Here is a 144,179-nt window from a genome sequence, read left to right as displayed (position 1 = left end):
TCAGGGACAGAGGAGGGGGCCTCACATGACAAGGAGGGCCTGACTTCATAGGATAAAACCTTGCTTTTAAATGTTTTCCCTGTCTTAAGAGGAGTTTCTCTGCTAAAAAGGTTATTTCTAGAGATATCTAGGATATTCTAGTTAACTAAAGATTCTGGGAATCTAGGTAATCTGCCTTTTTTAAGGTGACTGTAATAGTTTCTCCTGAGGCCTACAGAGTCTCATTGACAAGGGGAGATGTATTGGAAAAAGCTCACTCTGGACATCTTGAAAAAAGCCTGTCTGAACATTTTTTGGGGGGAGACAGATTCTATAAGCCCCTCTCAAGAAGAGTTTGAAGTCACATCTTCAAGATCCATTTTGCCATGTAAGGTGACACATTCATAGATTTTGGGGATTAGGACATGAATATGGGGGGGGTCACTATGCAGCTTTCCATACTTTCTGTTTCTTCCCATGTTTCTGAATCTCCAGGCCCAAAGCTCCCTTTTCTGTTTCAGTCCTGCTCGTGTTTCTGCAATCCCAGTTCTTACCTCCTTCTGTTCCAGGCCAAATTCCACCCACTTCCTCACATGTCTCAGTCAGCTCATGAGGCTGATGGTGAAGCCTCACCAGGCCACTGACCCACAAAGATAGTTTCTTATTCTTAGTGAATTTACTAGCGACAACATTTATCTGGCAACACTCTGTCTCCCTGTCATGGCCCATAGGTGCTGCATACATGTTGAATAAATAAATATCTACATTGCCAGACCATAAGCAAATAGTCATGTCTTCTTTTTTAACTTTATTGAGCTATAACTGATAGTAATATTGTGTTAATTTAAGGTGTACAATAAGGTGATGTGAATATATATATGCATGGTTATCACAATATAAGGTTAATGAACACATTCATCATCTTTTGTATGTGGGGGAAGAAATTTAAGATCTATTTTCCTGATAATTTTCTGATATACAGTACAGTATTGTCAACAATAGTCACCGCTCTGTGCATTACCAGAACTTACTGGTTTCAAAACTAGAAATGGATGCTTTTTAACCAACATCTCCCCATTTCCTTCACCTTCCAGTCCCTGGCAGCCATGTCTTTACGCACTTTCTAATCCAGCCTTGGGAAGTAGTTGAGGGGAGATACATGGTGATGATGAAGAGATGTAAAGTATCCAGGAGCGCCAGGGAGGAGTCCCCAGAGTCCTCTGGCTCCTTTTAGAGCAACACGGGTTTACCTCCTGCACAAACTTCCCCAGGGTGAGGGGATGGTCTACTCCTTGCACTGGTGAGAATGACAATGTACAGGAACAGCTTTGCCTTGACCCTCTCTGCCAACTTCTGCTGCTCTCTTGATATGATACCCATGTGATGGCCAATAAAAGCCACTGACAGCACCTCCAGAGTGGCCTGGAAACACAAAGCACCAGCTCATCCTGGAAGCCACAGTAGCCTTTGGAGGGCAGGCTAGAAGTGAGAATACACTCTCAGGGCACAGGAAAACCCCGACTGACAGTCTTCACAGCGAGAGGCCCGCCTCAGTTTGTTTGTGGCAAGTATGTTATATGCCAGAGGACATAGTTTTCCATTTTGGGTGGTTTTGGAGAGGGGACTTAGTGATCCTGCTTTTGTTACTCTATCTTAAGCTGAAAGATGGGTATCACGATTTCTTGTGTAAGCCAGTCTTTCGATAAAGAGAATCCATTTCCATCAGTAAATGTTTTTACTTTCCTGTGAATATTCTGGAAAAAATAACATCACCAGAGCTATTTCCTCATTAGTGAAGAGCATTCATTGGGCAGTTTCCCCCAGTCAAGGAACGTGGATCAGGAAACTTCAGGGTTACTTCTAGCCTTATGAGTCTAACCCCCAGCCTAAAGTTCCCATCAGTGTACACATTGCCCAAAACACTATTTGTTATCTCTCATTTTTGACAGATGAGTTGCATCCTTTTTATATAACTCGGCATTCATAGTATAGCATTCATAATATAACTCAGCATTTCATAATATTACATTTCATAGAGGCACACTTTACTGGGGTTTTGTGAAATAAGTAGATGAATAAGACACCATCCTGGCCATCCAAGGAAGATAAGATATGAAGACAGATAACTGTGGGAGAACTATTTCAGGCATCCTTGTGCCCCACTACTGGTGATAGATTGGGCCTCAGGCCAAGAAAAATTAAACCTAAAATAAAAAAAAAATTCACGTTATGGGGCAAACAACCAAAGGAGCCAAAACTTCTCAGGTTTTAAGGTAACATTACAAAAAACCTCTTTGAGGGATGTGGACTTCTTCGGTGCTGGTGATGACAGTGCTGTTTCCCTGACTGTTTTACAGCTGAGCGGAGGTGTGCAGTTTTGCTTGTGTTCAATTGTGGGAGGTGAACGTGTAATGTGCCCCCCTCCCTTTGGGAAAAAATCAGGAAGGAACTTAAACACAAGGCTTTTCCTCCCATTTTACATTCGAGCATGTCTTACAGGAAATGAACAAATAGTGATTCTCAAATATAACATTGTGCTTCTATGTGCTGTAGTGTAGAAAGAGCTTGACAGGAATTTCATGTGTTCCGGAAGCTGAGATTTTTCAGGACAAATGTGGAACCTGGACTTTCATTTCCTGCAGAATATAAAAGCCAAATTCCTTAGCCTAATCTTTCAGATCTCCAAAATCTCATCCCAACCCACTTCCAGCCTCGTCTGCATTCATCCTTACTCCATGTACCCAGCAATGTCCCGTGAACTCTCTTGATTATTTTTTATTTCCATGCCCTTTCTGCCCTCTGGAAATCCCTTTTATCTTTCCTTTGCCCTTAATCCCGCTGTCAAAATATCCATTCTTCAAAGTACACCTTCAAAGAAAAGGCACCCCAAGTAGTCCACTTGCCATTCTCCAGGTTGGGATTTCCCTTTGTTTCTTCATTTTTCATAATGTCCTATAGCTAAGGGTTATTGCTTTTGTAATCAGAAATAAGAGGAAAAAAATAATAAACTATCAAATAAAAACATGAACATAGCTTTTTGAAAAGGGCAAGAAAACCCTTCAGGACTAAAGATGTTCATGCATACATTTAAATGCTTTCACTAATAGGAAAAGAGATTTAAATCCCAACTAACATAGGAAGCAGTAACAATAGAACATTGTCCTAGGGGGCCACAAATTTTTTTTTAAATAATGGAAAGGTAAAAGAGGATTAATAATGTAGGATTGCCTATAAAAAGTGAATGTGACCTACAAGAAGAAAGTAAAATCTATTTTAATGGGAGATTTAAAAAATGCCATGCTCCTACAAACTTTCCTCAAATTAATATGGGGTTTAATGAAAATATGAATAAAAATTTTAGTGTCTTTTTAAATTAAAAAAGTGAAATAAACTTTGCTGAAAAAATTAAACAGATAAGAGCCAAAAGACATTTGGGAAAAGAAAGCATAGTGAGACTAGTTCTACTTTATATTAAAATAATTAAAAACTATAATAATTAAAGAAGAGTGCCAGTAGAAGATGACTAAGAAGGCAAATTAATTGAACAGCCCAGACAGCTTAGAGCTAAAGCCTATCATGTATAATGATTTAGGAAATAATAATGAAGAAAGGCAGGACTTTTCTTTCTTTTTTTTTTAAAGATTTATTTTATTTTATTTTATTTATTTATTTATACAAGAACTGGGTACAGTCAGAAGCGCAAGAGGGTGAGAGAATTCACCAGAGTCAGAGCGCGGAGCAGAGCAGGCAGAAGGACCGAAGTACACTGCTGAGGGGAGCAGCGGGGTGGCAGGAGAGGTCTGCGCGCCATGTGGACCCTCCTCCGGTGGCCGGGGAGCAGCCAGGGATTGAACTGGCGTCGCAGAGGCTGCGGGCAGCTTCGCAACCCAGCGCTCAACCGCTGCGCCACTGGGGAGGCCCAAGGCAGGACTTTTCAATAAGTTCCTTATATTATGCTTTATAATAAAATGTGTTCTAAGTAAAATATTAAAATGAGATTAAAATAAAATTGTAAAACTTTCAAACAAAGTAGAAAAATATCAAACATTTAGGGGAGAGAATTCTTTTGGGTAAGAAATATGAAAAGGCGGGGCCTCTCTGGTGGAGCAAGGGGTTAAGACACAGCACTATGAAGCTATCAACAGCCACTGCAGCAAGAGATCAATCCCCAGCCAGGGAGCTACCCACATGGCACAGCAGACCTCACCTGACTTGCCCGCTGCTCCCCTCAGCAGTGTATTTCAGTCAATCTGCCCAGTCTGCTCCCTACTCTGTCTCTAGTGAATCCTCCCACCTCCCCACACTTCTTATCTGTACCCCAGTTCTTGTATGTATAAATAAATAAATCTTTAAAAAAAAAAGGAGTATGAAAAGTAATCAAAAGCGAATGAAGTGAGATTTGACCACATAAATCCCCCAACTTTTGCTTATTAAATATAGGCAAAAGTAAACAACAGTTCTCTGTTCAAGTTACATATCTGCTGAGGCTCCGATCAAACAAACCCCCTCTTCCAGCCCAAACACAGATCCCAAACCAGAGCAATAACATATAAGATATAGAAAGGGCAAAACTAAATTGTAAAATAGGGTTTAAAAAGGGTAACAATAAATACCTCCATGGAACAGAAGCAAACAAAAACAACAGTGGAGAAGTGACCAGAATCTCACGGTATGCAGTGTCCAGGGCCTCAGCGGTTAATGAAGACCACCAGAGTACACACAGCCTCCTACAGAGAACCCCCAGGACAGGGGCTGGGGCTACCACTTATCTTAGGTGACTAAAAATAAAGTTGGCTCACCCATTATTTCAAGTGAGGATTCATAGAAGCTATGGATGTTGGGAAACAGGAATTAAAGGACACAGCAGTGAAGTGTCTGTGACGGATGGAAGTCAGAGATACCAGCATACCACTGTGTACCAGTTCTCACTGGGGCAAAAACAGTATCCTCAGACAGGAGGGGGTGAGCGTGAAGGGACAGGAAAAGAAAATAAGTAAAAGACCATAAACATTTCTGACCCAGGAGTTCCACTGCTGAGGATCTGGCACACGGGCATGATCCTAAATAGATGAAAATCTTTACGCTCAATGATGTCCATAGTGTGTTAATTACAAAAATTGGAAATAAGTGAAATGTACTAGTTCTTTCACAGTGTGCTCTCCAGAGAAAAGGAGGTGCCAGGTTCCCTGCCCCACCCAAGGAAGGGAGGACCTGAGCTGGGATCAGAAGCTGAAGAAGAGGAGGGAGATGTGGAGAGATGGGGGAAGAGGACTGGAGGAGGCATGTGGAGCAGAGAGACATGTGAAGAAGAAGCCACGCTTGCTTCTAGGCCCCAGACTTGTACTTGGGACTTAGGGGAAGTGGAAAGAGACACCTGAAAGATATTTGGGTCAGAGACCTATGGGGAGGCTGGCAGTGGCAGCCTTTATCTTGACTTGCATTTTGATTTTGCTCTTTTCCTTCCAGATTTGCCTGGCCCCTTCTGCCCTACAGTTCCCACCAGTAGGTGCCTTAAGAGGTGTGGCAGCTTTCAGACCTTAGTGGTTCTGCTTTGGGCTGACTGTGGCTGGGCATTTACTCATGAGGGGATGGGTAACTTTGAGTGCTTCACGAGGAAACTATGTTAACTATACTCTTTCTCTTCTCTTTATTGCACACTAATTATATTAAAGTGATTTTCTATTGAAGGTTTTACACACTGGAGTAAGTTTTGTCTTGATGAGGCAGCTATATAGCAGAACTATTTACAGCAGGCAGGTTCGGGGGTCCCGGGGTGCCCCTCCTCCTGCTCTGTATCAATATTAGGCAAGTAATGTCATCCATTATGATATATCCTCTTGAAATATTTTGTAGCCATTACAATATAGACTACAAAGGTTAGCGAATCACTGGGGAAAATGCTTATTAGAGCACATCAAATGAAAGACCAAAGTTCAAAAGCATTCACTGTAACTATCATTACTGGTAAGAAAAAAGAAACTACATAAAAATATTAAACCTGGCCTCCCTGGTGGTGCAAGGGGTTAAGCACCACACGATGAAGCAACCCACAGCCTCTGCAGCACGAGTTCGATCCCTGGCCATCCAGGGAGCAACCCACGTGGCACAGCAGACCTCTCCTATCTCTCCTGCTGCTCCCCTCAGCAATGTGTTTCAGTCAGTCTGCCTGTTCTGTTCCCCATTCTGTCTCTGGTGAATCCTCTCACCCCCCAAATCTCTGCCCTGTACCCCAGCTCTTGTATGCATAAATAAATAAATCTTTAAAAAAAGTTAAACCTGATTTTTTTTGGATAATGGGACCATAGGTGATTTTTTGTTATTCTTGTTTTCCAATTTTTCTTTGCATTTATATTTTGGTAATAACTTTTACATAAGCTGCTTTAATGCTCCTGCCTCTTTCCTAGGTGATAGACTGATTGGCAGAGTATAAATTCTGCTAGAACAGTGGACTTTCTCCCATTCTGAGTCAGAGATGTGCCCTCTAAAACCCCAAGGAAATCAAAGGCCCCTTCCTTGGTCCCAGAGTTTCTCATGTCAATAGACTAGATGGAGGCTTGGAGGGAAACTCAGTGAGTTGGCTGCAGTGACTGGGGTATCTCAACCCTCTATGTCATGGGTCAATTAATGACTGGGCTACATTCTGAGAAATGTGTCACTAGGTAATTTTGGCATTGTGCGAACTTCACAGTGTGTAATTACACAATCCTAACTGGTGCAGCTTACTAAACATGTAGGCTATCTGGTATAGCCTATTGGGACTGCTGTCCTTATGCAATTTGTTGTTAAGTCACACATGACTGTACCCGCGATGGTGCCCCCACGATGGAAAGTGTCCCAGTTCCTGAACGAGGATGGGAGAGGGGACACAGATTTGCAAACACACTTAAGTGGAGGACAGTTAGGTCATCCTTAACTATAACTTCCCTGGAATTAAATGTGATAGCTGAATAGTTCTGATAATTTAGGACAACGCAGCAAGTCAAAGGATCCAGAAAGGACTGTAATTACTGCAAGAGAACAGAATCCCTTCCAACAGACTCTAAAAACATAGCAGTCCCAGCTCAGGGATTTAATGCTGACTGAAATCACATGGAAAAGTAAGATGGCAAAGGAGAGCTAGGTAATTCAAATAAGAATTCTTAGAAGTATCTTTTTTTAAAATAATGAAAATATTTCAAAATACTTTAGCCTAGTATTTTGGCGCAGGGGTTAAAGCCTCAGTGCTATCAAGCTATCGTCAGCCACTGCAACATGAGTTCCTTATCCCCAGCCAGGAACCAAACCCACCTGACACAGCTGACCTTTCCTATCTTGCCCACTGCTCCCCTCAGCAGTGTATTTCAGTCAGTCTGCCTGTTCTGTTCCCCATTCTGTCTCTGGTGAATCCTCTCACCCCCCGGACCTCTGGTCTATACCCAAGTTCTTCTATGCATAAATAAATAAATCTTAAAAAAAAAAAAACCACAATGAAATGAGCATGTGCACAAGCTACTACTAACAGTCGCGTTGGCACACTTAGGACACCATACTGTGACCTACAGGCATTAGATGGTGCTAACATTATAATAAGAGAAAAGAGGACATTTCTTGAAACACTTGAGGGAAGAGTTGAACAACAAAATTCTGGGAAACTGGGAATCAAGGTGTATTGCTACATAATGAACCACCTCATAACCTAGTAAATTAAAACAATTTACAGTTCTTTCTTTCTTTCTTTTTTTTTTTTAAAGATATACTTATTATGTATACAAGAACGGGGTATAGGCCAGAGGTGCAGGGTGTGAGAGGACTCACCAGAGACAGAGTGGGGAGCAGAACAGGCAGACTGACTAAAATACACTGCTGAGGGGAGCAGCAGGCGAGCCAGGAGAGGTCTGCTGCGCCATGTGGGTCACCTCCCTGGCCAGGATAGAACTCATGCTGCAGTGGCTGTGGATAGCTTCATAGTGCTGATGCTTAACCCTTTGTACTACCAGGGAGTAGTGCAATACCCATGGCTATTTCTTATGGTTTGTGGGGTTGATGGGCTCATCTGAGCAGTTTATTGGGGTCACTCAGGGAGTATTATCCTGTGGCTTCTGAGGCTGGAATCATGTGAAGCTTCTCCACTTACAGCTTTAACAATGTATGCTGGTTTGGCATGTTTCTCCACAAGAACTCTCCTGTGGCTAACTTGGGCATCCTCACAGCATGGTGGCCTCAGGATCATTGGACTTAAATGGTGACTCAAGGCTCCAAGAGTGACACTTCCAAGGGACAAGAAGTTGAAACTGCTAGTTCATCAAGGCCTAAGGTTGAAACTGACAGTCACTTCCATTGTATTTTATTGCCATTAACCAGGGCAGTGGCAAAACCAGTCCAGATAGAAGGGAAGGGACTGAGACTCTGCCTCTCAATGAGAGGATTGACAAAGAGTGAATGCGTAGCTCTCTTTAATCTGCCAAAGGGTGGCACTGAATGGATGACCTCTATTACCCCAGTGGATAGGCTACCACAGAGTGAGTCACTGGCAATTTCTGTCTTTGTTTGGCTTGAGTTTTGTCTCTATGAAAGTGAGATTGTCCAGGCCAAGGGAGTGCAGGGAGATTGTCCAGACCCAGGGAGTGATGACAAGCCCTCCAATGATACACATTAGAAGAACGATTGTTCCCCAAAAGAAAACCAAAAAAGATGGATGGATGTTATGGAGATTAAAACAATGTCCACCTCAGACACTTATTGTTTTAATTTTTTTTTTGTCCAAAGTGAAAATCTTCATACAAACCCACATCCTCCCATTCCCCTATCCATCCCAACTTGCTCTCTGTGTCCCTTATTTCACTCAAATAAGAAATGTCTACTCTCTGCTGTGCTGTGTACACTGAGCCTAGGTGCATGTGTGGGATCAAAGATGAATCAGACTGAAGCTTGCCCTGAAGTTGTTCACTCTCTAGTAAGGGGACGAGAGAAACAGCAGCAGCATCTGAGGAGAAGAGGAAAGTGCCATGACAGGCAGAGAGTATTCTGGAAATTTAGAGAAGAGATGACTTCCAGCTGCGCCTTTAATCACATACTGCCTGCAACATCTCTTGTATTGTTGTCTTGTCTGGTGATTAACTACTATATTGTTGGAAACAGCAAACCAGTCACGCTGAATAATTCATGGAGCTGCTTCTTTCTCTGCATCCAGATCATCAATTCTTCTCAAGAAGGGCTGGAGACTCTGATAGGTGTATTGCAGGGGTTGATAGCTACAGAGAATACAGCTTCCCAAGGAGGAGGTTGCCTATTGGACTGTGAGGGTGGCTCATTGGTGCTTTGATGGTAAGCATGGCTTGGTAACAGATGTGTGAAGAGATGTGACCTATACCCCTAAAACATACACTGTTGTAAACCCACATTAGTTCAATAAAATAAAATTTAAAAAAATACTGGATTCATGGCCTCCCTGGTGTCACAAGAGGTTAAGACACAGTACCATGAAGCTATCCGCAGCCACTGCAGTACGAGTTCAATCCCTGGCCAGGGAGCTACTCACATGGTGCAGCAGACCGCTTCTGCCTGGCCCGCTGCTCCCCACAGCAGTGTATTTCAGTCTGTTCCCCATTCTGTCTCTCGTGAATCCTCTCACCCCCAACAACTCTGGCCTGTACTAGTTCTTATATGCATAAATAAATAAATCTTTAAAATATATATATTGGCTTCAACAGAAGAGAACATCAGCAGAATGTTACATGAATAAAGCCTTCATAAGTTAATAAAATAGTCCTTTACTGGCTTACTAACATTTTCCCAAAGCATTAAAAACATCAGACGGCCTCCCCAGTGGCCTAGGGGTTAAGTCTCAGCGCTATCAGCCTGAGTACCATCCTGAGTCGGGGAGCTGACCCACATGGCGCAGCAGATCTCTCCTGTCTAGCCCGCTGCTCCCCTCAGCAGTGTATTTCAGTCAGTCTGCCTGTTCTTCTCCCCACTCTATCTCTGGTGAATCCTTTCGCCACCCACACCTTTGGCCTACACTGCAGGTCTTCTGTGCATAAATAAATAAATCTTCAAAAAAATAAAGATACATAAAAGCATAAGAATACTCAAAGATTGATTTTCTCCATTGTCACTTTTTTCCCCCCTAATAGGAGAAAATGTCTTTCTATTGGCATCTCTTGGTTCCAACTACTGACCTCTCAAATGGGGGCACATTGTAGAAATGTCATTCACAGACAGGTGATTGTAATAGGAAAGCACACTTTGGTGAATGTTCTAGAAAACCTTTCCACATGTAGTAACCTCATCTTCTTTCATGGACAGTTCTTCCGTGCCTGCACCACCAGAGCATTGCCTTTTGGCATCACTTCTAAGTCTTTCTGAAAAAGCATACTAATGTTTTCTTTTTTTTTTGTTTCTTATTTTTAAATGACAGATGGTTAGGAAATATCTTCTTCACTCTTATAATTATTTTCCCCAATTTTTCTCCATTAAACGGCAATTACCCTCGTGTATAATCTTTCTAAGTAGTTATTTTCTAGCTCCTGAAGAGCATAATCACAGTGAATACATTCATCTGTACTTCATGGTTTTTCTCGGCGTGAAACCTCTATTGAATATAATTTGTGCCACAGTAACTAACACAGATACTTAAACTTGCATGGTAGTTAATTATTTTTTTTAAAGTGAACCATATCTTCACATGAAACGTTTGTCTGTTTTACAAATGGCAGTTTTCCAGGATTCCCTCCGAAGCTATCTTCAAAGAAAAATTAGATATGTGAATACTATACCTCAAATATTTTCCAACAGCGAGGAGTGAAATGCTTTCTTCCTCTTTGGCTTAAATTACCTCACATTTACAGTGTGCTAAGCATTTTACAAAACACGCAGATTATCTGCTTTGTAGAGAAATAAAACTCCTTCTGGATTTATTTCTTGTTACTAACAACATCAAAAAACAATTGAATTTACATCACACACACACAAAAAACAACTTTAGATAGACCTAAGAGTTAAACATGGAAATCAAATCATAACAAAGTAGCACAAAACAGAAACAAGTAATTATGATATCTTTAGGAAATTAGAACTTACCTAAGCTTGGACGCAGTAAATGGAATGTCAAAAGGCCAAAGCAAAAGATCTGATCATTTGTAATTTGTATAATAAAGACAATTTTGACCCCATTATCTTATCATTCATGATTAATTTGGAAATTATTTTTCAACTTTTCAGCTATGTTATTTTGTTGAGTGAAAATTTGAATTTTGTTGACCTGGCACCTGGCAGAGTTCCTCACCAGAAAGTACTCTATCTGGAGCGCTGCACCCGAATTTCAGGGTGGCCTCATCCTTCTCACATGCTTATCATGCCACACCCACTCTCCAGAAGTCACACTTTAATGCATTTGTACAATGGAAAGCATTCACTGCAATGCTTTTTCTCAAATGTGGAACTTTAAAAAAGTTTCACCCAGGATGCATTTTTGGAGAATGATATCATTGCTGGGAAATTCCAAAGAATGGAGATAAAAGAAAGACACATGGAAAGTGAAGGAATTTCTGGAGATTGTCCCCAAATCAGCACTTTCTAATTGGCTTTAGAATCACTGCAATCTTGAATATGCCCAGAATTGCCCAGCCAGATAGAGGCCCCTCACACAGCTCAGGAACGAAGACGGCGGGTGGTCTGCAGCCATGCCCACCATCCCATGTGCTTTTCATTTCCCTCTTAGCCTGTCCTGCCTTGTCCGCACATCCCTGGCCTTCCCTCCAGCTGGCCTCCTCAGGCTCCAGACTTTTCTACCACCCATGCCCTAAAATATTTTCCCCTCATGTGCTTTTGCTGTGGAAACACAGATGTGGCCATGTCCCTCCTACTTTTTTTTAGATTTAAAAAATTTATTTATGCATAAAAGAACTGGGGTATAGGAATTGGGGGGTGGTGGTGGTGAGAGGATTCACCAGGGACAGAGTGGGGAGCAGAACAGGCAGATGTACTGAAATACACTGCTGAGGGGAGCAGTGGGCAAGACAGGAGAGGTCTGCTGTGCCATGTGGGTCAGTTCCCTGGCTGAGGATCAAATTCAGGCCTTCACAGTGACAGTGCTGAGACTTAACCCCTGCGCCACCTGGGAGGTCCTGTCCCTGCTAATTTTTAAGTGTGTCTGTGAATGGCCCACTGCTTTCAAGAGGCTGGTCCCAATTCTTTCTTTAAAAAAAAAAATTGATAACAATGAATTTATCACCTTAACTATTTCTGAATGTATAGTACATTAGCGTTCACTACAGGCATATTTTTGTGTAACTGATCTCTAAAAATTTTTCCCTTTGCAAAACTGAAACTATACCCATTAAAGAACTATCTATTTCTGCCTATCCCCAACGGCAACCACCACTGTACTTTCTGTTTCTATGAGTTGATCTTAGACACCTCATGTAAGTGGAACTGGCAATACGCACTTTTGTGTGACTGGCTTATTTCCCTGAAAATAATGCCCTCAGGGTTCACCATGTTGTAGCCTGTGGCAGTCCTTCTTTTTAAAGAAATGATATTCCACTGAATGGATATATCACATTTAGTTTAGCCAATCATTTGTGGGTGGATGGATGGATATTTAGGTTGCTTCCACCTCTTGGCTGGATGTGCAAATATCTTTTCAAGATCCTGCTTTCAATACTTTCAGGTAAATACCAAGAAGTGAGATTGCTAAAGCATATGATGATCCTATTTTTAATTTTTTAGGAGTTGCCATACTGTTTTCCATAGTCACTATGTAACAGGGTGGTCCCCAGGAAAGGGGGGAGGTTCCCTGCCCCACCCAAGGGAGGGTGGAGCTGAGCAGGAAGAGGAGAAGCTGAAGAAGAGACTGAGGAAGGAAGGAAGCAGGATGGAGCCAGGAGACCTGGAGGAGGCGCATGGAGCCTAGAGACACGTAAAGAAACTGTGCTTGTCTTTTGGTCGTGGACTGGGTGACACAGATGTGGGTGAGACCCGTGGGGAGGTGACAATGGCAGTTTTTATCTTGATGTTGATTTTGCTCTTTTCCTTCCGGGCTTGTCTGGTTATTTCTGACCCTTTGCTGTGGGTCCCCACTGGAAGATGCTTTAGACTTGTAGCAGGCTTTGGGGCCTTGCTCTGGGCCATTCCCATATGGATGGACTTTTACCCACGAGGGGACGGGTAACTTTGGGTGCTTCATTTAGAAACTAGACTCTTTGCCTTACCTGTATTGTTTCCTAATTGTATTAAAGTTCCTTCCCATTAAAGTCTCCTATGTTTTGTGTTGATGCGGCGGATGGCAGAACCCATTTAGAATAGGCAGGTTTGCGGGGTTTGGGCTGCCCCTCTCCCTGTCCTATAACAACTACACTATTTTACATTGGGAATTTATTAGACATGGTCCACCATTTGATAATGCATTAGGTGTCTGCCATATGGTTCGTAGATATAGGGCTTTGCTAGCAGGTATGTTAGATAACATGGATGTTAGATGTTATCTATGTTAGATGTTATCTAACATACCTTTATTTACAAATATGGAAGCTGACAACTAGCCATGATTTGTAAACTGTATCGTAAATGTTTTGATACAATCATTCCTGGTAGAGATTTTTTTCTATTTGATTTTAAATTTTTTTTATGAATATAAAAGCAGTATAAGCTCAATGTTGAAAATAAAGTAAAATAGGAAATTTAAAGTAGTCCCTAATTCATATTGCAATAATACTAAAATATAGATAAACTTGATTTTAGACTTAGTTCATCTGTATATCACATTAGCCCTGAGAAAACAGACATTAGGTGAATGTTTGCTTATTTTTATAGACACATGTATGGATATACATATAGAATTAGTTGATATGATATTCTTATAAAATGTGGACTCTCTCTGAATATTAACAATATTTTCTTAAAATATTTATACCTGTTCTTAAATTATGGAAAGAATTTTTACCATAATCCTGAAAGTAATACTTTCTCACTGGGGAAAAATTTACAAAGTGAAAATTGCTTTCTATCCCATCACAAAGAGATAACTGTCACTAACTTTTTTTTTTTTTTTTTTTTGGTGGGGAGAGAATGTCTTTTTGCTGTTTGTGTGCATATATAATAAAAACAATTGATATCTGTGTTCTAAACCCTTGATATACTTTGCCAAGTTGCTTTGCAGTAAGTTTGTTCCTATTTAAATTCATAGCGCTGATGGAGGTTAAGAGTAGAAAAGTTGGAAAAGAGTCTCCACAAGACCAGAAACCGGACTCAGGCAGTGCCAGAAACTGGAGGTGGGGGTAGAAGTGACTAACATAGTCCTTATACCAGCGAAAAATCCTTAAGCGCCACCTGCTATAGCAGGTATCGGATGCTACAGAGAGTGTCAGGAGGTGCAGACCAGAGGTGGGACATGGAGATGGTGAACAGTGTAGAGAATACTAGTCCTTACAAATCAACCTAGTCACACCCTAGTAGTAATTAGGTTAAAAGTTAACAACTCCACAAAGGAATGAGCCCCTCCCAAAGAGAAGACTGTATCAGGGCAATTTCTGCACTGGCAAGGGGCAGCAGCCTTCCTGACTGCCTGTGCCTATGCAAGTGCTCCTTCTGCCAACTTTCTCCCTTTGCAAAGCAGCAGAGGTGGCTCTCCCTCCAAGGCTGCCCGCCCATGACTGTGCAACCTCTCTTTTAGCAAACCTATTGTTATAGGACAGGGTGGTCCCCAGGAAAGGGGGAGGTTCCAGGTTCCCTGCCCCACCCAAGGGAGGGGAGAGCTGAGGAGGAAGAAGGGAAGCTGCAGAAGAGACTAAGGAGGGAGCAGGATGGAGCCAGGAGACAAGCTCACGCACCTCCTCCAGGTCTCCTGGCTCCATCCTGCTCCCTCCTTAGTCTCTTCTGCAGCTTCCCTTCTTCCTCCTCAGCTCTCCCCTCCCTTGGGTGGGGCAGGGAACCTGGAACCTCCCCCTTTCCTGGGGACCACCCTGTTACACTATCCCTTTCATGGGCAGCACTTTCTGCTCACTTGTGTGCAAGTGACCGTTTTCTCTTTCCTCTTTTATGTGATAAACCTGCCCTTTAGTATATAACACTTCTGACTCATGGAGAAACTCGCCTGGGAAACTTGCTGGTGCCTCTGAAAGGGGAGCTCTGGTGAAACTTTTCCCAGAATTAACCCAAGGACTCTGCTCTCCAAACCCAACATCTCCAAAACTGACTTCAGCACCATTGAATGACTATCCTCTCACAATATCCTCACCCATATTAAATAAATTTTTTTTAAAATTCTGTTGATTTTATAGTGGGAAATGACTATGAATTTGAATTTACAAAAAGAAATATTGATCATGGGCCTCCCCGGTAGCGCAGCGGTTGAGTGCTGGGTTTCGAAGCTGCCCGCGGCCTCTGCCGCGCCGGTTCAATCCCCGGCTGCTCCCAGGCCACCAGAGGAGGGTCCCGCATGGCCCGCAGACCTCTCCTGCCGCCCGCTGCTCCCCTCAGCAGTGTACCTCGGTCCTTCTGCCTGCTCTGCTCCCCGCTCTGGCTCTGGTGGATTCTCTCACCCTCCCGTGCTTCTGACTGTACCCAGTGCTTGTATAAAATAAAATAAATAAATAAATCTTAAAAAAAAAAAAAGAAATATTGATCATGAAAATTAGTGCTTATGATTGTCTAATTTTATAAGCAAATAAAATTAAGTATACAACAAGAAGAGTTCTGTAGATGTTATCCCTATTTAGACTATATTTTAAATTTTATTTTATTTATTTATGCATAGAAGAACTGGGGGCAGGCGTATAGGCTAGAGGTTCAGGGGATGAGAGGATTCACCAGAGACAGACTGGGGAGCCGAACAGGCAGATCTGAAATACACTGCTGAGGGGAGCAGCAGGAGACAGGAGAGTTCTGCTGCGCCATGTGGGTACCTCCCCCGGCAGGGGATTGAACTCATGTTGTTAGGGGGAAAAGGATGTCCCAAAGCAAATTCCATATAGGCTTTGTGGACTCCACCCCCACCCCAGGTCAAAGCCAAAGACACTGGGAACTCCAAATCCCATCACCACCAAAGGGAAGGTGGCTGGGACCTGAGGGTGGGGTTAAGCAGCCAGGTGGATACAAAAGGCAGACACGTGGGCTTTGGGGGGCTCTCCATTTTGGGCTCTCGGCCAGCTTGCAGCGTCCGGTCAGCTCTGAGAGTGACTTTGGGTTTCCAGGTCGTCGGATCGGGTAGGACGCATTAAAGACTTTATTTCCCTATTTTCTCCCTGAGTTGTACCTTTTCCTTATTTTCTTTTTCTCTTGTAAATAAACCTTTTATTAACCCTTTTGTGTGTGTCTGTAGTAGAGTATTCATAAGTCTCTTTAAAGCGCGCGGGTGAGGACCCACAGCCAGGAACCCGTTTAATATCGGGGTTGCTCTATAACAATGTGACAGTGGCTGGTGATAGTTTGATAGTGCTGAAACTTAACCCCTGCGCCACCAGGGAGGCCCCAGTATAAATTTTCACTATGTCATTGACCCTAATGTTCTAACGGCTCTGTTGGCCTAAGGGGAAGAGAAATCATATTTGTGGAATGTACAGTGTTTGGTGGCAGGTTTCAGACTTCACAGACCTGGGAAAGTCCTCTGTCCTGGGAGGCGGGAAGCACTGCAGGTTTGTGATGTCAGTTGCAAGGCAACCCCAGCATCTCTAGATCACTTTGCAAGAAGGAGCAGGAGTGAAGTGGAAATGTTTTGGATTGTATTTCGTAAACATCAAGACACATGGGCACAAATGCAAAATTTTGTAATCTGTTACAGCCTGTGAATGCAATATGATGCTGCCATCTGAAAAAATGAAATCCATTCATATGGAATGTGTTTTCCAGTCTGTGACTATAACTTGTCAGTGATTAATGCTTTGATTATTCTGGGACCTTTGTGTTAAAAATGCATGATAATCATGATAATGGAGGCATTGAATTCAAACTCTTTCTCCTGACATTCTAGGCCTTATTTAACAGTGACCTAATCAACCCTTTTAACTTAATCTCTTCCCTAAGCAAAGCTTTGTTCCAGGAAAACAAGTTACTCCACATTCTCCTAGTGCTGGAAGCGCAGTCCCTCCATCTGGAATGTCCCTTTTACCAAAACTGTCTGGCAGTTCTCTCTGTCAATCAAGGATGGTCTCAAATGCTACCTCCTTCATGATATTTCTCTCCAGTGAACTTTTTCTTTTCTTTGACAAAGGTTCTTTGTAGGTAGAAGCTACATCTTACACAATGTGTATGACAGCCCTTTAGCTGGTCCCCCTGATCCGGCATTCGGTAACACCCCCACCCCCTCTGTGCTCCTGAGTATAAAGTCATTGCAGGGAAGTGGCTACCAAGCCAGGGATGACAATGGCCAATATTTTACTTCTAGATGTGGCCAAGTGACTTGTTTTTACCAGTCGAATGTAAGTGGAAGTGAGGCGTGTCGCTTCTGGGCTGGGTGTTTTAAGAAGTGTGCGTGTCTTCTTCAGTCTTCCACCTCTTGGGCAGAAGATTCTGATTCCCTAAAGTCTGGCAGCAACTCAAGATAGAAAGAGACTGAATCCCTGGATCGCTGGGTGGAAGAAAGAGCTGCCCACTGACCTAGAAGAGCATCACTGGGCTATTAAATGAGCATGAGATAAACTTCTATTGGTTTTGTAACAGGGTGGTCCCCAGGAAAGGGGGAGGTTCCAGGTTCCCTGCCCCACCCAAGGGAGGGTGGAGCTGAGCAGGGAGAGAAGAAGCTGCAGAGGAGACTGAGGAAGGAAGGAAGCAGGATGGAGCCAGAAGGAGACCTGGAGGAGGCGCAAGGAGCCTAGAGACACATGAAGAAACTGTGCTTGTCTTTTGGTCGTGGACTGGGTGACAGATGTGGGTGAGACCCGTGGGGAGGTGACAATGGCAGCTTTTATCTTGATTTTGATTTTGCTCTTTTCCTTCCGGGCTTGTCTGGTTGTTTCTGACCCTTTTCTGTGGGTCCCCACTGGAAGATGCTTTGGACTTGTGGCAGGCTTTGGGGCCTTGCTCTGGGCCATTCCCATTTGGATGGACTTTTACCCACGAGGGGACGGGTAACTTTGGGTGCTTCATTTAGAAACTAGATTCTTTGCCTTTCCTGTATTGTTTCTTAGTTTTATTAAAGTTCCTTCTCATTAAAGTCTCATATGTTTTGTGTTGATGCGGCGGATGACAGAACCCATTTAGAATAGGCAGGTTTGCGGGGTTTGGGCTGCCCTCTCCCTGCCCTATAACAGATTAGCCAATGAAATCTGATGTTTCCTTTCTTACCAAACTAGAATTGTAACAGGGTGGTCCCCGGGAAGGGGTGGTTCCAAGTTCCCTGGCCCACCCATGGAAGTGTGGAGCTGAGCAGGAGAAGCCTGTGGGGAAGACTGGAAGAAGCTGAAGCAGAGAAGCAGATACAGGAGACCTGGAGGAGGCACATGGAACAGAGAGGTGTGTAAAGCTGCGTCTGCTTCTTTGCCTTGGACTTGTACCAGGGACTTGGAGGACATGGAAGGAGATTCTTAAAACAGACCTGGGTAAGGGACCCGTGGGAAGGTTGACAACAACAGCTTTATCTTGATTTTGATTTTGCTCTTTTCCTTCCAAACCTGTCTGGCCCCTTCTGCTCCTTTCCTATGGGTCCCCACCAAAAGGTGCCTTAGATTTATGGCAGGCTTTCAGGCTTCAGTGGTCCTGCTTTGGGTCCACCCTGTTTGGCTGGGCATTGACCCATGAGGGGATGGATAACTTTGGGTGTTTCATGTGGAAACTATTTTATCAATTCTTTTCCTTCTCTTTTCTTTATTGCACACTAATTGTATTAAAGTTCCTTTCCACTGAAGGTCTTATACACTAGAGTATGTTTTATCTTGATGCAGCAGATGGCAGAACCCATTTAGAGCAGGCAGGTTTGGGGATTCTGGGTGCCCCTTCCCTGCCCTGTAACAGTACCAGCTCCCAGATTAATATAACTTGAATCCACTCAGGGCTTGGCTCATTCTATTTCATATGGCAGGTGCTCAAAAAGTATTTGTTAAATTAAACTGAAAATTCAAAGACAAACACAAAGAAAATATCAACTAGGTTATACTGTGAGAGCACAGTTTGAGATCGCTGACGACTCCAAAACGCTCTTCCAACCCCATCTTCTTTAAAAACCCCACCATCCAAGTCATTTGTTATCCATGGTAAGTACTCACATTTGGAGATCAGTTGTTACTTAGTTCTTGGCAAAGACAAATAAGATGTTTTGAGAATTGCCGGTCATTCTGGGTGGCTGTGGGTGCCAAGTTGTCTTCTGGTTACATGAGCCAGATGGCATAGCTGTGAACAAATAATGGCAAGATGGAAGATATTCCTCTTTGATTGTCAGGTACTTGAGACAGATTTTCAAATGAGACATAATTAGAGAATAGGGGCTCCCGGCCAATACTACTTTCATTCAGTAGAAAGACTGACTTTCATTAGACTTCCATTGTGAGATGAAATGCTAGTATTATTTCTTAGGTTGAGCTAAGTCAAACAAAAGGAGATATCTGTGAGCTCCAAGCCCCAAATGTCATCAGGGCCTAACAAGACTGGGTTATTAGTCCTCCAAATCAAGCCTCAGACAAATTCAATATGATTGCATATTGGGATAGAAAATCAGAGTGCAATTGCATATTGAAAGGTATATCTCAAAAGTTCTAATCACAAGAAAAAATGTTTTCCTTGTAACTATGCATGGGGAAAGATGTTAACGAAACTTTTTCTGTGAGCTTTTCACAATATATACAAATATCAAATAATTATGATGTACACCTGAAACTAATAAAATTTTACGTGTCAATTATACCACAAGTGACAACAACAAAGAACTGGAAAAAAAGGAAATTAGAGTGCAAATCTTGAAGAATAAGAGGGAAGAATAAGGTAACCAGAAGTTTGGCATGCAACTTTTCTTAGAATTGCTCTTCAATCCCCTCAGTGTTGTTGTTGCTTTTTTTTCTTTTGCCTCCTTCATTCATTTTATTTCTCTTTCATCTCAGTAAACAAGTGTCCCCATGGGGCCCTGTTTATGTCTCTGTTCAGAGACATTTTCTTGTGATTTACATTTTTTTAATTTACCTGACTAGGTTACTGTACTTTCAGATTGTTTCCCATAAAAATATTAATAAACACATCTATATTTAAGCACAAAGCTGAACCCACACTTTCTGACACAAGTGGACTAGTGATTATTTAGACCCACTTTGGGGGGCCCATTAATGGTTCATAACAATCAAATTACTCGGTCACAACCAGTATTTTCAAAAATGAAATAAAAAATAGAAAAAAAAATCAGATGATGTAATACCTAGTATGGGGAGTGGGTAAATATTAATTCATGAAACTTCCATTTTTTAAAAAGATTTATTTATTTATGCATACAAGAACTAGGGTACAGGCCAGAGGTGTGGGGGGGTGGTGAGAGGACTCATCAGAGATAGAGTGAAGTACAGACCAGGCAGATAACTGAAATACACTGCTGAGGGGAACAGTGGGTGAGTCAGGAGAGGGCTCCTGCGCCATGTGGGTATCTCCCTGGCTGGGGATTGAACTCGTGCTGCAGTGGCTGCAGATTGCTTCATAGGTTGCATCTTAACTCCTTGTGCCACCAGGGAGGCCATAAAACTTCCATTTAAGTTATTTTTATTTATAATTTGGCAGCTACTCTGAGGCAAAATAGAATATATCTCAGTGTGAGTTGAAGTCAAATAGCTTCAAATCCAATGATCAGCAGATATTTTCTGGCTATTGCATTAATAATTTAACTACCTTTTGTTAGCTACCAATTATATGGGGGGGGAGGAGGAAGAAAGGGAAAGATCAAGATTTTAATAACTAGTGTTGTTCCTTGAGAAAAATGAAGAAATAGTTCTTCAATGAAGGAATAAAATAAAATCTTTAATTTTTTTAAAGATTTATTTATTTATTTATTTGTTTGTTTATTTATTTATACAAGCACTGGGTACAGTCAGACGCGCGGGAGGGTGAGAGATTCACCAGAGCCAGAGCGGGGAGCAGAGCAGGCAGAACGACGAAATACACTGCTGAGGGGAGCAGCGGGCGGCAGGAGAGGTCTGCGCGCCATGTGGGACCCTCCTCTGGTGGCCGGGGAGCAGCCGGGGATCGAACCGGGGATTGAACCGGCACTGAAGAGGCTGCGGGCAACCCAGCGCTCAACCGCTGCGCCACCGGGGAGGCCTCAAAATAAAATCTTTAAAGATTGTCTCCTAAATCATCCACAAAATTCATCAGGAAATATCACATTATCCTAAAAATTGTACTAACACAATTTGCTTAATTATTTACTTTAGAGACCCACTTTCTAGGATCTCCCTGGTGGTACGAGGGATTAAGCACAGCACTATGAAGCTGTCCGCAGCATCTGTAGCACGAGTTCGATCCCCTGCCAAGGAGCCTGCCAGGGAGCTACCCACATGGCGAAGCAGACCTCTCCTATCTTACCTGCTGCTCCCCTCAGCAGTGTGCTTCGGTCCTTCTGCCTATTCTGTTCCCCACTCTGTCTCTGGTGAATCTTCTCAAACCCCCCCCCCCCCGCACCTCTAGCCTATACTCCCATTCTTGTATGCATAAATAAAGAAATCTTTAAAACAAAACAAAGACCCACTTTCTAAAAACATATATCTAAAAATTATATCCCTTATTGGGATATAATTCACATACAATTAAAATAAACAATTCAGTAATTGTTCACTATGTTCAAGAGTTGTACAACTATCATTACAATGTAATTTTAGAACATTTTCATCATACCATTAGCAATATTTCCCATTTCCTCCTCTCCCTAACCCTAATCAACCATTATTCTATTTTCTTAACTATTCTGGATACTTCATATAAATAGCATCATACAGTCATGTACACACACAGACAGTCTTTTGGATAAGTTTCTTTCATCAACCATAATGTTTTCCAGTTTTATTCATCATTACAATGTGTATCAGTACTTCATTCCTTTTTTAATGACTAAGTAATATTCCCCGGTATTGGCATACTACATTTTGTTTATTCATCAGCTGATGGATAATCTGGGTTATTTCCATATTTTGGCCATTATGCTACTGCAGTAATGTGAGTTATAAGATATACATCTTTGCTCAATCAGATGACCAAAATATATTTCTTATATATATGTAGTCTTTATTTACAATTCCTGGTTCACAGTTCCCAAAACCCTTAGAATTTTCTAGGCATTAAGAATGGTAATATGCCTTTAGTTATGTGAATGAGGTGACTTTTAGGAGCACATTTGGGTGGGAGCTAATTGCCTGGAGAGCAAACCATGTGATCAGAGGGTTGGAAACTCCAATCCCATCCTTAGACCTCCTCTGGAAAGGGAGAGAATTTCCATTGCCAATAGCCAGTGATTTCATCACAGGAGGAACATTTCTGGTTTGGTGAACATGTGGAGATGGGAGAACAGTGTGCCTGGAGAGAGCATGGAAGCTCTGTAAACTTTTCCTCTAGCTTGTCCTCTTTATCTTTTCCAATTGGCTGTTCACAAACCAAAGCAGAGGTACATGGGAACCTATGATTTATAGCCAGTTGATCAGAAGTACAGGTAAAAACATAGGCTTGAGATTGGCATCTAAAAGGGAGGGCAGTTGAGAAACTGAGCACTTAACCTCCAGAGTTTGATGCTATCTTAAGAGGGATAATGCCAGAATTGCTTGCTTCACACACACTCGTGTTGGCTTTGGGTCTAGGAGCCCCCTTGAGGTACTATAAACATTTGTGCACAGTGTTTTTTGTGGACATATATTTTCTCTTGGTATTTAAGAGTGGAATGATAGGTTATATAATAACCCCATATTTAACATTTTGAGGAATTACCAAATTGTATTCTAAAGCACCTCACCTGCACTATTTTACATTCAATCCACAGCAATGTATGAGGACTCCAGTTTCTCCACATCCTCTCCATCTTTTCATGGTCTACCTTTTTCATTAGAGCCATTTTAGTGGGTAGTTAGTGGCATCATATTGTGGTTTTGATTTGTAATTGCCTAATGGCCAGTGATAGCAATGTAGTTCCATGTACTTATTGGCCATCTGTATATTTTATACAAATGTCTGTCCAAATACTTGGCTCATTTTTAAACTGGGCTATTGATCTTTTTCATTGCTGAATTGCAAATGGTGTTTATGTGTTATGGATATAATTCTCTATCAGACAGATGCTTTGCAATATTTTCTCCTCTGGATTGTTTTTTCACTTATTGGTGTCTTTCACTTTTAATGAATTTTGCAGCACAAACTTTTTTAGTTTTAGTAGAGTCCAATTTCCTATTCTTTTGTTACTTGTGCTTCTGGTATTGTGGCTAAAAAGGCATTGAAACCCAAGGTTTCAAAGATCTATTCCTATGTTTGCTTTTAAGAAGCTAACAGTTTAGCCCTTACATTTTGGTCAATGATTGATTTTGAGTTAATTTTTATTTGTGGTGTGAAATATCCAACTTAATTTTCTGCATGTGGATATACAGTTATACCAGCACCATTTGTTAAAAAGACTATTATTTTCTCCATTGTACTGTCTTGGTACCCTTGACAACAATCACTTTACCATAAAGTGTGAGATTTTAGGGCCTCCCTGGTGGTGCAGCGGTTGAGCGCTGGGTTGTGAAGCTGCCGGCAGCCTCCACAGCGATCCCCAGCCACCGGGTGAGGGTCCCACAAGGCACGCAGACCTCTCCTGGCGCCCGCTGCTCCCCTCAGCAGTGCACCTCGGTCCTTCTGCCTGTTCTGTTCCCCGCTCTGGCTCTGGTGAATTCTCTCACCCTCCCACGCTTCTGACTGTACCCAGTGCTTATATAAATAAATAAATAAATAAAGCTTTTAAAAAAATGTGAGGTTTTATTTCTGAATTGTCAATTCTATCCACTGTTCTACATATCTCTCCTTATATCAGTACTACACAATCTTGATTATTATAGCTTTGGTAGTATGTTTTGATATTCAGAATTGTGAGTTCTCCAACTTTGTTCTTTTTCAAAAATTTTTAACTATTCAAGGTGTCTTCCATTCCCATAGAAATTATAGCATCAAATTGTCAATTTCTTCAAAAAGTCAGGTTGAGATTTTTTAGAGGTAGTGCACTGAATCTATACATCAGTTTGAGGATTACTGCCATGTTAATAATAGTATAAGCCACAAGTTTGAGATGGTGTTCCATTTATTTTGGTTACTAATTTTCTTTCAGTAATGTTTTGTAGTTTTCAGTGTATAAATTTTGCACTACTTCTATTAAACTTATCCAGAATATTTTATTCTTTTTGAGGCTATTATAAATACAATAGTTTTTTAAAATTCATGTTGGATTGTCCATTGTTAGTGTTTGGATAAACACTATTATTGGACAAACACTATTATTGGATAAACACTTTTTATATATTTGTATATTGACCTTGCATCCTGCAATCTTGTTGACCTTTATTAATTCTAACAGGTTGCATGCATATCTTTTTTTTTTTTTTTTCTTTCCTTGACTGGAGCAATAGTGTGGGAAGTAGTGAGAACAGACACTGTTGTTCTGCTCCAGGGGAGAAGGCAGTCAGTCTTTGAACACCATAAATACAGTATTCCCTGTGAGTTTTTCACAGATGCTACTACGAAAGTGAAAAAGTGCTCTCTATTTCTGCTTTATTGAATTTTTTTGTTTAGTCACAAAGAGGTATTGTTATGCTTTTTCTGTATGTATCGAGAGAACCATGGTTTTTGTCCTTTATTCCATAAGGTACATTATATTGATTTATCTTTGGATGTTGAACCAATCTTGCATTGCTAGGATAAATCCCACTAGGTTATCGTATATAAGTTTTACATGCTTCTGGAACTGTTTTTCTTTTATTTTATTAAGCATTTTTGCATCTGTATTCATATGGGATATTAATTGGTAGCAGTTTCTTCTTAAGATGTCTTTTGATCTGGTATCAAATGAATACTGACCTCTCAGAATGAGTTGGGAAGCATTCTCTCCTATTTTTTGGGAAAGAATTAGTGAATGGTTGTTACTAAATATTCCTTAAATGTTTTCTTAAATGATAAATGTAATGATCTGAGCCTGGGCCTGGGAAGTTTTTAAATTACTAATTCAAAATCATAACTTGTTACAGTTTTGTGAAGGTTTTCTACTCTTCTTAAGTCAGTTTTGTAGCTTATGTCTTTTTTATTCATTTACAAGTTTATCCATTTACTTTAAGTTAGTTTGTGGGCATACAATTCATAAAATTCCTTAATAATATTTTATTTCTGTGAGGTTGGTGATGATTCCCCTTTTCATTTCCATCTTTTTTTTCTTGATTAACTAAAGGTTTGTCAATTTAACAGTCTTTTAAAAGAGCAAATTATGGCTTCACTTTCTATTGTTCTGCTATTCCTTATTTATTTTTCTATGTTAATATGTTTCATCTTTTTTTGTTTGTTTCTGTTCCTCAATTGCTACCTATTTTTGTGTCAAATAGATTATTTTTATTCCCTTGTTACTTCTGTTTTTTAAAGAGTTATTTATTTATTTATGCATGAGAAGAACTGGGGTATAGGTCAGAGGTCAGCGGATGAGAGGACTCACCAGAGACAGAGTGGGGAACAGAATAGGCAGACTGAAATATACTGCTGAGGGGACCAGCGGGCAAGAGACAAGAGAGGTCTGCTACACCATGTGGGTAGCTCCCTGGACGGCTGGGGATCGAACTCATGCTGCAGAGGCTGCGGACAGCTTCACAGCGCTGCACTTAACCCCTTGCGCAACCAGGGAGGCCCCCCTTGTTACTCTTTTACTATATATATTTCAATTATTTTCTTAGTGATTGTCCAGGAGATTATGATTAACATCTCAACTATAAACAATTTAGTTTGAATTAATACTAGCTTTATTTCAACATTATACAGAAACTTTGCTTCAAAATAGCTCTACTATTACCAATATGTTTTGTACTATTATTGTCATATAAATGGCAGATTTATACTTTACAAGCTGATGAATATGGTTTATAATTATTGCTTTATTCAGCTATCCTTTTTTAAAAAGATTTATTTATTTATGCATACAAGAGCTGGGGTACAGGTCAGAGATGTGGGGGGTGAGAGGATTCACCAGAGACAGAGTGGGGTACAGAACAGGCAGACTGACTGAAATACACTGCTGAGGGGAGCAGCGGGTGAGTCAGGAGAGGTCTGCTGCACCATGTGGGTTTCTCCCTGGCAGGCCAGGGATTGAACTCATGCTGCAGAGGCTGTGGATTGCTTCATAGTGGGGTGCTTAACCCCTTACGTCACCAGGGAGGCCCTATTCAGTTATCCTTTAAATCAGAAAAAGTTAAGTGCACGCACACACAAAATCCCATTTGTACTGTTATTTATATTTACCTATGCATTCCCAAGAAAATAAGGGAATTCCAGCATGAGCAATCAACCTGAAAAGCCAAATGTTCTTCACTATACTCTGCGATTGTTCTAAAAGACAGAAATAGAAAGCTTTTGATAGCATGTGGTATTTCTGGCATTTTCCTTCAAATTCCTAGTATTTAGTATGGTCAAGCACAGGGTCATTATCTCTTTATGTGAACCCAACTACTGTCCAGTATCCTACCGTATATCCAAAGGACTCTTACAGGGCAGAACTACTAGTGAAAAAGCCTCAATTTTTTTTTATATTTCTTTATTTGAACATCATCTCCATTTTTGAAGAAGTTGTTGGGTGCACAATTCTGAGTTTTTCCTGTTTTAGCACTTTAAATATGCCAGCACATAGTTCTGCATAGTTTCTGATGAGAAATCTGCTAAATCTCACTGAAGATGATTGCACATGAGATGTTTTCAAGACTCTTCCCTGATCTTTGACTCTATTTCATAGAGCTGATTATGATATATTCAGTGTATGTCTCTTTGGGTTGATCCCACTTAGAGTTTGTTGCGTTTCCAGGCTGCGTAAATTAATCCACTCACAGCCTACACCCTGTGGGAGAGGCATTTCTGCATCACCACTAACCAATCTCCTTTGTGTAAGTCACAGAACCCTGAGTGAACCTACTGATGAGGCTGACTGTCCTTGATGACACTGATATATACCCAAGGAGATTCAAGAAGCCTAATAACATTTCAATTTAAAAGGGGGGGAAATCAACTATTCAGTCAAAAATTGAAAGCATCTAAATTAGCAATGTGCATTAATGATATTAACAAAAAAAAAAAATAAGGAAGCAAGACATCTAAGGACTAATGCTCAAGTTGGTGCCACCGAAAGTTTACCTTATATATAGAATCCTAGTATAACTGCATCCACCACCATCTTTCTTATTCTCCTTTTGTGTCTCATAATGAGAACCTCACTGCATAGAGAAAAGGATAGATGAATCGCTTACATGCTGGCTTTACAACCAGACAACTGGTTTTTCACTAGCTCAGGCCTCCAAGTCTGCTGTATACTAGCAGTATGGCCTTAACATTGAGATTTTGGGGTCACTAAAGGGGGGGTCATCATATTCTATGTTAGCAATACCATGAATATCAAATAAGAGAATGCCCACCAACCATTTGTATATGACAAAATGGTTCAGTAAATATTTGCTTATTCCTTCCTTACCTTCTTAGGCCAGGGGAATTTTTTTCATGCCTGCTTATGCCCTAACCTCAAAGTTCACCTCTTTTTCCTTTCAGTATTAATGATATAAAACATTTCTCTAACTGTTGTTTTAACTACCTAAAATTAGAAACTTCTATTTAAAGAGGCTGTGTTGATTTGATCATTCTAAGTCTGTAATGCAACCAGATGGGTTTACTTCTGATGAAAGTTAGTGGCTATAGCCTCAGGTAATTCTCTAATAAAGATTGACATCAGAATTATTTTTGGCATCATACGCAGATCTTTCCTTTCTTTTTTTAATTATAGGTAACTCTAGTGTTCTAGAAACTCACATAGAGCAAAATGCACACCCACACCCACTGAAAAAACCTGTTTTAGGAGAACTGTTCTCCATCCAGCTCTTTCTGCTCAACTTTCTTTGCTCCTTATTCGGTTCTGTAAATACAGGTTTATATTTAGCCCCATTTTGATTCTCCATATGTTCCTTCTAAAAACATTTCCTACTAAGGAATTTGCAATAGTTGATCTCTTGGAGCACGGCTGAACAAACGTGACTGTGTAGGTGTGAATTAGGTTTGCCTGCTGGGGGCCTCACAACTAAACCAGGAGTCAAACTAGTCCCTCTTGCCCCTTAGAGTTCTCTTGGCCATGGAGCTCACTCCTGCTTTTCCAGAAAACTAGCTGCTGATGACCAAAGAATGTCAAACTGTGTCTGTGGAGGTGGATTTCATCTCTTCTCCACTCTCTCTGCTCTGGGTAGAGCTGGGGGTGAGTAGCCAGGGGACAGGAAAGTTCTGGGTCCAGCACTGTAGACTAAGGGTGACAAACTTAGCAGGGAGAGGGCGGCCCGCTGGGTATCAGGGCAGGGTGCCTGGAGTTTTGCAAGCCCCTGACCTGCACCTGACTGCACCTTTTACCACCACCCCCAAGGTCTCAGGCTGCTTGGGCTGGGAGGAAAAAACCCCTACATTTGCCTCAATGACAGGCAGGGGGAGGAGTGTTGGGTGCTGGCTCTTTGAATTCACTCTGGGCCTCAGCTGCCTCATCTCTAATTGGGTTAAGGTCACCTACTTTGCAGGATTGGCCCACCCTCTGCACCTAATAACTCTGAATAGATGCCATGAGGGTAAGATGGTAGCACAGCTCAGCTACTGGCCCTCAGTCTTTGCTGGCCAATCACCATCTGTGCTCCAGCTTGCTCTTGTTGCCCTGTATCCAACATCTGCCTCATCAGCGCACCTTTGGATTCCATTTCAGTTCTCTGGCCTTTTTATTTGTTTATTTATTTATGCATAGAACTGGGATGTGGGGGGTGAGAGGATTCACCAGAGTCAGAATGGGGAACAGAACAGGCAGACCTACTGAAATACACTGCTGAGGGGAGCAGCCAGCGAGACAGGAGAGACCATGTCGGTTAGCTTTCTGGCTGGGGATCAATCTTAGGCCACAGAGGTGATAGCATCATAGTGCTGAGACTTAATTGCTAAGCCACCAGGGAGGCTCAGCATGTTAAAGAAACCTTCCTCCAATCTTCATCACCCTAGGACCTGGGACAACCAGGTCAGGAGGTGCTGCTGCTTCTTTCTGGAAGCTTCATAACTGTCCCTCCAGGTTTCACTGCCCTTTGACAGAATAAACTCCTGGCAAGCGGCTCAGTTCTGCCCTTTTTCCTTCTAGGACAGGCCTGAGCACAGAGCTTGTGTTCCCTGCAGCTCAGTTCTGCAGTGGGGATTACATGGAAGGCCTGCCCATGTGTGGTGGGGGCCCAGTGGGTAAGTCAGATTGGTTTTGCCTGCAGATATAAACCACACCCTCTAACCTCTTCTTGCTCAGTAACTAAAGGGGTTATTTTGCCTCCAGCTTTACTGTTCTACTTCTCAGTTTGTTTAGATCGAAAGATTAAAAAAGGGAGACACTACTTATTGGGTTTCCCTCAAGGATCGCAACAGTATTGTCAATGAAGAAAACTGACTCAGGGTAATAATAAGGAGCGGAGGGGATTGTGGTGAACTGAAGAGAAAGTCCAGAAAGGGTCGAGTCAGCCTGTTAATGTGCAGAATGAGGGGCACCCTGGGACCCTCAAGCTTGCACATTCTAAATAAGTTCTGCCATCCCATGCATAAAGACAAAGCACATTCTTAGTGTGAAAGAACTTTAATAGGTTATGTGCATAGAAAGAGAAGTAAGGATAATACTTTCCCAATAAAACACCTAAAGTTACCTAAACCCTCATGGGCAAATGCTCAGGTAAACAGGGTTGGCCCAAAGCAGGGCGGCTGAGGCCCAAAAACTTGGCACAAGTCTAAGGCACCTTCTGATGGGGACCCATAGGAAAGAGGCAGAAGGGGCCAGGTAAGTCTGGAAGGAAAAGAGCAAAATAAAAGTACAAGTCAAGATAAAGGCTGCCATTGTCAGTCTCCCCTGGGGTCTCTCACCCATGTCTCTGGTAAGTCTCTCTACATGTCTGGACTCCCTGTGTCTCCTTCCATGTTCCTCAAGTCTCTGCTTTCAGAGCAAAGCTGAAAAGCAAGCCAGACTTCACATGTCTCTGCTCCAAGTGCCTCCTACATGTCTACTCTGAGTCTACTCTTCCAAGTCTTCGTAGTTTCTTCTCCCCACTTAGCTCCACCTTCATTAGGCCGGGCAGGGAACCTGGGACCTCCCCTTGTTATGGGGGTTAAACTAACATTTCTCTACAAGCCCAGCTCTAGCTCATCACTGTCTTGCGGGCAACTGGACCCATTTTTGCCAGGTATTTTACAATTTTCAAAGAAAGCTAGAGATCTTGATTTTTAGCTGGCATCTCCTTAAAAGTTGACAATAAAACTAAAAGGAGAAATAAAACATGAGAGCCAAGTTGATGTGTGAAAAACAAAACATATCTGTAGGCCACAGCTGTTCCAGGGCTGCCCATCTGGGACCCCTGTCCACATCCTGTCCTGGGCCTTCAGGCCTGCATCCTCCCTGGTCACATTTGTACACAGTTCCATTTGCTAGCAGCCTGCTGGGAAAACCTGGACACTGAATGCCCGGGGCATCTGAGGAAGGGCACTGTGAAAGTATATGTGTTCTTTTGGAACTATAAGCTAGCATTGTCACTCGATAATTTATGTTTCTCCTTTTGAGGATATCTTTTGGTCTGACTTATTTAAAAAGGATCCACTTTTATAGTTACACACAAATTAACATGCACAGTATGTAAAGGCAAATGGCTCCATCTCTTTCCTTGGAATCCTCAAAAGATAAACCACCAACAGCATCTGGTGCAAACATATTCCACACCTGTGGATGTTACTGAACCCTCAGGTTAAGAAAACACATACCAAAACATGAGTGTGACTATTAATTCTTCAGCATCATTGACTCAAGGATGTCTAAAAAGTGGAATTTGTACTTAAAAACTCTTGTGGCAAGGTAGATAATAATTTGGTGTGATGGTTCTGAATTGTAACATTTATTCATTCAACAAATATTTATTCAAGTGGTTCTCTAAAACCCACAGCTGTGATTGGAGACTGGATGCTTCTCCTCAAGCTTCTATCATACTGTTGAGTGTGAACATCAGGCCCCGCTGCCGCTGCCATGCAGCTGTGAAGGAGCTGGACTTCACTGGTAGAATGAAAGCGTCTATTGTGGCATCTCCCAGTGTAGCACTGGGATGTTCTATCCATTTCTCTGTGCGATGAGGTCCTAGGAAAACCTTGCCATTAAGAAGCAAGATGGTGGTGGCTACAGCTGTATACCCACCTGTGGTTGTAACAGTGTAATCTAAAGGAGGAGGGTCCCATCACCTACCAACCTAGTGAAGGGTAGACCTGGGCATGAGGGGAAGATAAAATGGAGTCTTGGAGAAGCATAATTGGAGGAAGAGAAGACTTGAGGAGGCACGTGGACCAGAGCATGTGAAGAAGTCTTGGGACTTCCACCAGGGGCTTGGGGGATGTGGAAGGAGACCCTTGAAAGAGCTGGGGATAAAAGGCCCATGGGGAGGCTAATAAAGGCAGCTTTTATCTTGACTTATATTTTGATTTTGTTCCTTTCATTCTAGACTTGCCTCACCCCTTCTACCTCTTTCCTATGGTTGCCCACCAGAAGATGCCTTAGACTTCTGGCATGCTCAGTGGCCCTGCTTTGGGCCAACCGAGTTTGACTGGGCTTTTACACACAAGGGGGTGGATAACTTTGGTTGTTTCATTGGACACTATTATCTTTTCTTCTCTTCTTTCTATGATACACTAATTCTATTAAAGAGTTTTTCTATTGAAGGTCTTCTGCACTAAGAGTATGTGTGTCTTTATGTGGCGGATGACAGAAACTAATTCGAGTGTGGAGGTTTAGGGGTTTTGGGGTGCCCCTCAGTCTGCCCGCTAATGTGGTGACCTTTCTGTGGCACCAATTTGAGCTTAATTCCTTTGGCTTCTTGTTTCTTCTTTTGAGTTGATATCGTCAATGTATGTTTGTGACTTAGTGCATAATTGAAGCCTTTATAACATTATTTTGCTTACAGTATTTACTCACCTGGTTAAACATTTCTTTTTTTTTTTTTTTCATTAAAAAGTCCTGGGCCTCCCCTGGTGGTGCAGTGGTTGAGTGCTGGGCTACGAAGTTGCCCGCAGCCTCTGCAGCTCCGGTTTGGTCCCCGGCTGCCGGCGAGGGTCCCACATGGCACGCAGACCTCTCATGCTGCCCTCTGCTCCCCTCAGCAGTGTATTTCATCCGTCTGCCTGCTCTGCTCCCTGCTCTGGCTCTGGTGAATTCTCTCACCCTCCCGCACTTCTGACTGTACCCAGTGCTTGTATAAATAAATAAATCTTTAAAAAAAAAAAAAAGAAAAGTCCTTAGACTTCTTGCATATCCAGAAGATTAACTCTTTGGATGTGTTATTAGAGGCATCAAGGACAGTGAGCCTCATCACCTGGGCCCCCAAGGGTTCTGTGGCTCAGGCAGAGGAGCTGGGTGGTGATAATGCAGGGGCGGGGGGATCCTCTCCTACAGCGTGAGGCTGTTAATTTTGGATACTTTAGAGGTTTAACTTACTCTTCAGACTTATCTACCTCTTCCCCTTGGTTGAGGGCTGGGGCTGTTCTCTCTGCCTGGGGTGGGAGTGTAGTGGAGGGTGGGGCTTTTGCATCTTTTATTTCCTAGTTTAGAAGGCCCTATCCTGCCTGTAAGTAGAATTTTCCTCCTAGTCCTCCAATCTTTTAAGCTTCTAATCTTTTTTTTTTTTTTTTAATAGAGGCATGCTTTATTTGTTTGCTGGTTTGTTTGTTTGTTTTGTTTATACATGCACTGGGTACAGTCAGAAGTGCGGGAGGGTGAGAGAATTCACCAGAGCCAGAGCGGGGAGCAGAGCAGGCAGAAGGACTGAAGTACACTGCTGAGGGGAGCAGCGGGCGGCAGGAGAGGTCTGCGCGCCATGTGGGACCCTCCTCCGGTGGCCAGGGAGCAGCTGGGGATCGAACCGGCGCCGCAGAGGCCGCGCGCAGTTTCGCAACCCAGCGCTCAACCGCTGCGCCACCGGGGAGGCCCTTCTAATCTTTTAAATTTCCATTTAAATTCACCTCTTTAGAATTAAATAAGTCAATAATGGCATGTGCCGGGGACCTCCCCAGTGGCGCAGCAGGTTGAGCGCCGTGCTGCGAAGCTGTCTGAGGCCTCTGCGGTGTGGGTTCGATTCCCGGCCGACCAGGGAGATACCCACATGGCACAGCACACCTCTCCTGCCCTGCCCACTGCTCCCATCAGCAGTGTCTTTATCCATTTGCCTGTTCTGTTCCCCGCTCTGTCTCTGGTGAGTCCTCTCTCCCTCCCACGCCTCTGGCCTGTACCCCAGTTCTTGTATAAATAAATAAATCTTTAAAAAATAATAACAGCATGTGCTTAAAGCAGTATCTGACACAAAATCAGTTTTCTGACTCTCTTGAAAAATCCCTTTACTGATGGCAGTGATGTTCCTGATATTTGTGGCTCTAATACAATAATACCTCTAACCAGCAGTTGCAGCTGTCACCTTGCTGGTGATTATGTTGTGAATATGGATACTTATATTTATGTCTGGTTTAAAAATATCTACTATGAGAGAAAGTATTGAATATAAATCAATTGAATGTTATCCTATTTCACTTGAATATAAACTTATCAGAGGTAAACGTCTGACTGCTTTATCATGTTTTCTAGGGTAGCCTTACCTAACCTTTTTACATGTGAAGCATCTATTATAATTTACTTTCATTTTCTCTCTGAAGTACAGAGCTCCTGTGAATTTTTTCAAGATTATGTTTGTAAGCTAATTATATTACTTAAAAATTTAAGAAAGCATTAGAAAATAGTTATTAATAGCAGGGGTCATTGGTTGTGAATAGATAGGGAACCACTGCAGCAGGTCAGTGAAAAAAAAAAAAAAATAAATAAATTCACCTCTTTAGCCTCTCTCCTTCCCCTCCACTCAGTTGTTGTCCTTCCCTTGTATGTTAGGGAAGGTAGACCAGGATACCTTAAATCTCTTTAGCACAAGGGTTTATTTCTTGCTCATGTCATAATCTGGTGATTCAGGGATCTAACTCCTCTAGTTTGTCCACCTTTGGAGGCATGAGGATGGAGAAGAAAGAGAACTTTTCAGGCTGTCATGTCCTCACCCTAGTGGCCAGAAGGAGTGCATGTGACCTTGAATTACTGAAAAGGGACTAGGAACAAACCTAATAATAATCTAGATTATTTATATTGGTCCTCGCAACACGCCCTAGGCAAGTAGTCATAACCTGCTCAATTTACAATAAGATGCTGAGGTTGGGAGAGGCTAATGACCCACCCAAGGCCACTCAGGTACAGGTGGAGCTAGAATTAGAACCGAGGGCCCAGCCTCCAGAGCCCACTCAGAACAAAAACTGCTTTGCTTATGTTGCTCTATGTTAAACATAATAAGGAAATTGATAACATATCCATTATATATTTATATTCAGTGCTAGAAATGCAGATTTTTACAAGTATTCTCTTTACTTATTTCCTGAGTAACAGCAGATAGAAAAGATCATTTTGCTAAGAAGAATAAGGAATGGTCCCAAAAATTGGTCTGCAGCTTCTGGGGAACCCTGGGATATTTTTAGGGAATCCATGAGATCAAAGATATTTACATAAGAATATCAAGATGTATTTCCTTCTTTTTTCACTCATTCCTTCATGAATATACTACAGAGTTTTCTAGAGGCTTCCTGAGTGTGATAATGTCATTGCTGTGATGTTAACATGTAATGACGGTAGGCTGTGACTTTTAAATTAATTAACAAATAGTTTATCATTTTAAGTTTTAATTTATAAAATTAAAATATTTTAATGACAAATATCAATAAATGTAATCCATACAAATAAAAGTTCTACAGTGCCCTCAATAATCTTCAAGGATATAAAGGATCTCAAGAACAAAGTTTGGGAACTGCTAGAGGGTTAGAAGTTCAAGGCAATGTATTTTCTGATTTCAATTTAAGCTCAATTTAGAGTCCTAGTTTAAAAAAAAATCCTTTTAAAAAATGCCTATGTCTCAATTTATTTATTTATTTTTTTTAAGATTTATTTATTTATTTTTTATTTATTTATACATGCACTGGGTACAGTCAGAAGCACGGGAGGGTGAGAGAATTCACCAGAGCCAGAGCCCACCCTAACCCTGTGGGCCTCCCCGGTGGCGCAGCGGTTGGGCGCTGGGTTGCGAAGCTGCCCGCAGCCTCTGCGGCGCCGGTTCGATCCCTGGCTGCTCCCCGGCCACCGGAGGAGGGTCCCACATGGCGCGCAGACCTCTCCTGCCGCCCGCTGCTCCCCTCAGCAGTGTACTTCGGTCCTTCTGCCTGCTCTGCTCCCCGCTCTGGCTCTGGTGAATTCTCTCACCCTCCCGTGCTTCTGACTGTACCCAGTGCTTGTATAAACAAAAACGAACAAACAAATAAATAAATAAAACATGCCTCTATAAAAAAAAAAAAAAAGAAACCGTACAGTGCCAGGGAGAGCACCGAATCCCAGGCATTTTTAAAAAAAAAAAAAAGAGTTCATAGCACAAATATAATGCTAGCCTATATAACATCATCAAATGAAAGATTAATTTAGAATATCAATCCTAGTAGCTTAGATCAGAATCAAACATTATAAAATAACTAAGAGAGAACCATTAATAACAAAGGCAAAGAAGTTTCCTTAGTGTTCTTTTCCTATTCCCCTCAGTTCCAGCGTTTCTCAAGAAACAGTGAGAAAATATGTCCAATCTGCTATCCCCACACAGTGAGTGAAGGTTTCTACTCTTTGGGTATTAGTAGTCTAAACAGTTTACCTGGGTCCACATTAATGAATCATCTGTACTGGTGAAATTCTGTGGTAACAAAATTTTCTGTTAACAGGTAGCTTTTGAATTTGGTTGGTGATTTGGTGTGTTGTCTCAGGCTGATGCCATGGAAAAGTTCAGTTTAAATAAAATCAAGCAGCCACGCTCTTCCAGTTCACTACAGTGGCTGTTCAATGTCAAAATAACTTGATACTTATAATCCATTTTACCTTCACACAGAGGGCAAGTCATGTGGGCAGAAAGCTCACTGGGATGGAATATAATACTGAATAACTTGATATTTCTAATCCCTGTTACGTTAATAGAATGGGGAACTGTGAGAACAGAGTAACCTATTTACACAACGACAGATGAAGCCTGCCCGAGTGGGAAGCAAGGCTTGCCTGAGACTAATAACTGGATTTATTTAAGGAATTTCAGCCTTTAGAAAAAAAAAGATTCTAAATAATCACAAAAAATAGTCAAATCTGCTATTGAGTTAATAATAGCAGACACGTCTTATTAAGAGATGATTGTGTGCAGGTGTTATGAGTGCTGGTTGCCATATCCTAGCTCATTTACTGCCACCACCTTCCAATAGTCCAGTGATGTAGGCATTACTATTATTCTGTTTTTACAAAAGGGAAGAAATTGATGTTTGCAGGATTTAAGCTCAGATACTATGAGTCAATAGTGCATGCTCTCAACTAGTACCCTAGATCGGTTTCCATTATAAAATTATTCATTTTAAGCTAATCCATAGAATTTAAAAAGTATTTCTTGTTAAAACTTTATCCTCATTTGTTTCTCCTTACTGCATTGTTTGCTGACTATTTTGGGTTGAATTATATCCCCTTGAAAGATAGGTTGAAGTTCTAATGCCCAGTACCTGTGAATGTGAACTTATTTGGAAACAGACTTTGCAGCTGCAAACAAAGATGAGGTCAGACTGGGTTGGAGTGGGCCCTGCATCCAGTGACTGGTGTCCTTGGATAGAGCGGGAGATTTGGAGACAGACACACAGTGAGAAGACTGCCATGAAGATGGAGGCAGATGTGGGGTTCCAATGCCTCAAGCCAAAGAATGCTGAGGGTCACCAGAAGTTGGAAGATGCAAAGAAAGATTCTCCCTCAGAACCTTTGGAGGGAGCACGGCCCTGCCAACACCCTGACTTCAGACTCTTAGCTTCCAGAACTGTGAGAGACCACATTCGTTTTTACATGCCACCACTTCGTAGTACTCTGTTATTGCGACCCTAGGAAACTCTCACTGACTTCATGGGCTGGAGGCCCTACTGAATAGGGTGCTGAAAGCCATGCCTTGACTATTGGGTGCAGCTCTGCCAGGCACAGAGCAGATTGCCTCCCTCCCCTGGCCTGAGAGAGCATCATCAAATGAATGAATGACTGATGAGTTGAGACAATATTTTGAAGGTCTAGGGGCCTTCCTGGTGGTGCAAAGGGTTAAGATGCAATCTATGAAGCTCTCCGCAGCCACTGCAGCACGAGTTCGATCCCCGGCCAGTGAGGTGACCCACATGGCACAGCAGACCTCGTCTGTCTCGCACACTGCTCCCCTCAGCAGTGTATTTCAGTGGATCTGACTCTTCTGCTCCCCACTCTGTCTCTGGTGAATCCTCTCACCCCCCCCCACACCTCTGGCCTTTGCCCCAGTTCTTGTATGCATAAATAAATCTTTAAAAAATATATTTTGAAGTTTTAGTTCTGTGGTGAGATCGTTGAGAATATTTAACAGATAATAATAAGATACTGCCTTTTACTTTTGGAACAAGGCGGGATATAAAGACAATCAAATTAAGTCTTTGGATGTGATGCAGCGAACTTAATAGGCAACAGGGAGCCTGTAGCAAGCATAGCTATAAAGATGTGTACAGGCAAAGGAATGGCAGCAGGTATTTAGAAGGAGAGGGTGGCAGAGATCCTCTGGCTAGGCAGGGGATCCTCTGAGGCTGGCTGGGGAGACTGTTTAACTGCTAGCCCGTCTGTCTGGAGACACTAATGGTCAAGGTGGACAGCAGAAGGTAGCTCAGAACTCCGCGTCTTGCCTCAGACGATGACAGGAGGGTGCAGGGAGAGATAACAAGATCCTGCTACATAGAACATATCTTAAAGTCCAGAGAAATAAACTGAAGAATGGTGAATAATATTAGGCCTCCCCAGTGACCCCAGGTTCAGGCAGACCCTGCAGCAAACAGCCCAGGCTGCTGAGGATGTTAAGGTGAAGGGGTCTTGGGGAACCAGCGCCAGTCCCTTGAAGACACACTGGTCACCACAGCCCCGTGGGATTATATGAGCAGTGACTAGACAGATTTAAAAATGTGGGCATTGCAAAACAAGAAGGTTCCAAATTCTGTTAACAAGGGAAAACACTGGGGCAGCTGGCAATAGGAAGGGAATAAGTGACAGCAAATATTTAGTAAATGCTTCACTGTAAGCCAGATGCTGTCTAAGCCCTGAGCATGTGGTGACCATCAAGCTGGTGGATTGTGGTAAGGTCTCCATTTTGCAGATGTGGAAAAGGAGGCACCGAAAGAAATGCTGATTCAATGGTCAAGGTCATACAGCTAGGAAAGGATACAGACAGGAACTGAATCTGAGCCTTTGACTTCAGGACTGTTTTCTGAATTAATACACTGTGTTGTGTATGTTCCTCGATAATGCACGATGAGCTTTTACATACATGACCTCCTTTGGTGCCTGCTGCACCCAGTGAGCAGGTGCTATCATCAGCCCCATGGGGGTTGCGTAATGGGATGCTCAAGGAGTTGCAGTGACCACCTTCCTAAGGGTGGGGACTAGCCAAAGAAGTAGGGCTTGACTTTCAGTCCTGCTACCTCAGACTCCCCACCCTGACTGCACTGCTGTGGCTTCTGAGTGGAGCCCCGGGCTGATGTGGAGTCCAAAAACCTGAATTCACAGGTTCAGGTGTGGTCAAACAGCAGGAGTGTAGGAGGAAAAGAAGGTCTGTTTTCTGCAGCCACCTGGGAAGCTTCATGGCAGAGTGAGGGCAGTAGGGGTGGGAGTGAGACCCAACACTGGTGCCCCATCGTCAGGAAACAGAAGTATCCCAGACAGAAGGCCTCTGAAGTCCAGCGCTGAGAACTCTGGACACCAGGACGGAGGCATGACCTGGGGCCAGCCAGAGTTCTGAGGGAACATGACAGTAGAGCACAGAGAGCAGAGGGATGAGCAGTGGGAAGCCAGAATAGCAGGCCTGGGTCACTCTGAATCTTGAATTCGTCGGTAACAGGGTCTCTTGGACTTGTTTAAAGGTAAAAAGGAGAAGCTAATTTGGGGAATTAGGAGGGGAGCAAGTTTCCTCAGGACTGGGAAGGGGACAGAATTCCCAGGGCTGGCTGTGGCGGAGGGAGCAGCCACCTCCTCCCAGAAGGGACAGGGAGATGTGGCTGGAGCTCATGCTCCCATGCTTGCCGACTCACTGAGGTCTGTGCTAACTCAAGTGGCCTGCTGACAGTGTGGACAGGAGCCTTCTGTCTTCCAAAGGCACGTCTGTCTGTTTAGGATTATGTTCGCTGTTTGGCAAAGGCGGTGGCAAGTTAGCCATCACCAAATCACAGCTGACCCGTCAATGATGCAGGTGGGGGCATGGGGGTGCTGATTCCCACAGGCTTTGGCAATCTCGGTATAACTCAGGACTTTCCCAAACACTCACCAATGCTCAAGTCCCTTCTAGTTGGCCCTCCTTACCCCAGGCTCACATCGGGGGAACTCAACCAACCACCATCTGAGGTTGGTGGATGTGTGAACACAGAACCCCCTTTAGAAAAACATCTGCCTATAAACTAGCCCACACAATTCAAGGGTCAATTGTATATATGAGGGCTTTATAGAATGTTTATATTCTGTCTGTGTTACTTTCTAAAAACAACAGAATACACACTGCTTTGTTAGGTCTCTAGTTGCTTATATCTGGCACCCAGCCAGCTTTAGCAAGGGAGGGCACTTTCTGACTAGGTCACACTGGTGTCCCAGAAGCCCTTTGAGCCCAGATGCAGCCAGGTGAGGTGCAAGCCCTGACAGCTGGGAGCTGGCCGTACTACCCTCCACCCCCATCCCACCCCCAGGGGCTCTGTGCACATAGGACTTCTCACGTAGGATGGCCCCACACAGACACAACTCTGTCTCCTTTGTTCAAGGGACCAGCCCAGATTGAATGTATCAGGATTCTTTTTCTTCTGCAGGGGACAAAAACAGCAGCTCAAACTGGCTTAAGCTAATTAGGGACTTTAGCAGCTCAAGTAACTGAAAATTCCCCGGCCAGCTGGACCACAGGGTCACCTGGTATCAGAGGAGGCAGCACTGCCCTCCACAGGCACCCTTGCGGGCACCATGCTCTGCTGGTTCAGCCCTCTTGGGACCAGAGAGGCTTCCATCCTCCCCCAGCATGCTGGTTCTCTGAAGGCCTCAGCCAGTCTTGGGGGGTGGGGGTGGGGGACTTGTGGTTGGGGCCAGCCTGGTCACGTGCCAGCTCCTGACCCAGCCACGGCCAGATGTAAGAAATATGCTCATTGGTCCAGGATAGGACAAATGCCTGGCTCTAGAGACAGGGCTGAGTTCTGGCTCACCTAAGCACATAAGAGCAACAACAAATGAGAACTGAAGTTTACTGCTTGTTGGCCAGAGTTTTAAGTATTTTAGATAATTCATTTTAAACTCAGGTTATTATCTTGTTTACTAGTTTAATCAACACATTTCCCCCGTTTTCATAGATGGGGAAATTGAGGCACAGGGGGACGCATCTTACCCAAGGCGTCACACCTAGTGAAGATGCAGAGCTGGGGTTTGACCTAGACAGGGTCCAGGAGAATGGGGCGCGGGTGCTGGGCTACTAAAGATAATAACAAAAGATGTTCATGCTCAGTTGGGGGAAAGAATTATTTGCCCAAGCCAGGTTGGGCAACCCCCCTGGCCCGGGGAGGAACCACACTCTACCAAGGCAGCTGTTTCTATGGTGACCTCGCACACAAACTCATCCTGTGCCAGAGATTTGGGGGACATGGAAGGAGATGTGGGGAGCCCAGACATGTAGATACACTTGGGAGACGTGGGTGAGGGCCCGTGGGGAGACTGACAGTCATAGCCTTTATTTTGACTTGTAATTTTATTTTGCTCCTTACCTTCCAGACTGGCTCCTTCTGCCCCTTTCCTACGGGTCCCCGCCAGAAGGTGCCAGAAGGTGCCTTAGGCTTGGGGCAGGTGTTTGGGCCTCAGTGGCCCCACTTTGGGCCAGCCCTGTTTGGCTAGGCGTAGTCACTCATGAGGGGATGGGTAACTTTGGGTGCTTCATTGGGGAACTACCACTAGATCCTTTCCTCTCTTCTCTCTCTATGCACAACTATTCTATTAAAATGCTTTCACACTAAGAGCTTGCTTTGTCTTTATGCAGTGAATGACAAAACCCATTTATAGCATGTAGGTTTGGGGATACTGGGGTTCCCCTCAGTCTGCCCACTAACCAAGTCAGAAAACAGGAGGGACAGAAGAATAAACGCCTGCCCACCATTACTCTCTGGTGAGGAGTCATAAGACATGGAAAAGCAATTTTTGTTATGGGGATAAAAATAAAAAAGCTATCAACTAAAGGCCTTTGGGTATACTTATTTAGATTTTCCCCCCACCTTATATCTGCCCCCCACATAAGGGGCTGAGAGGGTATGAAGAGCCCAGAAGGTGTACACAGAACGCTCTGGGCTGAGGAGGTGTCCAAGCATGTTTTCCTATTAGCTGTCAGGGTAGAGAGCGGCAGGAAAGAAGCAGAGTTCTCCTTGTTAGAAGGAAAAATGCACATAACTTATAGGTTGTAACATTATAATTAGACTGTGCTTTGGAATTACAGGTTATGCAGGAAGTGAATTTACCTTTCCCCACATCCCGGCAAGGCTGACACTGGGGGCCCTGGTATAGATCAATTAAGGAGTGATCATGATCTAGACAGGCTCCCCAAAAGGCTGTACTTTGCCGAGAAGCTAAACTAAGCCATGCATACTAAAAAAATCTTGCTAATTTTAAAAATTTCCATCCCTCTTATCCTTGTGTTCAGAGAGCTTCTGCTAAGTTAGACTGTAGCAACAATGTCTGAATCTCACTGGTTCTCTTCTCAAAGGTTAATTTCTCTTTCTTTTTTTTTTTTTTAAAAGATTTATTTATTTATTTTTTATTTATACAAGCACTAGGTACAGTCAGAAGCGCAGGAGGGTGAGAGAATTCACCAGAGCCAGAGCGGGGAGCAGAGCAGGCAGAAGGACCGAAGTACACTGCTGAGGGGAGCAGCGGGCGGCAGGAGAGGTCTGCGCGCCATGTGGGACCCTCCTCCGGTGGCCGGGGAGCAGCCGGGGAACGAACCGGCGCTGCAGAGGCTGAGGGCAGCTTCGCAACCCAGCGCTCAACCGCTGCGCCACCGGGGAGGCCCTCTTTCTTTTTTTTTTAAAGATATATTTTAATTTATTTATGCACATAAGAAGTGGGGTATAGGTCAGAGGTGCAGGGGGTAAGAGGATTCACTGGAGACACTGGGGAACAGAACAGGCAGATGTACTGAAATATACTGCTGAGGGAAGCAGCGGGGGAGACAGGAGAGGTCTGCTGCGCCATGTGGGGGTTAGCTTCCTGCCTGGGGATTGAACTCAGGCCTGGCTGTTGATAGCTTGATAGCACTGAGACTTAACCTTGCGCCACCAGGGAGGCCCTCAAAGGTTAATTTCTCAATCACATTTCACATATTTCACAGGTCAGCTGTGGCTCTGCTCCACCTTGGGGGTTGGGGTTGGAAGCACCCCCAGCTCGGACTTGAGTTAGTGAGCAGAGAGGAAAGCGCACTGGCACCGCTGTACAAGGCTGCTCCCTCACCCCTTGGCGCCAAGGTGGCAAATGTCATTTCCACCTATTTTCCATTCACCAAAGCACGTCAGACGGCCAAGCCTGACCTCCATAGGGTGTGGAGACAGCTGTTCCTTGGAAGGGATACTTAGGACAGGCCTGTGGAATGTGTATTGTTTATTTTAAATCATATAATCTACCATAAACCCAATTTTTTTGAGGATTAACAATTTACTTTCAAGTATTTATAGGGAACCACTGCTTATGGGGTTTTTAATAGAAACAGTTTCACTGACTGTCTACAGTGCTATACGAATGGAGTGTGTTCCTAAATATTCTTTTCGGTGCTTTCTAGGCCAACTGGTACTTATGAGCTGAACAACTTTCTTATCTGTTACCAGTGAGAAAAAGTAAATGGCATCTTTGCAGATAAACTGAGAGGAAATATAGAGTGTCTTATGTCCCATGTTAATGAGGTACAGAGATGTTGGGAAGGTTTTGTGAAGTCCTAACGTATGATTTCAGCAGAAGCAGTGACGAACAGGCAGAAAGAATAAAGGAGGGGCCACCCCAATGAAAATGGGGTGACTTAAGTCTTCTCTGCCCCACGGTCTGTATTTTTTCTTATTTCTAATACTGGCTACCAAAAGGAATGGAATGAAGAAATGGAAAGAGAAAATGAAATTTAAAAAAAGGAAAAGGAAGATGGAAAGGCAGGTACAGCAGAGACATAGAGGAAGCAAGTGAGAAGGGAGAAAACAGGGGAGAAAAAGGGAGGGGAGAGAAGAAAAAGCCAAAAGGACTAAAAATGAAAAAAAAAAAAATGAAGAACGCAATAGACAAAATGTCGATCCTGAATTCAAGATACACTATAAAGTCACAATAATCAAGACAGTATAACATCTGTGAAAGAATAGACCAACAAGTTAGTGGAACAGAGAACTTATAAATAGGCCCACACAAGGAGACTCAACTGATCATACTCAAAGCAGCAAGGACAATACGATAAAAAAAAGATAGCCTTCTCAATAACGGTTCTGGAACAACTGGATGCCCCCATGTAAAACACTGAATCTATCTAAACACATACTTAACACTCTTGACAAAAATTAACTCAAAATGGATCTAAGTTAAAATGCAAACTATGAAACTCCTAGAAGAAGAAAACATAAGAGAAAATCTAAATGAATTTGGGTTTGGTGATGTCTTTAGCTGCAACACCATGAGCACAATGCATGAAAGAAAGAATTGATATGCTGTTCACTAAAATTAAAAATTTCTGCTCTGTTAAAGAAACCGTCAAGAGAATGAAAAGACAAGCCGCAGACTGGGAGAAGATATGTGTGATAAAGGACTGTTATCCAAAATCTACAAGGAACTCTTTTTTTTTTTTAAAGATTTATTTATTTATGCATACAAGAACTGGGGTACAGGCCAGAGGTGTGAGGGTGAGAGGTTTCACCAGAGATAGAGTGGAGAACAGAACAGGCAGATTGACTGAAATACACTGCTGAGGGGAGCAGCGGGTGAGGCAGGAGAGGTCTGCTGCGCCATGTGTCATGGGTCAGTTCCCTGGCCGGGGACTGAACTCGTGCTGCAGTGGCTGCCCATAGCTTCATTGTGCTGAGACTTAACCCCTTGCACCACCAGGGAGGCTCTACAAGGAACTCTTAAAGGTCAATAATAAGAAGACAATCAGATTAAAAAATGGAATAAACAACTGCCAACAAGTTCATGAAAAAGATGCTCATCATCACTAATCATTAGGAAACGCAGATAAACCTCAAAGAGATGTTACTTCCTACCTGTTACAATGGCTACTATCAGAAAGACAAGAGATAGCAAGTGTCAGCTGCGATGTGGAGAAAAGGAACACCACTGTACTATGATGGGAATGTAAACTTGTAGCTACTCTGGAAAACAGTATGGAGACCCTGCAAAAAGTTAAAAATAGTTCTCATGTGATCCAGCAATCCCACTTCTGGGTTAATATTGGAAGGAAATGAAATCACTATCTTGATAGTTAGGCTCCCATGTTCACTGCAACATTATTATTTGTAATTGCCAAGACATGGAAACAACCTAATTTCCATCGACAGATGAATGGACACAGAAAATGTGTTTCACACATGGGAATATTACTCAGTCATAAAAAGGGGAAAATCCTGCCATTTGCAACAACATGGATGGACCTTTGAGAGCATTATGCCAAGTGACATAAGTCAGACAGACGCTGTATGATCTCATAAACGGAATCTTTAAAAAAAAAAAAGCCACATTCACAGAAACAGAATAGAATGATGGTTGCCATGGGTTGGGAGTGGGGAGGGAGATATTGCTCAAAGGTTAAAAGCTTCCAGTTATGAGTAGATTTTGGATCCAATATTTATCAAGGTAACTATATTTAACAATACTGTATTATATACTTGCTAGTTGTTAAGAGAGTAAATCTTAAAAGTTCTCAACATGCATACACACAAATTGCAATTATGCAGGGTGTTAACTAGCCTTATTGTAATTCTTTCACAATATATACATGTATCAAATCATATTGTATACCTTAAACTTACTATGCCAATTACGTCTCAATAAAGTTGGAAAATAAATAAAACAGAACAAAAATATGGTGACAGCTATCTCACCAGGAAGATATACAGACGGCAAAAAGGCATATGAAAAAAATAATTCATTATCATATATCATTAGGGAATTGCACAGTAAAACAACTAGACATGCCTATCACAGTGGTTAAGATCTAAAACACTGACAACACTAAATGCTGGTGAGGATGGGGCCCAACAGGAACCCTCATTCATTGTGGATGGAAATCAAAATGGTACAGCCACTTTGAAGGGGCTGTCTGGCAGTTTCTTATAAAACTCAACACACCCTTACCATAACACCAGTAATCCTATCCTCAAAGGAGTTGAATAAAACAATCAGTGGTTGCCAGGGGTTATGGCACAGGGAGGCGGGATGAATAGGTGGCGCACAGAGGATTTTTAGGGAAGTGAAAGGACTCTGTACCATACAGTAATGGTGGGTATATTTCATTACACATCTCACCAATCTCATAAAACCTACAACATCAAGAGTGAACCCTAACCCTATGGGTGACAATGATTTATCAAGGTGGGTTCAGCAGTTACAACAAAAGTGCCAGTCTGGTCTGCGATGTTGACAACGGGGGAGGCTAAGCACGCGTGGGAGCAGGGAGTTTAGGGGAAACCTCTGCACCTTCTTTGCTGTGAACTTAAAGTTTGCTGTGAACTTAAAGCTGCTTCAAAAATAAATTCTACTGCACGAAGATGTCAACATAAACAAGTGAAACGATAAAACAAGCAAAGCGAAACAAAACTGATTGAACACTTTCACTTTGGTAAGCTTCAAATTTCACTTCAAGTCACTTTTGACAGTCTCGGGTGGAAACGTTTATGCAAACCTGCCCAGAGGCCTCGCACGCCCCCTGCGGGGTGGCAGGGGTGCCGGGGTAGGGGGTGTCAAGGGAGGGGTGACGGGGGCGGTGACAGGAAGTTTCAGCTGACAGCACCAGGGAAATCTCCGGGAAGCTCTTAAAAAATGTCAACGCTCTGACTCCACCGCACACCAGCTCACACTTTCGGGTGGCAGGACCCGGAATCCGGCTAAAGGGAGCAGAAAGGCGCAGAGTTTCTGCTGCTGTGCAGCCGGGGCGCACCATCACCGTGAGAGGCGGCTGCAGGGAGGGGTGAGGCGTGGGAGTCAGGGTCGGGGGAGAAAAGGGAACTTTCCCTGGAGAAGGGTGCGCCCCACCCTGGCCCCCACGCCCCAGGGCGGGTATACCCGTGGCACAGCGGGTGCCACGCTGTCAGCAGCTTTCAAGCCAGGAGTGGGTGTCCCAAGGGCAGGTACGCGAACCGTCTCCCCCGGAGGAGAGAGACGAGGGCCAGGGAGTCCGCGCCACCGTCGGGGTCAGAGTCGAGTCGGGATCCCCACGCGCCCCGCCCGTCTCCGGCCGGGGGTGCCACCCCAGCCAGGGCACCAGAGCACGCTCGGTTCGCGCTCCCGGCTAGAAGCGCTTTGTCCCTGTCCCCGCCCGCCTTGACCCCGACCCCACTCGGGAGACGCGGGCACGCAGGGGAGACCGTGTGTTCTTCGGGGGAACTTTTTCCTACACCCGCCTGACTGGCCGCCTTTAAAACGAAAACCGGGGCCTCTCTGTTGGCGCAAGGGGTTAAGCACCTCACTGTGAAGCAATCCGCAGCCTCTGCAGCACGAGTTCGATCCCTGGTTCAATCCCTGGTTCAATCCCTGGTTCGATCCCGGCCGGCCAGGGAGAGACCCGAGAGACCCACCCAGGCGCGGCAGCCCTCCCCTGGCGCGCCCGCGGCTCCCTCAGCAGCGTGTTTCTGTCAGTCTCCTGTTCTGCTCCCCGCTCCGTCTCTGGTGGATCCTCTCACCCCCACACCTCTGGCCTGTACCCCAGCTCTTGTATGCAAAAATAAATAAATCTTAAAAATATATATATATATAAATAAAACGAACACCAACGCGCCCGCGGGAGAACCAGCCCAGAGAGGCGGGGCGCCGGCGCGGCTCCCTCTCGCGGGGCGTCTCGGGCGGCGCTCGAAGCCGGGGCGCAGGGGCACGCACGGGGGCGCTGGCTCCCCCACGCGCGGCCACGCACCCCCTTCCCTCCGCCCCGCGCCCGCGGCAGCCCCACCCGCCCGGGCGCTCCCCGGGCTCCCCGCTGGGCGTGGGGGGGCGCCGGAAGCGCGTGTCTCCGGGGCGGGGGCCCCGCCGGCCTCCCGCGCGCTGCCCGGGCCCTTTAAGGCGGGGTTTTCCGCCGCCGGCCTCGGGGGGCGGGGCGGGGGGCGCCGGCGGGGAACGCGGCGCGCGGGGCCGTCTCCCGAGCCGTGAGTAGCGACCAGGCCGCGCCGCGGGCCCCGGTGAGTGGCGGGCCCGGCTCTGGGGCGGCCTCAGCGCGGCCCTGGGGCCTCGAGCCCCCTAGCGGTGAGGCGGGCGCCCCGCGCCGAGGAGGCCCGGGGGGCGCGCGCCCGAGTCCTCGCCACCCCCGCCCTCCCGGCGGCCGCGGTAGGAAGTACGCACCTGGCGGCCCCGGAGAGGGCCGGGCTGGGCGGGTTTGGGGGTGCTCAGTTCCTCGTGTCTGTTGTCTGTGTCCAGTCCCGCGGAGGGGGAGCTGCGGCCCCGCGTCTGCCCCGCCGTGTCCGAGGCCGGCTCCCCAGACCACGGACACCCACTCCGAGTGCGCGTTCGGGGCGCTGTGAGCGCGATCGGACGCCCCGACTGGGAAGGGATGGCGGGCGGGCCGAGTGGAAACGAGAAACCACTCTGGGGGTTGCAGCTGCGGTCAGCGCGGGGCTGGGCAGCTTAGCGTCCCCGGCTCGCACCCCCAGGGCCCTGGGCACTCTCCGCCGCTGGGCCGCCCGGAATTCAGAATGGTCACCCCAGAGCGCCTAGGGCACCCCGCAGGAGTCGTGCCGTTCAGGCTCTTATGCCCCAAGGCCGCCCTTGACGTGAATTCAGAGCAAATCCTCACTCCCCACTAGCCTCGGAGGAAGAGCCCCGCGAAAGGAGGTGGATGCAGTCTCCCCTCAGCTCTGCCTTCTTGTGACTGTAAGCTGGCCTCAACACGCACGTGGAGCCACTTGAGAGAACGAATTTTGTGGCCAGAGCATCACCAGGATTATTTTGCCTAACAGGTTTGAGGGAGCAGAGAGGCCTTCTGCTCGGGGCGCAGGCGAAATGGCCCTGGTGCCTTATGACGAGAACGCGGCCGTGGGGCTGCAGAAATTCCACAAGCCTCTTGCCACCTTCTCCTTTGCAAACCACACGATCCAGATCAGGCAGGACTGGAGGCAGCTGGGAGTGGCCGCGGTGGTTTGGGATGCGGTGAGTAAGCAAGCCCCAGGGGGTGAGTGGGTGCATGGGGGGGGTGTGTGTTGGGGGGGGGTTCTGGAAAAGAGCCTCCTTTGATTCCAAGACTGCCCTTTATTTTTCCAAAAGTACTTCTTCACTGAGATACGGTTCGTAAGCCACGAATTTCACTTATCTAAAGAGTGATTTTTTTAAAGTTAATTCAGAGTGGTGCAGTCATCACCACTCACCATTTTGAAATATTTTCATCATCCCACCCCCTCTAAAAAAACTTCTACCCATTGGAATCACTTCTCTGCCCTCTCCGCCTCCTCAAATAGGTTGTATTTTAAGGTTGAAGGAAGGGGAGCTGAGCAATGTTTAAGGACTTGGACTTGCCAGTAATTTACAGGAAGAGGTTGGGAGGGAGGACTCGAAGGAAGGCAGGTGCCCCTAACTGCTTGAGACAGTCATCAGGTTCATTTTTAAGTTAAAAAAAAAATTAAGTACTGCACAGAGAATGTTGAAAGTGCCAAATCGCAAAAGGAAAATTATGTGTTTTCTTTTTAAGTTTTCCATCAGTGTAGTGGGTACAAAATCATACTGTAATTGCTTTTTTACTTCGCCCAGCACCACTTGTGACACTGACTTGCCCTAGCACCTCACCTGCGACTCAGTGGGAGTCAGTTACTGTTGAATAAATGGCTGGCATAGATAGTTTTACAATCTGCAGTTAGCACTGTGTTAGGGTTGGTAAAGAAACGTTTAGAACTACAAATCATAATATAGCCTAATGATACCGCTTCTCGGAATCTAGTCCAAGACAACCGTGAAAAAATATTCCAGAAGTGATAATGATAATTAATAACAAGGAATGGCCGAGCCTCCTAAAGAAGGAATTGCCAGCTATACTAACAGTATGTGGCCCTGAAAAACATTATATTAAAAAAATTATGTTAACAGTGCTTTAATAGAATCATATAAAATGCTAATTCAGACATCTAGTATCCAGAACTTTTGCCAAAACTTAACTCTTGATGTCCGGCAGATGTGGGCCACTATGGGGTAATGCCTGTTAGGGACTCAGGGGGGTGAGACACAGCTCAGGAGCCTTGGACTCTGGGTGAAGTTGTGGCCTGGCTGACTTAAAGCTTGATTTAGGAACTAGACAGTCCCTTAAACAAACTCAGAGGCTGTTCAGCTCTGCCAGGGTAGTTTTGCAGATCCCAAGTGTGGAAGTACTGTGACCCCTTGAGAAATTTACCTTCCCAGACTCAGCAGGACCCATCATGGAGGGTGGTGTCATTGACCAAGGTGCTGCTGTTCCTCTTAGGGACTTAGGTGGGACCAGGCAGCCTTGCTGCAGGGCTTGATGCTTCCCAACAGCGGCTGAGTTGCTGCTGATGTAAAACTAGGAATTGAACCTTGCAGTGGGAGAGGGGTGTGGGGTAAATCTAGGAATTGAACCTTGCAGTGGGAGAGGGGTGTGGGGTGCCTTTCTGCCAGTGCAGTTAGCCTACTTGAGGGCACCGAATCTTAACCACCAGACCACCAGGGAGTGTCAGTAAACCTACTTGGAAACCCTTCAGCTCCCCAAGCAATGTTGGCTTTAATTATATTGCTGTGTTTTGACTCAGGCTGTCGTTCTTTCCACCTATCTGGAGATGGGCGCTGTGGAGCTCAGGGGCTGCTCTGCCGTGGAGCTGGGTGCTGGCACAGGGCTGGTGGGCATAGTGGCTGCCCTGCTGGGTGAGTGTGGCGCTGTGGCTTTACCCCTTTATGAAAGGAACTCATTTAGAAGTCTCATGATGCAACACCCATTACTATCTTCCCGTAGCTGGGTTATATTCCTTTCTCCTGTACTTACGAGTTATGGGCCCGCTGCTGGTGCTGTTAACTCCAGTGAGTTAATTTCTCCTCTCTCTCATCCTGTCACTTATACTCTGCATGGGAGATCACCTTGCCCCCTCCAGTTCTTTCTGTGTGTCCTTGGTCCTAGTACTGCACTTGCCACACAGGGCAGAAAGAGATGGTTTTTTCCTTTTAAAGTACTTTCATTTCTTGTAACCTTAGTCATCTATTCTTGGTTCAGGGCAGACCCGCCCTGTGCCTAGCACAGATTTAGGTACTACACCCAGAGGCGTGAGCAAGGCAGCGAGAGCGCTCCTCTTAGAGTGTTTCCAATGTAACCCTAACTGGGGGAGAGGAAGGAAAGGAAAAGTTACCTTAGAAAGCAGGAAAAAAAAAAAGTGTGATGAAAAATGCTAATGAGATTTTCCTCTTAAAAGCAGAAGTAGCTGCTCACCGCTGGCAGTCAAGTTCAGGCTGCTCTGTCCTTAATCCGGCCTCACTGTGGCCTGGCCTGCATGGCGGGTCTTCTCGGAAATCTTGTTAAGTGGTGAAATGAGGGCTTGTCAGCTAATGGAATCTAGTGGATTGTGGAGTTAAAATATGAATCCTATTGACTCTCAAACCCTGATTCTTAGTTTGAAAAGCTCCACCCGGTTTTATGCTACTTGGAAACTATTTTTAGAAAAAAAATTCCAATTAAAGGTCAGACTCTGTAAGTTGGGGTAGGGTCAGAGAATCCGGGTTTTTAATTTCTCAGGTGGTCTGATGCCTAACCAAGTTTGGGGACCACTGTCTTAAAATAGAATGCTCAGAAAAAAAATTGTCTCTTCATTTTCTACGATTCCAGTGCAAGTCTCCATTGAACTTTGAACTTACATGTTTCACTGAAAAGCTGCCTGCCTCATCCTGGCTATTTCTCAGCACCTCAGACAATACACATTTGAATTTCAACTCTTCTTCCCTTTTCAAACTTTCCCTTTCTCTTTTGTTCTGAGCTAACCTCACTATTTAAGTAGTCGCTCTAGTCAACTCCTTGACCCGTTCCGCCACACTCCCACCCCATCCCTAGAGCCTCGCTGATTCATCTTTTACTGTGTCTTGATTCTCTTCCTCCCTTTCTGTTCCCACTGCCTGGTAGGAACTATCATCATTTCTGTGATTATAACCACATTCCCACCTGGCTTTTCTGTCTGCTTTGTCTTCACAACCCAGTCTCTGAGAGGAAAAATGGGACCCACTTTCCTAATGGGCCAGAGTGGCCTGTATCAGCCATTCCTCTGCCTCCCCACTGCCTGCAGCCTAAATCTCAGGTGCCTTAGAGAGGCTCTGCGATTTCATTCTGCCTGACTCTTCAGCTTTACTCTTTTTTTTTTTTTAAGTTTTATTTTTATTTCTGCATACAAGAACTGGAGTATGGGTCAGAGGTGTGGGTGGTGGTGGTGGGGGTGGTGGTGGTGGTGAGAAGACACACTAAAGACAGAGAGGGGAGCAGAACAAGCAGATCTACTGAAACACACTGCTGAGGGGAGCAGGGGGCGAGGCAGGAGAGGTCTGCTACGCCGTGTGGGTTAAGCTCCCTGGCTGGGTATCGAACTCAGGCCGCAGTGGCTGGTGATAACTTGATGTCTCTGAGACTTTAAGCCCTGTGCCACCAGGGAGGCCCCCCAGCCTTACTCTTTTGCAGGGTGATTGCACTGTTTGAATTCAAGGGGCACACAGACACTGCTTTTGGTTTGTCCCTTCTGCCTTGAATGTTCTTTATCTGTTTTCCCTTGGCTAATGCCACATTTTTAAAAGTGTAAGCTTAGAATTCCCTTCCTTCCAAAATCTTTCTTTAACCTTTGTACCTCTTGAAAAATTTCACCTCTGTTGCCACATAATTTCCTGGCACACCCATTTCCTAGATTCCACTCCACATATTGGGTCCCATTATGTCTACATGTCTCTCTTCCTCATGAGACTGAGTTCCTAGAGGGCAAGGATTTTCTCACTCCTCTCTGTAGCTCTAACACATAGTGTGTGAGCAAATGTTGAATAAATGCAGGCATTGCTTATAGAACAAAAAGCTAAAAGTTATGACAGATATTTACATTTTCTTTTTCCATTACCAAGGGAGTGACAGCAAGCTATTTTGTCTTACTGGATCAGTTTTCATTAGTTTTTTTGTGAACTAAGACTGCCTCATTTCCTCATATCCATTGTAATCTCAGAGGCTCACCTCACCTTTCCTCGCTTGATCTTTTTCACTAGGGACAGATCTAATTAAGTGCAGCTCCCACATGTTCCAAGTCTGTGCCTCTGGGTGGGTGTGGCTGGACGAGATGTCCTTCTGCTGGGTCTCATCTAAAACCCCGATCAAGAAACTTGAGAGTGCTCTTGGTGCTGCTTAGAAGACACACCCTACCTTCTCTCCTGTCTGCCCACCTCTGTTCCTTCCTTCTCCATTCGCTGTCCTTGTCCCTTAGCTGATGACATTTCTCCTTTCATTGAGCACATTGAAACAATCAGAAGAGAACTTCTCTAACCTTCCATTACTGCCTTTAACCCACCTGCGTCTCTGCCTTTGTGCAGGTGCAGATGTCTGCCTGACATGGCCAGTCCCTCCTCACCTGTTCAGACATTGCTCCAGTGCTGTTCTCGCCTGCATCTACCTGTTCATTCCCACTAGCACACAAACTTGTTGTGTTTCTCCCACCTAAAAATTGACTGACTTTTAAATCAATTTAAACTTAAAAACCAGCCAGTTATTAGTAGCTGATTCTTGGTCTGTGGCAGGAAATGTGTAAGACAACCCAAAAATATCTTGTCATACCAGGTAGCAAGGGAGTTCTCCCAGGTAACTGGGGCTGTGTCAAAAGTCCACTGGCAAATGATTGGACAATTTGAACAGCAGCAATGATAACAGCAATGGATTTAATACATCAGATATATTTAACCCATGAGTTCATAGCACAAAACAAAAATGTAAACCTAATTAGTCATCTTTGGAGGATATTAGAAACCAACTCTTTGAAATCATATTTAAAAATGGGGGAGAGGGCACAAAAGTTATCTTTCTGTTTTATACAAAATGAGTAACCACATTGAAAGAAACTTCCCTTTAAAGAAATTTCCTGAGCAAATGCAAAAGGATCTAATGAAGTAAGGATCTGGACATTGGGTATTTGTAGCTGCCTTACCTTGTGAAAATGGACCCTTTCACATCTCACAGAATGAGATCTGAGGAAAATGCACCACCACCTCTGAGAGGGTCTTGTAAAAAAAAATCAAACTCAGGGCCTCCCTGGTGGGTCAGGGGTTAAGATGCAACCTATGAAGCTATCCACAGACACTGAAGCATGAGTTCAATCCCTGGCCAGGGAGCTACCCACATGGTGCAGCAGACCTCTCCTGACTCACCTGCTGCTCACCTCAGCAGTTCATTCAATCTACCTGTTCTGTTCTCCACTCTGCCTCTGGTGAATCCTCTCACCCTGCACACCTCTGGCCTGTACCCAGCTCTTGTATGCATAAATAAATCTTTAAAAAAAAAAATCAAACTCAGATTGACAGAGGACAGAGGAACTATACAAATGGTAAAATTTACAAAATTGTAGTAAACTATAGGACAAAATAATTGTTTTTTTTTTTTTCCCTAAATTGCAAGGACAAAGACATAGAAAGGAACTGATAGATTGAAAGAAACTTGAGGCATTCTCTGTGCTCTTCCTCATAAGCAAATGAAACCACAGGCAAAGCTGTAATGTTTAGGGATGGACATTTGGGTGATTAAACTCGTGACTCATGAGGAAGAGTCCCATGAGAGTCAGGAGAGGGACCCCTCACAGGAGGATTTGAGGGGTGGCTTGTGACAGGGTGACGAGGGTGGTTACAGCAAGGGACGAGCCACCAGCCTCCTCCATCTGAATTAGTGTGGGGTCTCCTTGATTGTGGCCCTGCCTCATTACTAGGAGTTCCTTTAAAACCCAAGTTAGAAGCTAGCTCATTGGCACTTCTGTTTAGCAGTCGCTAGTGGCTTCCCATGGTGCCCAGAGGTCAGTCTTTTCAAAATACAACCTATAAGACCCTAAACAACCTGCCTCCCTCCCTTTCTCTGATCTCATCTCCTACTATCTCTTCTGCATTCATTCATTCATTCCAGCCACTCTGGCCTCCTCACCTGCACCCCCTTTAGGCCTTTGCACCTGTTCTGCTGCTACCCTTGATATGTACTCTGTAATTCCCTCACTTCCTCTATGCCTTTACCTGAGTTGCCTCCTCAGTGAGGCCTTCCCTTTCTACCCAATCTACGATTTCACACCCACCTCCCTTACTAGCAAACATTTCATGTCTCCATTGTTTTCCTTATTCTGTCTCTCCAACCAACATACCAGATATTCCACTTTAAAAAACCTCTTATTGTCTGTCTCCTCAGTTGAATGTAAGCTCTATGTGGATAGGGGTTTTTGGCCTATGATTGATGGTAGGTATTTGTAGAGTGGATGAATATCAGGATCCTGTTAAAACTCCAGGGATATATTTAGAAGTAGCTTTAGATATCCTGAAACATTAGAGAAGATGTACCTCTAAAAGCTATTAAAATGAACACTGAGGTGATGTACAAAGACTAGGTCACTTCATTGTTGCCAGCGAAAGTACTTTGTAGATGGTTAAGAAATCTAAAGATAAAACTCTTAAGTCAACAAGGAAGAAGGCCATCTGTGACTTTAATCATCAAGAGAAATGAGCAGTGTCACTGAATTCTGTTTATAGGCAACACATTGAGTAGCAAATGTGGTCTAAGTGGTAGGTCCGTGCTTGTAAAATTGAACAACTTGAACAAGACTATAAAAGTCAAATGGAATTACATACCACCCTAATATTATGGGTCAAGATATGTGACATTGAAATGTTTCATACCAATGCTTACTGGCACTCTCTGGCATACCATGGGGACTGCCCGTGGAGATTACTAGCTGAAGAAGCATGCAAATAAATAATTTTATGAAAGAATAAAACATAATTTTAAATTGCAGAATCTATGGGGCCAAAGCTTAGCAGAATTGTACTTATTGTCACTACATGTAGATGAGGTGTTTCAGAGTTTCATCTTAAGAAAGTTTCATCTTTCAACTAGCAGTTCATTCTTCTCTCAGTCTTACTGGTTCAAAAAAAAATCACATCTTTTAATTCATTCCACAAGAAACAGATTAATAAAATACTGCCTCATTATTTTATGCATTGCATGTAGAAACTTAGCTCTTATATAACATGATCTCATCTTACCCCTTTGTATTTTAATAAAATCTAGTAGTTTCTAAATTTACCATTTTCCAATAATTAGGTATTACATAAATATAGGTTGGCAGGACTGGGATTCCTGCATAGCCAGTTAACTCTTCCTTAATTCTTTTTAAAGTTTTGACTCCAGAAAGTAGCCTCTCTCTATTTTTGGTATCTTGTCATCTTTATAATCATTTACAACTAGATTTTCATTCTTGGATGGTTTTACACTGAGACCTACTGATTTGAGTTGGGAGCTAATGAGTGAAGCACAGACAGCTGGCGAGGGTGGGCCAGCTCTGCCTGCAGAATTCAGAAGCATCAGCCTGTCCACTTGGGACTCTGCATTTTATAAATACAACTTGAGCAAATAGCAAGTTTGTCAGTGACAAAACAAGGTTTACTTTTACTAATAGGCAGTGCAAAAGGAGCTACTGATCATTAATTTGATCTGCTGCAGCCGGCCATGAAGGGCATGATCTTTTGCACATCAGGAGGTAATTTAGAGACCCTCAGCCTGCCTTTTTCATTTTTATTTTTTATTTTATATATTTTTTACATCATTTTTCATTTTTTGCACAATGTATGCATTTTCATTTTGGTTATAGTCCCCATACAATTCCCACCTCCCTTAGTTTGACCATAATCCCTCTCCCCCCACCCCCCTTAGTGTGTCTCTGGTTCAAGAAGATTTGGTACATATACACAATGGAATATTACTCAGCAAACAAAAAAGATAACCTTATGCAATTTGCAGCAACATGGATGGAGCTGGAAGGGATCATGCTCTATGAAATAAGCCAGAAAGAAAAATTCCAGATGGTCTCACTCCTAGCAGGAATTTAGAAAACCTAAATAAGGGACCAGGAAAAAGACTAATTATAATAAAGTGAAAATTGAAACCATCAGTCTGCCTTTTAACTTGAGTCCTAACCTATTAGTTGTACTGATGTTTACATTACTCTCTCTGTCCCACATTCTAGGTGCTCAAGTGACTATCACGGATCGAAAAGTAGCATTAGAATTTCTTAAGTCAAATGTTCAAGCCAACTTACCTCCCCATATCCAACCCAAAGCTGTTGTTAAGGAATTGACTTGGGGACAAAATTTGGGGAGTTATTCATCTGGAGAATTTGACCTGATACTTGGAGCTGATATCATATATATAGAAGAAACATTCGCAGATCTTCTTCAAACATTGGAACATCTCTGTAGCAACCACTCAGTGATTCTTTTAGCTTGCCGAATTCGCTATGAACGGGATAACAACTTCTTAGTGATGCTGGAGAGGCAATTTACTGTGAGTAAAGTTCACTATGACCCTGAAAAAGATGTACATATTTACAAAGCACTGAAGAGAAACCAGAGGGAGGACTTATAATTGACCATATTTATAGGAATGTTGTCATTGAGTGTGTCAGTAGAGATCTTAGACTGGAACTCTAACAATATTTCATAAAATGGCTTCCTGAACACAAAGTGTAAAGGTTCTCATCAGACAGCACAATGTGAGGTTTTACAGCAGAGCCCCATGTGTTCCATTGCGTTTTTTGGTCATATTTTACTCTGAAGTTCAATTAACATTTAAAGGCAAGTCCAAGACTTTTGATTTATGTCATTTCTGTATCCCATACCGCTCCCTTTTCATTCCCAGTTCTGACAACCTGGTACAAAGGCATCTCCAGTGTAGTAAGGTTGTTTGAATGAGGCAATATCATGCACATCATATATATATAAGGTCTGATTTTCTAACTTTGAGTATTAAACAAGGGGTTTAACAGACATTCCCTGAGCTTTTAATGCTCCTGAAATCTTTTGTCTGCCTCACCTGTAGGTCTTAAATACTTTTGGTTGTTTTGTGATTAGGGTAAAAGTCTTCTGAGTCTCATACCCTGTTTTTTTGTTGTTGTTGTTTTTTGGCGGGGGGCTGTTTCAGACAAATAAACAAAGAAATAATAAAAATAAAATTTTATTTACTTTTTGAAAGCTCCATGGATTTCTTTGTGCTGTGACTTGTGACTTGGTTACCTTCAACTCAAAAGCCGTTCCGTTGTTTTTCCCTTTCTCAGATGTGATTTTACATTTCTTTCCTGGACTTCTGCCTCCTTACAATGCATAGAATGACAATGAAAACAAGCTTTAAATTTCATCTCTCTGTGACAGGTTATAATCTCCTTCCATGTTGTACTTGCAATGCTTCAGTATTCCCTAGGACACTGTAAGCCTCCTGCCTTTTACATTGTTGCCCTCCCTAGTATCTAGTATATCATAACCAAATAAAAATGATTATCTTTGATATATTTTATAAAGTCATACACACAACCCCCTTTTATTACAATGTAAAAGTTTAAACAACAGCTTAAAAAATTTAGACCGCAATAGTATTATAATTGTAGTATGGTATTTGGTACTAGGCATAAATTTCTTTGGTTAAACATTAGAAACAAGATGTTTTTCTTAACCTTTATTGAGTATCTTGGATATGACAATACCCATTACATTTTTACATATGTTTTACTTAAAGGCAAATAAAAATTTTGAGCATTCTATCATGTAGCAGAATAACATAATTAAGAGACATGCACGAGTTGCAAATAGCCACAGCTTGCCAGATCCACAAAATGCTAGTCCTGTGCCATCAACATGGAAGGTCTTTCAAAACAAGAAAAAAAAGTCCTGAAATACCATTAACACTGTAATGAAAGGCCAATCTCATTTATGCGTTATTATAAATGAAGTTTGGCTCTTGTAATTAACATCCCTAACTTTGGGTGGGAATGGAGAACTTCGACAAGATGCCTGGATGTCCTATCGAATGAAGTAAACAGTGATTGGGTTGTTTTCACAATTTTTTAAAATTTTATGTATTTTTTACATCATTTTTCATTTTTGCACAATGTATGCATTTTCATCTTGGTTATAGTCCCCATACAATTCCCACCCCCCTTGTTTTGATCAGAAGGGATTAAAGGAAATTTTTCTCGACCAAAAATAGAAGGCAAGAAAAATTCAACAGCAGTTGGGTTGTTTAAATGAAAATGAAATGATTTTCTTAAGTTTAAAATGTTACTGGTCAGGCATCCTGGGGAAATAAACTCAAAATGGAGGTTAGGGTGCAGAAAGTTAAAATGCGCATGCTTTCTTGACCACCATCTCTGAGGGATTAAAATAAGCGGGGTTGAGGAACAGGGTGAGGTTGGCCTGGAATGAGTTAAAGAAGTCCTCATCAAATCCTTCAATGCTGGGATGGCCCTGCAGTCAGTCATATTGAGGCAAGGGGATAGGCCTTTGTACCCATGTGATGATCAGTCAGTGAATGTAGGGACATGACCTTGAACTAAACAGAGGGACTCTGTTTACAGCCACCACCCACCAACACTGGCAGTATTGGAGAAATGAGGGCTTTGGAGGTGTGTGTATGTGTTTTTGGGGTGGGGTGGGGGGAGTAAGGTGGGGGGTTGTGGAGAAGGAATCTACCTGGATAGCATGAAAGGATTAATGTATCCCATAAACTTGTATTTTAAGTATGCTTGTTTTATCCTCAAGGATAGAAGCATAGTCTAAACCTATTTTACTAATAAGCCTTGATTCTCACACAGGTCATTTATTCACTGTCACACTGTTAAGTTATACAGTGGGTTTTGGTAATTTTTTCTCCAGTTAAAACCAAATACTGCTGCCAAGGTTCCCTCTTAATGGTATCTTGCTTTTAGTTTATGATAGACTTATCCAAAACCATGGTGCCATCTTCAAATAGTTTCTAGTAGGACATTTATTCTTTCATATAAAAGAATCAGAATTCTAATCAAAATCCTTTACCGCAATTGAATGATAGGAAAACTTTCATGGCAAAACCCAACATTGTCTGCAATGTGTTATCTTAGCACACATAATGTATGCTCCTAGAAGACAAGGACTATACCTCGATTATATTCTTCAGTTGTTAATAAAGAACCTTGTTCATAAAAGTTCAGTAGCATTTAACTCATGTAGATTCCTTTAGCATAGATCTTGTATTGAACTACCTAACTTTGCTTTATTCTCTTTGCTCAAGGTGTAAAGGATAAATTCTCAGGCAGGGATAGAAAAAAATAAAAGCATACTCTCAATAACAAAATGATGCAATATTTAAGAAAACAAACATGAAAATTTAAGTACTTAAAAAAAATCACTTTATAATGTACCCAGTATTGTTGTAAGGTCCTAGATAGGGTCTGACTTAATAGTTGGTGAAACAGATGACCGATTTCAGTGTTAAGAGAATTAATCATTATTTTGCTGTTCCCCAGAACCTCCACAAAGACACAAGTAGCATTTTCAAAGTCCTCTAACAAGAGTGAGGGGAGATAACACAGTGGATATAGAGCCCTTCTCTGGGATGCTGGAGACTTGATTTCTTTTAGCACAGACATGAAGTCAGAGCAGTTCCTTATGTTTTTGGGTTATTTTCTGCTTTACAGATTGAGGGTTTGTAATATACAATTTTGTTTCTGCTCTAAAAGTCATGTTGTGCTTTTCCCCCTTGTTAGGGAATGATCAAAATTTAATAACACTACAAACAATGGCATATTGTTTTTTTTCTTACCAAGAACCACCGTTTCTTTAATAAGAAAAAGAAGGCCCACCTATCATAACCTTGTATATGGCTGGTTCTGCTTCTTTCAACTTTTCTTCTAAAAGATTGTGAAGATTAACATAAAAATATACTAACGAACATGATTTTAGTTAACAGGTTCTTTAATTCTTAGAAAACAATTTCCAAATATGAAGCAATACTTAAATGGTTTCCACTTCTCAGTATCTATGCTGAAGCTATATTAGCTTATAGTATCTATATCATCTATATTTGTGTATGTCTGCAACAGTCAAACGTTACGAACCACCTGAACAGCCACAAGAGGGTTCTGGTTAAACTACCTATTCGATGGGATACTACATACTTGTTAGAAAGATTTGTAGATATATACTGAAACAGAACTATTGCTAAGACACATTCAGTGAAAAAACCATTTATATAAAAAGGGGGACGAGTATACATTTGCATACATTGCACGTATGTACAGATTGTCACTAAAAGCATACAGGAAATTAATGTTTCCTTCAGTACACTGGCAGATGTTAATAAACACATGACAATTAAAAAAAAGGAATTTGAATAAATCCAACTACTTATTTTCAAAAGTTGAATCAGTAGTATGATTGATTTTTATGCTTTGAGCAAAGAGCAGCTTAGCCACACCCACTCATTTTCCGTTTTATATCACAGAACTTTTGAATTACCTGGGTACTTGAGAAGGTATTCTTATTGTTCTTCTAAAGTACACATACATTTTATGACATTAGACAGTCATGTGCCTCCCATTAGCTGTCTCAGTAGGGCAAATCTTCAAATAGGTATTGTTCAGTCTTACTGAAAAAGTGCTAAAAATTCAAAATACAGTAAAATTGCAGATATGATCTTATTGCCTGAGTGTTTTTTGTTGCTGTGCAACACAAGCTTGTGACATATCCTAATGTGATGAATGTTCATGTAACAAAATAACCCTAATTCCACAATGTAGCTTAACACTATTGGCAGAAGCAAAATAAACATTCCATCCCCAAAAAAGAGACTTACAGAGGTTTTAAAAGCATGTTTATGTGACTGCACATAAATGTTTGTGTAAAAAGGGCATTATGACAGTTGATACCACAAAGATTACAGTAAGAAAAAGCACTTTATGACAATATTTCACAAATTCACAAGGATCACTTTAATATACAAAGCAACTGCTACCATTCTGAACACAAAGCATCTAATATGTACATAGTGTTAATAAAATGCATTATAACTCAGTACATTTTTTTCTCTTTACACAGATAAAGCACAAAGATTTAGGTAAAAAAATTAAAACAGGGATGTTTCTAGAATGTAGGGAATTTTGTTAGAAATGTATTTCCCTCATTATAGTTATCTATTTAGTATTCAACTCTAATAGCAACATCAGAGTTAAAAATCAATACCCTGTTTTGTGCTGATAGTTTTGGGGGAGGTATTCTTAACCCCAAATCCTCAAGAAAAAAAAAAAAAAAGCTAAGAAAACCAAACACCTTGCTCTCTAGAAACTTCCCTGATTATTTTATTTCTAAAAAGTTTCAAATGATACTTCTAGGTTTAGAAATAATTCCTTTTTTGGACGGGGATGACAACTGACAAGTGGACAACTCAGTTGGGGACAACTTCACATGGAAAACTGCTAACTAGCACTCTTCTCTGCCACCCCTAATAAATTTAGACCCACAGAATAATGTTGACAAAATTATTTTCTGCTTTTAATATAAATAATTTTATTACATACACACACACTGGAGTGGCACCTGGATAAAAATATGTCTATAAAGCACTTACCAGTTCAATTTAAAAACATAAGAAAATAAACTTCCCAAACATAATGGTAGATCATTTTACTTGGCCAACTAAAGATCATTATCTGCAGGGATTTTCTTTCTTCCCTACCAATTTTTAAACTATCTCAGATTTATTCTGACATCTCTGAGATGTTCTTCAGACAGAAGTTTGGAAATACCGTACAGAATTCTGTAGGCAAGTATTAAATAATGCCTTTATGAAATAGTACAATTTGCAATTTCTACTGTTTGACCCTTTCCAAAGAAACAGCCTGAAGATTGTTCATTTTCATTTTACTTGCTGGTGAGAAAAATCTGAAATGTATCATGTCATACCCAGCTAGGACCTGCACCCACAGTACCAGAATGCAGACAGGTCAATGTTTTCTCTGTGCTAAACAACTCCGCCTGTTCATAATATCAACTTGCTTCACAGGCTTTGTTCTATTTTTTTTTTCTATTTTAATTTTTTTAAAAAATAAATTTCAAGCTAAAACACCTGAAATATAATCCCTCCAAACATTATCTGGTCCCTCTTTAAAGTTTGTCTGCCCCCTGAGGACACATACAAAGGCTTAAGCTACATTCACTAATCAATAAGAACTTATCATAAGCAGATGAGACAGATGGAACTTCAGCACCCTGTTTGATTTATTTGAAATTCTTCCATACTGACTCAGCTTCATGATATGTTCATCCCCCCAGGGATTAGTGCCTCTTCTGGCCATTGATTCTAGAAAGTCAAGGAAACCAGTTCCTAGTACATACAGTGACTGTTCAGTTAACTTAAAAAAAGTCAACGTATCAACATTAAAAGTATTCAAGATGCATGTAAGCCATCCAACATGTTTTAGTTGTGCTTTGTACAACTGAGTGAACAAATTTATCTCACAACTCTTCACTTCTAAGCACAGCTCACTTTCCCCCCTCATCTGAAACCAGTCAAATTTAGGCAGCATTTTTTTTGATGTTAAAGCCAATTTAAAGTGGAAAAAAATTTAGTGAAGTGATTGCATGTGGTTTCCATGATGACAATAATTAAATGCTTTAAAAAATCTTTTACTGTTCTTGACAAATTCATGAATATCTTACATCCTATAGATAGAATTAACATTGGGGTAAGGATAGTTATTCATTCACTTGAATTGCTTTTCCTTCTGTTTTTATCTTTTACCATGATGAAAAAGATAGGGTTCAAACCCACCTTTTTAATTAGGCTAGTCAGGTCTAGTTGCCTGATATGTTTCTTTTACAGATATTTTTAAGCCTAGCCTTTAGGTGCTGAAATAGTATCACATGATTTGAACAGAGGAGATACAAAAGTCAATTTGCAATTGATGAGGGAATTTTCAAGTTGCTAACACCCACACTGGGTCATTTTTAAAAGTGCAAGTTACACCAGACATTTACAAAGAATATAATGTAAATATAACCCAAATAAATATACAACTTTTGTATTAGGTCAATGGGTAACAATATACCTATGATTTCAGGACTACAAAGGCAACAAAATCAAGCCTCTTGAAAATAACTGAAACTGTGTGTAACCACTGTTCTTGAAATCCACTTTAATTCAAAATTTTAAGATAGTAGCTTTATTTAGTCCTGTAAAATGCATCAGACTTTTGATCTTCAAAATAAAGAGACTGTTTTATGCTAATTGCTTGCTCTGTAGCTGATCACAGAATTAAAAACATTAAAAATGGAAAGAAATCTAGATTGAAGTCATTCAAGTAAACAAAAGTATCCTGGTTTAGACAAACTTGTTTCTTCCTAAGCCTTTGTATGATTCCACATGCCACTCCAAATGGTTAGAATGATAAGGATTAGGCCTGAGAGAGAGAAACTTCAGCCAGATGACTTCTGATGGAACAGCCTGCCTGACTGGTATTGTGCTTTCAGATACTAGCACTGCTGCTGACCTACCACTCAAACACATTTTCTGACAAAAATCCCTGCTCAAATGACAACACTAAAATTCCTCCCCCAGGATGATTTCTGAAAAAAGCAGTGGTACCTTTTAGAAGCTATCTTCAAAATGTTCTTACCACTGTTATAGCTGCCAGAGACAAAGCAAAAGAACCCAATACTTTGGGGAGAGGGGGAGTTTTCAAGTGACTAGTAACATTTTAAAAGTATCAAGCCAAAGAAAACTAACAGTAAAAAATAAAATACTTGGAAGAAAAATAGATCATGAGTGCTGGAGTAATGCAGTCCAAGGAACTACCAAAAGGGATGCAATAGAACACGCAAAAATGTAAAATTTCATCTGACCTCAATATACTCTAATACTCAGCATTCCTGACTTAAAAGCTCTCAGAGCTTCAGATTATATACTGTATGTATATATATATATTTACACATATATTATACAAATGCCATTTCCCCCCCTAAGAATATCTAAATGAACAGAGCACCTTTGACAAATTATGGTTGCCAATATGGTACTTGAGTTTGAATAAGAATGAACTTAAAATTGTATCTGACACCAATTTTTTTAATAACATGAACACATTGGATCTAGCCCTTTCTAAACCACTTTTCAGTTAAACACTACCAAAGCTTGAAAACTCATAAGAGTATTATATCAAAAATAAACCCCTCCCACTTAATTTTATTAGTTAAATCTGTCCTATAGATAAAAGTGCCACATGGCCTATATTTGCAAAGTGAGCAATACCAAACTTGCTATTTTCTAAGCAAATCAGTAGCTTATGTACAGATTCCTATGATGACATTTTCATTTCCTTTTTGGCCAATAAAGAAACATTTTTATTGGTATTGTGGCCACGTTTTTGGCTACAGGTATTTTTTTTTTTTAAGTATATCATTTTCTTAATAAAGATTCTCAAAGTAGCATGCTTAAAAACGGACACCTTTTATACCAACTCATTAAAAAAGTCTGCACAAAAGATGCTTAATTTCTATCTGTATAAACTGAAATGTTCAAGTCTCTCCAACTTGTCTAAAACAAATTTCTTACCTCACCTTTAAGCATTAAGTAACTGACTTCAAACCAGTGCAATCATCCTCTAGGTACAAGGATCTTTTGTAACTTACATGTAAGTTATTTATAACTTATAAATCCAACGAGCTATTATGGATATGATTGCCTTGATTTATCAGGGACTAAGACGACGACCAACTTTATAATTAAAAATCTCAATTTTTGAAAAACACTTAACTTTTGAGCATACAATTTGCTAAATACCAGACATTTTTCATTTATAAAAACTTATGACATTCAAAATGTTCAATTTTGACTCATTAAGAAAAGTTCTAGTTTGTGAAAAGATTTGTGATTTTGCTTGGTTTCTGTTTAGCCAGTTTTGGAAAATGACTTAGCTATGCTGGTAAACAAATTTTATGCTGTAACTTTCCCCATTAGCTCAGCAGGATATACATCAAACTTTACAGTTGTTTGAAAGCCTTCTTGAGACTCTGGTGAATTGTCCAAATATAAGACTACATCACTCAATTCTTAGAATGAAGCTCCTTCATAAACTTTGTTCATCCTTGAAAAAAGACAATGGTTTGTTACAAACAAAAATATACCATTTACAAATATTAATTAAAAATTTTACTTTTCAAAATGGACCCAAAAATTAATGCCCATATCTGCATATTTTGTTAACACATAAGAAACTTGACCTTCAAAAATAACCCATGACTAAATATAAAGCAATAATTTTCTAGACTCTTTTTAAAAGGAATACCTTTTCTCAAATGAGAAATTATAATCTAACAATGTCAGTCTCCCATTTCTTTATATCCACCTTAGTCTTACTTGCCTTTAAAGGGTAACTTTAAAATTTATCAGGCTTAATGAGTAATTAATAATTAAAAGTATTGGAAACAATGTATGATACATACAAATACAGACTGTTAATAGGAGTTAAAACAAGTAGCTCCTTTATAAAATGACAAAGGCTATAGAGCATACTCAAAAGCTAAAGCATCACTGTCCTTTTTAGAAGAAAACGGCTTAGTAAGAATGACAATCCAAACAGTCCAGTGTAGCAGTCATTCGAATATGTCTGGAGAAAATTAGGTTTTTTTTTTTACATAAGTCTACACCCTTACGTACAACTGTATCCTTACAACACCTTTCATTAGAAAATTCATTAGGGATCCTTGCTAAAAGTATGTTACTATGGGAAAAAATTTAACATCAGATTTTTCATAACATAACATTTTATAAACAAATATATCACTTTATTTAACATCTTGAAGGCTTTCCTGATGGTGGCATAATGTAAGTGCAAAGGGGAAAGTATAATCAGAGATTTTTTTTTTAAGTAAATGAGTGACAATATAAATATTTTTGAAGCGATGACAAAAACATTTATTTAAAAACCTTGTTATGTAACTCAAGGGGTATGCTTACTAATGAGCATCTTTTTTTAAACTAGGAATTTAGTACTAACTAAAACAAGCTTAGTACTTTTATTTACTTCAGTTTAATTTAAAATTCAAATACCATGTTTTTCATCTGTTGTTTACTTCTTTCAATGTATTCAGAAATGTTGAACACATACAGAATTGAATTAATAAGAAGCAACAACTGCCCCATGGAAGAGCTATAGTTAATACAGAATGTTTTTAAGAACCAAGGACAAGTTTTCAGTATTAAAGTAGAGAGTGAGAATGTACATAGAAAACACTCCAAATTCATTCTTAGTTTCTTCAATACCATACTTAAAATTCTCTTTTAGTGGGTATGTATCTTAACAATCGTACATAATTCACAATGAGAATGTGAAAACATGTCAATTTGGCAATCAACACTTCTTCATTGCACCTTACTTACTTTATGCATGCGGCCCACACATTACTTCAGCTCAAGAGGCTGGGGTAATTCTGTCCCTAAGGCAATCAAGGAGCTCAGCACAAACCTTGAAATCGTTAAAAAAAAATTTTTCTTTTCCTCATTTCTCCCATCAATTTACAGGTAAACAAATTATTTCTTCTTGAAGAGGGTGGGGGATGAAAAGCAGAAGTCTCTTCATGATTCCTTGCGCTGAAAATTTCTTGAGGGGAGAAGTGGAGGCAGGTGTTGGAACATTCACAGTTGAATGCAAAAGCACAAATGAATGATATTCTGTAGTTGCTTTCAGGCAGTTTTGCGCATAGAAAAAAAGAAATGTTTAGAAAATAAAATGTTTATTTTGTCTTTGTTTGTGGCCAAGCCAGTCCTTTTTTCACCATAATGGGTGAAAATGAAATCCCAAATTAATCTGATTTGTGGCAGTAAAGGTCTTTAAGTGCTTTTAGCTCCTCAATCAGTGTCTTGTTTTGGTTTTCAAGCACTGCCACTCTGTTTTCTAAACATTTCACATATTCTTTCTTCTTCCTACGACACTCTCTTGCTGCTTCCCTACAAAAGCAAAAGGAAGGCAGGAAAAATTATGAAGCATTTCTCCATAATTTATTTGGGGTTAGAGTACATTTTTTTCTTTTAGAGAACTACCTCAAAGAAAAACATTTTTATATATTACAAATTAGGCATTTGAAAAAATGTACATGACTTGGAAATTGCCTTACAAAAATTTTAATACACCACAGAAGATTGATATTAAAAAAATCCCAAATGTGAAATTACATCAAAAGAGCTGAATGATACTAAGTAAGTTTTACTTTGAAAAACACCCCTTAAATAGAAAAATCTCACATTCCACAGCATTTTAAAGTCTCTAACACAATAATCTCTTGAACAATACTGGGAAAGCTGGATACACACATGAAAAAGAACGACAATAGACCCTCACCTTTTTTTTTTTTAAAAGATTTATTTATTTATTTATACAAGCACTGGGTACAATCAGAAGCCCGGGAGGGTGAGAGAATTCACCAAAGCCAGAGCAGGGAGCAGAACAGGCAGACTGATGAAGTACACTGCTGAGGGGAGCGGCAGGCGCGGCAGGAGAGGTTTGCGAGCCATGTGGGACCCTTGCTGGCGGCGGCCAGGGATCGAATGGGTGCTGCAGAGGCTGAGGGCAGCTTCACAGCCCAGTGCTCAACCGCTGTGCCACCCGGGGAGGTCCCTGGACCCTTAACTTATATACTCAAAAATGGATTAAAGACAAAGAGGTAAGACCTAAAATTATAAAAATTTCTAGGCAGCAAGGGAAAACGTCAAGACAATGTATTTGGCTATGATTTTTAAGCTATGCCATCAAAATAAAAAAATAAACAAGGCCACATTAAATTAAAACACTAAATCAAAGGATACAACAAAGAAAAGGCAACATATGGAATGGGAGAAAATATTTGCAAATCATGTATTTAATAAATTAACATCTAGGATATATAAAGAACTCTTATGGGCATCCCTGGTGGCACAGCGGATTGAGTGCAGCGCTATGAAGCTGTCCACAGCCTCTAGCATGGGTTTGATTCCCAGCCGCCAGGGAGATGCCCACATAGTACGGCAGACCTCTCCTGTCTCGCCCACTGCTCCCCTCAGCAGTGTCTTCAGTCCATCTGCCTGTTCTGCTCCCTGCTCTGTCTCTGGTGGATTCTCTCACCCTCCCGCGCCTCTGGCTTGTACCCCAGTTCTTGTATAAATAAATAAATCTTTAAAAAAAAAAAAAGAAGTCTTATAACTCAATGACAAAATAAACTGATTAAAAATGGGCAAGGATGGGGCCTCCCTGGTGGAGCAAGGGGTTAGGTTAAGTCTCAGCACTGTGAAGCTATCTAGCCACTGTAGCAAGAGTTCGATCCCTGGGAGCTAACCCGTATGGCACAGCAGACATCTCCTGTCTTGCTTGCTGCTCCCCTCAGCAGTTTATTTCAGTAGATCTGCCTGTTCTGCTCCCCACTCTGTTTCTGGTGAATTCTCTCACCCCAGCTCCCCTGGCCTTCAGTACCCTAGTTCTTGCATGCATGCATGCATAAATAAATAAAACAAATCTTTAAAAAGAAAACACAATTAAAAATAATTGTTTAAAAAATCTAATAGAGGGTCTCCCTGGTGGCACAAGGGGTTAAGACACAACCTATGAAGCTATCCGCAGCCACTGCAGCATGAGTTTGATCCCTGGCCAGGGAGTAACCCACATGGCGCAGCAGACCTCTCCTGACTCACCCATTGCTCCCATCTCTGCCTCTGGTGAATCCTCTCACCCACTACACCTCTGGCTGGTACCCCAGTTCTTGTATGCATAAATAAAGAAATCTTTGAAAAAAATAAAAAATCTAATAGATTAAATTTTTTTGGGCAAGCTATTAAGTCTAAATTAGAAAGCTGTAATATATAGATAGTGGAAACATCTTATTCTTTAATATCCTTACTCACTAGCACAGGGATTGGTACAAGGCAGATACTCATTAATGAATGAACAAAGTTTAAAGCAAAAATATTTTAAGTCTTTGAAAAAAGTAATTTACTACAGTGGCATTACACCATAGCAATTAAGAATACTGTCTTTGGTGTCAGATTCCTAGGTCTATGTGGTTTTACCTCTTACCAGCTATGTGACCACAGGCAATTTACTTAACTTTAGTTTCCTGACTGTAAGAAGAGAATATTATCTCAAAAGATTTTTAAGGAACCACATGCAAAAAAATGAAACTAGACCACTACCTTTCACCATGCACAAAAATCGACTCAAAATGGATAAGAGAATTGGACATAAGACCTGAAACCATAAAATATATAGAAGAAAATATAGGTAAAACACTACAAGACATATATCGCAATAACATCTTTATAGACTCATCACCCAAAGCAAAGAAAATCAAGGAAAACATAAACAGCTGGGATTACATCAAACTGAAAAGCTTCTGCACAGCATAAGAGACATTAACCAACACAGAGAGACACCCCACTGACTGGGAAAAGAATCTTTGCACTCCAGTCAGCTGATAAGAGACTGATCACAAAGATACACAAAGAACTCACAGGACTCAACAAAAACAAAATAAACAATCCAGTCAAGAAATGGGCAGAAGAACTTGAAAGACATTTCTCTAAAGAAGAAATGCAAATGGCCAACAGGCATATGAAAAAATGTTCAATATCCCTTATAATCAGGGAAATGCAAATTAAAACCACAATGAGATACCACCTTACACCAGTAAGAATGACACATATCCAAATAACAAGCAACAACAAATGTTGGTGAGGATATGGTGAAAAGGAACCCTCCTACATTGCTGGTGGGAGTGCAAACTGGCCCAGCCATTATGGAAAGCTGTCTGGAGGTTCCTCTGTCTCCTAAAAATGGAGCTACCATATGACCTGGCAATTCCACTCCTAGGTATTTACCCAAAGGACACAGAAACATTAATTCAAAAGGGCACCTGCATCCCTATGTTTATAGCAGCACTATTTACAATAGCTAAGGTATGGAAACAACCCAAATGCCCAAAAATAGATGACTGGATCAAGAAGATGTGGTATATACACACAATGGAATATTACTCAGCAATCAAAAGATAAACTCATGCCATTTGCAACAACGTGGATGGAACTAGAAGGAATTATGCTCAGTGAAATAAGCCAGAAGGAAAAAGAAAACTATCGGATGATGCACTTATAGCAGGAATATAGGGGAACCCAATAAGGCATCAGTGTAAAAAAATAATAACAGTACAAAACACAACAAAGCAAAAGTGGACAATTATAAAACAGAGACATACTGCAGGGGAGGAGGAAGGAGAGGGATCAGAGGGAGGAGGGAGGAGCACAGGGGACTAAGGTAATGGTGCACTGGTGAAGGAAACTCTATGGGGACTACACCTGAGGGGGTGGGGAAGCAAATATTGTTTAAAAATGAACAATGATGTAAAAAAAAATTAGTATAAAAAAAGTTTTATAAGGATTAAAGTAGCTAATATATGAAAGTCCGTAAGATAGTACCTGGCATTTTGTAAATGCTAAGTATGTGTTAGTTATTACTTCCAGATAGTTCAAACATTAGTGTAATTCTGTAATGTTTTCATCCCCATGAGCTTACCAGTTCAGGAAAAAAGAAAGCTGCATCTAATGTTATATTATCCCTGATAAACAGATACAGATAATATATGATTCATTGGAGAAAATTTTTTAAAAGATGTATTTAAAACGGCCCAATATTTCACTGAATGGTGAAGAAGACAAGCTAAGAGAGCTATAAGAGTGACTGAAAAGATGAAAGTGGGGTTGAGTCACATCAATCTGGATCTGGTGAATTCTAATAATTTAAAGGGCATGTAGGAGTTATGCATGTATACTTGCAAATCTAAATCAGTAGGGCTGACCAATCTTATTTCCTTTGCTTTCTCCTTTCCATCATCTGAGAAATTAGTCTACATGTGCCCATATGAATGCTGAATCTACATGCCACTTTCCAAAGTTAAACTAATATAATAGTTTAACCCCCAACTTTGTTTCACCAAAATCAGCACACTATAGTGTGCTGTAAGATTAAAAAGTCTCACAATAAACTCCACAAAGAAACAAAAACTAGGTCAACAAAACCTATGTATTTCTTTAATGCAATATGTCTTAGATCCTTTCAATGTGTTAATGTGAACTGAAACGCCCTCTATGTTTCATATCTCCCAAAAAAAATGTATACAATATTTTTGGAGGGGAAACACCAAATAAATTTCAAGTAACTCTGTCTTACAGAAAGATATTCAAGTCAGGTATAATTGAAAATAAGGAAATTTGGATCCAAATTTAATACAGTATAATATACTAGCAGATATCCCCCATATGAACACTCAGGAAACAAATTCAGATCTTGGTATTGACACTAACTAGCTATGTAGCTTTCAGAAGGATCCTTCCTATTTAAGGACTATTTCCTCATCTATTTAGTATACAGAACTAAAAAACATACCCCAAACCAAGATGGTTCACTTTGGATTAAGGAGTAAGCAAAACCAGAGACGGAATGGTATATGTCATTATAAAGCAATGATTTTAATAGATGGGGCAGAGGTATGTCAGGCATTTTCATATTAAAACAAGGATCATCATATTCTGGAGTAGAACACAAAGTTCAAATCTTCAGCTTAGAGAGTATCAAAGATTCTCAAAAATTTCTATTAAATATTTTTAAGAACAAGAAAGAATAAAAGGACCTACCCAGTAGATTGGTCTTAAAATATGGTATGAAGAATAAATTGACCTCTAATGTCTCTTCTAATACAGAAATAGGATTTTATGATTCCAAGCAGTCTATAAGTTCTGAAATTAATGATACACTTTTTTTAGAAAAAAGTTTTCACTTAGGGCCTCCCTAGTGGTGCAGTGAGTTGAGCGTCGCACTGTGAGGCTGTTTGCAGCCTCTGTAGCGTGGGTTTGATTCCCAGCCAGCCAGGGAGAAACCCACATGGCGGGGCAGACCTCTCCTGCCTCACCCACTGCTCCCCTCAGAAGTGTCTTCGGTCCGTCTGCCTGTTCTGCTCCCCGCTCTCTCTCTGGTGAATTCTCTCACCCTCCTGCACCTCTGACTGTACCCCAGCTCTTGTATAAATTAAAAAAAAAAAAAAGTTTTCACTTAAATGTTTCTACATCCTCCTCCATTTACTGAACTTCTTTGCCTCTCTAATGATACTCTTGTTACATTTTCTTTCCTTTTTCAGAATCTTCAATTCTCCTACACAACATACTTTTATTTCACCCTTTTTTTGCCTTTACATTTGTGCAGGTCTTTCTAATCTTCAATTACATGAACTGCATTAATTTTTTTTTTAAAGAGGCATGTATTTTTATTTATTTATTTGTTTGTTTGTTTATACATGCACTGGGTACAGTCAGAAGCGCGGGAGGGTGAGAGAATTCGCCAGAGCCAGAGCGGGGAGCAGAGCAGGCAGAAGGACCGAAGTACACTGCTGAGGGGAGCAGCAGGTGGCAGGAGAGGTCTGTGCGCCATGTGGGACCCTCCTCCGGTGGCCGAGGAGCAGCCGGGGATTGAACCGGTGCCGCAGATGCTGCGGGGAGCTTTGCAACCCAGCGCTCAACCGCTGCGCCACCGGGGAGGCCCCTGAACTGTATTAATTTTAAAATATGTATACTGATCCTGGCTTCTACCCCAGGATAGAGTGTGAATCGAAATGTCATTCCTACCCTTACAATGAAAGTCAAATTCATGAATGCTTTCAAATCCATTAACTTTAATATAAACTATAAATTAAAATTAGTTTAATATAAATTATAGTTTAAAATAGTTAAAATAACAAGTAATAGCAGATTACTGCGAGAGGCGTAGAAGAACTTGCGAATATTCTCCCTGCAAGGTACAGCACAAAGGAAAGATAGGAAACTTAGAATCACAGCTATATTGCTCTGGAAACAACTACCGAACTCAGAAACAAGCTAGGCTCTCTAGTTACTTGAAACCTGTAGTGCACTGAGGGTTTCCACAACTCACAAACCAGCACAATCAACTCTTCACCTAAATTAGAGCAAACATTCTCCATATCCCACACTAAAGGCCATTGACAGGCATATTCATCTCACTTCAGTCTCTACTATCTACGCAACATGCCTGGCTTTCAACTTTACATTATAAACCACATGAAAAGCCAAGAGAAAATACACTCCCAAGAGATGGAGCAACTGTAAGAATCAGATTTAGATATGACACAAATGTTGGAAATATTTGATAGAAAATTTAAAATAACAATAACTGAAATATTAAAGACTATAGAAAAGGTGGATAAACTGAAATATCACATGGGTTATCTCAGCAGAGAAAAGGGGAACTGTGAGAAAGAACTGAATCAAAACGGAGATAAAGAATACCTATGCTATACACTTGAGTAGAACTGACACAGTCCTGCTGACGTCTTGCCCAATGAGATCCATGGTGGGTTTCAATCCTAGGGATTTGTGAGATAATAATAAATTTGTGTTGTTCAAGTCACTAACTCTGTGGTAGTTTGTGAAAGCAATATAAAACGAACAAATGCCCCACTAAAATGTTGTACCTCAGTATTCCTATTCAATATCCTATAGAAATCCTAAACTTTGCAGTAAGGCATGAAAAAGAAAAGCATACAGATAGGAAGGAAGAAATAAAACTGACCATATACGCATAAAACATGAGTGCCTATACAGAAAACCCTGAAGTGTCCACAAAAAAGTTCCCAGAACTAGTAAGTAAATTTAGAACAATTACAGGATAAAATGCTAATGCAGAAGCAAATTTTATTTTTATAAACTGAATATTTAATAAAAAAAATACCATTGATAAAAAAATAAAAAAAAATAAAAAAATAAAAAAAAAATAAAAAAAAAAAAGAAAAGAAAAAAAAAAAAATACCATTGAAAAATGTCCCCCGAGGGAGAAGGGAGGACATAAACAAAGAAAGGAGAGAGCACAGGGTCCATGGTGAGGGATTATGGGTTCTTTGGTGGTGGGCACATTATGGTAACAATGCCTGAAAAGGGTGGGATCCTATACTTCCATTATGGAAATAATGATGCAAACCAATATTAACTTATTAAAATAAATAAATAAAAGTCCCCCTTCAAATGAAAATGCAATCAAAATCAAAAGTATTTAGGTATAAACAATGGAGGGCATATTTTGTTCATAGACTGGAAGAACACAGTATTGTTAAGCTATCATTTATCCTCAATTTCATCTATAAACTAACATAATCCTTATAAAAATTTCAGCAATCTTTGTCATAGGCATTAACAAAATGAATCTAAAAGTTATATGAAAACCATAAAATGAGAATCAAAATAGCCAAAACAATTCCTTAAAATAACAAAGTTGGAGGATGCAACTACCAAATTAAAAACTTACTATGAAGCTACAGTAATCAAGACAGTGACGTATTGGTGAATGGACAGACACAAAGACCAATGATATGATCCAGAGAGCCCAGAAACAAACCCACACAAATATCGTAAATCAATTTTTGACAAAAGTGCAATGGCAATTCCATAGTCTTTAACAAATGGTACTGGGATTAATGGTGATCCATATGAAACAAACAAACCTTGACACATAACTCATACCTTACACAGAAGTTAATTCAGAAGAGATCATATGCCTAAGTTTACAACATAAAACTCTTTAACACTTGATATAAAGCAAATGATCCATGTTTGGTCACTGGGAGCTTTTTTAAGTAGGTTTATGCTGGTGGGAAAGCAAAATTTCCTCTTAGGAAAACACAGTTTGGCACTTTCTTCTAAAATTAAATACATACTAACCTTACACTCAATCAGTTCACTCCTAGATATTTACGCAAGTGAATTGAAAATGCACATAAAACCCTTTATGTAAACAAGTATAACTATATTCATTATCCTACAAAACTGGAAACAACTAAGAACTTCAATGTGAACGGATAAACAAGCCACAGTACATCCATACAACGTAATCAGAAATAAAACTAATGATTCATGAAACATTATCAATGTGTTGTATATACATTTTGCTAAGTGCAAGAAGCTGGACTGAAAAGACTACATATTGTATGATTTCAATTACATGAGATTCTGGAAAAGGCAAAACCATAGGATAAAAAACAGTTCAGTGGTTTCTAGGAACTGGGGGAGGGGGCTGAGTCTTCCAAAAGGTATCACAAGGAATCCTTTTCAGGTTGGTCTAACTGTTCCATACGGTAGTGTGGTAGGTAGGTAAATAACACTATATATATGTAAAAACTTATAGAACTACACATCAAGAGTCAAGTTACCATATGCAAATTTAAAAATAAAAAACAGGATGTCAGGGAAACACAGAATTGAATGAGGATGGTGACAAATCTAAATGCACTACAAATGTATGACATAACCTCACTGAAGAGGATGGAGAAAAATGGAGCAAACCTAAATAACTTTGAAAACGATGCTTTTCCTGGTACCTTAAAGCTAAGAACAAAAAGAACTATACACAAAAACTCTGTTGTAATTGGTAAATTTGTTTCTCAGAGGAGTAAAAGTTTAGTATATTAGAGTTAAATGTATATTAGAGTTAAATGGAAGTAAGTTTCTGACAAAGAAATAAATTACAAATATACAAAGGTGGAAAGGCCTTAGAACTCCGTGGTAACAGAGCAGAGGCAGGGATATCAATAATATGAATTTTTACTTATTATAGTAATATACAGATACAGAACTATAGATGTGGGGCATACATGGGCTAGTATACCCATGTATATTTCCCAGGTCTCTCCTTTTAAGAGGATATAGGATTGAGAAACCTAGAATTTACTGTGTATTTAGCACTCAGTTCTTGATTTCTAAACACAATTTTCCAGTAAAAGGAACCAGGGCTCACTGAAGAAATAGCTGTTTCCAAGGCTAATGCAGAGAAAACACAGATGAGAAGCTGAGCCTGGATAATCTCATAGTGCCAGAGAGTAACGATGTGCTTAAAAAAAAGTGAGCCATGCCAGAAGGACACAGAAAACTACTTAAAGAGTTCTCGATGGCCACAGCTATAACAATTTGAACAACATAAATAGATAATAATGTATTATATCCCAAAGAATAAAGTAGACATCCATAAGTGTGGAAGAGACAGATATTCCTTAGAAGAATTCCAATTAATAAATGTAGAAGGAATAGGGAAAATAGAAATCCCCATTAGATGTCATGGCAATAAATACTGTAGGAAAAATACTGTGAAATTAGTGAGCAAAATTTTAAAGAGAAACGTGGTATTTACATAGTCTCTAAGTATCACCATCCAAACCAACTAAGTGATTTTCACCTGTGTCCTCAAATTCTTTGATACTCTCCTTTTAAGATATGTAATTTTATTGTTTTCCCAGTGAATGTAGTCTTGATTTCATGACTCACTTCTAAAGAATAAAGTATTAACAGAAAAATAGTAACTTTGTAGCAGAGACACAGGGATGCCACTTGAAACAAGTGATCAGTGTTAATGCACGCTGCTAAGTGTTCCATAAGATGTGATAAGACCACCACCCACCTTTGAGGTCTTCCTCCCCCAAATCCATCATAGTAGTCTAATCATAACAAAATATCAGACAAATCCAAATTGAGGGAGGGATATTCTAAAAGAAGCCTGACAAACCAATCTTCAGAAATAACAAGATCACAAAAGACAAGGAGAGAGAAAGTGTCACAGTCTGGAGAGGAGGGGACATGATCATGGATTCTGGGAAAGAAATACAAGTGGATTGGGCCTCCCCTGGTGGCACAGCAGTGGAGCGCTGGGCTGCAAAGCTGCCCGCAGCCTCTGCAGCGCTGGTTCGATCCCTGACCACTGGTGAGGGTCCCACATGACGTGACAGACCTCTCCTGCCGACCGCTGCTCCCCTCAGCAGTGTATTTCATCACTCTGCCTGCTCTGCTCCCTGCTCTGGTGAATTCTCTCACCCTCCCGCACTTCTGACTGTATCCAGTGCTTGTATAAATAAATAAATAAATAAATCTTTAAAAAAAGAAAAAAAAATACAAGTGGATTAACTGAGGAAATCGGAATAAAATGGGTAGTTCAGTTAGTGCTCTACCATAGTATACAATACTATGCTAATTATTATAAACAGTATATGATAACATATTAACTTCTTAGTTTTCATAAATGTTGCCTGGTTATGTAACATGTTAAAATTAGGAGTTGGATACAGAGTATCTGGCACTCTCTACTGTTTTTACAACTCTTCTGTGCTCTAAAATTATTGAAAATAAAAAGTTAACTATATATTAAAAATATATTATTTATCTTCACACATACATATTAAGGTGAAAAATTATACCCTGGAGTTTAACATTTTAGGTGGCACAATTAGTGATTAAATTTCTGGCTTATGTTTTCCAATGTGCTTATAATGAACATGTTTTACTTATGTAATAAAAGTAAATAAAAGTGGAATCTTAATAAATATACTCTTTGGTGACCTGATTTTTCCCACTATGAACATCTCATGTCAAAAACATCTTCATTCTTTTTTTTTTTTTTAAAATACCAATTGTGTGTTTTTTTTTTAAAAAGATTTATTTATTTATTAATTTATACAAGCACAGGGTACAGTCAGAAGCACAGGAGGGCGAGAGAATTCACCAGAGCCAGAGTGGGGAGCAGAACAGGCAGAAGGACCAAAGGACACTGCTGAGGGGAGCAGCGGGCGCAGCAGGAGAGGTCTGCACGCCATGTGGGACCCTCGCTGGTGGCTGGGGATCAAACCGGTGCTGCAGAGATTGCAGGCAGCTTCGCAGCCCAGCGCTCAACCACTGTGCCACCAGGGGAGGCCCAACATCTTCATTCTTAATGGCTGATTATATATCATCGAATGGCTGTATATTAATTTATAATGTATATACTTTGCTTGGAATTTTTCAAATTTTTTTACCCCATTTCTAAGCCATTTTTTAATGAATGTGCTTATTCATATCCTTAACTCAGTTTTCTTCATTAAAATATTTCTAGCTTGTTGTCTGCTTTGCTATCTAAAAAGAGGTTTTTGGGAAAAAAAAAAAGGTTTATGGAGTCTTACTTCGTCATACCCATTTAACCTTTATTACTTCTGCCTTCAGGAAATTATTAAAATCTTCATGCACTCTAAACTATAAGACAAGGATGGTGGTGGGTTGTATTGGTCTCTTAATTTTTTACACACATTCCTACTCCACTGACTTTAGAATTATCCTTGTCTATGTTTTGGCCAACGGTACATGAGTGGACATGATGGTTATCACATTCAAGCAGGTGCTTTGCAAAGCATTACCCTTTCACCTTTGCTACAAAAATGACATGTCTCAAGCAGTGCTCCTTCTTTGGCTGCGAACATGTGAAGGAGAGCTACAGCAGCTGACTAGTAGCTGCTAAAATGTAATGTAAGTGATAATGAAATTTCTGTAGTTTTACTACTGAACTACAAATTATGTAGTTCTTTGTTAATGCAGCAATACATATTTATACAACAACTATCTATATTTTCTTTTTGAACATTTACCACTATCTTCAGTTTTGAATAAATGGCCATTTGGATGGCATAGAATTTTGGGATTACGACTTTTCTCACAAAAAATTTAATTTATATGGGGGTTCTAGGAGCAAAGCCCAGAACAGCCACTGCTGGTATGAAATTCTTTTATATCTCTTGTTTTGTCTTAAAATTGTTTATTTTGCTCAAGTTTCTGAGTAAAATAAACATTCGTGAAGGCATTCCATATTTACTTCTTGGTGCTACATATCTCTAGAACATGACTATGTGTTCAGTTCCAGAGGCTCGGTAGATGTAACAATAGTTACACACTGAATCTGATAAGTAACATACACACAGGCTTTGAAGCCACACTGCAGCGCAAATCTCAGCTCTACTAATTTCTTCTTTTTTTTTTTTTAAAGATTTATTTATTCTAGCACTGGGTACAGTCAGAAGCGCGGGAAGGAGAGAGAATTCAACAGAGCCAGAGTAGGGAGCAGAGCAGGCAGAAGGACCGAAGCACACTGCTGAGGGGAGCAGCAGGCGGCAGGAGAGGTCTGTGCGCCATGTGGGACCCTCCTCCGGTGGCCGGGGAGCAGCCGGGGATCAAACCGGCGCTGCAGAGGCTGCCGGCAGCTTCGCAACCCAGCACTCAACAGCTGCGCCACCGGGGAGGCCCTCAGCTCTACTAATTTCTTTAAAAGGCATGACATTTGCCAAGATAGTTAACTTCTCTCTGAACCACACCTCCTCTGTATACTTTAAGTTCCTACTGACCCTTGTAGGCAGAACTAACTAGGTATAGTGTCTAGTACATACTAGGTTCTTAATAATATCTCAGGAGAAAGGTCAAAGCTAGAATACATAGTCATCAACATATAGGTGATGCCTGAAATACACAGGTATGGATGAAAATTCCAAGGGGTATTTTGAAAAATAAGTAGAAAACCAGGTGAATAAAGTCAAAGAGAGCTTAGGGAAATTAACAGTTAAAGTGTCAAATACTCCAAAAAGGTAAAATGAACTGTAAAGAGAATACTAGACTTGCCAAGTGGGAGTAAATCTATCTATACCTTTTAAAAGATATAACAGTAGTATGGTTGGTCACAGAAGCCAGATTCTAGTGAATGGAAAATGAAAAAGTAGAAGCAGCAAAATCTAATAAAGAGAAAGGGAATTATGGCAGAATCAGTGGGAAGTTTCCCAAGGATGAAACTAAATACAGGGTAGGTATTTTATTAAAGAGTTCACAGTAAGTTAGGTAGCTTCCCTAGGGATCTTAGGCAAACAAAGATTTTGCTAAGCATGTGTGCCCTACACAAACTTGGTTGTATGTGTGTATGAGAGGAGAAAGAATGGGGAGATAATCAAGGTTAATAGAGAAAAAAGGAAACTCAATCTATTAATTGAAGGAGTTTTCACAAATGGGCAGCTCTCTGGGCTGGCCTCATAAGGCAGAGCAGAGTACAGGGCTGCCGCCTCACTGCTGCAATCACACTGGCTGTTAGTCTTTTATGTATAAGGGTGGGGCCTCCCCGGTGGCGAAGCTGCGGGAAGCCTCTGCAGCGCCACTTCCATCCCTGGCCACCGGTGAGGGTCCCACATGGCGCACATACCTCTCCAGCTGCGCCCACTGCTCCGTTCAGCAGTGTATTTTATCGGTCTGCCTGTTCTGCTCCCTGCTCTGGCTGTGGTGAGTTCTCTCACCCTCCCGCGCTTCTGACTGTACCCAGTGTTTGTATAAATAAATAAATAATCTTTAAAAGGGGGGAAAAAAAAAGGGTAAACATTTCTGTTCTGCTGAGCCAAACTACACAGACATGACCTGAAATTCTTCTGTTGTTTTTATAATCAAGAGGATTTATTTTCTCTCGAATTGTTCTTTATTTAGAACTGGTTTCTTTATTAAATGCTACAGTGTCTTAAATTTTACAAGTTGGCCTTTGAGACATCTTAATCAGATTTGCTTCTAATTTTATTTTATTTTATTTTTTAAAGATTTATTTATTTATTTATACAAGCACTGGGTACAGTTAGAAGCGCGGGAGGGTGAGAGAATTCACCAGAGCCAGAGCGGGGAGCAGAGCAGGCAGAAGGACCAAAGTACACTGCTGAGGGGAGCAGCAGGCGGCAGGAGAGGTCTGCGCGCCATGTGGGACCCTCCTCCAGTGGCCAGGGAGCAGCCGGGGATCGAACCAGCGCCGGGGATCGAACCAGCGCTGCAGAGGCCGCGGGCAGCTTCGCAACCCAGCGCTCAACCGCTGCGCCTCCGGGGAGGCCCTGCTTCTAATTTTAAAGAGTTAAACATTTCCTTACAAACATTTCAAAACTGTACACAGTTTAATCTGTATTTTATAATACATTTAAATACAAACACAGCTTTTATGCTTTTATTTTATCTTAAATACTTAAAGAAAATCAAACTGATAGAACGGGAAGTTAAAGAGTCATTGGGTGTATTTCAAACTCATTTCCTAAGACCCCAGGAAAAGTTTTGCTATTTTTTTAGAGCTCAGATATATTCATTAACACCAAAACATCTAAGACTATGAGCCGAAACATGAAGCTGCATAAAAATACATTTCAACAGAGCACTACAGTTACAGACAGAGTGCTTTTGGAGAACTTATTTGACCCTTTGGGTGGGTGATGGAATCCTGTTTTACAGAGAAGGAAACTGAGGTTTAGAAGGTTAAAACAGTCTTTCAAAGTCACAGTAAAAGGGCTAGATCCAGGATTTGAATTCAGATCTTCTGAGCTCAATCTCCGTTTCTTTCACAGTGCTTGAAGAAACTGGGTTGAACACCAGAATATTTTCACCATTTAAAATTTTTTTTTATGTTTATATATACGTTTATCTTCATTTTCTTCTGTTTATCTATTTCCATATTTAAATCCTAAGTTAAATATTTAAATCCTAAGTGAAATTTAAAAAAACACAAAATCAAATAGGACTAAATAAAATTTTAATGTTTTTAATGACACTTTGCCCAAAAGATAAGAAACAATAATAACCTAGCTATTTGGTTAGAACAAACGGAAAATATTACAGTTGTACATTAAATTCATTATGGGGAAATTTTATGAAAGAAAACTATTCTGTGATCAAAGATTGACCCATAGCCACACTAGCCATCTCTTAAGTCCAGCTTATTAAAGAAAGTTTTAGCAAGATCCATCAATGCTACCAGAAAGAAATTCAACACAAATATCATTTTGTCAGCATATGTAAAGGACATGTCTGGTAGAACTTCAAGAGGTACTTGACTTATAACAATCTAAGTAAATCCAATATATGCAGTACCTGTTCTTCATGAGGCGAACTTCTCTCTTTCGTGCTGCTTCTTCAGCAGGCTGTGTAGGAAGTGCTGGGGAGGATGCCATAACAACTCCAGGGGCAATGGTGCTAGTGGGTGCTGTGCGAATCTGATATGTTTGTACATCTCCAGAGGCAGCTGAAAATAAAAAATAGTCAGCATGGTGTAAGACAATGAAGCACTGTGAGTTGTTTACCTATCTGTAGCAACACCAATCTAAACATACATTTTCCATTAAAAGGGGGAAAACAAAGGAAAAGATGATTCTGACGAAAATGTTGAAAGAATCAGCACTCTTTTAGTCATTATTGAGAAATAATTCCCAATTTAATGTATTTATTATTATAGACACTTGGGTGAAAGGTCTTAACCTATGTCTGCTGGGTCTTATATTTATCTTTCATTGGAATGCAGTTCTATTCTGTTGTTTAACATGCTTACCAACCTTAAGTCTAAAAGGTAAGTAGGGCACAGCTTGGATGATCTTCCTAGATAGAGTATAGTCCTCAATGTCTTCCTTTGATATTGGTAAATTCATATTAAAAAATTTCAAGTAGACTCTTGCCACGACATAAAAACGACCATGATTTTTCATAAAATAGCAAAATGGAAGAGAAAATAAAGCATTATGGTCAACTATTGTAAATTTCTAATCGAAACAAAACTCTAAGTATGAAAAGTGTACCACTTGATGCCAATTATACTATTGTAAACACAAATGTTTTAATATAAATTATAATGGTTAAATAAAGTTTTATCTTTCTAACTAAATGATTCATCATTTGTGAAAAGAAACACAATCACTATTTGTCAGACTGCTTCTAAATACAACTTAATATGCCCTCCTAAGAATAAGGAAACTAAAAATATCTGAATTTGAAGGTCCTTATAAAATTATCTGTATTTGCTATATTATTATTAAAATGCGTAGTTTGAATGGAAAAGAGTTATATACTGAACATGTTACCATCTTCAAACTGACGTTCAGAATTCAAATTCACTGACATCCTGCTTTACAATTTTTGAGTACCTGCATGTAAAGTGAAAAGGTGTTTTACTCCCATTAATAAGCAATATATTATCTTTTTCAAGTATTATTTGTTTAGTAATAGAATATATTTTGTAAGTACATTAGGGTCCTTTAAATTAAGACTCTCCCTAGTTAGTGTTTTATGATTACTCAAAAATTTCTGTTCATGGTGAAGAGGCACAACTGTCATTACCTCTAGAGGCAAAATATTATAATAAAAATATTTTTAGAAAAAGATTATTATGCATAAATCGTATTATGCATAAATCGTATTCTAAAATTAGTCAAATGAATTTAGGGAAAAAGGGTCAATCCTATTCATAAAGATGCCTGAAACAAATAGGATACAAAAAGTTAAAAACTTAAATAGAAAAAAGTGATTTCTAGAATCATCAAGGATTTAACTACTACTCTTTCTCTATAGACCAGCATACTTGAATACTGGTGTAAGATTTTTCAGAATACAATGTTTTCATTTGAAATAAAAATTGACACTCTTAGAATAGAGCATATAAATTTATATTAAATAAAAAGCAGAGAAACCGAATTCTGAACCTCCAAAGATTCTTAGCAGTGATTTAGTACAACTCCCATTTGACACATGAAAAAAACTGAGGGCTAAAGAGGTTATTACTTAGGTTATACAGCCATTCTATGCAGCTGGATCTGGAATCTAAGCTTTCCTGTCTCCTGATTTCACTGCCTTTCCCTCTAATCAACCCTGTTTCTTCTATTTCCAAATACTAAAGTTGCTGAAGTTGGATGTTATGTTTTTAAAAACTGAAAATAGTTGTTTTTATGCCATGACATTTTGGTCCAATTGGAATAATAAAAAGTTCATGGAAAAGATTATCTATAATTATGAAAAAGTACTACATTTTAACAGTGCTTTGTCGTATCATACTTACTTTTTTTTTGAATGCTTATAAAATTTTACCTTTCAAAAAATATACTGTACCTGTGAACTGTGAATTATCTTACCTTGAACAACAACTTGGTTGCTGGGCACTAAGATCTGCTGTCCATCAGTGGTCTGTGCATATTGTAGGATGGTAGTACCCGGTTGAGTGGCGGCTGCATTGGTCATGGTTAATGTTTGCAGGCCTTGTACCCCATCGGTACCATTGTTAGCCAGTTGTATTGCTCCTCCCTGGGTAATAGCAACTAAAACCCAATGGATTTTATGGTTACAAGTTTAATACCATATAAGACTTTTACAAAATGCTAAATTTAATGTAGAATAATTTGCAAGAAAAAATAAAGGAGAAATTATTAAAGCAAGTAATACTGCCAAGAAGGATTTCACTTACTCAAGTAACACTTATCTGGAAACCCACATTCAATTTTTATAATACAAATGCACTCTAATAACTACATAATAACTTATAATGATGCCTATTAACAACAGGAAAAAAGGTAAGTGAGAACATTATTTGGTTCTAATGAGGTACCATACTTCCAAATGCTCCACAATTCCTTTATACTAATATTAACTATGTAATATTTTAGACAATATATGCTGTACCACTAGTAAATAAATGAATAGGAAATATGATTTTCTTTTCTATCTTCACGTACTTAACACAGAAGTGTGCATGTAATAGGCACTCAATAAATGGCTGTTTCAATGTATAACCAACAAAGCAGTGCAGTATTGCATTCTGTTCTCTAACTCAGCTAGCAGTGCATAACCTATGACAAAGTCCACTCAATAAAGTGACTTGAAATATCCTATGGAACTCAGTCATCAGAGTGTTTGTTGGGGCGTTTTCATTGGGCAGTATATACTTTCAATTCAACAGTTCCCATTTAGATGTTATTCCACTGAGACATTACTTCACACCTAAGAATGTTCATGTAGCATTGCTTCAAACAGCAGAAATGTTCTAAATATTCATCAGTGTCTGTGTGTGCATGTGTGTGGGATGGAGGGTATGTTTAAATAAATGTTATATTTACATAGTGAAACAAAATGTAGTTGTTAAAGAAAGAATATACATAAATATATGTTTATATACCTGTCCACCATAGGTAAATAACATAGATCTCACTTATACAAAAATACTTGACATGTATGTAAAAATATATGTATGCAAAAATAAACAAGAATGGTAGGATATATACCAAACTCCTACTACTAAGGAGGGATGAAAAGGATTTTTAATTAGTAGTACTATATAACTCTACCATTTGAATTTTCACAACCATGTATAAACTATGTAAGCAGTCATTATATTGATTCTTAAAGACAATCAAGAACATAATATTAAATCAATTTCATTAAGACCATATGTGTATAAACAGAGGGAATAAAAGATATGATAATGAATAAAGCTTTAAAAATCTCCAAGTATTAACCATTTACAGCTGGCAATTTTCAGTTGCTGAAGGATAGCAACATGCCAAATTAAACACCTACCTTTCAATGCTTTTTTTCCTTATTTGAGATTCTGATATGTCTCATTTCTAAAGAATATGTTTTTAAATTCAAGTGATTATCACTGCAATGGTGAAATCACCATTACTAAGGAGTATGCTGAGTTCCTCTAGTATATTGAAGTAGGTAATAAAGGTCATGTTTTAATGTCTTAGAACATGTATCTTTACTAACTCAACTAATGGGAACATAAAGCTAAAAAAAACTCCTGCAACACATATATTCAGTGCCTGTTTATTTGTCAACAAAAAACTTGAGGTAAAAAAAGATCCTATTAAGCTTAAAGAGGGGAGAAGCAGTTTAGTCAAAAATGCCTTCCGAGGAAAAACAAATAGCAGATGGTTTGTTTCATTCACATGTGTAATATAAAGAAACAAAGCAAAGGAACAGACAAAACCAAACCAAACCAAACCAAATCCTTGGAATCTAACTGCAGAACTGAGGCAAAGGGGAGGTTGTAGTCTGGAGAAAAAGATAGAAGGAGCCCAATGATCTGTGGTGGAGGATTGATACTTTGGTGGTGGGTGTGAACCCTCACCCCCTAAAACATACACAATGTTGTAAACCAGTGTTACCTCAATGAAAAGAAATAGTTTCTACTTACTGTCAAATGGTTCAGTTTTGGAAGTTAAAATATCTGCTGCTTGGAAAGCTGCTGAAATTGCAAATTAGAGTTCTGCAAACCAAGGTAGAGCTGTAACTGGAGAACTTTTAATTGAGGAGCGTAACTTTCATACATATTTCTGATATAAACTACTCCAGGGCACTGGAAAACTACAATGCAGCAAAGGGGTTTCAATGTGTATAATAAATTTTTAATTAACAAAGAGATGGCAACACTGTATAATGGGCAGTAGCGGATTTAATGAATCAATGAAAAGGAAATCAATGTGTGAAGCACTTTGGGAGGCAAAAAGGGCTTGGGAAAATGGAGGGCAATGTATATTCACACAACTGCTTTTGATCAAACAAAAGCAGAATGCAAAAAGTACTTTGTAACAGATTTAGGTGAAAGAAAGAAGAGAGAACTAAGTGGGACATCACAGAAATGAAAACTTAATTATTTTTCAAATGAAATCTTTGTTGACATACCAAAAAGCAAACTTTCCTCTTAATTTGAGCAGTCCTTATGCTTACATCATCCTAATTTACTAAACTGCCTTTTATATTAAAAGGAGTAAAAATTGAATAGTGCTGTTAAGTCTGCAACAAAGTTATTCCATCCCTACTATCATGATAAATTAAATATGAAGATTTTAAAATGATGCTTTTAGAAAGGAAGGAAATTTGTTAACACAGACAAATGAGACCATTTTGGGCCTTAAATGTAATCAAAGAATGACTATCTGAAAAAATTCATATTCTCTATTAACAACATATCTGGGGACTGACATCAGGAGTTTCAAGAGGCTGCTCAAAAAACGTCTAAGACTTTCCATGCATATACACAAATAAAAGGGCCATCTAAAGGGCTCACTAGTGATCCTAATCAATACCCCGATGAAAAGACAGTACTTCTAACTCTAGACCTTTGTATTTTGAACAGTAAAGAATACGTAATATAATCGGCACCAAGAAAAGAGCTGAATATATGACTCTTTTAAAGGAAAACACAGCTGCTAATTTTTTTTCTTACTTTTCAAAACAGAAATATTTAATACTTACTATACTGTCCGCTGCTAGTTTGGTAAATTGGGGTTGGCACCGTTACAGTGGTGATGGCAGGTGCTGAAGTCTCCTCTTCAGACTTCTCCTCTTCAATCCTTGGCACTCCTGGTGCATCAGAAGATAAGTCATTCAAAATTTTCCTGGAAAAATGAAGAACTAGTTAATCAACATAAAAGTAAAATTCAGTAGATAAATAAAAATTATATGGAAAGACTGGGGAAAAAACACTTGGCAGAAAGTAGTTAGGGCTTACGACAGAACTTTAAAATGCAAGAATTTATAAGAATAAATGAGAGCTGCACCAGGGATATATGTCAAAATGGAACCACAAAAGGACTAGGAAGAACAAAGAGAAGTCTCTTTAACCTGAATATAAACAATGATTCAAAATCCGGTGCAAGTAAAGAAGAGATTAATAAAATTAACTACAGAAAAATAACTTCCTTTTGTATGGCAAAGAACACCAAACATAAAATAAAAATGATTAACAATGCTAAGAGAAAATGTTTAGATATACTCCAGACAAATGGTCAATATCTCCAAAATATAAAGACCTGAAATCTTAAAACTTGAAGGGAAAAAGAATCTTAAAAACTGAAGGGAAAAAGAAGGCCAAAAACATAACTCTCAGGCTGTGGTTAAAATAAAAGTAATGCAGCAACATATTCTGCTAGTAAAAATGTGATACTCTACACTACTGTTGGAAGTATAAAACTGGAATGATCCTTATTAAAGGAATTTGGAGACACCTAAGAAAACTACATCTTTCTCCTAGGACTATTTTACACAGCAATCTTACTCCTAGGACTTTCATCCTTAAGATATACTTCCCACAGTGTGAAAATACATACATATGCAGGTTATTCACTGTAGCATTGTTTGTAACAGCAAAATATTAGAAACAACCTATATGACCACACACAGAAGAATGGGTAAATAAACTATGGTTCATCCAAATAATGGAGAGGGTACTTATCCTTTGTATTAAAAAAATATACATCTTTCTACTAATTTATTCACAAAAAAGATCAGAAAGGTTAAACCAGATGAAGTTTAATGAGATTACTTACTAGGGTGGGAAAGAAGTAAAAAAAAAGTACATATAGGTGGGGCACTTCTGCATCTGTAAGCCCATGCTTGTGTGTATCCTTTTTTGGTACAACTCTAACTTTTGGAATCAGGCCAATGTTTCAAATATTTAAAAAAAAAAAAAAAAAAAAAACACAAGATCAGTAGGAGAAAAATTCTGAACTGGAAATCATAAAGAAATCATACAAACTTTAGCATGTTTCAAATGAGTAACAAAATCAGAGGGTGGGGGGGAAGCCATAAATCCAAATAATTTTTGACACTTACATTTCTAACAAGCCAGGCTGAATTAATAACTTAGTTTCAACAGTCAAGCCATATTCTGATCCTTTGCATTGTTAGTTATGATTACATGTACCATACATTGTGTTCATTAACATAGATTTATAATTTTTTCTTCGTCTTTCAAATCACATGGGGAAAAAAGAGGAGTTACAAACCAAAACTATAATAATACCAGCTTCTATATTTACTGGCATTGTAGAAAACATTCTACTGTTGTCTCTTTCAATTTCCCTCCTGGAAATTCTATAAATGCTATTAGACCACCTCACTCTATTCTCTATGACATTTCACCTTTCACAGTTATTACCAGTTTACGTTCTCCACTAAGTTACTTTTTCAGTTCCCTTCTAGCTTGCAAATCTCTCATCATACAAACTAGTTTATATCAGTTACTATTTATTTTATTTAATTCCCTGATTACATTTCTCATTTCTAAGATTTCTTACTCATTCTTTTCCATATCTGCTTGTTCTAGTTTAGTAAATTCCTATTTCTTTTTGTAAGGATGATTTCTGTGTAAGTGACAGCTTACTTTTGTAATCAGGCTAATGATTTGAAGACAGCTGGTCAACAGAGCACACACTTTGGGGTAGCACAACTCTAGAGGTCTGTTTTACAAACTTTAACATAAAAGAAGCACTTGAACAACATCTTAAAACACTGATTCCTGGGGGGCCTCCCTGGTGGTGCAAGGGGGTAAGACACAGCCTATGAAGCTATCTTCAGGCACTGAAGCAATAGTTCGATCCCAGGCCAGGGAGGAGACACACATGGCGCAGCAGACCTCTCCTGACTCGCCTGCTGCTCCCCTCAGCACTGTATTTCAGTACATCTGCCTGTTCTGTTCCCCACTCTGTCTCTGGTGAATCCTCTCACCACCTGCACGTCTGGCCTCTACCCAAGTTCTTGTATGCATAAATAAATAGATCTTTTTTTTTTTTTTAAAGATTTATTTATTCACTTATACAAGCACTGGGTACAGTCAGAAGCGCGGGAGGGTGAGAGAATTCACCAGAGCCAGAGCGGGGAGCAGAGCAGGCAGAAGGACCGAAGTACACTGCTGAGGGGAGCAGCGGGTGGCAGGAGCGATCTGTGCGCCATGTGGGACCCTCCTCCGGTGGCCTGGGAGCAGCCGGGGATCGAACCAGCGCTGCAGAGGCCAAGGGCAGCTTCGCAACCCAGCGCTCAACCGCTGCGCCACCGGGGAGGCCCAAATAAATAAATCTTAAATAAATAAATAAATAAAACACTAATTCCTGGGTCCTTGCCCCAGAGATTCTAATTCATTAGGTGTGAAGGAGGGGGCCCCAGAATTTGCATTTGCAATCAGATGCAGATTTACCAATATTAGTGTGTAGACAGCATTTTCAACAGTATTGGTCTCTAGAGCAGTTTTGTTTTTCAAAATGAGATTATAACCCATATATGGCCCATAAAAACAATTAATTATGTTGTAACCAACATTAAGTAAACAACAAATAAAAAAGTCAAACATCACACATAAAGGTGAATATTGCTTTGTATAACTTCTGCTTCAAATGCCTATATATTATGTTGTGAGCTTGCATATATACCTATATATGTATTTAATATGTGACTAAGTGCAATTATATATTTGTACATAAATAATTGTAAAGTATATTTCTTATTGTGGTTAATTAAAAAAAAAGGTTTAAAAGCTACTACTCTAGACCTGCAAATAAATTCACTACTTGTTTCCATGAAGCCAGTGATCATTCTTAGTCATTTCTTTTTAAGTTTCTCAAGTTGTTGCCCCAGATCATCTTGGTCATTCTCCCCTTGGATATAGTTTACTTTCTCCTGAAGAATATTCCACATGTGTTTTGGGTAGTGGGAGTAATTCCCTTCCTTAATCTAGACACTAGGTTATTACCACTGCAGCCTTATAGTGAGTGTGTTAGCTTTTCTAGCAATCATTATCTCATTAATGATAATTAAATATAATTATCTTTTCTGAATGAATTATTACTCTAGAATCCTGTACTTGAATAACTGGTCCTATTTTAAACCCAAGTTCAGAAAGTGTACAATCGCCATCAACATTCATCCTATTTGTGCTATAAGGCATTCTCCCCTTCATTGGGTACCTATACTTCAAAGTTCTGTCATTTGTAAATTTGTTTAACTGTAGCTTCTACTTTTTTCAGCTAAATGGCTGGTAAAAATATCAAGTGAGACAAGACCAAGCAGAGAGCACTTAAGGACTTAAGCCAATCACTACAAGGCGGGGCTGTTCCAGTAAAAACTTACCTTGTATTATCTATTAATCCCCATTATTCCAACCTGACAAGTGTATCATAAGGAGGACACTGTTAAAGATCTTGCTACAATAAAGAGAGACTAGGTTTCAAGAATCCATAAAATTAAAATAAAATTATGGTACCCCCATTGTGGAGGTCTGATTATAAGGGAAGATACCATTGTCTCTCATGCAAGTAGCCCTTTCTCTACATATATGTGGTTTTAGGCATTCAATTTGATTAATAATTAAGGTGCTATTATTTAAATGACTTTTGTTGGAATACAGGTTGAAAGTCAATTAAATTAAATAACATTATTTTTTAACATAAAGCTTGTATTTCCTAAGGTCTACAGCTAAAATCTGCCTAGAATTTATACTGAGAAGCCATGGAGCTTCTTTTTTTCCTTAAGATTTATTTTATTTATGCATACCAGAACTGGGGTATAGGCCACAGGAGTGGGTTGTGTGTGTGAGAGGACTCACCAGAGACAGAGCAGAACAGGCAGAAATACTGAAATACACAGTTGAGGGGAGCAGCAGGCAAGACAGGAAAGGTCTGCCACACCACGTGGGTTAGCTCCCTGGTCAGGCATCGAAATCATGCCTCAGTGGCTTGTGAGATAGCCTGACAGCACTGAGATTTCAACCACTGCACCACTAGGAAGACCCCCATGAAGCTTATTTCTTAATACATGGTTAGAGACGCTTCAGGATATACTTAAACATTAAAAATCTATAAGCTAGCTATATTTAAAAAAGAAAAGAAATCATGGGCCTCCCCTGGTGGCACAGCGGTTGAGCGCTGGGCTGCGAGGCTATGCCCGCAGCCACTGCAGTGCCGGTTCGTTCCCCGGCTGCCAGCAAGGGTCCCACCAAAAAAAAAAAAACAAAAACAAAAAAAGGAAAAGAAATTATGAGTACAAAAACTCAGAATACCTACTTGGTAACAAAATTTCTTAAGACCTCAAAATCAGTTTACTGATCATCATTTAGGATTTTTGTTATTTTTTTTTTGAAATTTAATTGTGGTGACGTGGGTTTATAACACTGTTTGTGATTTAGGGGAATATGACACAGTACCACACCTACTACTCAGAGTCCTTTGCAATAGACCATTGGGCTCACAACTCCCCTTACTGTCAGCCTCTTTCCTGCCCCCTTTCTGCAGCCCTATTTCTAGGGTTTGTTCTGTCAGTTCCTTTCTGCGGTTTCTCTATCATTTAGGATTTTAATTTAACTGTGAGGAGAGAGAAAAGGGTTAGCTTAGTTGACAAATATGCGGGGGTAAAAATAATCATCCCTCTAAAAAATAAAAATATCAACAGAAATAATTTAGGCTAATAACAGAATATTGGGCCTCCCTGGTGGCGCAAGGGGTTGAGACGCAATCTATGAGGCAATCTGCAGCCTCTGCAGCATAAATTCAATCCCTGGGCAGCCGGGGAGCAACCCACATGGCGCAGTGGACCTTTCCTGACTCGTCCACTGCTCCCCTCAGCAGCGTGCTTCGGTCAGTCTGCCTGTTCTGTTTGCCACTCTATCTCTGGTGAATGCTCTCACCCCCCACCACCTTTGGCCTGTGCCCCAACTCTTGTATGCATAAATAAATAAATCTTAAAAAAAAAAAAACCAGAGTATTACATGCCCCATAATTATTAAATTCTAAAGGTAGTTTACGCAGATTTGTAGAACTGTTCTTTCTGGAGACATTTAATGTGGAGCCAATTTCCTCATATAAAAACATACTTTTGGCCTATTTTAGAGGCAAGGCATGAACTGAACAACTTGTATATCTAAACACAAAAACTACATTAAGGGAATATCCACATGACCATAAAACAACTATTAAAATTAACAATTATCTGCTAAGCATTATGGCAAAAAAATGACTGGCAAATGTGTTGCTAAGTAGATAAATAGAACTGATGTATAAATAGAAAATACTATAGCCTTATCAAATGTGTTGCTAATTTTTTAACAGAAGCGCAGCAGCCAGTACAGTCTATTAAAAAAAAAGAGAAGCAGGAAGAAAATATTATCAGTGTTTATGCAGGACTGTTTGGAGTAAGAAGTACTTTTGTACTAGATAAGCTTCAAGACTTGTAAGAAATCAAGGTGGAGAGAAGTAAACTACGTGTTACTGAATCAAGTGGCTAACTTGTCTTCTGACATCTCTTCACCTGCAACCTCTTAAGGCATGCAGCATACTGTAATTCTAAATTTTTTTAGCTATTAAATTCCATACCTGTAGGAAGGCCTCCTTGAAAGAATTTCTCGTCGTTTTTGGGAATCAGTTACACTGTCCACTGACTCCTGTGAATCTTCACTTTCTGCAATAGTTGAAATCTGAAAACAAATAAGAACTTTATCTAGACAATCAAATTTCCTTCCTATGAGATTTTTATGTATTAAAAGTAAAATACAAAAGAACATCAAGATACTTCATACATGCTTCATTAAGAAAAAAAGTATTTTTAGGGTAGACGAACATAACAAATCACTGTCCTCTTTTACTTATCCAATAAGAGTCAGAGAACCTAACTTTTTTTTTGGTCAAAACCAAACTTTATGATACCCAAATCCAGCTTAATCTCTTTTAGAACTTCATGTAATCGACTCTTGGATTAATATTACTTTCCAATTATTTTCTTATAGTTGTCAGAACAAAACTACCCACTAAGTTTTCTAACATGAAAGAAAGAATAAATGACTATTTGATCATAAGTCTATATAGGAGTTACACAAATTACTTTTCAATAACTACTGTGTAAATACTTGTGATTGTATTTACATTGTACAAATAAGATCCCTTACCAATTTACAGATGATTGTTTCTAGCAAGTTAGGAAGAAGCCCTCCGCTACCTACGGACATATTTCAAAGTTATAATAAAAGTATGCACTTTCTATTAAACAAAAATTCAAGGTAAAGAACTATGCATTTCTGGAAGGGATCCTGGACTCAAAAGTAATTAAGTATTTTACACTAGATAATAAAAATAGCAACTAGCATTTACTGAGAACTTACTATGTGCCAGATGCTACGTTAAAGCACACACATATATTACTCAATGCTTGTATAGTTTTAAAGCGCTAGATGTGTATATAAGGTGCTACAATAGTATGATTATAGATCTGCTTTACAGATGGAAGAACTGAGGCACAGAGAGGGTAAGTAACTGACCCAAGTCTCAAAACTAGGAAGAAATATAGTAGAGTCACTGTCAACACTTGGCATCTCAGTTTTAGACATCCGCATCAGCATCAACTCTTGTTGGTTCCAATCTCAAGCTAGTTTTGTCAGAAGCAGCAACTCAGAGATTTTTTTTAGATCACTTTAGACGTTCACTCACCTAAGGAAGTTTGTCTGCCAAATTTATACTATGAAGTTTCTCTAGTGTAATTGGCAGGATCCTCCTGCTCTTTCCTGAACTAGGCACATGCAATGCTGTCAGGGTGAGAATTATATTTAAGCAAAGCAAAAGGATCCATAAAGGTTAGTTCCATATCAAAATTCATGACGATAGCAGTAAGAAAAAAATTCAGAAACACCTGACAAATCCTAAAGGTACTCTGATGTGGCCTGTGTCTAAGGTTCTGGAGAACGAGCACTTATTGACAGGGTATTGCTATACATACACTTTGAAATGAAATTAGGTAAATCTGGTAATGCTTCACAAAATAAGTATACCTAACAACAAAGTAAGGTGCATCTTCCAAACAATTTAAGTGTATGAAAGTAGTCTTAAAGACCTAAAAATTAACAGGCAATATTTAATGAATCCAGAAATGACAGATAAAAAGATGGACAAGGTTGAATTTAGTCTGTGATTCTCTACAGAGCTCTATAGTTACTGCCAAAGAAGTACACAGAATTTCCCACCAGCTGCTCTAACTTGCCCACTCAGTAGTCTACACAGACTTTCTCACAGAAATGGAGCAGAACAGAACTGTGAAAAGGTCTTAGCAGAGGCTCAGAATTTCAAGTAATAAAGACAGAGCTCGAAGTGGACAGTACTGTGACAGAGATTACTGTAGTCGTCACAAGATCTCACTTCCTCCATTCTATTTCTCTGCTATCTTCATTTGACCCTCACCCTTAACAATCCTCTTATAAGGACATAAGGAACTTAGGCACACTCTCTCAAGTTGAAACTCACTAAAACAGCTTTCAACTACACACTGGACAGCTTTGTAATGAAATAAATTAATGTTGCTTTTTAAAATATATGGCCTTTCATGGTTTTATCCCCCCAGATTCAGTGAATCTATTGCTCTTGGTAGGAAAACAAAAGCTCCTCTTTCTCCAATCTAAAAGATTTACCAGTTCAGACAGAAAGAATTAATTATTATTATACAGTGATTACAGTTTTTAATGTGAAGGAAATTCAGTACTATTCAATATTATGTAACAAATGTTAACATTTCTCTTTGGGAATATTATCCTAAGAGATATAAGAACTATGAAGCTTATTCCTATGGACTATCTATGGAAATAATCCTATGGACTATTTGCCAAAAACAAACAAGAATATCCCAAGGCTCCCCCAGAAAACCAATGGACCCACATTTCTGTGGGTTAGAATTCTTTTTATACATAACATTTTATTTTTTTATAAAGGCATGCTTTATTTATTTAGTTTGTTTGTTTGTTTGTTTTATACATGCACTGGGTACAGTCAGAAGCGCGGGAGGGTGAGAGAATTCACCAGAGCCAGAGCAGGGAGCAGAACAGGCAGAAGGACCGAAGTACACTGCTGAGGGGAGCAGTGGGCGGCAGGAGAGGTCTGCGCGCCATGCAGGACCCTCCTCCGGTGGCCGGGGAGCAGCCGGGGATCGAACCGGCGCCACAGAGGCCGCGGGCAGCCTCGCAACCCAGCGCTCAACCACTGCGCCACCGGGGAGGCCCTATACATAACATTTTAATAGTTTAATATATATCTAACAGATTATTAAAATAAACATGAAAAGCTATACCCCAATTTTAAATACCAGAGTGTCATTACATTCCAACGACAGATCCCCTTCCTCTGGTCCTCACCTCCTTTCACCGCTCTAACAACGTACTGCTCTCTTCCTGAGTTCCTTAAACAGGTTGAACCTTGGTCAATTAAATTTTCAAAAAGCCAAGTTATCACTTGTAGATGTAAAATTTTAGGTCTACATTTCTCAACTTTGTTAAAAATTTATACCACCTGTTTCTGAAGGAGGAAAAAAAGCCCCTATTTCAATAGGTTTGAAATTTCAGAAATAAAATATACAGTGACTAGAAGCAAATCAAAGCAAAGGTATTACTACATGTTTTCTCAAACTCTTACTGGTCCCCTAGAGTAAGTACTTTCTCTAGGTAGAGTTCAGATTTATGGTTTAGATATAGATTTATGGTTTAGATAGTTTTTTTTTTAGTTAAAAGCCTAAAAGAAAAAGATCTCCAAACTCTTTGATCTGTAGATCTCACTTATAAAAAATTTTACATAAGCATACATTTCCATTTGTACATTTTAAGTGTGCTATTCATAAAACAAAAATTTAAAAAGATAAGCACACATTGAAATATTTGTAAAGATAAACTCTAAACTCAGACTTTTTGAAATGTGATTTAACACCTGCTATTGTAAAACAAACAAATAAACCTCATGATAAGTGAACACAAAAATGCACTTTTAGCTGGGCCTGCTAAATAAATCAATCAGTTCCATTTTCATCTATTAATTATGAAAAGTTCTGAGATTTATCCAATGTTTTCATCTCCCTTAGTGACTTATTGTATACTAATAGGTGTTACAGGTTCATATTTTAATAAATAAGTTCAACAAATTCTTTAGAAGACTTCTGAATAGTTTAGAAAGTTCTATTTCTAGGATTTTAAAAGTATACAGATTTGAGTTTTTAGGTAACATAGTTACATGAAAAGTATGGTAATATTTCTAAGTTTCTATTGTCAAAATTCTCTTTCCAAAACACAAGTTTCTTTTAAAAAGCATTACTCTTGAATGCATTGTTAAAATCTCACTTTCTCCCAGAAAAGACAATTTTTCAAAAATATGTTAGGTAATATAGCCCTTGCTTGTCATCATTAAATGTCAGAAACTTTAGAACAACCATCTTAGGTAAAAAACTAACAACTCATCCTTAACTTAGACAACTTTAAAAAATGTTTTGCTATATGATTCTGAATCTCTGCGTTGCACAAAAGAATTTTACTGTTGGTTCCATCACATTACATTGTGAAGATTTTATCAAAAAATTCATATCCACTCTCACCCTTGATCCTTTTGTTTGATACACATTTTCTAGTTTTTCTTTGATACGTAAAGCACACTTTCACGTCTCAATCTGTGATTCCTTTTTTTATTATTTGTATGGTTTAGCCTCCTCCTCTGCCTCTGGTCTCTGCTCAGTCTTCTCTGACTACCCTACACAACAACGCACAACACCCTTCCCTCCACATCCTCCTCTGCCCTTCCCCTGCTTTAATCATCTTCCCAGCACTTATCCTCACCTGACATATTTTATTTTTTCATTGTCTCTCTTCGCTCAAATGTGATCTTCATGAGAATAGAGAAGTATTATTTGTTCACTGCTGTCTTTCATAGCACCTAGAACAGTGACTGGCATATAGCATGTGATCAATAAAAATTCATTGAAGAAATGAATGTAGTAATTTAAGCTAACATAATCCGTGAATCCTCTGTCTCACGGATTTAAACTGTACTATGTCAAAATACTTCAAAACGAACATGAAAATTGAGTTGTTACTATTAGCTTCTATATATTATGCGAGTCCCATTATTTTTATGGAGATTCTCAGTGAGACATGACAGATATATATTATATATATAAAAGGATAAAGTTGGGCACCAATGGTAAGCCATATATGAAATATTAGTACAGCTCAGATTTTAATATTCTTAGATTTGCAGCTTAGTTTTTAATATTCTTACATTTAAAAATATAGACAAAAGTCCTAATGGCTTATTCTCTTATCAAGAGAAATATAGCTATATATTTTTAAAATGTTATTTTAGAATATCATTATTTTCCCATCTAAAAGTAAGAGGTACCATTTCTCTCTTTGATCACTTCTTGTGATACAAACTACTTTCTAGTTATTAACATTAATCACTGTTCACAAGAAGAAACAATCATTCAAGTAACGATTCTCCATGGTTTAGACCCTTTTAAAAATGAAATACTATACTGGTGTCACTATTTGTAGAATTCAGGCTTTCAATAATAAGCATAGCTCACCTCAGTGGAAAAATGTGTTCTTGAAAAGATGAACATGTATTTCTATAAAGTTAATGGCGATATAACCCCCAATCCAAATTATTTTGCTACCAAGTAAAGATTAAAAATAAGAATAGCGTCAATAATTAAATTTCACATTTTAGAACACAAAATTATAATCTTAATTTTGTGGCTATAATTTGTGTTTTTTACAGAAAGACCTCCTACTATGAGTGAAAAAATAAAAAATAAAGGTTATTGGACTTAATACCCAAACTGGGTCTGGAATTTCGGTCTCTTGACTAGATGGTCAAGTTCTTCCCGCTATTATCAAGCAGAAACCGGGAATTAGTAATGTCATAGTATAGAGAATGGTAAAGTACAATTCAATGAAATAAAAGCTGAGGCAAAAGGCAGAAGATTATTACTAAGTGTAATTCACAGAATATGAATTAGGTCTTTATCTAATTTAAGACTTGTCTCCTACTTGGTAACAAATTCCATTCCCATGATCTTTCTGTATAGGAATTCATACAACTTGATTTTACATGTTAACATTTTCTCTCCCCCCACCCTTAAGTGTCCAAGCAAACCAAAAGCACAAGAGAATAAAGTAAAGGTGGGTAACAGCAGCTCATTGACTCAATAGTATGATATGGCTAACAAAATCTAATATATTATTTGATGCCAATTAATAGAATGTTTCTAGGACAAAGAAGATACTTCTCCCCTCTACAAGTATCAATGAGTCTGGCTACCACGTTCAAGGAAAACACAATAGCTCTCACAAAAAAGACAATGAGGAAAGTGAAGAAAAGTGAAAGCTACACCATGTAATAATGGTTGAAGAAAAACAGGTGTATGTTTTGTCTCGACTTTTTTTTTTTTAAATGGCAAGGGTGTGGGAGATGAGGAAGAGGAAGCAGTCCAACAGAAAACTAGTTAAACTTGTTTATCTAGTTTTCAAGATAGAACTGGGGCCACAAAATAAAAACTTCAGAAAGATATATTCCGTCCACCATAGAGAAGAATATTTTAGCAATTACGCCTAATTATAAATTGGTTACCTCGGAGATGGAGCTTCCTTTCTTTGAAAGTGTTCCAGCAATGCTGGGCTACTATTTAGAGGAGGGGAGAATGGATATATGGGAAATTTAGCAACAGATTAAGGATGGGATAGGTATCAAGTTTGGCCTAGATCTAGATTAATATTTTTATTTAAACCTTCAATTTCATGTTTATAGAGAAAGACAAAGACATAAAGAATTATTTCTCACCTTCCTTTCTAAAAATAGTTCTCTCCAAATCTAGGACCTAGGACTCACCTGCGTTCCGGAGAAAAGTCTTTTTAAGTCCTTACAGGAAGACTGTGAAGCAAAAAATATGAAATGGGAGGCTGGGGTTATGGCCTACTTGGATGAACGTTCAAGTCTTTTCAAAATTTTTTTAAAAAATAAGTTCAATGTGAAGATGTATACTGCTCTAGGTTCCCTACAGTTATGTCGTCACCTTCAGGTCTATAAATGCTTTTATTCCCTTTGGAGCTACCCAAAGGAACCCCCTCTCTGAAGAATAAGGTAACGTGTAGAACAATTCCTGACCCTTTCAGAATAATTATTTCAGTTATATACTCTAACTTAGAACTCTAAACATAGGCAGTTTTACAAATGCTTTATGTGTTTTCAAAGTCTGAATAATATCTTAGATAAGGTTATTAACCTTAACTAAGGTTTTGATAAGGTTTAATTTTTTCCAGTTGCAATTTTTTTATCTCCGTTTTCCTTAACTGAGAGATACATCAATCTTAGTCTCTTCCAAACATTTCCACTTTATCCCATATACTTTTTTTTTTTTTTTTTTTTTTTTAAATTTTTTTATTTATTTATACAAGCACTGGGTACAGTCAGAAGCGCGGGAGGGTGAGAGAATTCACCAGAGCCAGAGCGGGAAGCAGAGCAGGCAGAAGGACCGAAGTACACTGCTGAGGGGAGCAGCGGGCGGCAGGAGAGGTCTGCGCGCCATGTGGGACCCTCCTCCGGTGGCTGGGGAGCAGCCGGGGATCGAACCAGCGCTGCAGAGGCTGCGGGCAGCCTCGCAACCCAGCGCTCAACTGCTGCGCCACTGGGGAGGCCCTATCCCATATACTTTTTGATTTTTCCTAATCGTTTTTCTTTTGTTGCTTAGCAGTCTTTTTTTTCTTTTATATATCTTCTTGTGAATATATGTTCCTACACATAGGTGACTGTACAGATGTAGCATATTCTATTACTGTAAATAAAATAAAATCTGAACTAGTTATGTTCCTATTTTCATAACTAACGAAAGGAGATAGATATGGCTATAAACAACAGTTATAAAAGTAGATGCAGAACTTTTTATACACATACCTGAACTGTCTGGACTTGTGGAGACTGAATAACTGATGGCTGGGCCGCCTGAATAACTCCATGGACTTGAACTGTCTGCCCATTGGGCAGCTGTACTAAAGTTACGGTGGGAGCAGATGATGTTGCATGAGCTGCTGGCATAGATACCTATAGTGTTGAACATGGAAAAAAATTACCATTACAGATACCTCCTTGGAAGTACTCATGTTCAATATGAAGCAACTTTTTAAGCAGCAAAAAGATGTCCTTTCTAAGATAAATATTTCAATGATGTGAAAGAAATGGATTAATATTCATTTTTAAAAGGACAACAACTTTTCAACTTCTCCCACTTTTTAACTCCTCCTAATGACAAAACCCAAAAAACTATTTTACTGTATCATGAAACTATGTAACAGACTTTTTCTGAACACTAAAAACCACTTTATTTGTATGAAGTTTTACATTTTTTTCACCTGCTTTTCATATCCAATTTCTTATTTGCTCTTTGAAGAAGTGAAAACTAAGTAATAAGAATTACCTCCACTTTAGAGACAAATAACAAGTGCTCAAAGATACTAAATAACTTGCCCAAGTTCAAGAGATATGTTAACATTTCTTTCCAATATCATGTGTTAAATAAACTATATTCTAAAATCTAATTGTCAATCCTCGGAAAAACTGACCTAGTAAGTGTAGAACAAATATATATCTTACAACATAAAACATCATTTTCTCCATTAAGCTAATTACAAGTATGCCTTTCATTAATGTGAAAGTATTGATAGGTGTTAAACTGCTAACCATTTATATTTTAAAGATTTTCCTCTTGAAGGAATAAAGAAGAGTTGAGAGAATCTAAGAAAAAAACAATTTTTTCTGAGACACAAAGAAGGCAATTTTAAGGAATATTCAGGTAAAAGCGTTCTTAAGTTAAACATGCCTATCAGGTGGTATTTATTGTTCCTGTGCTTTACCACATTGAGGATAGGAAGTTTATTTACTCAGTGAAACTGCCAGTGAGGACCTATGTACTGGGAACAATGTCAGAACTGAAACTTAAAAAAAAAAAAAAAAAAAAGAGAGAGAGAGAGAGAGAGAGAGAGAGAGAGAGAAAGACACAGGCCCTTGCCCTAAAGGAAATTATTGGGATATGTGTCTCAAAGAATGGGGAAAAGAAACACAAAATCAGGGAATTAACGAGGGTTGCTGAGATAAGTATGGACTGAGGAGAACTACTTAATTCATTGTAAAGAGGAGAGGAAGTTACCAGGGAAGAATGTAAATTTGAAATAAAGAACACTAGATAGGCATGTTATTATGACTTGCAGGGTAGAAGAACAGAATTTCAGGCAGACAGGGCAGCCACAGAGAAACAATGATCTACCCATGTAAGGCAGAGTGAGATGACTAGCAATTCAACTATTAGAGGGCTTGTGTGTTACACTATGAGAAAGTGGGGAGATGAAATAACACAGCAGGCAGGTGCTAGATGGACTAGTCATGAAAAACTTCGTATATGTCACATTAAAGAACTTATATTTTATCCTGAGAGGACTGGGAAAGGCATTGAAGGACTTTTAGCTACTGAAATTCATCGTGAAGCAAATGGATCCCTTTCCCACCTCTCTGTGGAAGAGCAACTAATCTACCCCACTGACAGAAAAACAAAGATTTATTTTTTTGCGTAGGCACTGCTGTAAGTAAGGTAGTGAACTCTAGTTTTCCTGCATTTATCTCTCTATAAGCAGATTAGTAAATATTTCTCCGGGGAACCTGACTAACTTCAAGCTGAAGAGGCAAGACTTAAGTGATACTGACATTGGGACCTACAGTCGTCCTACGTGAAGATCACAACTCATAGATGTTAAGTCCCAAATGTATCCACAGAGATTCCAGTACAGCTTTATGGTCCTCTACTTTTAAGCCAGAAAATCATAAATTATCAAATACTTTGAGGAAAACCTCTAATATGAAAGATGGAGACAATACATATGGAGGGGGAAAAGCAATACAAGAAAGAAGAAAACTGAAAACAAAACAAAACCTAATCAATATTCTCAAAGATAAAATACTGCCTTTATGAAATATAAACAGGATGCTATTAGAACATGAAAGGACTGTTCAGAGAACAAAAGCAGCTCTTAAAGATGGTAACAATAATAAAAAATTCAATAGATGGGTTAGAATATGAAGTTTGAGGAAACCTCCCAGACAGAAGAGCAAAATATAAACAGAATAAAATAAAAACAGAAAAAAATGAGAATTAGTTCTAGAGGTATACTATTTGGATCACAAGGGTCCTGTAGAAAGAAAAAAATAATCAACCAAACAAATTAATTGCCCAAAGTGGAAGACCAGAGTTTTCAATATTGAAGGGCCTAATGACTACATAGCATAACAGATGAAAATTGATCCAAACCAAGGTTCTTTTAACAAAATAGCAAAGCAGTGAACAAAGGAAAAATTCCTACAACATACAGGAGATAAAAAATAAGAAATGGATTTAGTCTTTTCAAAGAGCAACACTAGAAGTGGATCAATACCTTCAAAATTTGAAACAAAATGAATACCCAAATTTCCTTTCCGAAGGAATCATTGCAAACATGCTTTATTCTATTAAGAATACAAATTTCACAAAAGGAAGTTGAGGGAATTTCCAGGATGACATTAATACAGCAGACTTAGAGAAAAAATAGACCCGAGAGAACGGTGTGATCTAAGGTATATGGACAGTTTCATTGCTCAGATGTCTGCTACCTGTGTATCTTCTCTTTACCAGAGAGGTCAAAGCTTGGATGAGCTCGGATTCTTTCTTATCTGCACATATTTGTCTTGACCATATATAGGTCTCCCCTTTATTCCAGCACCTGCCTCCTCAGATTACATTTATCTCAACCCCAAATGTGTTTTGACTTACTTCCTGAGGGCTGGAGATGGGCCTTTGTGCTCTATATTCCTGCTGGAGGTCCAGTATTTTGGTCTATACTTTAGCTCTGCATAGCAATCATATGAGGTTATCCCTCTACTTTCAAGATCTATTCTTGCCCAGTGACTACCCCCAGAAGATTTTGAAAGCTTAAGCTAGACATCTCAGAACCTCTGCTAGGATTATTTCCTCCTGAAAGTGGTAATATCAATTCTTTCACTTCATTGGTTTATTTGCTGTTTGATTTTTATATTAATCACCTTTCCCACATATATGTAAATAGTTGTTAATGAAATATGAAATATTTGAGGAAAAATACATGGCAAAAAATAAGGATGAGACTACAACCTTAAAGATAGAATGTTTAAGACAAAATGAAAGAATCATGAATTATTTTTTATAGGAAGCAAAAATTATCATCCCCGAAACTGTCAATCTATTTGCTTATCCTATTTTGTAATTTAAGCTTAACTTTTTAGATTATCTGTATTTCCATAACCTAAATGATATGTAAAAAAAGCAATCACTGTAGTCAAGGTTTTCTTCCCTTGTTTGAGAGAAAATTAACCTACTTGTCAGTTAAAATGTAATTATTTCTGAATTGTGACACTATAGACATTGCATCAGTGGTTAACAATACATTTTTCTGTAATGTTACTATCATTTTGAAAATTAGGATATTTCAAAACATGAAATTTTATATTCTAAGAATGTCTCTGGTCATTCTATGTTTCTCTCTGTAATAAAAACTAAGTTCTCATCTAAATATATTCCTCTTGGAAGAGACAAAACTTGGAATCTCTCCATGTATTTTATACCTGGGCTAATGTGGCAATCTGTGGCTGGGCTTGAACTGTCATTTGCTGGTTTTCAGCTTCTGTTACAGCTGCATCTCCACTCTGCTGGTTTTCTGCTCCAGATTCCATGGTCATTTAGTTACCTACAATAACATGGAAGAGTGTTACAAGCACTACAGTGCTTTGTGCTTTTCTGACTTTAAAGGCAAATTTCAAGTTATAAATAGGTATTTGTGGTGGTTATGTTAGCAAATGCACTCAGAAATCTAATTTGAATATAATGTAGCTGAATTATTGTCAAAATTGCCCAAATTTGAACTGTAAAGTTTAGTCCCTTCAAAAAAGAAAAAATACGTCTTAACCCTTGCTATTTTTCCCCCAATAGGATATTACTCCATCTATAAACAAGGGATTCATCCTCTTTCATGAACATCCCCTAGTAATAAGGAGGGGGCAGGGACACCCGGGGGCAGCAATAAAGTTTTGTTTTTAAAACTATACCAATTAGGACATTCAGCTAAGAGAAGTGAGCTGATGAGAGGGGCTCTGGGATACTGGTTTCATGGTACATCCTTTGAGGGTATTCCCACCTGTAAGAGGTAAGAAGCAAAAAATTATAAACTATTTCCACAAGTATTACTGGTGGTAGGACAAAGTCAGCTCAAGTTGCAAGAGTCCAACCTGTGGGGTATCAAGATGATAGAAAGGTGAGATAAGTGGCCACAGAGCCAAATTAGAGACCCCAAATACTAAAGTTAGTGTTGACTCCTCACTCTATGTGTAGTATGTGACACTATACATATGCACAATAACACACAAAACAATTTAAAAAAATTTTAATTGCAAAATTCTGTTAAGGCTAATCTTTTTACCCTGCTTTGCTAAGGGCCTATTATAATCTGTTGGGTAATATGGTATTGGATGGCAGCACAAAGGAAGTGTATAGAAATTCCTAGCAGGAGCAGCTACATTAGGGAGGAGGTTAGGGAAATTTTAGTTAACTGGGGGGAGCAAGCTTGTCTAAAGAACTTAGAATGAAAGGGATTACTTCGTATTTGTGCAATTCTTTTATCATACAGTGCCATGTAAGTTACTTTTCACTACCATAGTGACTCCATGAATAACACAAAACCCCAATGCTGTTTCAGAATTTATTATTTATTTTATAACACTGAATTTGATAAGCAAAATTGTCACTGATCCTTATGTGATTATTACATGTCATTAAAACACATCTGATACTAGTATTTCTTGCCATCATCTATGGGGTTCTATAAAAATAAAATGTGTTACAAGTCATAGTTAAAAATGGAAATTAAAATTTCCCTGTAGGAATGAATATAATTTAGAAATATAATTCACAAAACACAGGTAGCAAAGGAAAAGACCATCAGACTTGAATAATTATTTAAAACATTGACATGAGAAAAGCAACCAAGATCAGTGCACTAGAAGAAAATATCTGCAATATATAATCAACATCCTAACACCTAGAATACAGAGAAACTACTAGTCAATAAGAAATTATTAACTAGTTCACAAAGATATAATCAAGGGTATTCACTGTATAACTTTAAATAGTAACAAAAAACTGAACAGAAGTCTCTATCATTAAAGAAATTAGAATAAAAAAATGAAGTCTACCTATAATGTAATCACATAAAAAGCTTTCCCAGAGTGAAATGGTACAGCATAGGCTATACCGTAAAACAGAACTACATTTATGTTAAAAACAAGCAAAACAAATTGCCATGGAGGTACATAGATGAGAAAAGGAGTGGGAAGTAGCTCACTAAACTTAAAGTGGTAGTTCTGAAAAGAGGACGATTTGGTAGGATCATTCAGGTTGATGACTTTCACCTTGTATACGAAATATTATAGAATTTTAGTATTTTCTCCTCCATGAGCATGGATTCAGGATTACTTGTACAATTTTAAAAAATTAATACCAGAAGTCATGGACAACATTTTGAAACTGACCCAACATCTGTATTTCCATGGTGATTATGAGATACCTATTGACAAAAACTTTTCAAATACCAGATACTTCTTTTATGAAATCATTTGTTTAAATTTTGTCTAAATTGTTTACCCTACATTTCAAAGAATATAAAATAACTATAAAAATTACCAAGTAACTGGTTATTATCACATGATAATTCATTGAATTATATACTTACAACTGTGCTCTTTTAAACTGAAAAATTTTAGAAAGACATCAAATGTAACAGTGACATCAACAACAAAACAGTTTATCTATCTTAACTGCTGTTCATACTTTCGGCCTGGAAGAAAACAGCATGTGAAGCAAAAAACCTAATCTTAGAGGCCAACAATGGTGAATATAGGTAAGTACAGAAATCCATACTTTCCTTTTTTCCCCTAAGCGACTATTTTAATGAAAATGAAGATTAATAAAAATTCATCAGAAATCTCCTTTGTATACTACATACACAACAATTTTTAAGACTATTCCAGAGCTTCCCTGGTGGTGCAAGGGGTTAAGCCTCAGCACTATGAAGCTAACGGCAGCCACTGCAGTGTTAGTTTGATCCCCCAGGGAGATACCCACATGGCGCAGCAGACCTCTCCTGTCTTGCCTGTTGCTCCCCTCAGCAGTGTGTTTCAGTCAATCTGCCTGTTCTGTTCCCCACTCTGTCTCTGGTGAATCCTCTCACGACCCCCAGGCCCCAACTCTGGCCTATACCCCAGCTCTTGCACGCATAAATAAAATAAATCTTTAAAAAAAAAACTTTATTCCAAGGCACATTTTTTTTTTACCTTTGCTGTCATTGATGAGTTTCACTCCACTGCACGATTAAAGGCAATCTAAGGTACAGCTCTTTTGCTTATGCTACAATACCCTAGGGCTACTTTTTTTGTCTGTCTTGTTATGACATTTAACGTATACAACATCTTCACAAGTTTTTGCAAAATACTTATGCCTATAATAAAAGAACAAAAGCATTAGCTAACAGAAGAACTCTACAGCTACTAGGGAACATTCAAATTAGGAATATTATTTGCATCCTTCTTCCCTCTCCAACTAGATAGTAGTCATTAAAAAAAAAAAAGACAACAAAACCAAAATGCTATATTTCCAATGGATAGGGTATCCCATGGAAACAGCAGGTATTCTATTATCACTTTATTCAGGGTATGGGACAGTTTTAATTTATGTATCTTTTAGCTTGAGCACATTATCAACCACTTTGGCAATGGTACAAACAGGCTTTCATTAGAAAATTCAATCCTTTCTCAAAGTGTAGGTAAAAATTACTTGAGGGCAATTTGTTTCAGATGAGAAATTCACTGATTCATATAAAAAGACAAGATTCTTTTTGTTTGCATCTAGAAATAATGAGACAGCAGTCTACCAACTAGCATTTAAAGTGGGTATGTTAAGTTTTGGACTTTGAAAGCTTTTGTTCCTTATTGTTTATATTTTCAGGTAGGGAGAGATGAGATGCTATGGTGTATAATTTAAGTTTTCAAATAACCCAGGAGTAGTCCAGTCAGCAGTATAGGATCCAGGATCAATTATTAGAGCCAGTATGTGGGTTTCTAGAGTTGTTTGAAGAAAGGAGATTTCCTAAGTCATTACATAAATGAATGCTTTTGGGGACTGCAAAAACAAAAACGGACTGAATAATGATGTAAATTAAGAACATCAGGTACATGTAAGCTCCGAGAGGATGCTAAATAAATGCTGGAAACAGTGGAAACAGAATGGATCCTAGATGGACAGCCTACTACACCCAGGCTGTGTTGGGAGACCACTACCTTATGTGTGGTGTGTGACTGTGTATTTATTAGCGTATGGTTAAGACAAGACTTAAGAACAGATCACCTCACTTCTTGAAACTGGGCAAATAAATACATATGTATTAATAATGCAATACAATTTGAGATAATTAGCAGTACGCTTAAAAAATGCTATACTACCAGACTAGTCAATAAAGATTCTCTCATGAAACTGTCAAGCCAATCTAGTGTCTCTTTTTCACATTATAAGGAATATAAGGAATGGCAGTGGGGGAATTTTTTTTTGTAACAAAATGTAGTTTACATAAACATTCTAGTAAATTATCAAAAGCGTGCTTCCGGACATTTGAAACAAGAGACTGTATTCTGCAACAAAAATATTTTGTAGAGTGGTAGAAATCCAAAGAGGCACTGAGCACGAATGCAGTATGTTTGGGGAAGGAGAGTAACTGATTTTTCTTTTTCTTTTTTGGCTAACCTTTCTGGTAAGAAAAATGGTGGGGCCTCCCCGGTGGCGCAGCGGTTGAGCACTGGGTTGCGAAGCTGCCCGCAGCCTCTGCAGCACCAGTTCGATCCCCGGCTACTCCCCGGCCACTGGAGGGTCCCACATGGCGCGCAGACCTCTCCTGCCGCCCGCTGCTCCCCTCAGCAGTGTACTTCGGTCCTTCTGCCTGCTCTGCTCCCCGCTCTGGCTCTGGTGAATTCTCTCACCCTCCCGTGCTTCTGACTGTACCCAGTGCTTGTATAAATAAAATAAATAAATAAATCTTTAAAAAAAAAAGAAAAATGGTGTATGAACAAAAGCTTAATTTACTCCTTTAGAGAAATGAGTCAGTGGCTAGTGTCACATTTTTGTAAAGAAAAGACAAATGACAGCGTAGAATATTAACTCCAAAACATTCAGCAACTACTACAGAGTAATGAGAGTATGAGAAGGATATTGAGTTTAGGGAATTTTTATGTTGCAATGAATTTTACCACTATTCTAAATTGAATGGTGGTATATATAGCATATATATATAGGATATATACAGCAATATATCCTGAGGGATTTCACAATAGCTCATTTTTAAAAAAAGATTTATTTATTTATTTATTTATACAAGAACTGAGGTAGAGGCTAGAGGCACAGGAGGATGAGAGGATTCACCAGAGACAAAGCAGGGAACAGAATAGGCAGACTGAAGAAATACACTGCTGAGGGGAGCAGCGGGCATGACAGAAGAGGTCTGCTTCACCATGTGGGACCCTCACCGGTCGGCTGGGATCGAACCAGCGCTGCAGAGGCTGCGGACAGCTTCACAGTGCGGTGCTCAACCGCCTGCGCCACCGGGGGAGGCCCCACAACAGCTCACTTTTTAAAAACAAATGTTGCCTTTGTGGATTAACCTTCTAGTGAGATCAAGAGAAAGTGAGCAAACTAATGTTTAACAAATTAGATGATGTGTAGTATAAAAGAGAAAAGCTAGGAAGGATGTTAGAAGGATCTTCAACATTATCAAAGCTGACTAATGAAACCCCCACTACCTAAGTACAGCACCCATACAGGAGGACAGCAAAAAGGGGACAAATATCTGGCATATCCATATCGATCTACCTCTGCCAAGTTAACATAAACTATCATCAAACTGCAAGTTAAAGATCATCAAACAACATAAGCCCATCTTAATCAGCTTAGCTAAAATAATCATTCAACAAAAGGAAAGAATGCTGCAGATCCTCACCTAGTTCTTTTTCCTAGAATATTTTGACCTTCAAGAAATGTCAGTCCTGGGTCTCCCTGGTGGCTCAAGGATCAAATTGTTGGTGCTATCAAATTATGGCCAGCCACTTTGGCATGGGAGCTGACCCACAGATGCAGCAGACCTCTCCTGTCTCACCTGCTGGAACCCTCAGCAGTGTATTTCAGTGGATCCGCCTGTTCTGCTCCCCACTGTCTCTGGTGAATCCTCTCACCCTCCCGCACCTCTGGCCTACACCCCAGTTCTTTATGAATAATCTTTAAAAAAAAAAAGAAGAAATGTCAAACCTCAACTATCCTAAACATTCTAGTTCAAGTTTAGAAAAATAAGCCCATTTCTCCCACACCCTTATTTACTTTTCATTCCTTAAATCTTTGACAAATTCAGTCCAGGATAATAGGTAAGTATTCAGAGAAATAAGCTGAATTTTCAATGGAAAAATAACATTCATAACTAATGGAAAATACAAATATATGCTAATTTTTAAAAACACAAGTGACCTTATTTATAAATAAGAAAACTTTATTCTGTGCTCTAGCCAAGTAGGCAGCAACTCCTGAACTCTTCACCAATCCAGAATTTTAGGGATTTAAGGAAAATATAATCAAGAGTATAAAATCTTCAGGGTAACCAAAGCAAAAGGCACACTTGGTAAGATGCATGACTTCAAAAACTAAAGGACCATTTGCTGTCAAATATATTACTGAAAACATTTTGAAGTAAGTATACATAGAAACACCTATGGGCTATACATAAGGCTTTCTACATAGTTATTTTGAATCAGGTTACTTAGTTTCTAAGCTATTATGTTTTAAAGTCTTGCTAACACATTCTTGCACCTTTAATATATCTTACTAATTTTCTCAAGAGTTCTGATTAATTTACTTAAGAGATTGGTGCTGGGCCTCCCCTGGTGGCACAGCGGTTCAGTGCTGGGCTGTGAAGCTGCCCGCAGCCTCTGCAGTGCAGGCTCGATTCCCGGTCGCCAGCGAGGGTCCCACATGGCGCGACAGACCTCTCCTGCCATGCCCGCTGCTCCCCTCAGCAGTGTTGTCAGTCTGACTATTCTGTTCCCCGCTCTGGCTCTGGTGAATTCTCTCACCCTCCTGCGCTTCTGACTGTACCCAATGCTTGTATAAATAAATAAATCTTAAAAAAAAAAAAAAAAAAAGAGAGAGATTGGTGCTAAAGGTGTTAAACTAACTTTCCAGGAGTCAACAACTATGTTGCACTGCTTCTTTTCTTCTATATTTGTTTTGTTTTGCTTGTTTACCTTGGAATACTTATCTTTTTTTTTTAAAGTTTTTTTTTTAAAGATTTATTTATTTATTTATACAAGCACTGGGTACAGTCAGAAGCGCGGGAGGGTGAGAGAATTCACCAGAGCCAGAGCGGGGAGCAGAGCAGGTAGAGGGACCGAAGTACACTGCTGAGGGGAGCAGCGGGTGGCAGGAGCGATCTGTGCACCATGTGGGACCCTCCTCCGGTGGCCTGAGAGCAGCCTGGGATTGAACCGGCGCTGCAGAGGCTGCGGGCCGCTTCACAACCCAGCGCTCAACCGCTGTGCCACCGGGGAGCCCCTATTTTTTTTTTTTTTAAGATTTATTTATTTATTTATACAAGCACTGGGTACAGTCAAAAGCGCGGGAGGGTGAGAGAATTCACCAGAGACAGAGCGGGGAACAGAACAGGCAGACTGACGAAATACACTGCTGAGGGGAGCAGCGGGCATGGCAGGAGAGGTCTGCGCACCATGTGGGACCCTCGCCAGCTGGCGGGGAATTGAACCGGCGCTGCAGAGGCAGCAGGCAGCTTCGCAGCGTAGCGCAGCGCTCAACCGCTGTGCCACCGGGGAGGCCCATTTGTCATTATCTTTATCATATGTTCAATCTAGCAAAATGGGGAAGTAGGCAATCGATACTGAAATATAGCAAGCTTTAGGCTTCTGATGCTAATATGTCTTTGCGTATAAAATATAGCATACCTTCACTGAAACATAGCACATTCAACTTTTATGTGTACATGCATCTGTGTGTAGTGTAGTCATGTACACACATACTCAATACATTTGTCAACCTCAAACAAATTTTATTAGATTGATCACACCCTGGTCAATCATACGCTTTAAAGAAAAAGAGGCAATATGAAAAACTGAAAGCTTGCAAATGTGTTTATATACTTTTTTAAATAAATTCTTTCCATTAACAGTAAATAGCAGTATAATTCAACCATGGCTATGAAAAAAGAGAGCCTATAGTAAAGGAGAAACTTTCGGTGTTATTTAAAAAAATTAGTCTCCTGATTTAGTGATAGGATTGAACTTAGAAACTGCTTGAAGTACAATATTTATATTTTATGATTTATTGTGGTTTTATGTTATGAAATTTCTGAAAGCTCTTTTTAAAAGTCATTTTTGAACATGTTAGCATGCCCTATGAGAAAGATGCTATCCTCAAAGGCAGTGAATGTTATTTGATTTACAGAAACATAAATTACATCATTTATGACAGTTATGCTAGGATTTTTTGATAAAAAAGCTTTAGTGCTAACTCAGAAATTTTTTTTTTAAAGTATTAGCAGGATGTATCTGCCTTGTTTCCTACTCAGGGCTCTGAAATAAGCCTGTATGTATCTGGTCACTAAGAGACACTGTTGCTTAGCAAAGCAGCAACCATGACTATGCATTATTTTAGAAAACAATATTTTTTAACCTATCTCTTTCAATTCTCTTTCCAAACTCCTATATAATACTGTGTTAACAGTATTTTACACTGAGTCATTCAAGGAAGTAGTCCTACATAAATGTCTACATGAAACTCTACTAAATGGGTTTATAGAGCTTTTTTTAAAAATAAAAGGATTATTCACCTCCAACACAGTTCTTTTTAGAAAAGCAATTTTTATGTTGACTGAAGAGTGATGCTCTCTTCAAATTTTAAAATTCTGCTTCATAAACTAGCTCATCTAAGTCTCACAAAAACTATGCCCTAAAGTTAATACGTAATAGTCTACTACATGTAAGTCTACTATTCCATTTACTCAACAAAACCTGAGAAATCATGAAAACAAATGTCCAAGTGTGCTTTTCAAAAATAAGTTCATAAAGTAACATTTATTATTTTGACAGTTATGCTTTGAACTAAGTTTTGAAATGCTATTCTTGGTTAATTATTTACAAATTAAGATGGAAAAGTGAAAATTCAGTCTTCCTGAAGTGAGACAGCACATGTTATATCAAGAGTCATAAGACAGGAACTCTGGTTTTTAGCTTTTGACTTCACAGATAGAGACTAAAGATGATAAGAAATTTGTAAGGAATTTATAAGACTGTTCTGAGCTACATCAGAGCCTCCAATACTATAAAAAAAAAAAATTCTCCCTAAAGTTGGCATTGGAACTGCACTGACTAGTAAGCAAAAAGCTGATCATTTTGTTTATTTTGAAGATTTATTTATTTATGTCTACAAGAACTAGAGTGTTGGCTAGAGGTGTGGGGGTTAAGAAGATTCACCAGAGAGAATGGGGAGCATAACAGGCAGATCTGCTGAAATACAATGCTGAGGGGAGCAGCGGACAAAGCAGGAGAGGTCTGCTGCACTGTGTGGGTTAGCTCCTGCAACTCATCAACTGCTGCAATGCTGGCCATAGCTTGATAGCACTGTCTATAACCCCTGAGCCACCAGGGAGGCCCCAGCTAATCATTTTAACGATGGCTTGCTTATTAGAAAAGGCTTAAGCACCGAAGGCACCAAGGATGTACTGAACTATATTTAAAAACTGGCCATGACTAATATATATATATCTGATAAATGACATGTAGACAACAGCAAAGACTCACTTCACATTCAGGTACCTTTAATTCTAAAAGAATTAGTATCAAGTATAATCTTCCAGTGTACTTTTTTTTTTTGATCTACCAACCTAGTAGTGATTTCTGGTATCTGGTAGTATTTATATTCTGGTAAGTTGTTTTCACTACTGCTATTTTTCATGTCTCAGAGGTGGGAAGTACTATTTATATTAGTAAGCCATCAGAGTTAATGAAAACTTAAAGGAGAAAGTCTTTTTAAGCTATTTAAACAAATCCAATTTCCTTCGCTTTTAAAAAAATCTGTATTTCAGCAAGTTGTAATTGTCTAAAGGCATGTTATATCCACTATCTTTAATATGTGCAACTTTAAAGGAACTGTTTTTAATCCTGCCTTTCAAATTTAGATGCTTCCAAAATGGGCAACGTTCATGAAACAAATTTTCTGTGCCTATCACATAATAAATATTCTGCTGAAAATTATGGGTACTGTAATGAAAACAGCCAAGAACCTGCTCATACAGCTAAGAAGAGATATTTATTACATACGAAAAAACTGGGCAACTATGAAGCAGTCCTTATGATCAGTTTACCTATAAATTCCCTCTAAACAAGTATTTAATACCAATGACATGAAACCACACACTTCTATTTTGAAATGACAGAGATACAAAAGTAACTGAAAAAAGAAAATCATGAGCTGAGTATTTATGATAATCTTTCTACTGATGCAGACCTGATTAGTAAGAAAATGAAATCAATATAATTTTCAAGAACTTAGAATACGTCCTCCCAATGAGCTTCTACAAACGGTTTAGGAACAAAAATTCCAGTTATCATTAATAAAACTACAAACTTGAAAACTTTCTGCATAAAGAGTTAATGTTACAAAAGAATGATAAGGACTGTGCTTTACTATTATTTCTTGCCCAGGAAAAAGACTTTACCAGAAAGTAATTTAAATTCTTGAGGGCTTAGTTGGTCATCTGTAAAATAACAAAGGAATTACCAATTCCTTCATGCTGAAAATTTGTGGAAGCATGAATTTCCTAAATACAGTAGAGTGTAGGAGTAATATATTACACCTGCATAAACATCATAGTAAATTCTCAAAATATTTTAAATTAAAATGTTTTACTCAGTCATTATTTCTTGATTTTTTTTTAAATCTTGGCTTATTTTCATTAGTCACTCCAAAGGGATCTGGATACAGAATAAAGGGAAGAACAGAGAAGGTGGGGTGTAACTCTAAATAGACATTGGTGACATTGGTGGCAGTAGTTATTTTTCAATAATCAACGGTCCTGTTTTGCCTGGGCTTTCATAAATATTTGGAAAATGTTTATAGTAATTAAATAAAAAGTTATGACGTCCAAGATATGACACCAAAAGTACAAGGTATGAAAGGAAAAAGATCAACTGAAATCATCAAAATTAAAAACTTTTGTGCATCAAAGGGCACCACCAAGAAAATAAAAACAGACAATGCACAGAATGGGAAAAATTTTTGCAAATCATCTATGTGGTAAGTGACTAGAGTATACAGAAGGATAAAAAACTATTACAACTCAAGAATGAAAAAACAAAAAACCCAACTGAAAACAGGTAAGGATCTGATAGCCATTTCTTGAAAAAAGATATGCAATGGTCAGTAAGTACATGAAGGGAGGTGAACATTGGTGGTCACCAGGGAAATGCAAATTAAAGCCAGAATGAGACATCATGTGTACCCATTAAGATGATCATAATGAAAAATAATGTTGGTGAGGATGTAGAGAAATTAAAATTCTCATATACTGTTACTGGCAGGAATGTAGATGGTACACTTTGGCAGTTTCTAAAATGGCTAAACACAGTTACCATATATCATGGCAATTCTACTCCTAAGCATATTTATATCAAAAAGAAATGAAAACATACCTAATAAATGAATATTCATAGCAACATTATATATAATAGCCTAAATGTCCATGAATTTATGAATAACATGCCTATCCATAAAATGGAATGTTTAGCAATAAAAGAGAATGAAGTACTGATGCCATCATATTAATGAACTTTAAAGACATTTTGCTAAGTAACAGCTCATCACAATGGATACAATGAGTTCATTTTTATTGCTTTTTCCAGACTAGGCAAAACTATACAGATAGAAAGTAGATTAATGGTTGCATAGGGTTGGGGCAGTATGGAGAGACAGAGGGGTAATGATTAAGGGATGATTCAAGATTTCTTTGAGTAGTGATAGATTCAAAACCTTGCCAATATGGCAAAAACCACTGAATTTACACTTGCAATCAGCAGATTGCATGGTAACTATATTTTAATAAAGTCATAAAAAGAACCTACAATGTTCAGGTTTTTTTTTTTTAAGATTTATTTTTTATTTATACAATACCTGAGGTACATGCCAGAGGCACGGGACGGTGAGAGAATTTACCACAGACAAAGTGGGGAGCATAATAGGCAGACAGACGAGAGAAAACACTGCTGAGGGGAGCAGTGGGCGCAACAGGAGAGGTCTGCTGCGCCATGTGGGAATCTCCCTGGCGGGCCATCGAACCCAACCTGCACTGCAGAGGCTGTGGACAGCTTCACAGCGCTGCGCTCAACCGGCTGCGCCACCAGGGAGGCCCTATGATATTCAGTTTTTAAACGACAATATATTCTATCATGAAGAGAGATTACGAGTCAGGAAATCTACCTTTTAGTCTATTTATGATTTCATTCTTGTTTACATCGTTTCTCCTCTTAAATGAAATTTATAGCTTCTATGCCCAACACTTAAAAGTTAATTTAACACTTTCTTCACAAATAGTAAGTATATCAAGTTCATCCACTTTCATGTCTCCATTTTCGTTGTCCATGCCACTGTCTACAATTCACTCCCATTTAGCTCGATCTATCCAAATTCCTCAATATTCGATTTAAATTCTTATTCCCAGTTTCCTCACTAAACCCGTTAGCTCCTTTAGTCTTTTAAGATAGAAGTGAATACTGATACTCTCCCACATGTAAGTAATTTTTTCTTACACCATATCATAAGTTCCTTGAGGGTAGGAGCCACACACTCAGGCTTTACTACTTATAGCAACTAGAACGTGTTTTATTTAACATCTATAAACATGCCTAACTGATAAATTTTCTTGTGATTATTTCACCAAAGGTAAAGAAGTTAATAGTTACTAAATGGTCACTGAATTAATAACAAGACTGATACACGGTAGTATGTTAAACCAAGGTATTACTATATTACTATTGGTCTATTATTATATTATTATTTTATTATTGGTCAAAACAAAGTTGCAACTGTTACTTCTAAGAAATGACACTCTTTGGAATACAGAGTTCAGAACAAGGAATAATTTTCATTTTAGAGATGAAAAACAAGGTATTTCTGAGTCTTCTAGTGGTAATAATTTTTACAAATAGAGATAACAACCTTCAAAATAAGGCTATTCAGTCATGGCTAAGTTACAAACATTTTAGTTAACATTTACACCACCACGTAATTGTAACTAGAAACTTACATGCAGCTAACCAGCTCATTAGGAACACATTTAAAATTGAAGAAAGCAAATATCTTAGTTTCAGAGAAGACTCATTAATCTTTGGGGAACACATTTTTTATTACCATTTGTACAAGTTGACCTTAAGTCCCACCCTTCACCCCTACATCAAGGTCATTGTTATATAATTATTTTAACTTCTCATTTTTTTCCTTCTGCAACCAATTCTCTTCTTTTAGGAAAAAAATCACCATCAATTCCTCAGATCTCTTCCTTTTGCACCTCATGAGATTATTCAGAGGCCCTAGATTAATCCAATTGCAGGAAGAAAACTGATGTTTTTTCTTTCCTTTTTTCATTTTTTGTTCAGACAAGCTGTCTCATTTATGGTAAAGTTCTTTATTACCTGACCTCAACAAAAAACCAACTCAGTCATTCAAAAGTTAAGATGTGTCACTATCCTCAAGAATTGATTAAAATATATAATTAACGATAATTTTTCACTGCTGGAGATGTGAGGTACTGTCTTGTACTGTTGGAATAAACATCAGAAAATAAATGGTTAAAAGGCTGGGTAAAATTTAACAAAACATAACTTTCCAGGGTCATATCCGGCAGAGTTAGGAAAAAAGAACACAAAACAAAAACAAAAAGGACATACAAGACAAGATTCAGAACAAGAAAACTAAATGGCTATGGTGATTCAATTTTTAAATATCTCAAAAACTTGCATTTACAAATATGATACTATAGAACAAGTTAAAACCACACTTTCTTCTTAAAACTTGAGAAAGTTGACCACTGCTGGCTTCTCATATGATAACTGCGTTAATGCATGTGTTAAATTGAGGGAAACAGCTTACTTTCACATTATCATTTTGTTGCTTTAGTTCAGTGATCTTTACCTCCACTCCAGAGGTAAGACACTGATTCTATAATATGAAGAGAAATCATTTAATTCGGGGGGGGGGGGGAGAGAATACGTTCCAGAAGGAAAATTCTTTGTTTTCACAAATTTCAATGATCTCCAGCCTTCAAGTCTATAAAGTGCTTTTTAAACATTAGTCATTGAACAAGTAAAAACAGTACATATTATTTTACATAAAATACTGCTAAATTCTCACAATAGTAAGACAATATTCCGACATGAAGAATTTTAGCATCCATAACTCTACTGTAATGTACAATTAATGAGATATGCCACCAAAACTTCATTTAATGATTTGGGTTTTAAAAGATATGAGACTTATTTGTGTCCTTGCTGCTAGGTTATCACTTTCTAAGTTTAATCAACTTAAAACATGTATAGCATGTGTACCTGAAAGATAAATATACTAACAGCATGTGTATTTAAAATGTACTCTAGTCAAATGCTGCTTAGAAGAGCAAAAAAGAAAACTAGAGATACTGGAACTTGTTTTGTGCTCTAGTTGAAATGGTCCAATCAGTAGAGTAATCCATAGCATAAAAAACAAGAAAATTCATCTAAGTAGTAAAGTGTATAATCGCAGCAGACAATCACATAGGTGAAACTCATTATTTATATGTACAATGTAACACTCAGATAAATTACAGTAATACTAGAAAATCAAAAAGTTAATAAGTATGTAAAAAATAAACTTGGGGAGAAAGCCAGCACACTAATCAGCATTACTGGATAATAATATATCCCATGAGAACTGCTTAAAAAAATAGAACTCAACTACAATGAGATGTCCTCCTCATTTAGAGAGAAAACCATGAAGATCTTTTTGGCTGAAAAAGTAACAGAAGGAAGTAGTCATTCAGGGCTTTAAGAAATCTCAAAGAGATAGACTAAATCATTTTGTGAGTTAATTCTTACACAACTTCCTTGCCTCTTCACTCACATCTTGATTATTTCACTGAAACTTTTTAAAACTGGAGCTAAAGAGGTAATGCGGCAGTTCAAGTAACAACTTCCTGCAGCAAACCGGTATTTCTCATTCAAATAAAATGTCTTTCATTTAAAGAAATAAAGGCAAAGTGGTAAATTCTCTTTGTTGAAAAGGTCACATAAGACCTAAAAAAAAAAATTTCAAGCTAACTGGTTAATACTGGTACATCCGTATGACCAAGTGCCTAATTAAAAGAATGAAGCAGGTACTTAGAGTACTGATACAAACCAACTGCTAAGCCATGTAAAGTGAAAAAAGGAAAGATACAGGAAATGACAGTGCATATAGTAATAGTGTACGACCATTTATATTAAAGAAGGGAGTAGGAAGAGTACATACGAATTAGCTTATGTATGGATAAAATGTCTCTGAAAACATAAAGAAGAAATTGGTGTGATTGGGGGGAGCCCACATGATTTTTTGTGTTATCACATTGTGCATGTTTTGACTTATAAACTACCTGAATGAATTATTCAAAAATAAAATTGGAAATATAAAACTATGTATAACCCCTTTCCTTTTACTACTTTACCATGTGTGTGCCCTCTTTCCTCTGACTGCTTTCTTCTAATATATTATTCCGCTTTATTAGTTATGATGCCCCCAAAGTTCCTTCAGAGGAGAGGTAAGACAGTTAATTTATCTTTGTATTCATCAAAACTTTTGGCCGAGTATATTTAAACATAGTGATGATAATATATACTTTTAAAAATAATAGGAAACATTGTGATATGACTGCATTTAATATATATTAATGTACTTAAGCAGTTTATGTTTTAATTTATGTAACCCCCTATTCAATGAGGTACACACTATACATTTATGATCAATGAAATTGAAGCAGTTAGAAGAAACTTGTCCCAGGTCCCACAGATAGGAAGTTAGTAATAAAGCTTAAAAATGAATAGGTATCATTGAGTCCCAGAAGAGATACTTTATACCAACTCACAATCCTATAAAGTAGGTGATATACTGATTTCAACAGATAAGGGAACTGAAGCTGAGAGAGCTTAAGAAACTTCTGGTAGGCCACAAAATTCCCCAAAGTAGGCACATGACAAATAGTGCCAACAGGATTCAAACTCAGGCCTGTGATTCCAAAACCTAAATTCTTTCCACTAACTGCATTCTCTGTCACAGTAAGTAGTGTTAAATATTTGATTTACCACAAATTATTGTTGTCTAAAGTGATACTGCAGTACACTGAGTAAGAAAAATCTTTGCTTTCCCATTCCCCTATCTACTACAGCCTTAAATTCAGATTTGTGTGCTAACTTTTCAACAAAGCAGCCACCACTTAAGGTAACACTATGCAGTACCCCCCCAAATTACCTAATTACATAGAGGATAGACAGACCAATAAAATTTGAGGAAAAACGGTAACACTGTACATAAAGGTTTGTTTATAAGACTATATATCCCAGGCTGGCTATAAATAAGCCTGTGAAACTATATCTGATATTAATGAATAAATAAAATTATAAATTTCAGTGATACACTGTAAATATTACAGTAATTTTCTCCACTGTGGGGGGGAGGGGGAGGAAAAATTTTCAAGCTAGATCAAGTGGAGAATACATACTTGGTATTATTATAACCTCTAAAACAAAACCCAACTGGTCTTACAGGGAGAGACAAAGTTACTTCTCTATGAAGAAATGAAAATTCCCATTAATGAGATCTGATAAAATGAGTTTGAGAGTGCAGAAAGGTGTCGTTTTATGGCTCACATTTCTAAGTTTCCTTCAGTTTTCAAGTGGGAAAAAAAAAATAATTCAAAAGGAATAACACTAGTCTTAAATTCCAGAAGCTCCTTTAACATTTTTCAATCAAATTGTGTCAAAGATTCATTCTTTGTGAATACGTTGTCTCCATTTAAAAAACAAAAAAGGTCCAAGACTATGTAACTATAATTTTTACTGATCCCTGGGAAGTGGCAGAAGTACAATGCAGTACCATGCTTCAAGAGAATATTCAAGTATTAACACAAAAGTTTGCAAAATCTGACATGCAACTGTTATATATCTGTGAATTAAATAAAATTTCAAAGATATTTTAGATAAGACTAAGAAGTAATCCATCAGATTTTCAGTTTTCCTCAAGAAGAATTTTTGTCATATTTTCACTGTAAAGGTAAAGATATTCTACCGATGCTGGCTTGCAGAAAATCATTTTTCAGGAAAAAAACAGTTATGTGCCATCAATAATGATATCATTTCCTCAGTGTTTAGAAATAAAATTTTCCTAATCTTTAATTTAAAAAAACCTCTTTACTGCAGCTTCTTAATTAAGCTTCTCAGCAAGAACAAACTGCTAATGTGGGTCTTGTTAAAGACTTCCAATACTTAAATAAAACAGGGTCTGCAAAGTAATTTGGATACAGAAAAATGAGAATACAATGCTTCCATTACCAATCAATTTTTATTCCTAACATGAATTCTATCATACCGTAACAGATACAGCACGTATTTAAAAAAAATAAAAAAAAAAAAAATAAACCTGTTCATCCCCGCATCACCGAGAATAACCGTTTTTGGTTTTACTTTTACATGAGGAAATGAACGGTAAAAGATCTCAGTAACCGTCCACCCAAAGTATCTTTCATACTCAACCTTTAGAAGGCAGACCTGAGGCTAGAAATTAATTCTAACTTCTTGAGACGGTACCATAGGTCATATTCCGGGCCTTTTAAAAATGGTCTTTTAATCTTTAACGTGCCGATGACTCTCGTGCGGTCCCTTTTTCCTAACAGGCGAGGAGAAAAAAATCAGCCTGTGCCTTAAATTATTCTTAGTCCCAGGCTGGGGTTGCCTACTGCAAGTGAGACCAATAACGGATACTTTCAAACGTCTATTTTTAGAATTAGTATTAATCTCTTCTTGAAGTCTGGAAAGAAATATGTGGGGGAGAAGAGGGGGGGGGGGCGGGGGGGGTAAGCGGAGAATCCAAGAACCCAAAACCCCAAAGCTGTTGGCATGAGTCGCCAGAAACAGAAAAAGAAAAAGAAAAAGGAAAAAAAAAATTAAAAAGTGATGCAAAACAAAAGTCCCTGGGCTAACGAATCCGCCCGCACCCCGTGTTTCAGAATGATAAATCTCCAATGATCATTACCTTACAGAAAAGGGTTAAACCGAAACTATTTTCGAACACCAGCTTCCCTTTTGCAAGATCCCCATAGTTTTCAAAAAAGTTCTTCCCAACGTCCTTCCGAGCACCCCCTTCCCCCCAAAACCCTGCATCTCCACGACTTCAGGGAAGGGGAGGAAGGCGAGGAAGAGACCCCCCCCCAAAAAAAAAAAAAATGATCAGAAAAACCCTGCGTCCTCCTCCTCCCAGCGCAGCAGAAAAGACCCAGAACCGCTCTTCCCCAGCGGGGCGGGAATAAAATACAGCACGAGAGGAAACCTTGGGCTTCGAACTTTATTGCACAAAGCGCGCGGGGAGCGGGTCCGGCGCGGCGGCGGCGGGCCGGGCAGCCGGCGAGCCGCGGGGCCGGCGCCGGCGCCTTCACCTCCGCTGCCCTCGCCGCGCCCGCTTCCTCGTCCGCCCCCCGCGGGCGGGCGCCCGGGCCGGGCCGGGCCGGGGGCGCGGCGGGCGGCGCGGGGGGCCGCGCCGGGCCGGGCCGGAGCCGGGCCGGGGCCGGCGGGCGGCGGGCGGGCGGCCTCCCCCGGGGCGGCTCCCGGCTCCGGCTCCGGCTCCGCGCCCGGCCCGGCGGCGGCGGCGGGAACGCGGGCGCCAGCTCGCCGCGGCCGGCCGCCCTCACACACCCCCGGCCGCGGCTCGCACCCCGCCCGCCGCCCGCCGCCCCCCGCCATGAGCGCCGCCGCTGGCTGCAGGCAGAGTCGCTGCCGCCCGGGCCGCCGCTGGCTCCAGTCCGCCGCCATTATTCTTTGTTCGCTGCGAGCGGCGGCGATGTTGTGGGGCTCGGGCGGAGGCTCCATCTTTGCCGCGGCCCCTCCTGCGAGGGGAAGGCCCCGAGCGCGGGTGTCCGGCGCCTCCCCGTCCCCCCGCCGTCCCCCCGGCTCTCTCGGGCTCCTGCCTCCTCCTCCTGCTCCTCTTACCGGTGGTACAAGCTCCTCCGTCACTGCTTTCGTTCGCGGCCCGGATCTCGCTGGAGTTTTATTCTCTCCCCCACGTAACACACCGCGTCAAACTACACCTCCGCCGCGTCACTCACCAACACTCCGCTTCTCCCAGCCGCCCGGGCCACAGGCAGCAGCAGCCGCCGCCGACTGAGGAGCCGCAGCCAGGGAGCCAGCCAGCGCCGCCCAGTGCCGAGTGCGCAGCGGCCGCGTCCGGAAACAGCCGAGCGCGGCCCCGAGCCGCGCGGGCGACCCCGCCCCCCGCGCCGGCGGCGGAACTTGCCGAAGGGCTTCGGGCTCCTTCCGGCTCGGCGCCGGGGCTCCGCGGGGCCGGGGCCGGCGGAGGTGGGCCGGGGCGCGGCGGGGTCGGGGGCCCGAGGGGTGTGAGCCCCGCCGTGGCGTTCGGAGGGCTCGCGAGCCGCGGCGGAAACCTGAAGAAGGAAGCGGGCGTTGTGTGCGGCCCGGCGGGGGAAGTCCCCGGGCGCGGACGGCTCGCTGGAAACCCCCGCCCTGCCCCCGCGGCGGTAAGCGGCGGGCTCCAGGACGGCGGCCGCGGGCCCGGGAACTTCGAAACGCGGCCGGGACGCGGGGACGCGCCGGGGTCTGCGAGGCGGGCGGGCGCGGGGCGCGGGGCGGCTGCGGCTCTGCAGGCGCCGGGCCCGGGCCCGGCCGCGGGGAAGCTGCAGCGCTGCGGCCTCGGGGCGCGCCGGGCTCGAGCATCAGCAGAGCAACCTGGCCGTCCGCGGGGCTGGGTTTTTTTTTTTTTTGGGGGGGGGGGGGAAGGCCCGGGGTGCAAAGACCTGGGGACTTGTGGCACCTCGCGGGGTCAAAACCTCGCTGGGTCAAACCGCGGTGCAGGCAGCCCGGGCCCTGGGGTTACCTCCCTGCTGTGACCGCACTGACCGAGCTTGCTTTTCTGCACCCTCAAACGGGCTCCCCCCATCCTGCCAACCCTCCCCGCCTGCCCGCCTTTCCCCGTCCTGCGACGCTTTCTTTTCACAGCCGGTTTTGCACCCACCGCACCCATTTTTTCACCACCCACTCCCACTCTGAACTGTTATTTCCGCTGCCCCGAAGCTGCTGGAAACTGCACTCTCATAGGTCGCTCAAGGCCGTGCGACTGACTCTTGGTTCTTCCTAAACTCTGCAGTCCCCTTCCGGGGCCTTGAATGTCTGTTGTGACCCTCTTTCTGGCCCTCAAAGCCAACACATATTTAGAAAGTTGACAGAGAGCATTCTTAGTTGACCTTTTGCCCCGTGCTGACTTCGAATACAAAGAAAGAGGCTAACCTGGTGTTCTAAACCCCCTTCTGCTCTTTCAGGGACTTGGGGCTGAAGAGGATGCCCCCCAGCGCTCTCGTTTTTCAACCTTTTCCTTCTTGGCCTCTAGTATTCAAACATGCCAAAGCCTCTCATTTATTTACAAAGAGTGTTTGACTCTTCAAATCCCTTTACAGCCAGAATTGCAGTTGTCTCTTACCTCTCCTGTCCCCCTTCCTCAACCCTCTCCAGCCTAGCTTCTCTTGCGACTGTTCAAGTGGAGCAGCTCTGAATTGTCAGACAAGCCTCCTTCCTCACCTTTCAAGATCTCAGCCCGGTATTTGACAACTATTGACCACACCCTGTTTCAGATATGCTCATCCCCCCCACTCTGCTATCAAAGTTGTCATTTCATCTCAGCTTACTCTTTAACAACCACCTTCTAATTTACCTACTCTTAAATGGTGGAGTTCTGCTGAGCTGAGTCCTGCTCCTCTGCTTCAGTCCCATAGTATTTCCTTTCTTAGGCGGTCTCATCTTCCAGTAGCTTCAAAGACTCTCCTCTCCGACCCATAATTCAAGCCTAGATCTATCTTCCTATTGAATTCCTGATTTATGTTTTCAGTGGCCTCTGCTATATTTTCATTAGATGACAGGTGCATGTGGAATGCAACCTATATGTCATATTCCCTTCCAAACCCTGGCTAAATAAGCTCAACTAAATAAAGGACCTCTTAGCAATCAGAAACCTAGGCTACTTGTGACACATCAAAATCTTCTAGACCTGTCTGCCTTCTCTCTCTAAAAGTTCGTAAGGCCATACCTGTTCATCCCACCATGGGGTGCTACCTCCTTTTGCATGCAGTTCCATAATAAACCACCATCCACCTCCCAAACTGCCCTTGGCTCATTCTGATCCATTTGCCATACTGCAGCAAGAGTAATCTTTTAAAAATACAAATCCGATCCAGCCATTACCCTGCTTGAATTCCTTCAGTGGCTTCCCTTTGCTGACCAAACACAGTCTGAGCTCCTTATCTTGAAGACCAGGCCTTCCATCCTCTTGGCTTGTCTTTCTCCCCTACCTCTGCAACTGTCCCCCAGGCTGTCTATACTCTAGCTTTGTTAGACTTTTTATTTTTTCCTGTCTCTTTTCTCTTTTGTAGGTTCCCATCTCAAAGCATTTACACATGCCTTCCCTTTCCCTGGAATTCTTTTTGTTTACTAAACCCCTCCTACCTAACTGTAACTTACTAGGTTTTTTTTTTTTTTTTTTTTTTTTTTTTTTCTGATTTATTCTGCTTGTGTACCTGTGCCTCAGTCTCTTTGGGAAATTGGTTCTAGGACCTGCTTCTCCTTTCCCCTTTACACCCCCCCCCCCATCAAGGATGTTAAAATTCCTTATAAAATAGTATGGTATTTGCATATAATCTATGCATATCTTCCTATATAATTTACATCTTTTCTAGATTACTTTTAATACCTAATATGACATAAATGCTATGTAAATATTTGTTGTTTAGGGAACAATGACCAAAAAAAGCCTATACATGTTCATTCGACACAGGTGCAACCATACCAGGCCTAAAACACATAGTGTGTACTTTTGACCCAAGGTTGATTGAATCCATGGATGTGGAAGCTGTATGTGTGGTGGTGTGGGAGGGGGGTCGGGGGAGGGATTGGAGGGCTGACTGTATTATTTGTTTAATGTTCACAGGCCATCCGTGCATGTAGGTTCCGTGTCTGTCTTCCTCACAACTGCTTTCCTCCCTCTTTCCCACCTCTAGTGCCTACAGTAATGGTGCTCATTACTTATTTATTGATAAGTAATATCCATGTGGTTCTGGGTGCAATTACTTAATAATTTGAATCCAAGTTCAAATTCTGACTCAGCCATTTACTAGCTGTGTGACTGGGCCTCAGTTCACTCTTGTGCCTCAGTTTTCCCATCTCTGAAATATAGGGATGACAGTAGAACCTGCATCATAATGTTAGTGTGAGTAAATGCGATCTTTCTTGTAAAGTGTACTCGAAACAGTGTTTGCCATGTAATAAGTGTTAATAAAAATGTTGCCTGCCCTCTACTTGGCTATCTCATTGTCACGTCAAATACGTTTTCAAAGTTGAGCTCATCATCTCCTTGCTCATCAAACCTTAGCCATGTACATGATACCAAATCTGAGAATTACTATACTCATCCTTCCTGCTCACACCAACCTTCATTTAGGACCTATCACTCTCTGTCCTAGGTATTTTGCTAACATCTAGGTGCTTTATGATGGCAAGCCCACCTCACCTTTTGTGCCCCACTGTCAACCTAGTGGGCTCAGTCAGTGTGAAATTATGTATTTTCCTTGACTTCTATTCTCCTGATCTCTGTTCCCACCTGAGAAGGTCTTTGTTTACTCACTCACTTATTCAAGTGCAAGTAACTTCATTAAATCTTTTTTGGCTAGACTCCAGATTTGAGATCTAGTCTGCCAGTTTCATGTATTCTGCTCTAGCAGCTCCATAAACCATGGAAATGAATTAGAATTGTCAAATTTTCAACATCCTTTTTTCCCCCCCACTCTTTTTTTTTTTTTTTTTTTTGGTCTCTGGAGCTTGGAAGCGAGCCACATTTTGGACTTAATTTTTCAGTTGGAGAACATGTTCAGTATTGGGGAGATTGAAGTGAAGAAGGGCACATGGATATAACTGACAGTACAAGATAGATACGTGTCTTGCTCTCTTCATTTTGTTGGTGGGCTGGTTGAAGATGGAATCCAAAAGGAAGGCAGGCCTTGGTCCCCAGCACCCTGTGTCCCTGCCCCAAAGTGGCACTGGAAAAGCTTCCTTAACATCTGCCTTAGATACCCTAAAAATCAAGTGGGCTGGGATTTGGACATGATCAGTAGGAATGGTTAAAGGCTAATGGTACCGTAAAGGATTTTGCCTTTATTTTAACCATAAGAGGTTTTCCTTACGATTTGGGAGAGCGGTGCTTGGTGGTATGCCCTTCACTAATCATCAACAGTTTGCCATGACAAAATACATGCATGAAGATGGATGATTCTTCAAATTAAAGATGGAAGCTGACTTTCTCACAAGAAATGGTTTATAGCAATAGCTTACAAAAATATAAGAGGCAGCAAAGGAAAGAATAAATACTTTTCTTCTAACATTCTTAGATACTTTGCTAGACTATAAACTCATCCTTAAAGCCTAGCCCAGAATAAAGTACTACATATTAAAACAACATTGAGATAACTGTTTCACTGCTGTCTGATAGGTACAAATGAAAAACAATTCTGACTCTTACGTGTTGCTGAGTTTGGAGCAATGGACTATTACTTTTGCTGACTTTGTTACTTCTTTGGAGAATGGTCTGGCAATATCTAGTTTATTTGGAGATGCTTAGACACTAACTCAGTCTCTGGGTTTTCTGTTCTATAGAAATTCTTGGTAAGGAGACATGTACACAAAGTTCATTGGGGAGGCCCTGTAGTATTGTTTTTAATTGTATAAACCTTGAATGAATGTCCATTAGAAAAGTGGATAAATAAATTGTGATACATTTGCAAAAAAAAAAAAAAAGATAGCTACGAGTCTTGAGACAGGTTCAGAAAAGGGGGAAGGTCTTATGAGATGATTATAAAAGGCTTCAGGGAGAAAGTAGTATATGAGAGCTTTTCTCTAACCACGGCTTCCTCTTCCTGTTATTTTTTTTCTCTTGCTGCTCTTGAACCTAATTTTCACCATCACTATGAACTCTTTATAGTTGGAATCAGTGCAAGGTAGATTGGTAATCGGTGTTTATTAAATAATCTTGTGATTTCAATGGGACTTTCCAAGTTATTTTCAAGAGAAGATAACTGGTCTGTTCACACATATTCCCCATGTAAATTAATATATTGCTTCTTAAAATTAATCTTACCTAAACAGGATCCCCCTAACTCTTTACTTCTCCTTCCCTTTCTAGCTAGTCTTTCCCCCTACCCTCTTTATAGTAAATATTTCCCAAAGAGTTCTGTATTCACCGTCCCAATTTCTTTGCTCTTATTTATTTGTTAAATTCACTCAAACTAACTCTTGCCCCAGAACTCCACCAAAACTGTTCTCCAGGTCACTTAATACAATGCCAGTTTTCAGTCTTCTCACTTGAACTCTCAACAGCATTTGACACAACTGATCACTTTCTCCTCCCCAGTACACTTTCTTCACTTGGGACTTCACTGTCCTGGTTTTCATTTTACACTACTGCTCACTGTTCCCAATCTCCTTTGCTCACTAACTTCTTAACACTGGAATGTCCCAAGGCTCTGTCCTTGGACATTTTTCTTCTGTTTCTATTCTCTCACCCTTGATTATTTCATAAAGTGTTAAGTCTTTAAATATGATGAATATATTCCCGACGACCTAGGCTCAAATACAGACTTGTATATCCAAGTGGAGAATTTTAACTACATTCACTTCTTAGATGTTTTAATAGACCTCTCCATTTTATTATATCAGAAACTAAACTGATCTCCCCTGCCCTTAATGCCCTGATGGTAGCATAACCATACCCTTCTCTATTTCATTTAATGGCAACTCCACAATTACCACTACTGAGGCAGACTCACTAAGTCTTTTACAGCCTTCATCCAATCTATAATCGAATCCTGTTGCTCTCTCTTCAAAGTAGACAACCCTGCTCCTCTGGTCGCATGAGACTGTCTTGGTCCAAACCACTGCCACCGACTAGAGTTTTGTACCAGCCACCTTAACCTCCGAAGATTCATTCTACTAAAATGGCGGCTGGGGTGATCCTGTTCATAAAGCAGATCACACCTTGATTCTGCTCAAAACTATCCAGTGCCCCATTTTACTCAGTAAAAGCCATGATTTTTGCATATAGGCTTATGAGACCCTATTATCTTTCTAATCACACTTCCTGCTGTTCTTCCCCTATCTTGCTCTGGTTGGTCATGGTAGCGAGTTTGCTGTTCCCTCAAATACACTCTGCCAACAGAGACTTTGCAGGTACTGTTCCCTCGGCTCAGAATGTCCCTTCCAGACATTTCCATGTTCCTCTGCTTTCTCAGGTTTTTGCTCAAATGTCCCCATTTGCGGGACTTTCCCCGTCTTTGACTATCTCTCTCTTTGTTCTTTTGCTCTTCCTGTCTCCCTTGGCTAGTTAATTTTTCTCCATCACTTCCTGGTATGCCACCTACTTACCTCATATATTGTGTCTGTTGTCCATCTGACCTCTCTAGGGCAGGTACTTTCTTCACTGCTGTATCCTTAGCATCTAGCACAGGGTCTTATACTCAAATATTTGCTAAGTGAATACAGTTGAACTGCTGAACTTAATATTAATCTCCTGGCATTTAGTTAGCATATGTCCCAGGGCCGGTCCTCCCTCAGCCTGGTCACCTCTGGTTGCATCTAGAAACATTAATTTCTGTATTACAGCCTGAATCATGGCAGTTCAAGCCAAGATTGTGGCTGCTTTCAGCATTGCCACACTGTGCCATCTCGGTCTCTGTTTCACAAAATCTGGAAGAGATGAGAATCTCTTTGAAGCTTTCTAATCTTCCCATGTCCCAGAGACAGACCCGAAGAGCTGAGCAGCAAGATGCTGATTGCTTTTAATTTCTATTTTGAGCATGTAAGCCACTAGTATTGCTGCATTCTCATCTTCCTTGTGACTGAAAGCAAAGGCATATAAACAGCCAAATAGGATCTTATCCTAGTATTTCAGAAAAGTCAGTGGTTTGTGGTTAAAACCAGTAATCGGTGAAAATTTATTGAGTGCCTTTGTCATTCTATACTTTCGATATATTAGCTAATTTAAACCTCATAATAATCCAATGAGGAAAATAGTAATATTAGGAGCACTTTATAGAAGAATAAGATGAAGCATAGGAGGGTGAAGAAATATCTCTGAGGACTTAGAGCTAAGTAAGTGACAAGAGTCAGAATGTGAACCCAGGTAGTCTGGCCCAGAGCCTCACTATTAACCACTGTGTTCTAACCACCCCTTATAGAATGAAAAGGGGGAGAACTTTGCATTGAAAAGAAAGCAAAAGTAACTCTGATTCCATCAGTGTAATTCTATCATCTGAAAGTACATAGTAGCAGGAGCACTTTCTTCTGGCATCAGCCCTATTGCCATTTTCATGCATGACACAAGATTCAAGCTAACTAGCTTCCAAGATACCTTGTAACTCCTCTTAGGCAAAGGAATAGGCTCCTTGAAACAATCTGCCAAACCTCTCCCCAGCATGTCAGCTTCATTAGCTCCTACTATTCAGCTAAGTTCTAAAGGGTAGGTCCATAACTGAGTGCCCTACCTAGTTTCCCTGCCCCCTTGTGCCAACCCCTTCCTGTGGTTTAGTGCCTGATTTCTGTTCTTGTTTCCATCAAAGTACCTATCACACTTGACATTGTTTAATTTTCTAGATCCCCACTAGACTGAAACCTCTGGAGGGCAAACATTGTGTCTGTCTTATTCATCGAGGTATCCTTACTTAATGTCTAGTATGATGGTTGGCACATTGGAAGAGTTGAATAAATTGTTTTTTTGAGTGAATGAGTGGTATTTCTTTAGATTATCTGCAATCATGTTATGCATTCAGACGAATTTTCTTGTGGCCACATTTGTTCATCATTTCAGAAATGGAAAATATTTTTTTTTAGTCTGCCTTCCAGCTGTTGGACTTTGTTTTTATGTTACCATTGCCTTTGCCATAAAGCTAGTTTTCAATCAGTGTCTCTTTCTGCTTCAGATTTAACCAACATTCAAATGCTATGTGATAAAGGTCTCTTAGGAACTTCCATGTATATGTACTAATTTAAATTGAGATAATTTCTCTGGATTTCAGTTTCCTCAGCTGTAGAACCAAAATGCCTATCTGAACTGCACAATGTCAAACTGAAAGTTTGAGAATTGGGGTTTCAATTAGGATTTGCAATTCTAAATTCAGTTTTCTCTTTTTCCTATATGGTATTGCTTCCTGTTCTCATCTCTGATCCTTCTGAGTCCATGGGCAGCCCCACTGTGGTTGAGTAGCAGCCCTATTTCCATTATCTTTTCTTTTTTTTTTTGTTTTTTTAAAGTTTTTTTTTTTTTATATAGAGGCATGTTTTATTTGTTTGTTTGTTTGTTTGTTTTGTTTTTTGTTTATACATGCACTGGGTACAGTCAGAAGCGCGGGAGGGTGAGAGAATTCACCAGAGCCAGAGCGGGGAGCAGAGCAGGCAGAAGGACCGAAGTACACTGCTGAGGGGAGCAGCGGGCGGCAGGAGAGGTCTGCGCGCCATGTGGGACCCTCCTTTGGTGGCCGGGGAGCAGCCGGGGATCGAACCGGCGCCGCAGACGCCAAGGGCAGCTTCGCAACCCAGCGCTCTACCGCTGTGCCACCGGGGAGGCCCTCCGTTATCTTTTCATATGCACCTCCCTCAGAAAGCTTTTTCTCTCCATTCCTTTGTTCTCGTTTCCTCTTTTATTCGTTTTCTTCTCATTTCTACTTTGCCAACTTCTCTTCCAAACAGTGAGACTTTGGGTTTATGGAAACATTTCTGGGGCTGGCATTTTTGCATACACAGAGTGAGGGCTTTTGTGATATTTAGTTACTTTTATTATTATTCCAATGCTATCATTATATCTATTTCAGAAATTGCTATAAGAAGAGTCCCAAGGATTGGAACTAGGATACATACTGTTTAGGCTCCTGATCAAACAAGGTGACTGAACTCATGCTTTTTGCTCTATTCTTTCCTGATACCCCACAATAAAGTAATAAGAAAAGTATGAATTCTTGTAGTAGACAGAATATCACCCCGCCTCCCTACCCCCATAGAGTTCATGTCCCAGTTCGTGCAGTCAATGAATATGTAACCTTACATGGCAAAAGGGACTTTGCAGTTGTGATTAAATTAAGGATATTGAAATGGGAAGATTATTGTAGAATGTTTGCATGGACCCATTGTCATCACAGAGAAAGAGAGGCAAAGAGAGTTAGAGTCAGGTAGGGGGAGGGAAGGGGAGAAGTTGGAAGATACTCTGCTGGTTGTTTTGATGAGGTCATGAGTCAGGAAATGCAGACAAGCTAGAAAGGGCAAAGGAACAGATTTTCACCTAGTTTCCTGAAGGGTTGCAACCCTGCCAACATTTTGACTTTTTGCCCATTGAGACTGACTTTGGATTTCAGGCCTTTAGAATAAACTATGTTGTTTTAAACTATTACATTTGTGGTCATTTCTTATAGCAACACTAAAATACAATTACAACCCTCTAAGGACAAAATGAATAGGAAAGGAGACAATAGTAGTTGAGAGAATTCAATACATGTTTAGAAGATGGGATGGAAGGTAGAAGTGTAACTGACTTGGTGCAGTGGAGGAAGCTGATACTTAAGTGCCCACAGAAAGGGTACCTGTAAGAAGAACCAATTTACCCTACGGAAGAGGGATGAGGAATTAGAGCCTATGGCTGCTTCATCACATTTTTGCAGAACTCAAGAAGAGAGTGCAAAAGGATCCCACAGAACATTTCACACAATATTTAAGACATAAATGTAGCTAATAAACTGCTAACTGAAATTATTCTCCCATCTGGAGAAATGCAGAGAAAGGACCTCTCTTTGGGGTTATGCCAATGAATTTAAGGAAATTTTTTCAGCCCGAAAACAAACCAACTAAACAGAAATTCTTGTGTATGAGTGTTTTGAGATGAGAGTTTAACAAGTGGCAGAGAGATTTGAATTAGTCATATGTGCTTAGAAAACTAAGTAAGTGAAAAGAACAATACAGTTATTGATTCCAGGGAAAACAAAAAGTTGGGCAGGAGAGGAGAAGTAGTCATACTGTATGTCTAAACATTCAGTGCGGGGTGGATGTTGACTCTCCACATTATGAGGGTAGTGTATGTGTGTTTTGGTGAAACATTTCTTAAAAAAGATGATCTGAAGGGGGAAATTATAGAGGATAGTTTCCTCAATTAAAAAACGAGCATTAATTTTGAAAGAGATATGCAAATCTTTTGAAAAGGCTTCTATCAAAACATATAATCATGAAATGTTGGAATGCCAGTTAGAAAAACAACGTAAAGGCTTTGGGGGAGGGGATGAAGGTACATAGAAAGGTCTGGGAATGGCTCTGGACTTCTCAACAGCATCAGTGAAAGCTGGAAGTTAGAGAAGACAATTTATCAACGCTTTCTGACTAGGAGGGAAAATTTTCAAATCCAGTATTCTGTTATTTTCAGACATACTATGTCTTTGCCTGTCACAAATAATTTTTTAAGAAACTTGGAAAAGATATACATTCCAAAAGGAGGGAGTAAGTCAAGAAAGAAGATCCAGGTAACAAGGTAACAAGGATGTATTGGGTAGAATAGGCTTTCATGCAGTAGCAAACATTACCAAACTCCATGGTTTACAGCATAGGATTATTTCTTACTCACCCAACATATCATGTAGTTCTCTGCCCAATGAGACCCAGGCTGATGGGACACTGTCAGGTTTTTTTTTTTTTTTTTTGGTAGTAGTTACTTTTTTTAAGATTTATTTATTCATGCATACAAGATCCGGGGTATAGGCCAGATGTGGGGGAGGGTGAGCGGATTCACTAGAGACAAAGCAGGGAACAGAACAGGCAGAGTGATGAAATACACTGCTGAGGGGAGCAGTGGGCGAGACAGGAGAGGTCTGCCACACCATGTGGGTATCTCTGTGGCCGGCCAGGCTCGAACCCATACTACAGAGGCAGTGGACAGCTCCACAGCGCTGCGCTCAACTGCCTGCACCACCAGGGAGGCCCTGACGCTGTTAGTTTTATGGCAGAAAGAAAAGATGATAGTTCTGTCTCAAACTTCCATCTTAAAGTAACATGTGTCATTGGATAACGCAAGTTTCTGAGAGATGTAAAATCTTTCCATAGGATGGGACATCACAAGTCATGGCCAAGGCTGATGCCAATGGGGAGAGGAAGTATAACTTACTCAAAGGCGGGAGCAGAAAACATTTTGAACAATGATACAATCTATCTCAAAGGGAGGTAAAGGGAATCCTAGGACAAGAGCCTAGGAGAAAGAGGAGCCTTCCAGGAGGAAGGTCAGATTTGGCGGGGAGGGCAGACTTGGCATTGATAACTTATCTGGCAGGGTTGAGGATTATTAAACAGCTTGTCTCAGGGTGAACTCTAGAAGGCAGAGGAGGTGGTAGGAGACTACTATTTTTGCCTTTGCTTTTTTTTTTTTTGTATGAAGAGTTAAAATCTAATAATACAAATTTAATTTTGTTGAATGGGTGGAAATTTAGTTACAAATTTAAGCAAAACACATATAATGAAACAATGTACTCAAATAACATTGTTCTGTTCAATATCATATGGGAGGACAGCTTTTTTTCTTGCAAAGTTAGAATGAAGCAACTTTATCAAGTTAGAATGAAGCAATCTTATCTGAGGACCTGTGTGGTGCTGTGTCTGATGTGTTCGTGTGTACACTTCTGTGTTGGGTGTGTGTCCTGTGTTTGTGTATATATGTGTGTGATTAGGGCAGTTCATCCCAAACTGTAGCTGGGAATACTTTGTTACCCTGGTGGCGTAGGTGTTAAGTCTCAGCACTATCACTGCTGCGGCCTGAGTTCCATCCCTCGCCAGGAAGCTAACCCACATCTGGTCTTGTCTCTCCCACTGCTCCCCTTAGCAGTATATTTTGGTAAATCTGTCTGGTCTGCTCCTACTCTGTCTCTGGTGAATCCTCTCACCCCTGCCCCTACACCCCAGTTCTTCTATGCGTAAATAAATAAAATCTTTTTTAAAAAAGAAATGAATAATACAAAATTGGAAGGGAGCTTGTATTTTGTATTCTTTATTTTTTGAAAATTTCTAGCATTCATTTTCACTGAATTTTACAAAGTCTACGATGGACTGGATATTTTTACTGGATGTAAAAACTATATGTAAAAACTATATTTTTACTGGATGTAAAAATATTGCTTCTTGGTTAGACTATTCTATGGCTAGACTTTTTAAAAATGATTTATTTATTTATACGTACAAGAACTGGGGTACAGGCCAAAGGTATGGGGGGTGAGAAGATTCACCAGAGACCAACTGGGGAACAGAACAGGCAGACTGGCTAAAATACACTGCCGAGGGGAGCAGCGGGCAAAGCAGGAGAGGTCTGCTGCTCCATGTGGGTAGCTCCTTGGCCGGCCAGGGATCGAACTCATGCTGCAGAGGCTGTGGATATCTTCATAGTGCTGTGCTTAACCCCTTGGGCCCAGGGAGGCCCTGGACCTTTTTCTTTTTTCTTTTTTTTTTTTTTTTGAGTTGTACTTTGAGCAAAGAGGGAACTCCTCATGAGAAAATATGAGATACAATCTTCTCTCTTTTAAAAACATTGCTTTTCCAGCTAAAAACATTGTCTATCTAGTTTTAGGTACACTGGTATAAAAGTAAGGCTATAAGACGAAAATATTTGAAAATAATTGTGCTACAACAATCAGCAAACAGCCAGCACTACACTTTCTGCCCACCTGCTGCCTCTCCACATTATGTACATGAGAATTTTGTGTAGACAGAACAGAATCATATTGAGGTCAGCCCTCCAGGCCCTTGCATAGTAACACCGTGTAAGACATTCTCTCATCTCCATTTTGCTCCTTTAATAAAGCACATGGAACGAACCCAAAGAAAACAGTGGTATTTTCCAAGAAGCCACAGAAAGCAACATTAGTTACCCTGAAAAGGTGGAGACATTTGACTTTTTAAGGATAACAAGCTTACAGTTTTGCAATCTTGTCCAATTTCTGCATTTTTTGACTGCACTAATCTTCTAGTGCCAGTCAAATGGCTAAGATATTTGTAATAATTTTTTAAAAGGAAGAGATTCTCTTGCCTTCTTAACTATCTCATTAGGTCTGTCTCCTTTCCCATTAGGCTTTGTTCCCATGCTAGCAGATGCTTACTAAAACAAAACAAAAATGCTCATACTAAAACGTCTCTGAGAACTCAAAAGTGATGTTTTCCTGTATTTAAGTAAAATACAATTTATCGGAGGATGTATTTCAGAAGCGCCTTAGCACTCTTCTCCAGAACAGTGATGTTTCTTTTAATGCCTGAGTAAACGAAGAAGGGGTCAGTAGTTCTGTTGCTCTTAATGCTGAAGCTCACAACTTCTTTGGCCTCTGTGTTAGCCAAAGACAGTATTGTGAATACTGTCTTAGTGGCACTGGGAAATAATACAGCTGACTAGTGCCTTCCCAGGAATTATTACTACCAAAACCCAGGGACAGGGCATAGCAGTTCAAACATACACTAAGAAGTGTTCCAGGTCTGCATACTGAAAGGCTGCCAACACGGTTAGCTTGGGAGGTAGGGCACACTCTCAAGGCATCTGACGTGTTCAGTACTTATAGAGAGGTTCTCAAGTTTTGTTTTTTTCTAAGATTTATTTCTGCATACAAGAATTGGGGTACAAGCCAGAGGTACGGGAGGTAAGAGGATTCACCAGAGACATTGGGGAGCAGAACAGGCAGACTTAACTGAAATACACTGCTGAGGGGAGCAGCTGGAGAGACAGGAGAGGTCTGCTGCGCCATGTGGGTAGCTCCCTGGCTGGCTGGGGATTGAACTCGTGCTGCAGGGGCTGCAGACAGCTTCACAGTGCTGTGCTTAACCCCTTGTGCCATCAGGGAGGCCCTTCAAGTTTTCCCTTTTTTTACCACACTCCCCTCAATAACACTCAAAGGTGGAGTCGGGGGAGGGATGATATCTATTTTCAAAAACTCCTACTACATTTTTATTCCCTCTTCACACTCCCCGCTTTTAGCAGGACTTTAGAGAGAGGTTCCTTGTTTGGTTTTGTCAGGCTGATGGGCAAAGAGAGAACAAATCTTTTCAACTGGGCAGCTGATGAGAAGAGCCTTAAACATTATCAGTGTCTGGATTGCTGGTGCTTCTTTTCTGTAGTCTTTTCTTAGCCAGGGATCTATCCTGTCAGCTAAGTTCTTATATTTTAGTATTGTTATACTTTGCTTTTTAAAAAAAAATCTGTCAAAAATGACAATGATTTAATGTATATTTCTGTAAGCTGCATTAACTAGTGTTGCTTCTTCCAGGAAATATCATCTTGCCAACAAAATTTAGAGAACTCACATGCCCACGCCCATTCCTGCCTGTACAAGCAGATTTTATATCACTAGGGTCTTGCATTTGCAGATCAGAAAAACAACCTTCTTCCATCCTAATCTGTTGGTTGGAGCAGATACCTTCACAGTGCTGAGACCACCTAAGATAAGAAGTTCTTAGTATATGTATTCTCAAACTGAGTGAGGATTAGAAACGTCAGTGAAATGAAATGGAATTAGCTAGAATTGTGTATGATCATAGACCCGGCTATTGCCCTAATTGGTGGCTGATTCTAGGTTCACTGAGTCTCACAACTAGACTGATCTTCAGGGTGGATTACATGCTTTCTTCTCCCTCCCATCACCTCCCCCCCACCATACAGTCACCCTGTATACATTCATATAGGGAATCTACAAATGTTACTGTCTAATGTGTCACCGTTAACTGTGTAACTGTTACTGTCCAATATCTATTCTAGTGCTCAATGCTTTCTGCAACTGTGGTTTTGAGCTAAACCAGTAGAATGTGTTTGTAATTGTATGTCAGAGTTTCTTGTAGTTTTTTCCAGGAAGTTAGTGCTGAATCATCTTCAGGACTTTTATATAATCTAGTCTATCATTTTTAGTCTGAGATTAGACAGATAGTGTTTGGTCTTGTAGTCTGTATGATGCAAAGTGTTGAAAGGGTTATAACCACACACTCCCTAAGCGTCTTGCCGCAGCCCAGAAATGTTCTGGATTTGACCCATAATATAGCATGAAGCCAAAGGAGTTTATACAATACCCTAGTTTCTTTCCGCTAGGGCTTGCCCTAAGTTGTCCTTCCCCGTCAGCACTTGCAGGACTACCACCACGTGTTCTGAAATACACTACTCATTCTTGTATTTTCTAACCCATTGGACTCTAGATACCTCAAGGCCAGGAACAGAGTTTTACTCATTCCTTTAGCCCAGTATCTCCTTCTATGCCTGTTTATTGACTTGAACAGAGGGAGCCAAATTCAACACCCAAAACACAGGATACAAAGTCTGGAACTAGAGTTCCAGGTGAAGCAGAGAGAACAGTCACACGTGGGATAAACATAGATCATGCCTGGAAGGCCCATGCTAATGATTTTGTCTTTAAAATTTAGGAAGGTAAAGAATTATTAAATGAGGCTGATTTTTTTCCAAGAAAAAAAAAAGTATGGCCAAGTATAAATATTATATGGGACATACAGGAAACACACAGTTTTGAACTAAGGGGAAAATGGTAATTGTGTAGGAATATTGTGAGGTTGAAAGAAAAGATTCATGCATATCACTTAGCACCTTCCCTGGCTAGTTGTGATTAGTAAGAATTAGTATTACATAGTATCATCGTGTTTCTTTTATATCCAGTTAAAGAATGTTTTTTGTGTCACTAAGAAAAAAATTGCCCATTAAACTATTACATGATTTCTTATTATCACAGTTATTTTCTAGTTATTGGAAGAAATTTTAGATGTATTTAGAGGGAGTTTTAAAAATCATTTCACTCTCAGGTCATATTTAAAAAGGCCAGTAAAGGGACTCCCCGGTGGCTCAGTGGTTGAGCGCTGGGTTGCAAAGCTCCCCGTGGCCTCGGCGGCGCAGGTTCAATCCCCGGCTGCTCCCCGGCCACCAGAGGAGGGTCCCACATGGCGCGCAGACCTCTCCTGCCGCCCGCTGCTCCCCTCAGCAGTGTACTTCGGTCCTTCTGCCTGCTCTGCTCCCCACTCTGGCTCTGGTGAATTCTCTCACCCTCCCGCGCTTCTGACTGTACCCAGTGCTTGTATGTATAAACAAACAAACAAACAAATAAATAAAATACGTGCCTCTTTAAAAATAAAAAAAATTAAAAAAATAATAAAAAAGTAAAAAGGCCAGTAAAAACAAATCATTTTAGGTATTTCTGGAACTTTTCACATTCAGCATTGAATTCTTCAGAATCACTTTTCCACTCAGAGACACTGATTTCTGTTTCTTTCTCACAATGTTGTCTGTGATATCAAGTGCTAAAAATTAGAAACACAGCACTTCTAAAATGTGCCCCTCTGTTGAATACCAGATTTTCTTTCAAACCACTGACACCCACTCTCCTTGTGCTTCTTCTGTCTTACCAGAAAGTGTCAACAGAATATTTTAAGGTAACAACCAAGTTCATATTCTTTCCTGAATCTCTGGGATTTCACCCTCTTTAGATCATGCTAACACCATAGTTGAGTTGCTTAGGACTAAGTCCCTGTGCTCATCTTGGGTATCCCTCTGTCACTTACAGCTCACATCCAGTCCACCCAGATTCCAAACCCAGGATCTGGCTCCCATCCGGCCTCCTGTACTGCTACTTTTCTAGCCTGAGGCATCATCATCTCTCACCTGTGATTACCTCCCAACAGGTTTTTCTGCTTCTCTCTTGGCCCTACTACAGTTCTATTCTCAACATAGTACCTTGAGTGACTCTTTAAAACTAAGGCAGATCATGTCTTTGCTCTATCAAAACTCAGCAATAGCTCCCCAATTTCACTTGGAGTAAAAAGCCAAAATGTTTGTAATGACTCCTACATAAAGCTTCCTGCTTTACCTCTCCCCCTCCTACTACCTTCTAGGGTACTTTGCTCCAGACTCACTAGTCTCCTGGCAGTTTCTCAATCTCCCTGGGCATGCTCCTGCTTGAGGGTCTTTGTTCTAGCTCTTTCTTCTGTCCTGAAGCTTCCTCTTCCAGTATCTCAGAGTTAACTCCCTCACGCCCTTGAAGTCTTTGCTCACATTGCAGGTTCTCTCTGAACCTAATAAAAACTGCAGCCTAAACCTCCTTCTGTATCCAGTTCACTCCACTCTCCTTAACCCACTCCCCATTTTCTTTTTCCACACCATTTATTAGTATAACATACCATAAAATTTACTTATTTTAGTTTGTTTATTATCTGCTTTTCTTCACTTGGGTATGCATCTTGGATTTGTTCACTGACTATTGCCAAGTGCTGAAAACAGTGGCGCATTGGTATTCACTCAATATTTTCTTTTTTTTTTTTTTTAAAGATTTATTTATTTATGCATACAAGAACTGGGGTGTAGGCCAGAGGTACCGGGTGGGGGGTGAGGGGATTCCCCGGAGACAGAGAGGAGAGCAGAACAGGCAGACTGACTGAAATACATTGCTGAGGGGAGCAGCAGGTGAGACAGGAGAGGTCTGCGCCGTATGGGTTAGCATCCTGGCCGGGGATCAAACTCATGCTGCAGTGGCTGTGGATTGCTTCATAGTGCTGAGACTTAATCCCTTGTGTCACCAGGGAGGCCCCACAATATTTTCAGTATTTGTTGATTTTTTTTTTAAGATTTATTTATTAATTTATACAAGCACTGGGTACAGTCAGAAGCGCAGGAGGGTGAGAGAATTCACCAGAGCCAGAACGGGGAGCAGAGCAGGCAGAAGGACCGAAGCACACTGCTAAGGGGAGCAGCGGGCGGCAGGAGAGGCCTGCGCGCCACGTGGGACCCTCGCCCAGTGGTCGGGGAGCAGGCGGGGATCGAACCGGCGCTGCAGAGGCTGCGGACAGCTTCGCAACCCAGAGTTCAACCGCTGCGCCACTGGGGAGGCCCAGTATTTGTTGAATTTTACTGAACTGCGATAAATCCTATGACCAAGATTAGCATAAGTTGCCATGAGAGTGTATAGAAATGGTTGGCACTGGGCAGGTTAAGAAAGGCTTTGTGAAGGATCTAGTTCCTCAGCTGAACATTTAAGGATAAACAGTGAAGAGACCACAAGAAACCACAATGAATCACAGATACCAAGTACTCGCTTGGGTATTGTTTCTGAAAGATATTTAGATTAGACTCCCTGTTGATTACAGTTCGGAATATAGAAGTGAAACCCTATCGGTAATACACTTTGCAAAAAACCTTTCAACAAGGTGTATTTCTGCCTAGGTGTATGGAATTATCATAGGGGACACTGGTAACATTTCACAGTCATATTACATTGGCAAGGAATTTCCGCTTAACCAGTCAAGCTGCCAAATCTTTGCTTTGGTCCATAGAGTCACTAGTCACAAAAATGTTAAGATTCTGCTAGTCAAAAGAGTTGTTAAGTAAGTTTACAGTGACTATGTTTAGAAAGAAAATGCACTGCAGAGATTTTTCTCATTTGAGGTACTTTGTGACTAGTGACTCTATTGACCAAGACAAAGATTTGGCACTTTGACTAAGGTCAAGCTGAAATTCCTGACTGATGCAACTTGACTGTGAAATATCACCAGTGTCCCCAATGGATAATGCAGTACAGCTAGGCAGAAATGGCAGAAATAAGCCTTGTTGAAAGGTATTTTTGCAAAGTGTATTACTGATAAGGTTTGTCTTCTACGTTCTTCAGCAGAGACCAAGGATTATTTATTCTCAGAACGGAGCCATAGCTATTTTGGTAGCCAGGATAAAACACAAATCCACTCTCAAATCAGCTTTGTAACTTATGATGTATGATTTGTGTTTTTAACAATATGTGCCATCTGGTGGCTTCATATTTAAGTGATTATTCTTGATAATTAGATGTCAAACTGGGTTGTTTCTAGCTGTTGGAGGAGTGTATGTGCTGTCAACATGTAAATATAACACATTTTAGAACTGCACATTCTTTAAAATGTTTGCTTGTGCCCTTTAAATTTCAGTAGGTAATTTATCCAGGCGATGGAATACTATTCATCCATAAGGCAAAATGAAATGCAATCATTTACAGCAAAATGGAGGGAGTTGAGAGAATTATGTGTAGTAAAGAAAGTCAGAATGACAAAAACAAGTACTGGACATTTATGTCATGGACTATATGACAAAGTAAAATACTTACAAAAACTACTGGACATTAATAAACACAGTGAGGGCTCTGAGGTTGCAAGGGAGAAAGAAGGGGGAAAAAGGTGAGGGAATAAAATGGGTGGTAATGGGGGGAAGAATAAAAAAAAAAAAACCACCTCTGGGACCCTCCCAGAAATACTGGCCCTTGGATCCTACCTCCTGCTCCTGCCAGAAGCTTAGACCAACTTCAGGACACTGGGGTGGGAAAAAGCACAGCTCTTACTGGAGCAGCTACCTACTCTGAGCCCAGTCATCTCTCAGAAAAAGATATGAGCAGAAACCTAGGTTTTCTCACTGCAACGAAATTCAGTAGCAGAAACTTGCATGAAGCTTGGCCAGTGGCATCCACTAATAGAGACAGGCTGGGCACAGGCATGAAAACAGAGACTTCTTTTTTTTTTTTTTTTTTTTTTTTTTTATAGAGGCATGCTTTATTTGTTTGCTGGTTTGTTTGTTTGTTTTGTTTATACATGCACTGGGTACAGTCAGAAGCGCGGGAGGGTGAGAGAATTCACCAGAGCCAGAGCAGGGAGCAGAGCAGACAGAAGGACCGAAGTACACTGCTGAGGGGAGCAGCGGGTGGCAGGAGAGGTCTGCGCACCATGTGGGACCCTCCTCCAGTGGCCTGGGAGCAGCCGGGGATCGAACCGGCGCCGCAGAGGCCGCGGGCAGCTTCGCAACCCAGCGCTCAACCGCTGCGCCACCGGGGAGGCCCGAAAACAGAGACTTCTAATCCCAGCTCTACCATTTCTGATCCTTGTGATCCGGAGAGTTTTGCTTGCCATCCGCTGGCCTGGGTCTCCAGCTGTAAAGTGGGTTGCTTGGGTTTGACTCCAGACTGTCAGGGTTATGCCAAGCATGAATGCTAGTGTACCCTCCAAGTCTCTTGATACCTGAGTTAGCCCCTGACACATCCTGCCCTCAACTCCTGCTAGCTAAGGAGGACAGGAATTATGTCCCTTACTTGGCTGTTGACACCCATCTTTCTATTCATGTTTCAAACACTGATTTGAACTCAGTATATATACAATAAGTACTTGCTGAACATTTACTCAGCCACTGTAAGGTGTTATAGACAGTAGCCATTACATACGACCCATGAAGGTGGCAGTCAAGAACATCCCCCCGCCCCCATAATCTTGGCAACAGTTCAGAGAGGTAGTAGAGAGAAAAATAAACAAATAAATTTCAGTAGGTAGATACAAAACCCTTTCTGTCTTCCCAATTTTGACTCTTCTCATAGAATCACTTAAGCTTCATCCCTGGCTGGCACACAGTAATCGATACACATTACTTAAATGACTGAGTCAAATGAATTTTGATCTGCAAGAAACATATAGCCTAAACCTCAAGGACTAGAGAAACCAAACCTAATGGACAAGCCCTCCCTAGGGCTTGTCATAGTACCTACCTCAGTCTTTATGAGAATTAATGTATGAGTTAATGAGTTAACATACAGACCATTTTGGCACATTTTTTGATTCATAGATTTTATTTTAGAATAGTTGTTTTTTTAAAAACAAAACTCTGGCCAGTTTTAGTCAAGAAAATTTTTGCATGATTTACTGTTCACCAATCGTTCTGGCCGGCTTCTAATGATGTCAGAATGACCCGGTTCAATGATAGTCAGTGTGCACACTCTGCAGTACTTTCCACATGCTGTGCCCAGTTCAGTGTCGCTGCCACCGCAGTGATGAACCCCAGTTTTGGCCAACATGGATCATGTACCATTTCAGGTCCCCTCAGGCTGGGCAGTTGTTGCAAGGATGAACAGTGTCG

General features: G+C 40.2%; 2 protein-coding genes across 4 annotated transcripts; one reads left to right on the top strand and one right to left on the bottom strand.

The window, feature by feature from the left end:
- Positions 1 to 48,487: 48,487 nt before the first annotated feature.
- On the top strand, positions 48,488 to 57,092 carry METTL21A (methyltransferase 21A, HSPA lysine; the record flags this gene model as incomplete). Of its 2 annotated transcripts, none has more annotated exons than XM_084250534.1 (3): positions 48,488 to 48,634; positions 50,236 to 50,347; positions 56,695 to 57,092. In XM_084250534.1, the coding sequence occupies 3 exons, from the start codon at positions 48,488 to 48,490 to the stop codon at positions 57,090 to 57,092; spliced, it is 657 nt and encodes a 218-aa protein (XP_084106660.1). The 2 variants fall into 2 exon arrangements, with proteins under 2 accessions (XP_084106660.1, XP_084106659.1); XM_084250533.1 differs by having other exon boundaries at positions 50,236 to 50,351; positions 56,621 to 57,092.
- A 10,238-nt stretch (positions 57,093 to 67,330) lies between these two features.
- On the bottom strand, positions 67,331 to 104,500 carry CREB1 (cAMP responsive element binding protein 1; the record flags this gene model as incomplete). Of its 2 annotated transcripts, XM_084250514.1 has the most annotated exons (8): positions 67,331 to 67,475; positions 82,260 to 82,410; positions 84,284 to 84,466; positions 87,405 to 87,547; positions 93,290 to 93,390; positions 99,599 to 99,640; positions 100,661 to 100,807; positions 104,387 to 104,500. In XM_084250514.1, 8 exons carry the CDS (start codon positions 104,498 to 104,500, stop codon positions 67,331 to 67,333), a joined length of 1,026 nt encoding a protein of 341 aa, XP_084106640.1. The 2 variants fall into 2 exon arrangements, with proteins under 2 accessions (XP_084106640.1, XP_084106641.1); XM_084250515.1 differs by lacking the exon at positions 99,599 to 99,640.
- Between the last annotated feature and the right edge of the window lie 39,679 nt (positions 104,501 to 144,179).

Source organism: Talpa europaea (genome assembly GCF_964194135.1).
Source record: "Talpa europaea genome assembly, chromosome: 1".
Taxonomy (NCBI): domain Eukaryota; kingdom Metazoa; phylum Chordata; class Mammalia; order Eulipotyphla; family Talpidae; genus Talpa; species Talpa europaea.
This window is presented reverse-complemented; position numbering and strand designations above follow the sequence as displayed.